At 42.9% G+C, this 118,603-nt stretch overlaps 1 protein-coding gene across 2 annotated transcripts; it reads left to right on the forward strand.

The window, feature by feature from the left end:
• The first annotated feature begins 22,911 nt into the window (after positions 1–22,911).
• DCX (doublecortin) lies at positions 22,912–109,368 on the forward strand. 2 transcript variants are annotated; one of them, XM_049827271.1, is made up of 7 exons: positions 22,912–23,025; positions 24,573–24,963; positions 35,560–35,900; positions 80,576–80,678; positions 84,617–84,754; positions 94,639–94,733; positions 97,358–109,368. In XM_049827271.1, exons 2-7 carry the CDS (start codon positions 24,600–24,602, stop codon positions 97,412–97,414), a joined length of 1,098 nt encoding a protein of 365 aa, XP_049683228.1. In that variant the 5' UTR covers positions 22,912–23,025; positions 24,573–24,599; the 3' UTR covers positions 97,415–109,368. The 2 variants fall into 2 exon arrangements, with proteins under 2 accessions (XP_049683228.1, XP_049683229.1); XM_049827272.1 differs by having other exon boundaries at positions 84,617–84,739.
• The last annotated feature ends 9,235 nt before the right edge of the window (positions 109,369–118,603 follow it).

Here is a 118,603-nt window from a genome sequence, read left to right on the forward strand (position 1 = left end):
GAACATGGTGATAAGGTCTCCCCCAAGCCTTCTTTTCTCAAGGCTGAAGAAACTCAGTTCTCTCCGCCTTTCCTCATATGGCAAGATTCCCAGTCCTTTGATCATCTTTGTGGCCCTTCTCTGGACCTCTCCAGCCTGTCCACATCTTTTTTTGTATAGCAGGGACCAAAACTGAACACAGCATTCCAGGTGTGGCCTGACAAGTGCTGAGTAGAATCAGATTTGATGTACTCCTGGTCCCCTGGTTGTTTGCAAAAGCTGAATCACTCAGTTTCTGGAGGCCAACAGATGGCTTGCAGCACCTGAAGGTGCTGTGTTCCTTTGGGGGCTGAATTAGCCTACCTAATGTCATGTCGGTAGCAGACCCTCTGGAATTTACCATATCAGTGTTGGATGTTACCACTACCAAAGCTCTGAGCCTGCAGCCAGGAGTGGACTGGTGTAACCTGCTGACTTGTTCTTGTTGCTCAGCACAGAGCAGAAACCGGCCCGGTTTGTTTCACAGGACTTGGTTTTGTAGCTTAAAATATAGCAGCTCATGTGACACTGAAGAAGCCTTGTTCAAAACCTGCTGGGAGTCAAGATTAATGCTCTTACAAGAATGGAGAGACCTTTTACAAGGTCTAGAATTTGGTTAGTTCCTCAAGTCTGAGCTACCCCTCGCTGCTTTAGCAGTATTCATTTCTGCAAGTACAGTCCCCCACCCACCCACTTCAATTTCTTTCCTATTCCTTACACCTCTTTCTCTACACTGTCCATCCTTGTCCTTCCCAAGCCATCGTCCCCCACCCCCAGCCCACCTCAGGCTTACACAAAGCTTGCAGGAGCAAAGCCAATTCATTGCAATGTTCATATTTCAGTGAGCAGGTTATATCGGACAGGGCTGCAGCAGAAAAGCAGCAGTGGGCAGCTGTTTCCCATTTATTCACATGTAACCTCCACAGCGCTGTCAGCAGAATATTAAACAAGGTTTTAGCATCTGCTTTTTTGGTTGGCTGGGTATCAGCCAACTGCTGCTGAATTCTGAGACTGACTAAGTGTCTGCATATCTCCTTAGCAGGGTTAGCTAATCTTTATCACTCACTGCCACAGCAAAACCTCAGCAGCTCTTGGCTCTTTTGCAGAACATAGTTGTTGTCTGCAAGTGTTTGATTCTTGTGACTTCTATTGCCAAGGCACATGGGCTCTCCTCTGTTTCATAGAGACTGCAGGAAAGCTCCAGGCTGTACTAGACTGAAAAGAGCTGGTCACTCTTACGAAGATGAATGTGCCTTTTCGGGGGAATGGGGGGATTTAGCTTGCCTCTTTGCTAGGTTTTAAACTGCAGTACAGAACTGAGGACAGTACAGAAATTTACTAGCCGATTCATTCTTGCTGGCCCAGGGTGACATCCAGGTATTCATGTTTCTATTCCAGGCAAAACCCCAAGGACATCCCAGGAGGTCACCCTTTGGTGAGCTGCAGCTCCATGAAGCTTCCTCACACCAGTCAGTTCATTCTCAGCTCTCTCACCTGCTGTATGTTCTGGTGAGCAGAGACTGTTCCAAGCATTCAGCTAGCAGTAAGGAAAAGCAGGTGGAAAAAACAGAAGGGAAAGATGCCATCTTACAAGTCCCACAATTAAACTGTCACCTTCTCTCTGCACTTGGTTTTGTGTCCACCCATCAGTGACTTGGGTGAATGTATTCCCTTCTCACCAAAAGCAGAATTGTTAGGAAATACCTCTTCTCCCTGTCACAGGGAAAGCTCTTCCCTGCAGTACATTTACAAGTACTTCACCCAGTCTACTTTCAAATAATGCACTTGCCACCAGTTAAGAGGAAATAGCACAGGTGAAGTGTATTTTCTATGCTAATGGTGATTTTGCCTTGGAACATTCCTCCGATCAGTCCTTTTGTCCATTTCAGTGATGTAGGTAGCTTAAATTCCAGTGGGGGTGAGTAAGGTCCAGCCACCAAAGAACATCTGAACACCCTGCAGTGTAATCAACTCTGCTCATTTAAATATAAGTTATCTGAAGGGAATTTAAATCTCTAAATGTTCCTGGACCAGCTGATCTCCTTTAAAGTAGCAGGAAGATTTGTACCACTACTTTTTCTAGCCATAAAACTTCTCTTGCCCTTTCATATTTTAAGATATTTCATTTTCAGTGGCTATAATTCCACAAGCTACCTTCATGTTGTGTAAAACGTACACATAGTTTGCAATGCATGACCTGTGATATAGGAGCTGTCTTCTCCCATCAAATATTTCCTGTAGGCAGGAAAACATTTTTTAAAAGAAATTAAGACAATAGAGATTTCTTTCCTGCTCTTTGTCACAGAAAAGCACAATCTCAGACCTAATAGTAAGACAAGGTCCACAAATGAATAACTCTTTTCAAAGAAAAGAGTGTAAATAAAACTTGGCACATCAATCTCTACATTCACGCATTCCTCCATGTGGAAATCAGGACTGTCACTTTTGGAAACACATCCTGTTCTTTCTGGTAGTGGGACATTGAGGTCTTTCTCAGATCTACTGACATTTAATGATTCTGGTTTTTGCCCTGCTTGTGACTATCACAGCACATCAGATTCATTGCCAGCTGAGGCAAGACTTGTTTTACAAGTCTGACAAGAAATGTTAACGTGTCTGAGGTACTTTGGATAATTCATCTGAGATAGAGGGTAAGTTCCTCGGACAGGAAACATGCTAGCCTGCTGGAAAGAACTACAGAGAAGCATCTGAAGAGAATGCACATGTACAGAATTCCAGTGCCACTCATCCAAGTCACAAGAGCAGCATTTCAGTTGCCCCAGCCTGATCTTGCTCAGGTCTCAGTACGTTGAAATACCTCCCAATATTGCTGATGACCTGAGCACCATTTTCATTTCCTGATGTACTGTTGAAGCTTCCTTGCCTTCTGCTGCAATCCTAAAGTGAACCAGTGTGCCAGAGAGGCAGTAAGAACAGAAGCCCATTTAAACGCCTTTCTGTTTGCCTGTGTCTAAAGTCACTGGGTTTAACTTCATGGTTATATGGTTTACTCTACTCCTGGCTTGCACCCACAGTGTTTTAGCAGCACAAAGTTGTACAAGGCCAAGCCAAAGTCTTTTCAGAAGAAAGGGGTGTTTAAAATGATGCAACAACCCTCAACTCATTGGGGTAAAATGGAGATAAACTGGGATTAAATTCAAAGTGGTATGCGGATTATTGCTCCCTAAAGCTAATCATGGGGGAGACGTGTGCTGCCTGGTTTGACTGGTAGATATATCTGAACGGAGCTCAGTTCCCAATTTAAGATGTGGATAACAAACAAGCCTGGAGCTAGTTCCATGAGCAAGTAATAACAATGGTAACAAATTCAGACAGTAAGAGCTGAGCTGCTGATGCCTGGGAATTACAAGTGTGCATTACTAGATTCCTATGCAGCATGAACAATACAAGGCTGAAAATCCTGGGCATGGTTGAAAGAACACAACTGTCCCAAAAATCACCATAGAGCTGGTCATTGGGTATCAAAGGTCTAGCTGATGGTTCATGATCCATTTCCCTATAATGGGATGAAGAAGGCTGTGGCATAGGTCTAATATGCTGAGAGAGACTAGATAATGTTGAGGTATCCATCATTTTCATCTTTTATCTACTTAGCACAGCTGTTTCTCCCAGAAATCCATGGGATGCTGCCAATTTTCACTCTGTGGTTAAAAGTTTTAAATATATTTTTTTTGATCCCACTGGTTTTGGACTCTGTATTGCTACTAGGCTGGCGCAGACCAGCTTGCCTACAATAGTCTTCACCATCCTCATGTTCCCATGATGCTTTAAACTAGAAGTTTGCATGCCTTGTAGCTAATCTTGCAAATATCCACTAATAACTTTTTCTAGAAATGGTTCCTATACTTGGTGGTATGTTGAGGATCAGGCCCATTTCTGGATGCAGCTCTGAGCATTGTCCTAGATTTCTCTCCTAGCATTTAGTTTGCTGTGCCTCAGTTAACCACTTGTGAAACTGGCTTAATTCTTTGCTCTCCTATCTTCTGTCTGATGTGGCTTTAATACACATGATGGTGGCTGACTGTCTGTTCTGGGGACAGAAGCAGCCTTCAGTGTTCAAAGTATTCACTTGAATATTTTGATTTACACTTTTATTTCTACATGGCAATATATATGCCACATCATGGAAAAGCTGGTGCTTGGCAACACAAACCATCACAAATGATCACACCATGTCACCTTCCCTTAATGACCTTGGCCTGACATCTCCAGGTAACTGGATGCAGCTGGCAAGCTGACATTTCCCTCAGGAAATGCTCTGTCCCTCTTCTGGTTCCCCCCCTCCCTTAATTTGGAAAATCTTTGATAATTAAATCACTGCAAGGGCAAGTGATCTGTTGTTATAATTCATTTGATAATTCAGCCCAAGCCCCACGTTTCTCTTTGCACAAATGAGATTTGCTCTGTTCACAAAAAATCGGCTCCCCAGCTACCTGCTTACTCACACAACCCCTTTCCTAATTAGATGGCTGAAAGCAACAAAGCATGGCCTTCTTCCCAGCACAGACAACCTTAGGGAAACAAAAAAGGTTCTTTTCATTAGAGATATCCTGGAGACCCTGCCATAAAGAAGAGAGATATATTCATTTCTGGAGGATGGAAAGATACAAGAACTCCTTTGTCACTTACTGTAGGCAGCATCTCCTATTCTCAGGCAGGGGCAGCAGGGAGAGAGGAAAGGGGCTCAGCTGTTACACTGCAGACCCCTTATCCTGGTTTCTCCCCCCCATCACTCAGCTACGCTTCCTTTTGCTTTAGTGGGTTTTGCCTGAAAGAACTGGATGAAGTTTTAATAAATGTCTTGAAGAAGAGCATCCAGGTTTAGCCTGGAAAGCACAGCCTTTTGCCTGGTAGCTGGAAGAGTTGCTCTGTAAGTGCCAGTAGACACTTTTGCCCATTGCATAGCCCAGCTACTCCAGAGGGATACAGCAGCTGCAGGCAGGGTGCCACTTGAAACAAAACCCATGGACAAGATGCTTTCTATTGTTGATGTCTTCAGGTTAAGCCTGAAGGTTTTTCCATTAGAAATCATAGTGGTGTAACAGCTATTGGCTCTAATCCTTACTGAAATGTTACACTAAGGGCTTGAGGATCTAACAGTTCCTTTTGGCTTTCACAAACTACCAAGGTATTTTAAGAGAGACTCTCCATATCCAAGATATCAGGTCTGTGTTACTAGAGGATCATGTGCCTTCTTTTGTACCTGGATTGGGATAGGCTTTGTACTGCCTAGTAGGAAGGTGGTGCAGCCTCAAACCACCCCCAGTCACTGCAACAGTGCCCAGTGCTCAGCACTGCCATGAAAGCTGTGCCTGTTGGAGAGTTGAAAGCAGGAGCAGGAAAAGGAGATCATATGCAAAAGGCTCAAAGAGAAATGCTGCTATATCCTTGGCTTGCTGCAACAGACATTTCTTTGCCAGGCCCCCCCCTTGGCGACAACTGGAGAAATCTCTGCTGAGTTGCCCTAATGACCTATGCAGTGGACTAAAACAACTTTCCAGAGATTTTACTTTCCCATCTGTAAGGATTGAAGATGATACTGATGCCCTTCGGTAACATTCCCTGCAAACCAGCTAGCTCTCAGCCATGACTCTCTCTTCCTTAGAGACAGGTGATATCAAACTGCATTATCCAACCATGAATCTCCAAATCTCTCTGGAACTGCAGCAGATAAAAGCATTCATCTGCAATCATCTCTGTAATTAATATGTTTGATGAGTAATGGACAAGTTAAAACCCACAACATGCAAGTAATGGCAGAACTAGCTGATGATGATAATGAGCGTGGCCGAGAACAGAAGCCAAGCAGGGAAGTAGGCTGGGATAGCAACTGCTTGTAGCTGACCCAGTGCAGTCACTGAGACTCTTCAGCAGAAAGTGCAACTAAACACCAAGGTCCCAAAAGCTGTCAGCTGACATAAAACTGACTTCATGCAGCATAAACAACCACCAAGAAGCTATTAGGTCAGCAGGAGGAGAGAAATGGCTAGAAACATGCTTTGTCTCAGCCAGTCCTGAAATTCTATCCCCAGTTGGGATCGTTGTTCCTCTGAGGGCTTTGCTTATTTCCATTATCTACTTTCTTCTTTGAGATTGGACTGATCCTCAGATTTACCACCTATAGTCATGCTTTGCCCAGGGGATGAAGAGCCAAAGTAGGTGGGAAGTGCAAAGGTGGGATAAGAAGTACAAAGCAAAGTCATCAGCCTGCCCTTGTTCCTTTGAAACACTCCTAATCCTCAGTTTTACTTGCCTCTGAATTCAAGGTACATTTGGATTCATAACAGAAACAGCTGTGAGTTTTCACTGAAGGTTTCCCTTTGCTGTATCCAGAAGCTGCCCAGCTTCTTCAACCACATGATCAGGATCATGAGACATTTGAATGCCAGGGCTCTTTTCTTGCCACCCATCTTTTTGTCCAGGGCAGTTTCTGGGATGCAGAGGGTAGAACAACATTCTGTTTCCCTTTACATCTGTGAAATCCCTGCAGTAATAAAAGGTTTGTTCAGCTCTCACTGAGTACACAATCTGGCTGATATTTAACCCACACCAATAATAATTTCATTACCTTTGAGATTTCTGTCACTTAAAAAGAATGGATTGGCATTCTAGAAGCCCAAAACATCAACCACGTTTTCACTGCATATCCCATTATGTTGTTTTATTTGGTGTCAGTATTCATTTGTAAAGAGCAATAGGCAGTAATAAATAGGAGTAGCCAGTGACAACCACTTTGTATAATGGATGCTAGTTGAAAGTTTCTAAATAATCTCTACAAGTCATTGTTTCTGGATACTATCAGGAATCTCAGGACTCCAGAACATTTAGCAAGTTGTTTAGACAATACTACACAAGAAGCATTTATAAATTTAAGAAATAGTAAAAGAGGTTTTTTTGTAGCTGACAGCGCAGATTCACTGAGACTTTTCAGCACAAAGTGCAACTAAAAACCAAGACCCCAAAAGCTAGTAAGCTGACATAAAAGGGTCCTGCTACAGCACCAGCAACTACCAAAACTTTACAGCATGGAGCAACCACCAACCATGTAGGGCTGACAGACAGCCTGGGGATAGGTTATTGCTCAAGTGTTACTACTCAAGTTTTACAGCAGCTTCAGAAGCAGCTGTCTTGCTGTGTCTGTGAGAAACAAAACCAGACAAACCCTGATCTGATCTAGCTTCCTAGTTTGTAGCTAGCTAAATCAGCATTAGCTGCTAGCCTCCTGATCATCTGGTGATACAACATTTCCTCTCTAGATTCAGCCCAAAACAGTACACTTTAATTTGGGGGGGGGGGGGGGGGGGGGGGGGGAGAAAGCAAAACTCTTCATCATGTTTCACCTAAAACCCAGCTTGCTTATCCTTTACAGAGAAAGCTTTGTTCCCCCTGTTTCCAGAGATAGGGATCCCAGCTCTACAGCACAGCAATATCACATTAGCTCTCTGCAGGCATGACTCTCACGTGCAGTTTCCTAAACAGTAGAACAATTTTCTTTAAGGAGCTTAAGGGAACAAGCAAGGAAAAATGGGGGAGGCAAAGTAGTGAGAGACACCCACTAGAGACCTTGACTTCAAGAGGAGAGTACCACAGGCTGATTAATGTCCTTGCATTAACAGAAAATAAACACAGCTACCATAACTTCTATACTCACACTTTGTAAGCCCTTACAGCACAAAAAAGTCAGACCTTAAGAGCCCTTTAATAGCAGAAGGCAGAAATAGGCTTATTGGATAGTAGGCTACTACAAAACTTATACGCTATTGAAATATTACAATTAATTTACCAGAGCATTGCCTTACCTTACAAGTACCAGTAAGTAGTAGGAAAAGAACAAGGAAATCATTCTACCCCATTTGCTTTAAGTACTCTGAATGGCCACACCTGGCCTTTGCTTTGAACCAATCCTTGCCAGCAAGCCTCTATTTAAAAGGTATATAAAATGTTATTAGCAGGTGGGTTGTTTGATAGGTTCTGATAGTCCTTTTCTGTTTTGTTACAATTACTGAGATTTGGTATTCTGAGGTCTTTTTCTGTATGTAACCAACAGTGTTTCTTTTAGGTTGGTTTTTTGCAGTGGTGGCTTTGAGGGGAGCAGTGGCTTGTGGGGGTTTTTGTACCCGTGTTCCTAGAAAGTATCTGTGTGTGGTTAGACAGTAGCTGTTTGTATGCTGACAAACTACTCCTAGTACTGGGTTTTAATCTGAAAAGGAAAAAATGCTTTGGGTTGTGCAAAAGACCTGGTTTCACCTGAGTGCTTTTTGTGCTGTAATATCAGAATAAGGTAAGGAAAGCCTGTGTGATGGCTTGTACTAAAGATATCAGGCAGAATCTATAGGAAGCCTGTGTGCTAAGTGTTACAGGCTTTGGGCTCCCTTAGTAAGGGAGGCAAGCTTCATGTCTGCAAGTATGGCAGAGAACTTTGTTGTGATGCCTCTGCTGTGGTTTTGGTGTTCAGGTCATGGTATTTTCACTGTTTGGGGATTTCCTGACTCAGTGCAGTGGGTTAAGCACTTTTCCTGAATGGCTTTCTATTCTTTTTTCCTAATCGTACTCTATGGTTAGTTCACCTTTTCCCCTATCTTCATAGAATCATTTAGGTTGGTAGACCATCAAGTCTAACTGTTAACCTAGTACTGCCAGGTCCACTACTAAACCATGTCCCTAAGCACCACATCTACATGTCTTTTAAACATCTCTAGGGATGGTGACTTGAACACCTCCCTGGGCAGCCTGTACTAATGCTTGACATCCTTTTTGGTGAAGAGATTTTTCCTAATATCCAGTCTAAACCTCCCCTAGTGCAACTGGAGGCCAGCAAACAGACTGGAAACAATCTTGTTTCCAACATCTGCTTGCTTTCAATTAGACATGAATTACAGGCTCTTTAAGAGTAATTCTCTCTTCCTTGGTTTTTTCTTACATGTTCATTCCCTTGCTCTCCCTTCTATGCTGTACATGTGCTCATTGCTCTAACTCACCCCTGCTCTCCACCTCTTCCATAGCATGAGAGCTATGCTGGCAGTGGGCCATCTAGCACTCCAGATGGCTGGCACTTGCTGCTTCTGCCACCGGCTGAGGTAATGAGCTAGTTATTCCAGAAACAAATCCAGTGCTGTTTACTTCAGGGAATAGTTATACTAGAATGAGTTATTGCCTGCTTCATTTCTGAAGGATATGTTCCCTGCTAGTTAAGACATTTTTCTTTAATGTCGCTCTGAATCTGCTCTGGGACTTCCTGAGGCATGGAGCAGACTGTTTTCTAACAAAGGTGTAGTAGCACCTCTCCTCCTTGGTGTTGTTAGTCTGATGATGACTGTCACTTCAGGACTGTTCACCCTTAGTTTTATCCACCCCATGGCTGTTTTTTCCAGCTGATGTGCAGAACATAAAGGAACTAAAAGCTCTTTTCCCAGCCTGTGCAATGCAGCCTCTCCCAGCTTGTGAGTAACTTACTGGTGGTTGTTTGGAATGGTATTACTTCTATTGTGTTCTTTGTTTCAGTGCTCTAGAAGTCTTAGTTCCTTAGATCCAGGGCTTTAGGTCTTCTATGTCATGATTTTGCTTGTGAATCCCATTGTGTACCCTCTGGACGCTTTGCAAACACCAGAGACTTTACAGTAGGGCAGCCAAACCAATGAATACTCTGCTTCTGTTGTGGCTGAAACTGGTTTGGGCCAGTCACAGGGAAAAAGTTTTCTTATCCTGGAACCAGTTCTTATTGATGGGAAAGTGAGTGGAAGCATGTGGAAGGGTCAGTGTATGGGGAGGGTCTAGAAAATTGTGCTGCTTCTGGGATGTCTATATTCAGCTGGACTGTGGCTAAACCGGATAGCAGAGTTTTGGTAGGGAGTAGCAAAGTTGAAACGGTGATGAGTAATTGCTTTTCGTTAACAAGTATAGTGTGGGTTAGAGCTATCTACATCCCTTTGGGGCAAAGGGATATACAAAGGTGTTTGGGAAACACAAGACAGAAGAGTTGTTATGCAAATGAGAGGCTCAGAAACAGTTTTGCTGTGAGAGCCCCTGAAGAAGCATAAGAAAAAGCTGAGATCTGCCTTCTCTGTTAAGGAACAGTAACTTGAAGTTCATATGGGAAGCCCAAGAAGTTGAGAAAAGGACTGCTGCTTGTGGCAGCTGCTTATAAGACAACATGTGTCCTTGTCCTGGGACTTGTCCAGTTCCTATCACTGTAGCAGAAACACAGCTATGCCACCTCCCACATCACAGCTAGCATCCATCGCTGTGAGCTAGCATCCATCCCCGTCACAGTATGGGCTCACTCCTGCTCTGAGGCCCACATGACCTAATGCAACCCAAGCTCTGTAACAAATCCAATGTGCACAGCAACACATCTGACATCTTTAACCTGCTAAATCCTGCAGTGGATTAGAAATATATTTATAGGCATTGAGATGAATATTAATAAGCAGTCCTTCTCTGAAATCTAAATGTCTCTTAAAATTGCTAGCTTTTCAGCCAACAAATTAACAAAAAACTACTGTTAATCTCTAACCTGGGTAAGCAGCCATCCAACACAGCATCCAGATCCTAATTAAAAGCACCACTTTAATCAGTAGTTCAATGAATGGGACCTCTTATCTCCTACCCTACTGATTAGCTGGATGTTGCTGTAATCTCCTCCCTCACTAGACAGCTCACTCGTATCCCCTTTAATGACTCCAAAATGGTCACTTCAAGTAGTCCTTCCATATGTGTTTCTCCTGGTAGTTATCACCCTGTGTAGGGACATTTTTCAATTTTTCATCCCTTTTCAAGAAAACTCATGTTGGTGAAGCATGTGCCTGGGTTTAGGATTTGTTCAAGTGCTGGGAAGGCTGAGCAGTCTTCACAATTTCAGATCTAAATTCTTCCCTTTGTAAATGCAGAAGCAGAGGCTCAAGAATAGGCTGGACTCTATTCTTGCACAGATATTCCTCATGTGCTCTGTGTAGGCCAGGCTGGTAAGGCATAGTCAGCAAGCAGGCATCTTGAGCTGGGCTATAGACAGAAACATGGATGAAAAGCATGTGGATTGTGGCTTGTTTGAATTTGTGCTCTAGCTTCAGTCCTTGGGATTCTGATCTGTCCCTGGGTATGATGGTCCTGTGGCTGTGGGCAAGCATTGCTCCTTCAAAAGAGGCAGTACATTAAAGCAGTACATTAACTCTGCAGGGAATATCAGACCTGCTACCTAACAGCCTTTGAAAATCCAGGAAGACTCCGGATGTTTAAAGCGGTATTGAAAATGTTTTCTGCTTGAAAACCCTGACTAGCTAATACCATGAATTGTTGAAGGAAGAGGGAAATATGCCTGAAAAGCATTTGACAGCATAAAGCAGGAGTTCTAGAGTTAGCCAAAAGGAAATCCTTGGCATGGGGGCTTGTAGTAAATGGGCCGTGTGCAAGTGGTTTTATGCTGCCTGAAATGCCAATGTGTGTGAATTTAAATCTGCTTTTTGGACAGTGCTGCTCAAAGGAAACCACTTGCATCTAATTTTCAGCAAGGGTGTGGAAGTAAAAAGGGAGACCGACACTGCTAAGTCACAGAAGTCAGTGACCACATGCATGTGGTGTGAACTTCCTATGTGTTAGCACTGAGAAGCTAGTAAGAATTTTGTGGAATGAGTTAAAGGTATTGAAATGGGTTGCTCAGGGAATACCACAGAGGCGTCTCTATTGCAGAGCGGTTGGCTAGAGTCTAAAACACCCAGATATTCTCTTTTGTCTCTGAGCTCCTTCAAAGATTTAATTGCAATGACACAGAACTTCCTCTCTGATCCTCTTGCTACTTTCCTGAGGCAGGAAAGCAGATGCTTTTGGCTGCCCACGCTGCTGGCCTGCATGGCTCAAACATCTGTTAGAAACTCTTACTGGGTTGCCATCTGCTGGCACTGCATTTAACTGCTTCCTACTGGGGGTAGCAAAGAGGGCACCTACAAAAGGGGGTCAAGCAAGCCTGAAGCTGCAGTGCCTGATAACTTATTTTCTTAGTGTTTTGCAAGTCCTTCAGCCAATTGTCTGCACTGGCTTAGCAGACCTTGCATTAAAGGGAAGAAAGCTGTGTTGTCATGTAGGGAGCCTGTTCCTAGTGTTTGCTCCAATTTGAAATGGTTTCTTGCTATCATCACCCAATGGGCCACATGAAACAAAACAATAATTAGCTTCTGCAAAGCCTTCATTTGGTCTGACTTTAATCAAATAAGTCACCTTACAGCTAATGTTTCAATGCAATATTGACTAAGCTAAAATTCTATCTCTGGGGCTTGTTTTCCCTAGAAATAGCTCAAATGATAAGCTAGTATAGTTTAAGTAAGGGCCATTCTGCTTTTGATCCTGTAAGGCAAAACCCAGAGTATGTCTGTGTTCCTTTTCCACTTTAGGGATGGTAAATCCCAATGTGCTAACTCAAAGGTGTGTGTAAGTCTATCTGCATCATTGCCAAGAAGCAGCGTTCCAGGCCTGACAGTTCAAGATGATTTGAAAGAAGCTCAAAGCTCATGGTCTCAGGTGAACTTGCTGAGATTGAGTTTGGCTTGTTGTTAGGCTCTTGGAAGTGTATGCTTAGTATATTGTGGTAGGTTGACTTTGGCTGGATGCCAGGTATCCACCAAGTTTCTCTGTCACTCACCTTCTCAGTTGGACAGGGGAGAAAATATAAGGAAAGGCTTGTGCATTGAGATAAGGACGGGGAGACATCGTTCACCAATTATTGTCACAAGCAAAACAGACTCCACTTGGGGAAAATTAATTTAATTTATTACCAGTCAAATCAGAGTAGGGTAATGAGAAATAAAACCCAAATCTTAAAACACCTTCCCCCCCACCCCTCCCGTCTTCCTGGGCTCAACTTCACTTATGAATTTTCTACCTCCTCCCCCTGAGCAGCACAGGGGGACGGGGAATGGGGGTTGTGGTCAGTTCATCACGTGTCTCTGTTGCTCCTTCTTCCTCATACTCTTCCCCTCAGGAAACAGTCCTCCTCCATGAGTGCAGTCCCTCAGACACAGCCTGCTCCAGCGTGGGTCCCCTGTGGGGTCACAAGTCCTGCCAGCAAACCTGCTCCAGCGTGGGCTCCTCTCTCCATGGGTCCACAGGTCCTGTCAGCAAACCTGCTCCAGTGCAGGCTTCCCATGGGGTCACAACCTCCTTTGGGCATCCACTTGCTCCAGCGTGGGGTCCTCCCCGGGCTGCAGGTGGAGATCTGCTCCCCCGTGGACTGCCCTGGGCTGCAGGGGGACAGCCTGCCTCACCAGGGGCTTCCCCATGGGCTGCCGGGGAATCTCTGCTCCGGTGCCTGGAGCATCTCCTCCCCCTCCTTCTGCACTGACCTGGGGGTCTGCAGGGTTGGTTCTCTCACATATTCTCACTCCTTTCTCCCAGCTGCTGTCACGCAGCAGGTTTTTTCCACTTCTTAAATATGTTATCACAGAGGCACTATCAACTGTTGTGATAGGCTCAGCCTTGGCCAGCGATGGATCCATCTTGGAGCCGGCTAGCATAGGGTCTATCAGATATGGGGGAACCTTCTAGCAGCTTCTTACAGATGCAACCCCTCTAGCCCCCCTGCTACCGAAACCTTGCCATGCAAACCCAATACATCTGTGCTGAAACTTGAAGGAAGAATAACAAAGTTATAGGAGTTGGATAGCTAAGAGGAAGTTGAAACACAGCGCTATCAGCTATCAGTTCCTTTGAATTAAATGAATTATCATTAAATACTAAATGTCTTGTTCAGCTTTACCTGAATTCCTGATTACAAGTGACCACTTCTAGCAGGATGTGATGTGATGCTGAAGAGACACTGCATATTATGATAATGAATAGCCATCACACAATTGTCAGTTCTGTAGCTGGCAAGACCTACGCAACCACTCACTGGGTTGGGGGGCAGCGGGTATGCTTCAGAACTTGCAGTGTACTTGCATGTCACCAAGCCAAAGAGCCAGGATCTTCCCTTTCCTAGCTTCTTACTGCCATGCTAAGGGGGGTGGAAAGGGAGGCGACTCGTTTCATTCTTGCCATAGCAGTTCATACAAAAGATGGACTAGCTGTTGTTCCTGCAAGCCCTTCCTGGGATTTCATGGCCCACAGCTACAGCAGTACTGCTCCTAGAGCATGGTGGCTGCTTGTCCTCTCCATCTGTCCTTCCTCTCCTTTCCAGGAACCCAACAGCACGGTTGTAAGCAGCAGTCACTCCAAATTGGTCAGCGCCTGATCAGCGATCACCGTTTCCACTCCCGATGCTCCGTTTTACCACAGGGTGGCATCGTTGTTGTCTTACAGACACCATGGCACAAGGAAGCGGCCCACGGCGTGAATGAGGGTTGCAGGGAGGTCCTTACAGTGTCCCTGCTGGCCAGCACAGGAGCACGCGTGGGCACTCTGTAGGTCTGTGCTGCTTTGCAAGGCACGGTGGAGGTGCCCTCTGCGCACCGAACTTACGCATCGTCTGCGCCTCAAAGATTTCCTGCCACCTCTGCCAACCTCACGGGGAGCCAATGTGCACTGGTGTTACCACATCTGTGAGAGTGGGGTGTGTGCAATGTGGATTGCGATTAGTAGTCTAGGAAGCACAACCAAACCTGTGTCTTCAGGTGTCCTTTCACACATCTGTGGAAGAGGCGAGGAAGGAAGCCTAAAATGGATATCCCAAAGTGAAGTGAGAGAGGAGTGCCATAAAGAAGAGAATGAGAGGATCTCTGGCATGACCAGCCTGGAGATGACTGGGCTTGTGTGGGCTAAAAGTGAGACAAGCACTGCCTTTCATAATTATCTTTCAGCGTTATGTCTCCAGACTTAGCCCACAAACTGGAGATTTGGCCAGTAGGTAGTGCTGAGGGCTGGAATGTTGAAGGGTGGCCACAATAACACAAGTCATGACCATGCCCAGGAGACATGCAAAGGCTATTCACGTTGTGGTGTGGGCCTTGAATTAATCTTGACTAAGAGGTATTTGAGCAGAGTGTTCCATGTGCTTTCAGGGTTAATAACTGTAAGGATCAAACTGAAAACATTTGTTGGGTTGCTTAGCGAGTGGAAGTCACCTAATCCAACAAGCTGTTTGGATTTCTGATTGGAAACAATAAAAATTTAACTTGGAGTAGCAAAGCACTTCTTGGGTACAAAGAACAAAACAAAACAATGGCCTGTTAGTATTTATGGCTGTACCCTGTTTCTGTAGTGGGGCTGCAGTCACCTGATCTGCCTTTCTCTGGTGGTTAGAATAAAGCGGGAGATAGACAAAAGTAGTGGCTGCAGCAATTTCATAATAATATACCATCATCCCATGGTATAAAGGTGGGATGGTGACATTCTGCTGGCGCTTAACAGTGTACACACAGCACTGGGGGCTGGAGCCTATTGCTGCAGGAGGGCCCTTGCCTTTGTAGTTTAGCTGATGCTAATGGAGGAGAGGACTGTGGTTATAGCTCACAGGGCCCTTGGTAAAGCCAGTATGCTGCCGATATCCTTGTGTTGCAGCTAGCTAGTATTGAACCTGGGATTGAATATTTTTTGGCACTACCACAACATCTCATCAGTTGGTTTTCTGACTTGAGCCACTTGTCCCCATGCATCCCATGAAAGGACCATCCCCAAATTCATAGTGAAAGGAGGGCAAGTCCCGTTTGTACACTCAACAGTAAGTGGCTCTAGGGCTTGTTTCTCTGGAGTTTGAGGTCGCAGGAAACATCCATATTTCCTTGTGGCTTGCCTTTGGCTCTGTCTCTGTGTTGACCAATAACTGCTCAGAATTGAGTCTAAAATGGAAACCTGCTTTATCTGGTGCCTGAGCTTCTACTCTCCTTGCTCAATTTTTGTGTTTATATAGCTGGTATTGGGGAGCCCTTATGGGAGCTCACTGAATCAGAAGTGTAGTGACAGCACCTTCAGACAAGACCAGGAGTTTCTTCTGACCTGGTTCTTGATCCAAACTTTGGGATACTAGTCCTGATGTTCTGATATGGTTCTTATTCTCCTGTTCAATTATACTGTGATTCACAAAGTTTTCCAGGCTGGGAATTCCATCTAACAAGGAAGAACAAATAATCTGTCAGCAGTGTGTAATACCTTTTTATCTTACATTGGGAGGGTTTCCTAATGAACAGAACCTGCATAGTCTGAAGATAAAATAGCATCAGAATCAGCACTGAGGAGCTTCTGGTGTCAGCTTCTAACCCAGTAGTTCCCAAATCATCACCTGGTACTCCCCTGCGATGTTAAACAATGACCTAGTTTTCAGCAAGTTGCAGATGTTCAAAAGAAAAAAGGGTACTACTTTTTCTTCCTAAAAAGGTCAGCACCAAAGCACTGATAGTTATTGTGTCCCTGCTGGATGAGATGCTTTCTGCAGTGAGTCTGTTCAGGGACATTAATGGTGCAGGAGGATGCCCAGTGCTTGTCTCTTGATGGTCACACTGCAGACAAGGAGGAGAACTTCTGCCTGAAGCCATCTCTCACTTGTCAGCACAACTCTGGTATGCATGGAGGGAACAGGGGAAGAGCTGCAGAAGTTCAGATCAGAGTTTCAGTACAGCTATTTAGAAGGCAGAGTGTCTTACAGTGTTTCCATACTGTAACTTTTGCTTTAAAGATAAAACATACATGTAGCTCTATGTAGGTTCTCAGAAGGTATCTAAAATCCCTGGATATGTAAAAGTGCCAGGGACAGGGCTTTGGGTGTCAGCACATGTTTGGAACCTGGTTCCTTCCCATGCTCACAGTGCTCAAGGGTGCCTTGTACTGGAAACAAACAGGGTATTGCTGCCTGCTTTCAAAGACCCAGCTTTTCAAAGCCTGGTAGTAATTCTGGGAGAAGAATCAGACTTGGTTTAGTTTAGGATAGAGTTTACAGTATGGGTTCTGGTTGCTGGAGAAAGGGGACTGAAGATGTCAGTGCTGACCTTGTATGTTATAGTGTGTTTTATTGTTTTTCCATTCTGCCTGACTGTGATGAGTCTGCATCTTTATCTAGAGTGAGAGACTGCTGCTGTGCATACAAGAAATCTCCATTCATTGATGTTTAAACAATGGTCTTTCAGTGTGCTGTGTATTCTAATTTGCATGAGACTTTGAGCAGGTAAGTTTTTCTTTTAATGTAGCTAAATGAGCTTTTTCATTGCTGTTATCTACCTTGACATTTCAATACAGATGCAAAGCAATGATTATCAATAGTTTATTATAGATAAATGATATGTGTGCCTGAAGAACAGTAGCAAAATAGCTAAGCAGTATCTGCAGCCATGAAAAATCACCATTTATTACTGTTCTCTGCGAATTTTTAGGATAAACCAGATTGGAACCATCCCCTGAAAACAATAAAACACTAGCACAAAAGCACTCTTTCCCTACTCTGCTCTCTTCTTTCCTGGAGAGTGTGAAAACCTTTGAGCTGCCTCTATCTCTCAGCTGTTACTGCTGGTAGAAGGAGGTGAGCAAGCTGAATGACAATTATTCCTACTATGCAGTTGACAGCTCAAAGCTTCTACACAACAGCTGAGCTCAGCCAGAATCCACACTCTAAATACTGATTACTCATCTCCTGCCAAGAGACAGGTTTCTTTAGAGCCGTATAGCTACCCTGGGAGTTTTCCAGCACCAGTGCTTTGCTGCCAGAGGCCAGATGTGTTGGCATAAACACAGGCTGTGCCAAAGTGTGAGCCTTCTACCAGTAAGGGGGGTGTGCTCCAAAGACGGTGTGGGCCTGAACTGAGACTACCTATGGGCAATGTGTTGGGGTGCATGGACCTGACATGTTTGTAATATGAAAGTTCAAAATGAGACTGAGTTAGGCTATGAGAACTCCAGGTTGGTGTAATTTGCCGTCTTGTGACCTCTAGCCTTTGTCCTATGTCATGCTGAATATCAGAGCTCAAAAGCTCTTAATGTCTCCTAAGGTCACTGAAGGCATCTTTTTGTCTTCTATTTGAAATGCTAATTTTGTAGATCACATACATTCACTATTGGATAATGAGAAGGTATTTGCCCGAGACATACATATGGCTAATTCTGCAGCCTCTGTTGGGCTTGGTCTGGGATGACATTGACTGAGTGTACTGAGTGCAAGTCTCTTGTGGAAAACAACTTCTGAAATGGTCTACTATTGTGATTTCTAAGTTTGTAAGGTGGGCCGTTTGGGTATCTTTTACAAATGCTCCCCCAGTGTCATCTGACTTCACTGTCACTGCCTTCAGAGTGACAGAGAGGATCTATGCTTGAAAGGAAGTATCTTGCATTTCTAACTTGAATGTGACATGAACCCCCATGATGGCTTGGATGAGATTTTCCTTTCCATCATTTAATATTCCATCAGGAAAGTTCTTCAAACCAATGTTACATTCAGCAGGCATTTTGAGAGAGGCTGGCAATCGTGTTCAGTTAGAATTACTGTAGAAAATGAAATTATCAAGAAATTATTAAATTCTTGGTCATGAGTCTCCTAACTACTATGATGCAGCCCATGGACAACCTCAGAGAAAGCAGACATCTGGATTTCTTGTGGTTCCATTTGTCATGACCTTGGCTGGGACTTACAGACCATATATCTTACATCATTTGGTCAGCAAAAACGTACTTACAACCTCTGTGAGGTTCTGCATGTCCCCCAGGGTACAGGCAATGCATGTGGCAGACATTCCCATCGCTTTCTGCAAGCTTTGCAAATTGCTGTTAAGGGAAAACGCTGGCACTGAACTACCAGCAGAATTTGGCTTGTGGAGCTTACCGGGTCTGACAGGATTTACGCAAGATATCGTGGGGTGTGTACTGGGGTGGGGGTGCTTCATTTTCTGCTATCAGGGAATTTGTTTTCAGCTGGGAAAGATTTAATGATTGTGGTGATTTGCTTGTAGGGATAGGATGGAGCCAGAAGAAATCTAGTGCAAAAGGTATTTTTCTTTTGGATGACTGTTGTGCGGTTTAATGCTTTCTTGTATCTGCCTGTGTCGGGAATGTCTTGAGTGAGTTCATCGAATAACTGATTATGAGCTCCGTCATTTCCAGATACTTACAAAGGACTTATTAGCACAGGAAATGGCCTTTTCACTTGCAGCCTACTTCCTATTTATCCCTCAGAGGATGTAAATGCCTCTTTCTCCCAAATTTCAGCAGGAGCTTATCTGAAACCAAAGTCATCTCCTGAGATTGAGGGCATCTGCCAAGGGTGTGGGGCTGCAGCACAAATGCACTGACTCAGCACAGCCTGGGGTCTGGAGGAGTGACAGGTCTCACCCAAGAGATACTGGTCCTGTGCAGCACAGGTGAAGAGCCCCACGTTGGCCGGCTGCTGGAGGTGGCCTTGGAGCCCAGCTTCTGCTTCCACCCTCTCTTCCTTCCCCAGACTAAAAACTTTGTCCCTGCTGCTCCCTGGGGTTTCCAGTGATTCAGGCTGTAGAAGGGTCCAGCTCTCTGACTTCAAGGTCTGAACAGCCTCTGCAGATGGTTGCAAGGCTTGGAGTGGTGAATCTATGCTATGGAGGTATTCCTCCACCCTTCTCTCCCCAGCGGCTGAGTTGACTTTGGCTCACTAACATTGGTATTTAAAAGACTTTCAGATGTGTGTGGTCCCTGTAAAAATACATCTCCAAAGGAAACAAATGTTATGTGGTGAAAGTCTGCCAAGTCCCCGTTGCTTATTAGCTCACAGTATTATGTAGGAGGCTTAACTCTATAGTCTGATATAGGATAATTCTTCGATGAACTGTCAGCCCTTTTGAAGATTCAGGTTTAAAGTCTGTTGCTCTATAGGATCAAGACTGAGCCATTGGCTTTATGGCCTTTCAGTTTTGAGTGCCTTGACACATTTGGCAGAGCCCTGAAATAGTGATTTGTCATTTCAGAGGGTTTTGGCGTGTAAGTTCACATCAGGCAAAGCTTTGAAAGCAGTCATCAGGGATGACATTTTCAAATCAGTCCAGAAGAACAGAGGTTAAAATAAGAAATGTAATTAAACATGTGCATCTAAATAGACTGACATGAAAATGTTGATCCAAGACTTTCTTCAAAAGCAGTGATCACTTGATTTAAATTTTTCCAGAATTCTCATCTGTGGTGCAGCCAGACCTTGGCTACTTATCACCCTAACTTACATCCTGATCAGAGTACATGCTGTGCTACCAGATGCAATTTTTTATAGAAGTCAGGATGATGTAGCAAAGTAATTGGACATTGACATAGTTGGTACTTAAGACTGTAACTCCTAATGATGCTAGAAACTGGATTTTCTAGGTGCATGTGAAGAAGTTAGCACAAAGCAGTCACAAAATCCCTTTTACCTGCGGCCTCTTCTTTTTGAAAGTATCACAGTTGCTCAGCAATGTCAACAAACATGTCTTTATACAGATTTAGTTACACAGGCAGAAGTCTAAATGTTAGCTTCCTGGAGGAAAGATGATTCACCTGATTTAAAGCAGATAATTTAATCTGAAGAGCTAAATTTATCTTTCCTTTTTAGCTAGATGAAATTATTGATGGGAAGAATTCTTTTTCCAATTCTCAGTCACTCATGCTGCCTAAAATGGTTTAGATTATGGTGAGTCTCTTCTGATGTAAATAGGTTTTGACTAGCATTAACTCCTTAAGGCTAGTGAAGAAGCTCTTGTTCCTGACCAACAGAAATGAAGTCAGGAGCAGGCCCTTGCATTCATCAAGAAAGAGTTGTTTATTTCTATGTCTTATTGCACAGCCCAGCCAATGTCTGTAGTATGAGGTGATCCTGTTCTCACCTGAAGACAAGCAAATATGGTGCGATGCCACTGAGAACACACAAAATCAGTCTGGGTCCAGGGCTCTGCACCTCCGATGATGCTCTGGTTCCTGAGATCCTTCTTGTCTTGTGACAGGATTAAAGGAGAACAACCATACCAAAGGTGATTTGGGCACCTTTTAGGAATAACTTGAGATTTTACCCAGGATGAACATTACCATCATTGGCTACATGAAACTTATCCTTCTGTCAGGAACAAATACCAGGTCTCTTGCTGGAGTAATTCTGCTTTTAAAAGGAAGTACCCATGCTCCAAAAAAGCTTCTGGCAGTGTCCTGAGCAGACATGTCCATATAGACATGCTTCATCTTCTCACCCAAAGTGGGTATGGTATCATATGTGGAAAGAAGTCAAGAGCCATCTGTTAATGCTGTTTGAGACCCTTTGCTGTCCTCAGAACTCTCCATACAAGTCAAACTTGGGAGATTAATAAGTTGTTGTACAATTCCACTGACTGCGTGGGTTTACATCATCCTGCCAGGTTACCCTGAAGTAGTATCCAGATCCTTAGACATTGTCCCAAACAGTTTGCCTCTTCTTTATCAAAGCTCTGTGCACCTCTGAAGACTGAATTTGGTTTTCTTTTCTCTATTGTTGCTGTTACTGTACTTAGCACATGCATAATGACTTGTATCTTTGGCACATTTTCAAAGTATGAATAAATTTATATTTACAGCAGTATTATCGTATAAGGAAAAACTGTTAATCCTGGACAGATTAAGCACATGGTGATGAATGGCCAGGTGTTATCTAATTTGGGATGGGATCTAATGGGAAGGAGAAGACTTCAAGTCCCACCTACCTCTTGGATCTGTATCCAGACACCTACTGAAATATGCCCTGGAGAGCACAGACCCTGCTCTTTCCTGTGGTCCTCTCAAGTGCTAATTCCTGAGGTAGGAGAGCAGATCTGTGGTCTCCTCTGTAGTGATCCCACCAAGCACATGAGGGAGCAGCCAATGGCTTTAGTGGAGGATGCACAGGAGCCTTTGAATAAAAGGATGGTTTCAGGGAATAAGAAACTTTTTACAAATGTCATGTGTGAAAGTTGCTGGCAACAATGATGAGCTCTCGGTAGGTTTGTGTCAGTGTTGCCTGGACTATCATATACAGGGCAGACAAATCTGGAATAAATATAACTTTTTCTGTGTAAATGTGATACTGCTGTGATGTGCCAAAATAACAAAATCTGATGTTTTCATTTAAAACAGACACAGTGTTGTTAGGAAACATTTTCTTCTGCAGATGGGAAGACCCTCCCATTTCCAAATCCCGTTCTTTTCTAAAATAAAGATGGTACCAGCACCAGCAGGGTTAGGAGCGAGGTTAGTGGTGCTGCTCTTCTAACTGCAGGACAGAAATCTCCATCCAGACAGCAGGTGAGATATTTTGCTGTCAAAGTGAAAGAGCCCAATACAATTTTCTAACAGCTGAGTCCTCCTGCAGTGGAATCAGAAAAACTTCTCTTAGTTTGGGATATGAGCCAGGCTGAATCTGTTGGGTTAAGCTTGTGTTGAATGACTCCATCCTCAACCCCTTGGGGATTTGAATGAACTGGGATTCAGAGCTCTGGCTTTGGCTTGTGTCCAATGTTAAGGGAGAAAAATTATTCAGGGGCACCGCATGCAGAACCACCAAGTGAATTCTCCCTTTCTGCTTGCCAGTGTAAACCATGAATACTGTGTAAAACCAATACAGGAGCAGGACTGTGCCCAGTTCCACTGGTCAACTTTTTTCTTAGTTGCTTTCCTAACGTACAGGAGTCTTTTGCCAGCACTGCAGCACACTGTAGGATTGTAGCCATGACCTCCCTGTACTGGTAATCCTATAATATTGGTGCAGCAGTCCGATTATGCTCTTTTTTTTAGCAGGGCCAGATGCTTTCTTGGTAAAGCTAGAGCCAAGGGGAAATTTGCATCCTTCAGAACATCACCCCAAAACTTGCCCCTTTAAACTTTTTGTTTACCCATCCGTTAACATGTCCAGAGCTGGAATGAATGCACCCTTTTTTTCTCAAATACAGAGAAGACTACAAGCAGACGACTGATGGTGAGAGTAAAAACCACTGAGGCAAAGTTACCGTGAAGGGATGGAACAAGGCACTAGGACCTAGGAGGCGTCTCATCCACCCTGGCAGGAATTTCTTGCTTGGAGCTCAGACAACAAAGGCAGAGTGAGCCTGGTTTTCTTTCTCTCAGCATCTCCACCCTGCGCGCTGAAAACCGGTGAGTAGAGCTTTTTTGAGTGACTTGCATGCAGAAAAGTAACAGATGTCAGATAGAAAGGAGAAATCTTTCTCTTAGTACCTTACAGCATCTGCAGTTCATTTTAAAATCAAAACCCCCTGCATCCTCTGATTCATTCCCGAAGTTGCTTGGATGTTTCATTGTTCACTGCATGACACCAGACTGAATCTACCCCAACCGGCATCGTGGGGAAAATGTTCCCAACTTGGGGTTTCTGTGCAGATTGCCTGCATTGTCATCTTCTGCTTTATTGCAGGCTGGGGACAATGATTTTTCTTGCACAGGTCACATTGACATTGTAAAATACAGGGAAGGAGCTTCGTTCTGGCAAACGTAAGGGGTGGGGGAGAGATAGCAACAGCTTTTTCTAGATTTACACCTGGCTGCCAAGTGCTGGTGTAAATCCCCTTTTCTGCCCTGGGTTAACATGCAAGCAACATACGTGAGTTGCATGTTCCTGGTTGTGCTGGGGGACTGGAAGGGTCTTTCTATTGCAGGGTTGGGGGTTCCTCCTCCTTTTGTGTTGGGGTTTGGTGCAGGAGGAAGGTTGTTCTTGAACATAAAGTCGAGACCATGCAGAAATTCCTGCTTGCTGGGTGTCAGCTCAAGTCTCAGCTTTTCTGTGCTAGTTGCTTGTGCTGGGAGCCCCCCGTGCTCAGAACAATGAAAGGTGAGCTAGCAGGGGCGGCGTGTCCCTTGGGCAGGGGCACTTCCAGCAATTAAATCACTGAAGGCTGGAAGGGGGGTGGAAATAGCCCTTTATTTTCTCCTCCTCATTAAACGGGAGCAGAAATGCAATTCAGAGGAGACTTGGGCTGAAAAGAGCTTATCGAAGCCTCAATTCAATGACAGATTTTTCTTTCCAGTCATTTCTTCTTAGAGATGTAGGCTGGTCCTGAGAATTGATTGATGGGCTAGGAGGGGGCTGCGGATAGGGGGAAGGGTGGGCTGGATCTCATTGCTAACCCTTATTGAACAGGCTGTCACAAAGAAACTGCTTATTCCCCTGTGACCATTCTTTCATAAATGCCAGTTTATTCTAATGTTAAACATTCAGATGCTCTGGTTCCTTCCGTGATTCGACAGATTGAAGGGCTGACTTACTGGGATCTCCTTGTTTTCTGTTGCCAAAGGAAACCTCACAGGGCTCAGAGGTTTAATTCATTGCCAACTGGTGTTTGGACAAGTTTTTGGGGGCTGAATTGTGATTGCCGTGTATCCCTTTGGCCCCAAGTCCCAATTTACTGCACTTTGAAAACTCCCAGGTGCAGGAGCAGACAGCTCTCTAGAAACGTGTTGCCTGCCCCCAGTAGTTGGTTCCCTTTCAAAATGCAAGGACCCCTCCTACCCTCAGTCCCCAGAATCCATACAAATCTGGGTCAGGGGAGGGGATGCTTCCCAAATGCATCTGTCCTGCTCCAGACACAGCTCTTGCATTAGTGTCGTTTTTCTCTCTGGATCGTGGCTCTGCTTGGCTCTAACCTGTCCCTTTGCACTCCTTCTCTCCCCATCTCCTTCCTGCTCAGCTTCAGATCTTTAGGGTTCACCAAACTATGGAACTTGATTTTGGACACTTTGACGAAAGAGACAAGGCGTCCAGAAACATGCGAGGCTCACGTATGAACGGGTTGCCCAGCCCCACTCACAGCGCTCACTGTAGCTTCTACAGAACCAGGACCTTACAGGCACTGAGTAACGAGAAGAAAGCCAAGAAGGTGCGTTTCTATCGCAACGGGGACCGCTACTTCAAGGGGATTGTATATGCCGTGTCCTCTGACCGCTTCCGAAGTTTTGATGCTCTCCTGGCTGACCTGACCCGGTCCCTGTCCGACAACATTAATCTGCCTCAGGGAGTCCGTTACATTTACACCATCGATGGGTCGCGGAAGATCGGGAGCATGGATGAGCTGGAGGAAGGTAATTAGCATCGCTGTCTGGTGCAGTGAGGAGGCGGGGTGGGAAGGGGGCTGCACCACTTGGGTCTGCTGTTAAGGTCACGTTTCCTGGGGCGCACGGGGACGCTTCTGCCCCTCCGTGCTGAACCTCCCCGCTCGCCTTCCTCTCCGCAGAGGTGCGGGAGAGGGTGGCGGTGCAAGGGCTGACACCCCCAGGACGTCCCCCGGCACAGTCGCTCCGGTGCAGATGTGGAGCCGGAGGGGTGTGTCTTACTCTTGGCTAGACGTGGCTGTGTCCATCGCTCAGGGGGCTGTCTGAGGGCATCCCCACGTCCGTCCCAGCTGGGGGTCGGAGTGGCACAGATGGGTGCAGGGGCTGGCTGAGGGGTGATGTGGGTTTCCCGCTGGGGTGGATGGGTGGGAATGGACAAGTGAGGGGTGCTGAGGGATTCATGCAGTGCGTGTGTAATGGGGCTGAGGGGGATTTATGCACTCTGTGTATTGGGGGTGTTTTAAGGGGTTCATGCACAATGTGTGTGTGTAGGGGTGTGGTCAGGGCTGTGCAGAGACTTGAGTGTGTGTGGAGTGGGGTGTTGGGGGGGCATGCAGTGTTTGCGTGGTGGATGTGTGGAAGGTGGGGCGTTAGGGTTTTTTTACAATGTTTGGGGAGTGTGTAGAGGGGTGTGTTGGGAGTTCACGCAGTGTGTTTAGAGGGGGGGAGTTCACGAACAAGGTGTGTGTATGGAGAAGGGGGGGTTGCACTTGGTGAAATTTGGGGGTTTATATATATGTGTGTGTGGAGGAAGGTGTAAGGAAGGCTCATTGCAGAGGAGGTGTTGGGATTCCTCGAGGGGGTTTATGCACAGGGTGTGCTTTGGGGTTTGTGCTCAGCGAGTGTGTGGAGGTGTGTTGGGCTGTGTGTGTGCAAGGGGGAGTGCTGGGGGGGGGTCTCGCATAGTGATATGTGTGGAGAGGGCGTTGGGAGTTCATGTGCTGCGTCTGAATATGGTTCATGCAGGGTTTGTATGGAAGGGAGGCGTATTGAGATGTTCAGATGGGGGGTGTGTGTGTAAGGGGGTGTATTCTGCAGGGACTGGGTGGGGTGGGGTGGGTTGCTGTGGTAGGTCTGTGGGGGAATGTGGGAAAGCATCCCCTGCGTGGCAGGTCTGAGTGTGCAGGGGTGCTCAGGGCAGGTCTGAGTGTATCTCTGTATCTAGAGAGGGTGTCGGTGTGCCTGTTCCTCTGAGCGTCACTTGAACTGTGGGACGAAGGATCAGTCAAAAATCAATCCTTCTGTCCAGAGGGGGTGGCCTGGGGGCTGGCTTGCTCCTCCGGAGCTCAGCTGCCAGCCTTGTCTGTGCCTGGGGAGCTCCCTCTGCAGTAGTGGGCTGCCGCTGTGGGTGCTGCCTTTCCTGGGGAGTGTCAGGAGGACCCCCAGGATGAAATTGCTACATGGCCAGTCCTGCCTCCTTGCCCAAGGCATGGCCGTGGGCAAGCTCTGCTGGCAGTGCAGCCGAAGTGGGGTGCACAGAGGACACCCACAGCCACCCTGCTTTTCTCTGTCTGGAGCAATTCAGATATTCCATTCTTTGTTTGGAGCTGGAATATTCTGATTACTCTGTTGCAAGGGGGGAGTTGCTCTTCCCTGTTCCTCGATGTTTTCCTCCAAGCAGATGACCTGGCTGATTTGGTAACTACAGAAAATCCACAAGGCTTCTGCCTTTAATAAAAGACAATGGGTGTGAGTCTGCGAGCCACTGAACTGAAGGGGCAGCCTCAGCAGTGAGTCATTGTGTGACCTTGACTAAAGCATCTCTCCCTAGAATTCCTTATCTGTCAAGTGGGATATTCATTTCCCCAAAATACTTTATGGGGACAAGCACACAGAATAAATATTGGTTTCCATAGAGGAGTTTTACTGGAAAGAAATTGCTGCCTTTCAGAGAGATGATGCAGTCCTAGTGGAGTTATTCTCAGCCCAGTTACAGCTGTCAAATGGAGGTGTGGCCTCCCTTAATTTTAGAGATTCTGCCATGTTTCAGTCTGATCTTTTAATATGGCCACAGCCTTTCTCTAATGGCAATTCTCAGTCCTGCTTGTCCTAGGTTTTACGTAAATTTTCAGGAGTAACTCCACAGGAGAAAATGTACTTCTTTATTCTCCTTTTATCTCCTCTGCTTTTTGTCAGTGAAGTTAAGAAACCTTCAGTTGTTCTGGGTTTTGCTGCAGGTAAGAAGGTACCTAGTTCCTGAAAATATTTTTTACTGGTTAAGGTACAGGCAGGAGATGCTGGCATTTGGGTTCTGCCTTTGTTCTGCCAAAATGGTATCTGGAAACAGGACTAGAGAAGTGACACTAAAACAAAAATAAGATTGTATGTGTGGCTGTGTCTTCAGCAGAGCATCAGCTAGGAAAAAACAGTCTGAGCAGAGTGAAAACAAAGGAATCCGGTGTTTGAAAATGCAGAAGTAGACCTGCATGCTGTTATTGACAGTTTGATGATAACAATATTCCCATATTTCTAGGGATGACATACGCATCTGTTGTAGAAAAGCAATCTGGGAAAGACATTACTTTTCATTTATAATATCACGGCTGTAACCAACCTCGTGGTAAACTATGCTGTTAGCTTGGGTGTTTGTGTAAGTGTGTACTAGGTACATGCCTGGAAAAACAGAACTTCAGCATAATTGCGCTGTGACATACAAGAACAGTACATACATGAACAGTATATGTTTGCCAAATAAATTAGCTTTCTGGCTGGAGACTGAGGGTAACTAAACCAGTTCTAGTTGCTATAATGTGACCAATTTATTACTGTAATTTCCAATAAACAAGTAGAACCTAGGAAAACAAGAGAGGCTCATCTCAGTAGTTAGATTGCAAAAGCTGGTGAATTACTGATAATATTTCACATCCCGTTCTAAGTACTCGATTACTTCTGCATGATTTGAAAATGTCCTTATATGGTGTAGTCTGAATGTACTTCTGGAGGGTAGAGAATGATATTGCATGATACCAATATCCTTGAGACAGACATTTCAGGTGAACAAAAACCACTTGGTGTGCTGCTAATTAAATCGGACTTGAAAATAACCCTTTTGGTCTCCAGACCCAGACTTTGTAGTCTTTTCTTCCCTGGCATTCAGGGTTGTTCTCATAAGGTTCTGGATGGATGTTTTACTTCCCAGTCTGTCCAAGATGGAACAAGTGAAGTCTCTCTTACTCTTTAATCACATCCCTCCAAGCTGCTAGCCAGGATGTGCCCCTTGGTCCTTTCCTGTATTGAACCCTAAAGCCTGACATTTTGGAAGCCCACCAGGACTCTGTCACATAGGTGCTTTTTGCTGCCTGCTGAGTTCTTCCTCACCTGTCACTGTCTGCTTTTCCGTACTGCCTCCTGTACCAGAGAGCTGTCTATGTCCATGTCTCCCAATGACCTTTCTCAAAATCCACCTGTCTGATCATTTTTTTCTCCCTCCGTTCACTCATAATGGCCATCTTCCATCACTGTAGTCATTGTCTTAATCTTGACTCCCTATTTTCAGCATTCAGTTTTAATGTATTTATAAATAATGCACATGCTGCCATTGATTAGGACTGTATCCTATTACTGCACTGTTACAGCTGATCCTAACTACAGGTAAATTGCTGACAGCATCTCCCACTTGCATACTTCTTGGCTGAGTCAGGAGTGGGTATTGGGCCCAAGTCCTATTATCTATCATGGCTGTTTTATTCAATAAGTGAATCTTTTGGAAAAGAGCACCAGGTGATCTTTATTCCCTTTCATATTATAATTGGTTCTACTGACCAAGGCTTTATGAAGTCAATATATGAAGCTGCCTTTATAGATTATTGGTGAGCCACTGTTGTAACAGTTAATTTTGTGCCTTGTGCTGTGAGAAAACTTGACTGTGAAAGTCACTAAAAAAAAATAATCATGTGCCATCTTTTCCAGCCTTGCTCAAGCTGATAGTAGAGCAGCTCACATAGTCATCCAAGTTTCTACTAAAATCTAGTTGCCTTTGACATCTGGACAGGGTAGCTTGTTCTCTGGTTCATTCTGAGCCTCTGTGTTCTCACAGAACCATTGTGATGAGACGGCAAATTCTCCCTGCCTCAGCTCTGATTGCTCTTTTTCTTTGAATGGAGGGCTGGATAAGGGTAGAAGCTGATGTTATGCATTGACTTCAGCAGCAAAGATGGCTTAAGAAATGCTGTTCTTGTCCACGTGTTCCAAAATCAGGTTGCAACTTGCTGTCTCCACTGTCCCACAAATGAGCTCTTTGTGGGACAGGAGATTTTTTTAGTCCACTCCATAATTTTGCTGCTTTTCCATGTAGCCCCACTAGCAGTTTCTTGGCATAATGAAAGGGTTGGTGAGGTGCAACTTGAGAGTGAGGGAAGGGCACAAGGCAAACTCCTGGCTGCTGAAGCCTCTGCAGCTCTAGTTTAACCGCAATACTGGTGGAGACTGGTTTGTTTCCTCTGGAGGCAGGGACTGACACTTCTCCAGAAGCCCAGTTCCCCACTTGTAAAGATTAGATATCTGTCACAGTGTATTTAGAGGTGCTAACCAAATGGGGCATCCTTCTGTGCAGGGCATTATTTAAATGTGTAAGAAGAGAGAGCTCCTGCCCAGGGAGATTATGGTCTGAATGTGTCAAGGTAGAAGAAGGTGTTATTACTGATAAGGTACTGAGATGCAGAAAAACAGTCTGACTTGTTTGTCCAAAGTCCGTAGGTGAGACAGAGATGGAAGTCAGAGCTCTGAGCTTTCTTGTTCAAGTGCTTTCATTGCCTTCCCCTTTTTCAGGATCTGGTCAGTGGTTTGGAGGTACTTATATATTTGGGGTTTTTTTTATTATAAGTGGACTTTGGATCTGCTTCTAGTCAGTGGTTGATTTCATGTGAATTAAATGTCCTTTGCTGTGTATGGTCAGGGTCAGAAATACACATGGAAATAAACCCATCAAATACAAATATACCATGGATTAGACATGGTCAGTAAAGTCAGAAATGCAGACATGTATTTAAACTAGAACTTAAGAGACTCAACATTTAGTTGAAACTGTAGAGCTTCTCCCTTCTGAGCTCCTGGTATGGTTAGGCTGGTAGGCAGGGCACAGCCCCCCTTGTGTTGTTTTTGGAGGGCCCATCCAAGGGTGGATTTATGTCCTTGTCCTGTGCTGGGCTACTTGTCTGAAATTTGTTCTTGCCTCAGATTAAACACTAGAAAAAGCTGAATAGGATTTTGTTTTGCTCGGTGGGGTTTCATTGCAAACATTCTTGGGTTGTGTGAGATATTCCAGAAAGTGCTTCCAAGCTTTTTGTATCCTGTCATGCCCTGGGGAATATTTTCCAAAATCTTGTCCAGGAGTGTTTAATCATAGGAGGGGCTCCACCCTTGAGCTGTACAGAGCCTGGTGTGTGCTGGGACTGAGGGGTTTATAGGAAGTATATTGAAACCTCCACCCAATGTGTGTGTGTTCCAGTTTGCCTGGAAAACTGAAACTCATGCAGTCAATACTGAAGTCTTGGTAACCTGTGGCATTGTTTTCTATGGCTATTGTCCTGACAGCTTGGCTAATTACATCCTATATAACAAAACTTATCCTTGTGGTTCTGTTTTATTTGCTTGCTCATCCTGGCTGTCACACTAGGACTGGTGTTGTCCCATAAACTCTTTATGGACATCGTGTGGTTTTGAAGGTGATTTGGTAATCACACATTTCTTTCAGTTTTTCAGCAGAACAAGAGGTGCTTCTTTCTCATGGGAGAACTCCCTGTGGAAGAGTCAAAGGAAGGAAGCTCTTCCAGAGTTCATTTTGCCATGGTGGAGTAGGTCTTGAGGCAGAGGAAGACCCTTTTTAATGCATAAAGTAGCAAGAAGTTCATGGATTTGAAACTAAAGGCCTACTTTAACACCATACATAATGAACTCTGCAAGGTATTAACTCTCCTTAATTCCCATTGAAGTCATAGTAAATCCCATGAAACATGAAAGCTGGGCACAGTAGCATAATCTCAACTTTGCGACAGCAGAGCTAACAACCAAAATAATTGACTGCAGCCCACAGAGACTGTTTTTGGAATAACTGTTAGCAGTTACACTTTCAAAATGGCCTCAATCCAGCTTTCCCGATTTTTCTCGCAAGACTTCTGCCCACAGTTCATTATACTTGAAAACTTGCTGGTGCATGCTGAGAAAGGATAACTTCTTCTGAAAGCGCAGCCTGTCATTTTTAGCATTGTCACAAGGAGCTGCTGTAAGAGGGTTGAAGGATTAGCGCTCATCTTGAGCTTAGATTTTCTCTAAGAATCCTTCTCTAAGGCAAACCTTATCTTTGCTGAGATCATCCCTTCTCTAGGAGCTGAGTAATCGCCTTGTGCTTCTATCACATTCGTAGCACAGTAATGCATGATGCGCTTGTAGCCAGAGTAATTCAGTGTGATACAAGCCGTGGCTTCAAATGGCAAATATGCTGATCGTGACTTAAGGTCAAAGATCTACAGTCAGTCCATCTATTGCTAAGGGCAGGATAGAAGGAATAAATAAATGCCTTGGCTGGTTTGGTGGCATGATAGAAATTGTGACACCTCTGGAGCGCACTGGCATGATGACAAGTGCACATCATCCTGCAGGGCTTTGGCTTCGCAGTGCAGAAAGGACATCTTGCACTGACCTGGCACTGCACTAAAAAAATGTTGTCCTTAGCACCATTGGTGTCATGCCCATAGTGTGGTGTTCAGCAGTTCAGCAGCAGATTGGATCTTGTCGGGATGATGCTTCTCAGCCTTACAAAAGCTTCCCACCCCCAACGCATGAGAGTTTCTCTTTGGGCCTCCCATTTGGGGTTTTGTTTGGAAGTAATGACATACTTTCTCATGGCTTATAGTTGGCTTTCTTTACATGTACACAGCTGTTTGCTGTCTAAAGACGTGTACCTAAAAATATTTGTGCACAGATTTTTATGCTTAGGGCTGGGGAGCAATATACTTCTTGGAGTTGTTTCTTCTGCTTTTGACAAAAATCTCACATCCACTTCCTCTCTTTTCTTTCTGTTATGCTGCGCACATCTTCCGCAACCATGCTGTGTCTATCAGTTATATTTCTTTGACTGGCACAGTTGTACACCTTGACTTCTCATTATAGGCTTAGCATAGATAGATGTAGCAGAGAAACCAAGAAACCACTCCTCTTTCTATGATAGCACTATTCCCCATAAGATTTCTCTCTTTTGTGATCTTCTGGCCACAGTACGCATGTTCCAAGCTGCAAAGTTCACAGGTCTTTAGCCCATGCTTGTCCAATCCTGCTACCACCTCATGGTAAGGTTTGGGTAAAACTCGGCTGTGGGAAGTGAAATAGCAGGTATTCCTGGCTGGCAAATGGTAAAAGGCACGTGCCTCACTGAGGAACTTGAATGATAATTTTGCTGCTATTTGAGGGCCATAAACTGAGTTTGGGAAGACATCAGCTAAAGTGATTTTTAAATTAAGTTAAAGCTTCAGGTTACATCTTTAGGCCAGGGAAGAAGGAAAGAAAAGCTCCTCTTCCCTGGAGCTGTACCGCTACAACTGCAGAAATGATGCTGAGAAGAGCTGCTATTCTGAACTGCCATTCTGAAGTGTCACTCCAAGCAAATTTCTGTCCAGTTTTAGAATTCAATAAAATATTTGCTAGGGTGTGGGTTAAATGAAACAAAGTGAGGAAGGGCAGATAACATTTTCCACTTGTGACGGTGAGCATAATTTGAAAGGCCAGTGTATATGTACACACAACTCCCTAATACCACATTTGTGGAAACAAAGACTGGGAGAAGAGTATTGCCTTCATGCCACTATTGCCTTCAGTGTATGCTGTTGTAAATACACTAGATAGCTGTGGTATGCAGTGAAGAATTTCAAACGATTCAGCTGGAACTAAGAGTAGTAGTACTCTACCAAACAGACCAATAATCATTTCTGCTTACTTTAAGACATGGAATTTATTAATGGAAAATACATTCCAACACCTCACATGTTTATAGAACACAGCACAAACACATACTTTCTTTCATTGTGGCATCTTCTATTCCATAGTATTATGTAAACCCAGGTGAAAGTCAAGCCTTGCAACACTTCAGTGGCAGATGTTGCTGCTGTTGCTTTTCAGGTAGGGAAGCAGAGGTGCAGGTGAGGTCAGGAGCTTCCACAGGGGGGCATGGGGCAGGGCTGAGAACAGTATTCAAATCACTTATTCATAGTATTGCATTTAACCATAGAAATCCCTTTTCTCAAAGGACAATGCTACAGTTCTGTCGAGCACGATTGTAAAGTCTCTGCCGCCCAGGGATTATGGGCTTGGGAGGGCTCAGGTTCTTAGGAGGGCTAATTCCCTGCGAGCATTTCAAACTCCCCTTGCTGCACTTCACACTCGGTTGTGAAACTGGAGAGAAGCGTGGGCCCCTTCTGCACCAGGTGTTGCTTGGCTGAAGCAGATGAATAAACCACAACTTATCACTTATTAATCAGAAAGATTTAAAGTATTCAGTGCTTCTGGAAAACAATCATATGTCCAGTGGGAATTCTTTATAATGTATGGTACTGTGTGGGGTATCTTTATGGTCTATTGAGTCAGACTCAAGAAATGTAAGGAATTAAGGAGCTTCACCTATGGATACTACATGGTCAGTTTATTGAGGGGTTTTGCTGGCAGCATACATGCCTCAAATACAGATTTTTATTGTTTGTTCAAGCCAACAGAACCTCATGGTGGGACTATTGCATTGGTTTGGGCTACACTAGTTGACAAACGCCTAACTGACAGTGTTCATCATGAACCTTGTTAGCTGTCTTCTTCCTTCTGTATTTCTGTTCCATCTTCAGAAGGGAAAACAGAATATCTACTTACTGTTGGGAAATTACTTTGGTAATTTTATGCAACTGGGGAGATGGAGAAAAGCTGCAGTTGGTGGTATAAGCACCACGAGTACACATCACTTTTTGGCAAACTGGGTATAAAGTCGGAGTTAAAAAAATAGTTAGCATCCTGCATCTTTTCTGCAGCTGCTTGTGACATCAAACACTTAGCAGTAATAAGCGCATAAATACTACACAGACCATTGTTTTAAGCCTATTAAAGCCTTCTGTTTATTAGGTACCTGTCAGTGGTCTCACGATAATTTCTATGAAGGGATCGTCTCAGTGCCTCCATCAAAAATGCAGTTTACTCAGCAGAATTTTCTGTGGAAATCAGTGGGCTGTTTGGAAATCCATATTTACACCTTTAACAATTGGATGTCAAATCCTGCCCTAAAGATCCTGTAATGGAAAGCCAGACTCAGATGTCAGGTAGGCTTTTCAAAGATGTCCGGGCCCTGGAGTTTGCAGTAGGGAACAGATAAGGAAATGCAGCCAGTCTGTTTATATGAAGAAGGATTTTTTTTCTTATTCAAAATAGTTAAATCTATATTTTGATTTAAAACCTATTGTAATATTTGAAGAACTTCATTCTGTAAGATCAGCCCAATAAAACACTGAAAGAAACTCCATAAGATCCTACAGGTACCCATGTTATGCCTTCAGTTCCTATTAAATTTTAATCTAATGGTGAGACAAAAGCTTCTTCCTCTAGCAATGACTGACTTTTTTTCAGTGCATCCTCAAGTGCTCAGCAGCCTGAGTCATTTCAGACTAGACAGCTACATTCCCTTAGGGATACTGTTTTACAGTCTCATTCTAGTAATAACTCTTCTAGCATCCATCAGATTTGCAGGCCCAAAAGAAGATCCTACAAATCCTTTAAAGTGCTCTTAAAACCTTAGATAGGCAGGATCCTGTAAATTACAGACAAAGCTTGAAATTAGTTTTGGATGGGGTAGGGAAGGGCTTTTTTGTGAATTACTAACAAGACTGTAACCCTTCTCTACCATGTCTAAATTTGGATTTCATGTATTTTTGGTTGGTACCAGTCATATAAAAGCAAGCAGTGGTATTTGGTGTAGTGTTTTATCTCAGCTGCCACTAGGTCTGTTCTCTAATAAACCACTGACACTATTACAAAGCATATTTGTTATGCCTGCTGGATTTATCAAAGCTACTTTTGGTAGAGACTGTTCAGTACCAGATTTTCATTATTTTTCAGGCATGACACAAAAGGTACTTTGTGGATGAATGTTGATATCCTCTTGGCAGGGGATGACAGACTGAAGTAGTAGCTAGGTCCGTAAAGATGGAGAGGAGCCTGGCAAATTTACAAAATAATTTAGGTGATTAAATGAATTTGGTGTTTAGGAGCTTTTAGACAGCTTAGTTGCATCTTCAGGTACCTAAATACCTTTATAACTCTCAACTTTTTTAACCCCTGGTTCATGTGACTGAGTGGTAGTATGTATTTGCCAATACAAGCTATGGCTGACTTGCTTACTTTGGGGAAATACTAGTCATATTTTAAAAAAGCATAAATATAAAATTAGACAAAATGCTTTAATAACAAGCTGCCGTGGAAGTGATAATAAAAACAATTATTAATGATTTACGTGATTAATGGGGGGAAATGTATTGTGTCTGTTTTTCAGCAGTCTTATGGTAATAACTGTAGAATTAAACTGGTGTTCATTTCTTTCAAAAGGGGAGAGCTACGTCTGCTCATCTGATAACTTCTTCAAGAAGGTGGAATACACCAAGAATGTCAATCCCAACTGGTCTGTCAATGTGAAAACATCTGCCAACCAGAAAGCACCTCAGTCTCTGGCCAGCAGCAACAGCGCTCAGGCAAAGGAGAACAAAGATTTTGTGCGTCCCAAGCTGGTGACTATCATCCGCAGTGGGGTGAAGCCCCGGAAGGCAGTCCGTGTGCTCTTGAACAAGAAGACTGCTCATTCGTTTGAGCAAGTTCTCACCGATATCACTGAAGCTATAAAACTGGAGACGGGAGTGGTCAAAAAGCTGTATACCTTGGATGGGAAACAGGTAGGAGATTTTGCAGATATTATGTCTTTTTCTTTCTCTTATCTTGAGGCTTTGCTGACTCAGAACAATTTTTGAAGCCTAAAATTAACCTGAGATGATCGCTGCCATCTGTTCTCTTAGAAGTCAGACTTCTCATGCCAGTGGTTAAGTTACTAAATTTTCACTGATATTAATATCAAGTAAAGAATGTAGCCAACCGTCTGAGTGAAACAGATGCTCCATCCTGCACGCCAGCGTGCAGTGCGTGTCTTCCAGACTAGCTAAATAAGTAGCATGAGGAGTTCGGCTCACAGCCACCAGTTGATTTGGCTCTGAAGTAATTGCAAGAACTCTTGAGCTTTGGATTCACTAAGTGAAAATGTGTTGCTTGACTTTCCTTGCCCTCAGATGAAGGCTTGCTAAGATAAAGTAATTGATCCAAGCATGCTCTTCTGGCTAGCTCAGTAATTAGCAGGAAAAGCATGGAACCGTGTTGCATTTTCTTGTCTAAATGCATGAAGAGATGACATGCAGAAAAGGATTTGGGTCAAAAATATTTAGTGGGTCATCATAATGTGCTTCATGTCTACATTTTCCTGGAACTGAAGGAAACATCTGTCTCTTGTTAGCAGCTACACATAGCAGCTGTATCTATGAAAACCCTTAAAGGAATGTGGAGGATAACTTTGGGGACTGGGAAGAGCTAGATTCTTCAAGGACAGTTCTGAGCTTGATTTAACAGTTCTGTGTCTTCTGTAACTGAGGGATGATCTTATTTTTGTCGGTATTTTTCTTGCTTCAGATTCTGGAGTGAGGCAGCACAGCTCTTGTGTGGGGGCTGGATGCTGGCTGTTCTAGGGATTGATGCTATTGCTTTAAATTAACTCTCTTCCCTATCTTTTGAGAAAATTATTCAAATACTGGCTCTTGAAATACTATGCCAACCCTGGGCAATGAGCCCAACTAACATGCAGGCTTTACATATGAAAATGTTCATCCTTCTAACCCCAAATATAGGCTTATAACGTGTCCTGCACAGTCCTGGTGCGGTGTCTGGGAGCTGAAAGTAGCATGTCACTCTAACCTGTCTGATAGTCTTGCTTTGTCCCAACCTCTGTATTCTGCACATTAGTGGCTGCTTCTAGCTTCAGATATACAAAAATCTCATCTGCCTGTCAAAGCTTTTCTTTCCACTTGTCTCAACCCAGCACTTTTTCTTCATAAGATGTGTAATTTATACACAAGTGGGTGACTTTCCAGATAGACTGTCCATAGTTAGAGCAGTATGCTGTAAATACGCAGTGATACAGGGAGTGATGTACTGGAAACCTTGGAAGTGGCTGGGGGAAGAGGAAGGAGAGAGTCAAATGATCTGTCCTCACTGAGGAAATCATACATAGGCACAGGACCACAGAATCACAGCAGCTTTACAAAGGGTTTAATAGATGAATCTGGCCTGAAAGCAGTTGCCTACCCCTGCTGACGCAGAGTCCTGTTGCTCTCACAGTTGTGAATGAGGATCTTAATCTGAACCTGTAAAGATTTACAGTTCATTGAGAAGTGCCAGCATTTTGGAGGTGAGATGTTGTTTTGGATGGTGTGCAGAAATAGGGATGCCCCGTGAGCTTCCATCAAACTGTTCTCTTCTCCACCTTTTAGCTGGTAACAGGAGTAAGTGGTGTTTCCCCCTCCACCTCTGACTGGAGAGCAAGACTAAATCAGCCCATAAATTGAACGGAGTTTGTGGCCCGGTGACTGGACCAGCCTGTGAAATTGTGTTAATTCCTAGGTGGGGATTTGGGAAATGCTGCTTGCTCTCAAATTACAGATTGCCTAGAGTAGCGCTGCTGTGGGGTGGACTGCAACCTGTTGTTGGAGTGGCTGCCTTGCATGGGGCTGCAGCCGAGCAAGGGGCACAAAGGTCTGTGTAATTTAGCAATTCCTACTGCAAACTGTTGTCCATAGCAGACACCACATAATACATGACTCTTCTTGAATCAAAAAATAAAAAGCAACCTTGTTGTCTTCACGTCAGGCTCTGATAGCTGTACAGTGCCTGGTGCCTTAATTCAGCACTGTTTTGACTGGGCAACCTGGCAACTTCACCATCATTTTTTGTTGCAGAAATGTGATTTCAGTAAAGTCTGAGTAAAGATATCACATTTAACTTGTTTTGCTGGCTTTATAATTCACCATTTCATGAAATGTGATATTTCATCGTGTGTTAGAGACACTACGGGGAGCTTCACTGCATGCAAATGTACATGCAGTATTGCAATTACTAAAATGAGTGCGATTTTCTAATTTGACAATAATGGAATGTTTGATATTTGTTTGTGGCATTAGTTACTGTTGAAGCTTCCTGAAGAGCAAACCTGGTTCACCAAGGCTTTGTTTTTATTGGAAGGTTTCCTTCAATGTTTGGTTTTTTAATCTACGTTTATTGGAAATTTTCCACCTATGTGTGTTCTTAGCGTTGAAGCTAGAGCTAGAAGCTTCTGCTGTGGGTGCAGTGTTTGCTGTTAAGGTTTCTGTGACATACTGCTCCATAAAATTAGACCTTCTGACATGATATTAGAGCTTTTTGCATGTCTGATTCTGACATTAGAAAGAGATTCTTGAATGCCTAATTTTGACAAAGAGTACTTTATTTTCAGGAGAAAATATTCATGCAAAAATGCAAGCTGCTCAAAGCTGAAATACTGACAAGAATCCTGACAGTCTGTCTCTTTGAGTGTCATCAGAGGCACGTTACTCCCTCTGTTGTGAAATGATAAAATTTACAAAGAGAACGTACAAAGGAAAATCATCCTTCCTCAGTGCATGAGCTGTAACTTAATGAGGGGAGATGATTATTTTATTTATAGGCATTTCCATGGTGTTCATCAGTAGAGTAATCAAGATGCTTCAGAAGTACAGACAGTAGTGGCAATGATAGAGTGGTGTGTAAATAATTACATTTCTATGCACTACAGAGCTGCTGCATTTGGAGTGAGAAAGCAGTTAATTGAGAGCTGGATGGGGTGAGTTTGAATAAATGTGACACTCAAAACAACAGTGAGGCTAGGTTTTTTTAGGGTAATTTTGTTTCTTTTTATGTCTTGCCTTGTCTGTAGAAATATGGCCCATTTGAAACTTGCTAAATGAGCATCTTGTGTTTAAGTAGTTTCTTTATCTTGGTCTTGTACATAGTTCTAATGCCTTGTGCCTTGTCTGTCTGTACTCAAGATCCTTCCCTCCTTGGAGTGTATCATCACCTCTTGATGGACACCCCAGAACTCAAAACGGGTTTCAAATTGTTGACCAAAAATAAGTCATGACAGAGAATCACAATAGGGATTTAACTTTTGAACTTTCATGACCATATAGGAAATGGTATAGGTCAAAGAATTCAGTGCATTAAACAAACACTAGATTGGATCAAATTCAGCACTTGGTTTTATGATTACAACTGCTGGTGTGTTGAGATGTGTAACATATGTAATTAACGTATACATATCCAGGATTGAATTTGGTCTGATCTGTGGATCACGTTGGAAAACAGTTGTTTTGGTAGATTCTTTCTCTTTTTTTAAAGTCTTAGTTATATCCAGTGTCCCAAATAAGTCCGGATTCCTGGGAGCACTGGCTACTTTATAAACACATGATGACAATTTCTGCCTCATGTCGTTAATAAACCAAATTAGAAAACAGAATTTGAGACTGTGGATGAAGTTGCATTCAGATATTTTGAATGCAATAGTCTCAGCTAGACTTTGCAAATGTTGTATAGATTTACTGTCCTATTTGTGCTTGAGCTTCTTTCTCACCATGGTGTACAATAAGCAGGTGTTTTTCTGGAAAAGTGGAGTCTGTTTCATCGCTGACAGCCCAATGCCCATCTTCTGCTTTCTGCACCTTGCTTTGCGAGTAGTGTCTGTCTGCATTCATTCCTGCTTTTAAGAAGTGACCTGTAAAAGCTAATGTCTTCTGTATGTACTGAACTTCTCTTTTCCTGCACTGTCTTGTATTCCAAAGTCTGCGAGTTGTTCAGCAAGTATATGAAAAGAGGTAGTAAGAAAAATTAGTCCCTTTTTTTTTTTGTGATTGGCTGAGTGGATGATACTCTGAAGTGACCAGAAATTCATCAGACATGTTCAGTTGTACTTCAGCATTAAGATATTTTCTGTGGTATGGAATTCCTTCTGCTTTTTTTCCAGCTGATGTATTGCTATGTCTTCATTAACTAAATATCCCATTCTGTGACCCATCAATTAGCATCACCAAATAAGCAGAATAAGGTGCTGTTCAGAGGGGAGAGAGCTTGTACACTTCAGTTTCACATAGATATAGATATTCTGGTCAACAAGCAGGGAACTGTATGCGTTTTTAGCCATGATAACATGCAATGATCTCTTCTGAACTTTGAAGTCTTCAAGCACAGGGAGAAGTCACACGTGCTTTCATTGGCTTTTATGTAGCCTAGACAAAGTGCTTCTGTTCCATCTGAGTGTTAGCTGTCTCATCAGATGAAATTACATACATTTTCATATGTCAGGGCATTTGTGACTGTGCTTCCAAAAGAATTTCTAGTCTTAATAAAATGGTCCCCTCTAGCAGTCTTTGCTTTGATAAGGATTTCATGTGGCAGGTGATGAGTGAAGTTCATCTTTCTGTTTGCAAAGCTGATGCAAATGCCTAGGAGGCCAGCCCACCTCTCCTGTCCAGAGAAGAAGTTGCCATTTCATCTTAGATGACTTGCATTGAGGAAGGGCAGCAGCCACAAAGGGAGAAGCAGGATGACTAAGCTCACAACAGGTTAAAGGTTGGGTCTTTGGGACCAAAGCCATCAAAGTAGCTGATAAAGCAGCTCCTAGCACTGCACTACTAGTAAAAAGCTACCTTAGATGCATCCATACAAGTTGCACTGCAGAAACCAACCAAACTTTGGAGCTGTTGCACTGATTTTAAGCTGGTATTGGGAAACAAACTAGTAAAAAATTTATTGCTCAAGTGTCAATGCTAGCCGTGGACCAAACTCTGCCAGGATAGTGTAGCTCTGTTGATTATATTAATGAAGTTGTATCAATGTGACATAGAACAAGGTTTGTACCAAAATATACAAATGCCTTTAACGGCCGTAATCTGTATTTGATGCTCAAGAAGAAGGTGAATACCTCCACGACGTACCTAGTAACATCTGCATTGCTGAAAGATCAGAGGGAAAATATTCCCTCTAGAGCCCTGGAGATAGTTAACTTACACCCTGAGGCATGAGGTTCAGGGTTACAAAGCAAGCAAATTGGTTTGCGTTATTACACATGTTGAGGGGTAGAATGTCAGAAACTCCTCATCCTTCTGAGACTAGGTAATTGACTGCCCTTTTGGATACTGAAAAACTGCACTGAAGTAACCCCAGAATAAAGCAGTTTCTTGCACTTGTGTAAAGCTGGGATCTAGCCCCAAAGCAAATGGGAGGGAAGAGCAGGAGATGGGTGCAAGTGTGTTTTGCATCCTGCAAACTACAGCAGGCAGTGCTGACAGGGGAGAGGCAAATCCCATCTTCCCTCCCTGCTGCATAAAGCTGGAACAATAAAACTGTATCTGTTCTGCATCTTTTTCTCAGTCTTTTCTTCTCAGTGCTTCTTGTTAACTGCTGAGATTTGGCAGGCCTTGCATAAATCTCCCATTTTGATACCAAGAGGACAGGCCTGGATCGCAAGCGCTAGCAGAGGAATTGTGCAGGCAGGGTCTTTGCCCATAGCTGCCTCCCCCGATAGATCGCTCGGGGTGAGGATTTACTCCCAGCTTCACTCCTCATTGCTTTTGCAGACTACTCTGATTTAGGGTGTTTGCATGAGATTATTCCTCTCTAGCAACCATGTGTCATGCAAGGAAGGTTAGTAATAATGTATGGGCTGAAGAACTTCTGAACCCAAGTCACTTATACTGCCAGACAACACAGCCTAGTTCTCTACCTTTAGGGAGCTCTTAGTCTAAGCTGGAAATTCAGCATTGCCTGATTCATGCAATGACTAGACACTAACACAGACAAAACCAATTAGTCTGCAGGTATCCCTTAAGGATTTTATCATTCGCTAGAATGAATAAGCCAAGCTTCCATGAATGTGTGTCTAAGTACTTATGATGAAATATTCAGAAGACTTTCTGAGATGTTATTCAGAAACCTTATGCTTATTAATTTCTGTTTACTTAGGTCTGTGGGCCACAGAATCTGGGTGAAAAGGGGCCTATCTGGAACACTGTAAATCCTAATTCCTGCACTTACTAGAGCAGAAGCAGTCTGATCTCAGCAGCTAAAGTCTTGATCGAGTCTGTTCTCCTATGAGCATTGAGACTGACCTGGCTGCCATCAGTGAGGTCTCTAATCAGCTCCCCAAGGCATGTGCAGAGCAAGGGGAGACAGCAGAGGAGACCATCATCTTGCAAACTTTGGTGGATTTTTGCCACTGCTTTGCCTCAGCCTCAGGTTCTGGAGGAGCTGTCATGCTCCTGCCTGCCATCCAGCAGGGCTTTGGTGCTGTGTATTCATCGGCATTTTGTTGTTATGCAAATTCTGGCTAAAGCTGTGGTGTCCTCTCAAGGCAGTGAGGCTCCAAGACCAGAAGTAGGCTCCAGAGTTGCACTGCTGCTTGCTGAAAATTGTTGATCTTCTAGGAACACAAGCCTTGCTAGTCGACATGTACTGACCAAGATCCATGGGAACACCTGCTACTCGTGTCACAGATGGCAGGCTGTCAAAATTATTGAAAGATGCAGTCAGATCTGACCTGGTGGCCTAGAGGTACGTGGCCCCTATTACTGAATCCTGGTGCTATTCACACCCCAAAAGAGATGTATGCTAAAAATTCAATCCTCACTAGCATCTTTATTTTGGCAGTTCTTTCTGTCATACAGAGTGACACGTTCCCTTTTCACTCTGAATCCCAGGAGAGAAGATGATTATTCACTGTAGTGCCAGAGGGTTTATCTAGGAATAAATGGGCTGAAAATGAGCAAGGGAAATCAGGCTGAGTATCAGGAGCTGAGACAGGCAAAGAAAGCCTTGTAGTTTTTTCCATTGTTGGTTTGTATTGTCACATGAAACCAAGTTTCTGCTTCCTTTTTGGTGCTCAAGTAGAAATCCCACCTGTGTGAATGGGAGTCCCTCCTGCTCTGAGAGGGAGCAGGTTATGCTGAATGTATTCTGAGCAAGTGTCTACCTCAATGCATGGACTCTAGTAAACGTCTTATTTCTTTTGATCACATAGGATAATCAAATACATGTCTTTTCCCTGTTTGAAATGGGGAAATGTCTTGCTTATTCTGGTGCACCGGGGTCCTTAGTCTTAGGCTGTAAGTGGCATCACGTATAGTATGTTTGCGCACATCTCCCTACCTGTGGTAGCTCACAGAGCGTGTGAATACTCCCCTGAGCTCCCCCGGTGTGAGACACCTTGAGAATCTGATGGTGGTTGATGCCATATTCCACATCTTGTTGCAAGTTCCACCTCTTCTTGTCTGCCTGAAACCACTTCTCCCCTTGCCTTCTCAGGTCTTACTGGCCTTTGATCAAAGGCTGTTTTCGCTCATTAGCAGGTAAGTTATGACACAGCTCGTGCATACACTTCTCTTTAGGTGGAGCTTGCACGAGATGTGGGTAAAGGCATACGGCCTAATAACAGAGGCTGGTAAGAAATAGTGCGACAGAACCATCATCCAGCACAACAGTATTTCCTTCTTTCTTGTCCCTGAAACTGCACACGGAACTGAGCCAGTGATTATTATTTTTTGTATGTAGTATGTGCATCTTGATGGAGCTTAAGTGTTAAGGAAATGAATCCATGTTGCAACGGGCCCAGACTGAGCGTGAGAGGTTGTCAAAAGCCTCCTCATCGTGTCTTTTGAACGTGATGCCAGTGCCATTCAAAGGTCTCTGTATGGGACAGTAAGGGAACACGGGATAGCTTTGCTCATGTGCAGAGGATGACATCTTCCATCCACCCTCAGGTCTGCCAGGGACGACAAAAGATATTGGCACAGAACTCTGTGTGTAATAAAAGTATGTCTAAAGGAGCTGAGGAGAAAAAAAGTTGGATCCAGTCCATCCAGATTTTCAGAATTGGCTAAGGTAGGCCTGCATATGTGGGGAAGCTCAAAGACAAGCCATGAAAGCTGAGGGCTATTCCAACTTGTGTTGAGGGCTTCTCAGGCTGTGGCAAATTGATTAGCATACAGAGCTGGAATCGCAGGCCTGCTCCTGGAGATTTGCTTAGCTCTGAATTCAAACTGAATAGGGAAAAATAAGCAAGGCTAATAACCAGAGCATTCCCTGCTCCAAGCCATGACACACCCTCTCCCCCATGAACACACAGCCACTCCTTTCTGAATTAATAGACGTAGTTCTAGTTTCCTGGTTAACAGCAAGCAGGGTGTGTATGAGTAAATGCATGTGTATCTATCTTATAAATACATTTTACTAAGTATTGCAGAACACAACTCTGCATCTTAACTTACTGTCTAAGCAGTCTTAACTCTCCTTTTAGCTAAAGGATCCCAGGGACTATTGTGCTCTGACAGTCATATCCTCGAGTGGGGTAATTGTTTTTTCTTCCCTTACTCTGATAAACCAAAGGCATTTTACCGGAGTCTTTAACTGCACTTTGAAAATGTTTGCTTACTTTTAAATTATTCTTTGAGATAAATGCAAATCTCATTGTCATTAACAGTTTTTAAATTATCCACATAATCTAAACTAAGTAGGAAATTTGGATGTGTTGGGTCCTGATGCTTTTCTCTCATTTTTTATCTTGAAAAATACTTTAGATCATGGATTTTTCAACTAGAGTGGGTGTAAGATATAGCCTGCTTTTTACTAATTTTTTTTTTTCTTTTTTTCCCCAAATGGGGGACTTGGTTATGAACAGAATGGACAAAAACCAGACATGGGGAAGATGAGATAATATGCACCATTGATTAGAAGGATTTTTCCAGGGGATTTTGCTTCGGTCAGAATTGGCGTGAGAGGTCAGTCCTCCAGGTCTGAGCCCTGTTATCTGGAGGACAATGAACACAAGGAGCTTTACTGGCTCCACAGGAATAATTATGCAGCCAGTGAGCCTGCAGGGCAGCAGGGGAGAGCAGGACTGCAGGCTCCTTCCTTGCACTCCCCTGCCCTCACCATCTGCTCTGTGCCGCTTATCTGGTACTCGGTCCCCTGCGGCTGCCAAGGGCCCACAGCTCTGGTTCTGCTACTGCCTCGCTGTGGACATCGCTCCCTGGTTGTGATGGACCAGTTCAAGCCACCGCACGAAACGCCTAGCCGTGCTAACTGTGCTACTGGGAGAACAGCTTATGGCTACAGATGTCTGTCTTTTATTCGGGTTCTCTGAACAGGAAAGAATAATTGGTTTAGGAAAGCATCTTGTGGTGCGTGCATGCTTCTGTGAAAGAAGCATTTCTTCAAGCTATTGCTGTACCCCTGTGCTTTTGACATATTCTCTTGTGCCCTTCCTCACTCCCTCATGCCCATAATGTTGCCGAAAGAGGAACAGAGAGGCTGGGTATGGTGACTAAAGGGTGTACCTCTTCTCTGTATGTCTGGTGGTGAAAAATACACTAGGAAACTCAGCTTCTGTCCTAGATAAATCAACTGAAATGAAAGTTAAAATGGTGAAATACACAACATGGCATAGCAAGGTATGAACAAACATAACTTCCACAATAAAAACTTTCACCTTGATGTTCTATTATTCTATACTAATCAAATAAAATCATGGATAGGACAGAGCCAGTGGACATTTGGACTTCAAAATATCATGAGGAAAGGCTCCTTCAAGAACTTGTAAAGGAACCTGATGTAGTGATTAGACGGGCAAATACTGTCACAGATGGGAAACAGGTTTAGAAGAAGAAAGCAGGGTAGAAATGACTTTTTATCAGAGTAAAAATTAAGTATCAAGATACAAGTGGTGTTTACTGTTGACTTGAGTGATCTGGAGGTGGAAGTACTTGGTGAAGACAATGAAAGAATTATTGTAATAAAGAAAGTTGGGAGACAAGTGAGAGACTGAGATGAACAAGCAGTGTAATGGATGATCATAAGTGCAAAGCAGCACACACTGGTAGAAAGTACTCTTATACTGACATTTTAATTTAAAAATAACTATTCTGCAAAGAGGATTGGTCTTGAGGCAGGCTAGTAAAAAATATCTTAGCACAGAATCAAAACAACATGCTAAAGCATATGGCATGTATTCAAAATTCAGACAGAAAGGAACAGCTTTTTAAAATACTGCTGTATTCCATTTACCCTTCCACTTCACCTCTCCACATTCACAAATGTGTCATTCACAAATGTGTCTCAGAATATGGAAGAAAGAAGTTTCTCCAGTGACTGTGCTGCACTGCAGTCCTCTGCAACTCTCCCATCTTCTTCTGAAGCAGCTAGAAGGGGTGGGGTAACTCACGCACGTGCTTGGTAACTCTTTTGTTAACGCAGTGTGTTGTAACTGGGACTTTGGTGAAACACAAAGTACGTTACAAATGGTCAGAGTGTGTATACTATGGAGTGTTTAGTGCTAAATCACCCAGGCTTATGTGGCTCTCCACAGCTGCTAAGTCTTGGTATGGTTTTGCGCCTGCAAGTATGAAACTGGTGGTTTGCCTGTGGCTGGGGTATTGATATGACCCGGCACGCAGTAAGTTAACTTCCTTTGGTCCAAGGTGTCTAGTTATGCAAAGACGATGAGAGAAGCTATAGCTGTAGCTCTACAGATGGGGAATACCTTAACTTTCTATAGACAGGTGACACGTCATCCCACTGCATGGTGGAACATTTGAAATGAGTTTGTCAGAACTGCGTGGAGTGATCCTACTCATTACATTAGGGGCAAAAAATACGGTAAAAGTCTTGTTCTTAATGTATATGTACTTGTCCATTCTTCAGTCAGGTGTGTTGTATAGCCATTAACTCAGGATTTGTAACTTCTTTCAACCACTTCTTTGATATGTCTAACTATTGCACTGTCTTTATATCTACAAAACTGTATCATTGGAGTGGAGAGAAAAATTACATCCTTCACCCTTCTTCCATGCCACTTAGTCTTTACAAGAGCCTGTGAAGTATTTTAACAATGGAAACAAGTAAAAATGCAGTGCAGCTATTTCAACTTTGTCAAGAATTTTAAACCTAGCTGATAAATTATTGGGGGGACAAATGCTGAAAAGCATTTGCAGAGAAGCAAAAATCTGTTTGAAACCTTAAACCTGAGCAGCCTTCCATCATGGAGCTCAGCTCTCCAGAAAGGCAGTAAGAGGACTAAACTTCCCTTTCTCAAATGTGCACATATCAGGAACCTTATCAACGGCTGGCAGGCTGCAGGATTACATGTAAATTAAGTATATCAAAGAGTTGAGTTATCCAACATTAGGAGCTAAGAATGTTATTCTTGCCTACTTGAAAGCCCTTCATAATGGATTAGAAACAAGAACTTACATCTCTTAATACCAGCTGAAAATGGAGGCATCTTTTTGCTTCTAGTGAATTTTAATACTTGAGAGTAAATGGTACTGGGGATCTCCTTCATTTTAGGCAACCCTAGTCACAGAAGGTTGCAAAATGATGCGTACGTTTCACAATCAAAATGAAAGCCATAAGACTGGCTGAATTTTGTATAAGAGTTGTTGGCAAATGTTATTTTTAGCACCATAAAGCAACAGAGATCTTTACAATCTTGGCATTTCTTGCAGTTTTAAAATGGAGAACAGCTTTCGAAATGTCTGCTTCTCCTTGAATTTTTATCCATATCATGAGCTTCTTCATAAAGTTTTTGCACTGCTCTTGGCAGCGGGTAGCAATCTAGTGCCAAACAGTGCAGAATTGCTCCATTTTACACTGTTTCTGCAGAATTCTTTTTCTCCCAGAAAATAGATGCTGGAAAAAATGCCATCTGATCCTGACATTCATTGTCTGGGTTGTTTCCAGCTGCACGTGTGAAGTGTTCACTTTAGTGTAAAATGGACAGTAAACAAGGAAAAATAAAGTCGGGCTGAAAGTGAATACACTGAGCTCTAATTTACAGGTCTCGTAATATTTAATACTGCTGAAAACCAACTTGTTTTTTTTCTAATAAGCATAGCCCACCAAAGACTTACTTTCTCTCAAAAACAGGAGGCAGTTTCTACTGGAAATATCTTATGTCACAGATGAGAGGCAGTGTGCTTCAGGTATTCAAGCAGCAAGAGTGGGTCTCAGGGCTCCTGGCACAAATCCCAGATTCAGCTGCAGTGTGTGACCGAGGTTAAGACAATTAATTTGGTATTTTCAGACAGGTGTGCCTTGACACATTTAAACTCATAGGGAGGTTGAAAGGAGTTTGTCAATTTGTCTTTAATGTTTAAGTTTGAAAAGTTCTCACACATCTTTGTCTTAGCTGTTTTTTTGGTAAAACAGAAGATGACTCACTTGTAAGACTTACTTGTACTGCTGAGAGCTGGAGGGATGGTGTAGGTCAGGGATGATATCAGTCAGGGTTTCTCAACCCTTTGTTTTCAAAGGACTGCCTAGATTCTGTAGGAAGAATGCCTATTACCCATTTCTAACAGTTTTCTAACAGCTAACATTGCTATACCAATCAGTAAAACATAGAGCACAGTTTGAATGTTCATTTATCTCTCCATTTTTTCCCCTCCCGTTCTATTCATTTCCTGCTTGTGTGCATGGGGATTTGCCTGTTTGCTTTGCTTTCCTTGCCATATTGTTTCAATTATGAATCTTTTTTCACCTCCACTTGACTTGTATGTGGTCTTGACTGGGACAATATAGTCATTCTGGCAGCTGCATTGTCGGCCACCTTCTGCTGCTTTTTGGACCACCAGCTAAGACTGATGAAGAATACTAAGTCTCGATAGCATCATAACAGACTCAATCCCTCATCTTTTCATTGCATCCAGATATCGCATACAGGATACCTGGGTTTAGTACTCCAAGGGTCTGGCTTCTAAAACAAAATAAGTGTCCGGGTTCTGCCCCCTCAGCGGGTGAAATCCATTGAGAGTGATCTCTTCTTGTATCTGGTGCCATATTTAGGCAGGAGACAAAGCAGGGATTGATTCAGTCCCAACCTTCACATGTGCTTCCTTTCCATAAGTCATGCTTTCACTTCTTTTTTGTAGTCTGGCAGCTGCAAGGGCTGGTTGCTTGGTGACGCTCTCAGCAGCACAAAGAGCTCTCAGCTGGGAGGCCAGGTCTGTCGGCCACAAACAGCTGGGATAATTTTATTTGTCTTTCTCTTGTTCCTGTTAATTGCAGGGAGCTGGATCAAAGTCGACATAATAGAAAAGGGAGCACTGGCAGATACTATTTATGGCTTCTTTAACATCTACCTTTTTCTCCCTGAGTCAGGGAAGTGACAGCGTGTGCTAGAAGTGGCCTGTTATTTCAGAAATGCAGGAATAAAATTAAAAGGTATGGTTTCCCCTTCTGGTTCAGGCAGGCTCTTACCACGTCCTATATAAAAGCTACATGTGAGACTGCGTTTTGGATTTATGAATCATTGTTCCTTAGTCTGATGTGTGACTGCCTGCCTGTTCATTCTTTGTAATCATATGCTGTGCAGGTCACATCTATGAAATACCTATTCATGACCTTTCTTCTACCTCAGAAGGATACACCACTCCTCAGATTTTGTGCAAGATAAAAACATCTAATAACTTCCAGAGGTGAAAGTGTTGTGATTTAATGATCTGGACGCAGGCCTTGGTTTTATGAACTCCTGGGTTCTCATTTCTGCTTCTATGTAGGCTATGTCATCCTAAATTATTTGGTTTTTCAGCTGATTTCTACTTAGCAGCAGACTGGCTGGACCTAGGCGCAAGAAGGTACAGAGGAAAAGGTGACAGGGACATCAGTGCTGCTCAGCTTGTGCTTCTGGAGTAGCAGGACTTCTCAAGCTAGTGCCAGCAATCAGCCATGCGTTGGGACTCACTGAGTGCTGCCAAGCGCTGAGCCGACTCAGATGCGTCAAAGCATTTAAGCACATTAATAGCTTCCTACAAGTTAGCTTGTGTGGAGATGCTTTGCAGAGGTTGAGGAGCAGTGTTAAGTGCTAACAGAGGAAATGTGAAGAAGCTGGCCATGCCTGAAACTGGTCTCTTCTTATTAATGCTATTATATTTAATAGTGACCAGTGACTACATTCCTAAATTACTGAAGCTGTAAACTCTGTTTTTTGCAGGACTTTTTTCTTATTTCAGGTATAAATCATAATATATTGATTCTAGTCAGTTGTTGATTTTATGCTTTTGGGTAGTTCAGTTACGCAAGGTGCTATGCAGTAACCTAACAAGTAAATTCTAACACTGAATTTTAACAGTTCACTGAAGAAATGCACAGTAATGTGGATAAACTGATATATGAATATACTAAAGGATCTGCTGTTAAACTCAGAACCAGAAAGTGTTATTGGTTTGTGCATTTTATTCCCTGATCAAAAGCCCTGAATTACCAAGAAATAAAACTACCTTTTGAGAGTTTGGGCCACTCTGTTCCTAGGGCTAAAGTCGAGGAAGATTGAGGAATGTGAACTGAAGTGGAAATGTACCTGCTTAACACAGTGTCAAATCTAGCATGCAGAGCTGCTGAGGGAACAGACTAAGTTGGTGTGATCTTCTGATCTGATTGTGAAAATTAGGACTCTGAATTTTAGTGCCTCACATTCAAGAGCTGTAATAGCAGGTGTTACAAGAGACACCCTGGGGTTTTGGACCTTTTTTTTTATGCCCACATGCCTGCACAGGGCTTTATTACATGGACCTTTTCAGTGAAGAGACAGCAACACAGGTGGGCAGTTTTAAAAAAAAATCTTTGTTAAAAATCATGTGCTTGAGCTATAGTCTCTTTTTTGGTCTGCAAACATTTTGTCACTCTAATCCAGGTACTTATGGCATAGTTTTCATCCCTGAGCTGGTGCTTCCCAGATATTTTTGTCTGCATGGTATTTACATAGATTTTGTTGATTCCAAATCTAACAGTTTTTCTCGTCAATTGCTTTCCAATTTACTACTTCAGATGTAAATGCATTGAGACAATAATCAGGGCAATCCCGTACCTCGTGCTTTAGGGTTTAGAGTGATCACTGAAGGGATCAGGAAGGAATTGGCCTCTCCAAGCAGCATCATGCAAAAAGATGTAAGTGCATTTGTGAAGGAGGAGCATCCCTCTCTTCTGAAACATCAGCTGTTAGTCCCTCACAGAGGCTGTGCATCAGCCTGCGTACACCGACCGATGAACTGATCCTCTGTGTCAAATCCTTATGTAAATGCAACAGCCTAATCCCCTTGCCTTAATAGGAATTTCACACCTTAATCCTCACTATGTTCAGTGGCAAAGACATTCCTACTAGGCAGTTTGACAGATGCATCCTATTTTCAGAAAAATCACTGTATGTAAGTTTGTGGTAATAGGGAAACTGTAGTCTCCGATTTGCATGGAAGAGTGAAGCATGTCACTAATAAAAGTGAGGGGATTATGTTCCTAAATTGTCAGTGGATTTCAGAGGATTTGCCACACCAAATGAGACCATTAGCCTACCAAGTCCTTCGTTTTGCCCCTGGCCCTGGCCGGCTCTTTTTGCTTTAGCTGGAAATGCTCCCTAGGCAATACAGTTGAGTCTATAGGAGCGAGAGGAAAAGGATTCCCTCCTGACCCCTGCAGTGATCTAGATTATGCCTTGCAGCTTAGCACTGCTCATTGTGTGCTGGGCTTCCACTGCTCGAGTTGGAAGAAGTATCAATCAGTGTGTGTGGTGTCATTCTGAATAAACCTGTAATTTACATTATCATGTAATCTCAAAGAAGTATTAAAAATGCTGAAGTATAGCACGTGGGGTGGGCCTGGGCGGTGCCTTGAACCCATCCTTTTCTATATAGATATATAGTAATCTCTGAGTCATGGATACTTATTTCTTACCCAGCTGCAGAGCCTCAGCCAAAGCTCGCTGAAGTCTATAGAAGACTTCCATAGGCCATGACCTCAGTCTGATGGTCCAATGTATTCGGGGCCTTCCATGACAAAGGGGAAGACCAAGACTGCTTTTGAATTGCCGCCTCTGAAAAGAAGGATGCACCAGCGTGTTTCACATGTCAGCTGAGAAGTAATTACATTACCCACAGCGGCTTCTTTTCTCAGACTCAGAAGGACCATGTTTGTATCTCTTGTGCTCCTGGTTGTGAAGATAATTGTGAGTGCAAATCATGCAACTGGATGTGCTGTTATTAAGCATCATTCCCCTGGTCTGTTTGCTAGATGCCTCTTCATGCACGCACGGGCAGGGTGGATCTTAATCAGCTGCAGATTAACCACTAACACAGAACACAATGCGTGCACAGCTTTACAAGCAACAGTGGTTAGCTGGCCATTTGGAAGAAATCTGTGTACATGTGTCCCGTTATTTCCACTGCCAAAGTTTTTCCAAACCAGCCTTTTGTTTTAGTTTATTTCTCACTGCAGAAGCTTGTTATTCCATGCCCTGCTCTCTTGTTGCAGCTCCAGTCCTTCTTGGCTGCTCTTTGTTTGCCCCGTTGTTATTAGATGCTTCAGTTTGGACTTGCTTCTCACCGGTGCACCAATGAAGCTCTTCAACAGTCAGGCCTTTATATCTATTCTGTGCAGAGGCCATTCTACTAGTGCAACCCTTTGAGAATTTGCATCCAAAATACCAGTGCACTGAGTCAAATCTGCTACTACACAAGAGAGTCTGCACAAACTAAGCCTTGATTTATTCCCCCCCCCCCCCCCCCCCAGGCCAGCTGGCTGTGGAAAGTTTCATTCTTTGTAACTCTAAATACTTGCGTTGTTTTTAATCAGATTTGACTATAGCTCACTTAAGCATTTGTGGCTTTTCCTTAGGAATGATATCACTGTCCCAGCTAGCTCCTGTGGAGCAAGGACTGGAAAAATCTACTTTATGACAAACTATAATTTAAGAGTCAGCAATGTCTGATGTGGCAAAAAATGCAGTTTTCGGGGGAAACTGTTACCCGGTTATTTAAATGCTTCTGTCGTTTAGAATAAACCCATCTGTAACAGCAAAGGTCACAGCATCCCCAAGAGCTACTTGTTTGTTGTTTTTTTTTTTAACTCATCTCTGGTATGGAGTTAGTGACCTGTGTGCATTTGGCCCCACAGAAGGGCTGTCCCCTCATGCAGATGTCCCTGTCCTGCTGGGTTCAGCTTGTGACATCGAGGAACCCCTGATAAACCTAGAGGAAGCTGCAGCTATAGTCAAGTCTCTGTGTGGATCCCCTGCAAATGCAGCCTTTTCTGGGTTTTTCTAATGGTTTTGATAATTGCATGTCATTTTTGCAGTCTGACTAAAGCAATTCCGATATTTTCTGGTTTTGATGTCCTGTGTCAGCATTTTCTTGTACTAAAGGTGCCTAAGCACACTGTGTTTATCTCCACGCTCACCATTTTATATCTTTACCACATAGCTAAGCCAAGAGTTTGAAACAATTTATTATAAAATTTATAAGGAAGGAAAAAGTATCTCATTGCAGTTCAGGCAGAAATGACAAAACCCAGAGGTTTCTTCCAGCCTCACTGGGTCATGTCTTGAATAGAGCTTCAGTGCCTGTGTCCAACCTGCCTGGATCAGTTGGCACATGGAGGGAGAGGGAGCGGAGCAACATTCACTCCTTTCCTGCCTTTCCAGCTCTGATGCCCCACTGAGCACTTCACCAATGTTGCTCTGTGTTGCTCTGTGCTGCCTCAGCGCTTTCTACTTGTTCTGACATAAAAATAGCGTATCTTGTTGACTGTAGAGAAGTATGTGGCTGTTGTCTCTTCCCTATGTCATTGTACCAGATTTTAAATGGTATCTGCAAGAGAGAAAATACCCTATAGGGCCTGCAAGCTTAGGGAGAGACTAAGCTCTGCGACACTCTGCAAACTGAGACCTTGGCCCCAGACTGGGAACATCCCTATTGCCGCAGTTGTAACAGCTACTCTGTTCGCCCGTGTCACATCTTAATTTAGCCACGGGCCAGGTTTTCTTAACAAACTCACATAACGAATAGTTGGAGTCTTCTGCAGCCAGGCTAAAGCTTCCTACCTTGCCTGTCAAATGGCAAGTTATACTGGTAGCAAGTGCTGATTAATATAAAGGAGATTGCAGGTGATGCATGACTGAACGTGTGTTTGTGGGTGTACTGCCATAGATCAAATTGCAGCAGCTGCTCCGTGTTGCCTTGCATTGCTTCTCTGGACAGAAATGCGGCAAATGAACACAATAAACATAAATAGCCTCAAGGTTTTTATTGTTTCCATCAGGCTATGCTGCACTAGTAAGAGTAAAGGGGGATGGGGGTGGTGAGCCAGATTCTCAACATATGCCCATGGGCCTTGCTCTCCGTATAAAGCAGTCTGAGGCACCATCCTCACCGGGGGATCGATAGTGGTGTGTGCACTGACAGCAGCTCCCAAGGGTGTTATGCCCGAGGCAGGTGCCATGCCTCTGGGATCACTGGGGCAGCAGATATTCAAATAGCCACTGCTGCACCATTTTGTGGGAGCCAGAGTGCATCTCTTCTCGTGCCTGCCAGATGGTGCAGAGGGGGTCTTCACCTTGCCCACACCACACTGTCATCTGCTTCAGCTGTCTCCTGCCGACCTGTGGGTGCTGGATTCCCCTGGCCCTTGCACATCAGTGATGCTGATGTCGGGTCACACTGGCTCTGACTGGTGTCATTTGGGCACCATGCCTCAATATTTGAACTCCTTCTTGAGAAGGCTAGCAATTTATGTGCTGTTAACAGGGCTAGACTTAATGTGAGACACAGGAGACTGCATCCTCAGCTACCATCAATTACCAGTTAAGTGGATTTGCAGTAACTAGGCATGATAGTCTAGGTTTTTATCCCCTTTCCTCCTTTTAGCTGGATACTTTGGAGGAAGATGCTGAACTCTCAGTGGAGAGCTGTAAAAGAATTACATGTGGGTAGCACCCATGTAATTCTCCCTGAGCTGGCACAGTGGTAGAGATGCTATTTTTGACAGCACTCAAAACAAACATATTCCCAAAGCACAATGCACGCAGGTCTTGAACTTGCAGAAATCCATTAACAGAGCTGGTATGGGAGTTGCCTGGCTGTCACATTTTGGGTTATGTTTGCAAGAAACCTGTTAGAAAAATAGATACTTCTTGACAATAGAGTATCCCCAAAGCAAGATTTTGAGATGCTGTAAATGGGAAGGTCTGAGGTGCTATTTGCAGAGTAAGAACTGATATAAGCCTGGAAAGGTCTATTAAAAACAGTGCAGATTTATTGATTTACACTAGCTGATAATCTGTTCCTAAAGCTGCTTTTAAAATCAAAGTAATGTAGTTCTTATTGCTTGCCCTTGTCCTTCCTAACACTTACTTCTGTCCCTTGCTTAAGTGTTGACAGTTTAAAAATGTATTTGGAAAGGGTCTTCAGAGGATTTTGAACATGATACTACTAATAGGAGCATTGTTCTACCCGTCTCAGCAATTACCCAATTTCCTCTTAGGGCAAATCTGCCATTTTATCCATTTAGGCACCAGATTACCACCTTGTGAAACAATCTTTACAATTTTCTCCCCGACAAATAACATACAGCATGTGAAGCAGCTCCAAGCAGGAGGTTTGCTGTCTGTCCTCTTCATTGCTGCAGAGGAAAGAAAAAAAAATACGCAGAAGAAAAAATCTCTCCTAATTTATCTGACCGGAGCAGGTCAGAATAATTTCTAAGCAACTGCATCCTTGTAGCACACTTCCCTCAGCAGAACGGCAGCTTAGTGCAGTCAGCCCGCCTCGTACTGACCATCCAGCATCTCTGTTGATATTTAAATCACACATCCTCCTCCTCAGCAGCCTGCCAGAGCCAGCAGCAATGATGTAACCGAGCTCCCAGCAAATCCTTTGTTTAAGCAGTTGCCTCAGCTCAGTGGAAAAGCTGAGCAGCTTGGGCTGTGGCAGATGAGCTGCGTTTAACGAGAAAGAAAGGAGCTCCAAGAACTTCTCCCATTCGCCTTAGAAGGGAAATTTTCCTCAGAGGTGCTTTCCTAATTAGCTTGGGTTTATTCCGTTTGTGCATGTCAGAGATGGACTGTTAACCACCCAAGCTCCTGCTGTTCAAACCTTTCCCTAGCCCAGGACACGGCCCCTTTGCCTCTGCTACATCAGGGGCGGGTAAGAGAAGTAGCTTGAAAGATTCTACTTTGGCTCAGTAATTTACGGGGTGTTTACAGAAATGTAGTAAACAAGACAAACTGGACCAGCAAGGCAATACCGTGGTGTCCAAACCTCATCAGAGAATCTGGTAAGCAGAACTGGACTTTTATCAGTCCAACCGTTTGTCCGTTTGCGCTGGAGAAGACAAAATAGACTTCTGATTCCAGGTTTCCTCCATTCCTATGGAGGTAATATACAGACTTTTTCTTTTACTTACTGAGAAGGCATCTGCTTCAGGTTGCACTTGGCTTGTCCGCTGCGCAGAGGCCGTTAGCAAGCACGTGTCATCAGCGCGGTAGCAAGTGACAAGCCAACTGAACCTGGTCAGAGGGGGGTGAGGGAGAAATCCACTTCATGTGCTGAAAGGAAAATGGTTGACTAGAGAGGGTGAGGGTGCTATCTTGAGCTTCCAAATGTGAATATGCGTGTACCAAAAGGCTCCGCGTGCTTACCCCAGAGCTAGCTGTCACCTGTAGCATCAAGCGCTGCAAATTGAGGGCTTGGCCACAATCTGATTATTTGTAAATTTGACACACTTGTAATCTAGCAGGAGGTTTAATCCTATAGCAGAGGTGCATGTTTATTGCTCAGCTGGCCATAAAGACCCTGATTTTCTGTCTTGCTTTGCAGTCTGCACTCGCTTTATTTTGGTGTAAATGACTGAACAAAGCCTGGGGCTGCAGGCAATGTGGTCTATGAAGACCTCTGGTGTTGTGGGTTCCCCAGAGCTACAGCAAATCAGAAGTGAAGTGAATATAGGGCTCTTCTGCCTTGCTACGGTAGCATTACTCTGGAGACAGCCTTGGTTTGCACAGGCCATTGCCAAGATGTGTCACCAGTTCATATTAGTATGGTTGGCTGATAGGTGATGAACAACAGCTTCCACACGTGGCTGTGGAGGAAGACAGGTAAGGAAGGATCTGTTTTTGCATACCCCAATGGGCAGAGAAGTCAGTCTCTTAAAAGTAAATCCTGTATCAGCACAGGTGAATGAAAGGGTGCCTCGGGGATATGTTGCTTCCTTCTTGCAAATTTAAATGCTTATGAGACTTCTTGTTTAATAGATAGAAACACTACTTAGAAACACAACCAGTGGGGGCAGAGGGGCTTTCGAAGATCCTTGTAGAAGGCCAAATCCTCGAGTGGTCTAAATCCAGTGTGGCCACTGCATGTGTGTTAAACTAGAGAAGTTTATCTTATTGATTTGCACAAATGGGGCATCAGTAAGATTTGAAAGTTTGTTTGCTTGGTTATAAGAAGAATCCAGTTTGATTATTATTTCAGCCTTATCAAATAGGTCACCTGCATTTGCTTGCTACAGTTGATCTCAAGTCTGAAGGGATTTACATAAAGTACCCTGCAGTTGCTCTGCTAGGGGTTTGCTCACTGAGGAGTAAGGAAAGTAAGCAGTGCTATTTTGCTTGGCATCTGTGTCTACGAATATGTACTGCTCTAAGAATTATCACAGGATGAATCGTAACAAAGATACTGGATCTTGGAAGTTATAACATAAAAATCTGTAGGAGGCAAATATCCAGTGCCTTATTCACCTAGTTTAGTGTATTTAGCCAGATTTTCCTCCCTCTTACTCCAGCATTTATATAAAATTGGTGGACTGAAAAGTAAGCTCAAGCAGGATTTGGCCCTTGAACACCAGTAATGTAATTCAGTTATATAAGATAACCAACATTTACTTCATGGGGAGTTGTTACAGTAACTCCTCTTTCTTTCTATCCCTTTCTTTGTCCCCTAGAATAAGAAAGGATATAGATATTTAAATATGCAAGTTACCAGCGCATGAGGTTTGGATGCACTTTTTTTTTTTTTTTTTTGTATCTGCCCAGAGGAAAGAAAGGGGGTGTGTGGGTTGTAAATGATATACTAACTTAATGCAAATCAGTCTTGTTTATTTGCCTGATGTAATGGAATAAAAAGAAAGCAGGGGAAAAGGAGCCAAGTCATTTTCTTGTAGTCTGCAGGAGGGAAGTTTAGGGCATCTGGAAGGCAGCAGTGCAGAGAAAGAGTATTTGTAATTGAACTGGCATATGGCAAAAGAAGTGTTGTGGCAAATCTGCGTCAAAATAAGGGTGGTGTCAAATTGGGCTCAAATTCAGTAATCACAGGTGCCAAATGGATGAATTTAAGTTCAAAGTTTAGAATTGTTGTGATTACTGTGGTTATTCTGGGTTCCTTTCTCAGATTTTCCCAGCAGGCAGCATAAAAGATTAAAAATTTTAATGTAAGGACACTGACAGAGAAAGACAGACTCTCTGCTGCAGGAATTTAGAGTGGGAAGTTCAGGAAATGTTGGTGAAGTGGAGATGTACTTGAAATTCAGTCCAATATAGGACACTTTTAAAGTTTTCCAGCCCTCAAAAGCTGGGTGGTAATTTGCATCAATGGATTTACACCTCAACAAAATAGGATTACTTTGGCTAAGCATACCTTTTAATCTGGGGGGGAAAAGGCACCTTCCAAAACAAGCAATTAGTCAAGCATAAGAATGCTTTAGGCACCTCATGCTTGGTTAAGTTATTCAAGGGCAAGTGAGACCAAAATCCAGGGAAAGCAAGTACATTTGGAGAACAGCGTCAAAGAGATCTTGGTGTTGGACGCAGGAGATAACGCTGTATCCTCAGGAAGCATGTTACCAGTGCAGCTCGGCTGCATTGCAAAAGAAGCACGTGTTACTGTCCTCATTTTACAGATAGGAAATGCTCACGCTGATCCTCGAAGTGGCCAAGTGCCCTTCCCTTCCCTCATTGATCTGTCTTTGCCTTACACCCTCAGCCTTCTTGGCTTGTTGAGGTCACCCAGCAGGTATGACTGCTAAGAGATGACTTCGGCATTCCCCTACCCACCCCCCCAGCTGAGCGATCCTTTCCCACACCTTTCTTGCCTTCCCTACTAATGTAGCTTTGTTCCCCACAGTACTTGGAAGGTTTATTTCTATTTTTCCTTGTCAATTAAACTCCCAACTGCATTGTGCTTAACTGCTACACTATGCGCGCTCCATACCTGTTCAAAATTGCCCTTCCTGGAGAAAGCATGTAGGCAAACTTCATTTATCAAAGTAAGGACTTTGGGGAAAGCGCAATTAATCTTCACTTATCCCTGGAGAACTGCAAGATGGAAACAGGTCTGTAGGTGTGAACAGCTGAAATAACTTGATTCTCTTCACAGCCCCCAGATGAACAAAGAATTCCTTGTGGGAGAGGTGCACGTGGAGAGCAATACAAGATGAAAGAAGAGGGCAGCAAACATGCTGGTGACCTAAGGCTTGGGGTCATTACTTGCCCCAAGTGTGGCTAGTTAGGAGAGCTTCTTTCCTACATCATTAGTCTGTCACAGGGAACATAACAATTTGAAAGAGCAGGAGAAAGAAGGGAATTGGCTAAAATAGAATCAGTAGTACTTTTTCAGCATCCTTTGCAAACGTCAATGCTTAGTATTTATTACAGAAGAGTACTAGAAGATGCTTTTTTGAGCTTTTTTGCTGACCAGATAAATGGCCTGACCTGTTCCTGGCAGCACCTGGATGCACAGGGAATATCCTGACCCTCCTGGTCAAGCCTGCTGGCAGCGGGAATGGTTGGATGTCTGCACTCCTCCTGCCCCAGGCTGGTACTCGCCGAGGCACTGCCTGCTCACCCACGAGGGCTGGTTAGAGGATACCGCTGCTCCGTGCCTTCATCCTTGCATTTTCATGATAGATCTCTGGAACTTTGCTCGTGTCAGTCCTCCTCGGTGCTGTGTAGATTAGGATGTAGCAGTGGATGGTGAGGAACAAGCTGGGTTACACTACCTTCAGTGAGAGAGTGAAATGCTTTGTTTTAGCTGAGTTCAGTCAGTTTAGTATCTGTGCTTTGCTGGCAAAGAGCAAACTGGCTGAAGCCCATCCAGACAAGATTCTGGCCTGTAGTAGGGTCATGGAAAGGATCTCGACCTGTTCTCAGTGTGTGCTTGTCACAGTGCGACAGGTTTTGTTCCTTGCTTTGCCCAAGAGGTTCAGTGTCTGTGATATGCAGTCCCAAGGGACTTCTGGGGCCATCTGCTTCTGGTGAACTGGCTCTCAGGATGCTAATCCAACCCTTTGTAACCTGTGAATTTGGTTGTCTTTGTCTTGTGTTTTGCTTAGGGAACATCAAGAGAGGAAAAAAAGAGAGTGCAAAGCTGTCACTTGTTAGTACACCTTTTTTTTTTTAAAAAAAAAATTGTTCTTTTCTTTTTCTCCCTCCCTACATTTGGAATGCAAATTCAGGGTAGTGACTTGAATTTGCAGCACTGCAGATAGTTTGGGGCATGAGTTTCTAAGAGGGCTCCTTTTACCTCGAGTGCTGAGGCACCAGCTAGGATCAACCAGGTGCCCTGGATGCTTCCTAGATCTAATACCTCCGCGATCACTTTACATTGAGGGCCCTCACATTTGGAAGATGCCTTCCCCAGTGGCCCAGTCATGCCTGAATCACTCAACATTGAAGAAATGTCAATAGTGCTGCTCTCTCTGGTGTTTCCCTGGGCATGGTTGGGTGACCACAAAGATGGTAATTTTTCCCCTTACACAGAAGCAGATATATATATATGTGTCTGTGCATACGTGTGTGGGTTTTTAATTAGTTTGTGTAAATCTGCCCTGAAGTGTGTTGGGAAGACGATGCATTTTGTACTGCTAAAAATAAATACATATGAAATTTGCGTATTAGATTTCTCTTAGGGAAACAGGCTAAAATTCGAGTGTTAAATATGAGTGCAAAAAAGATAAATAGAATTTGATTAAAAAAATATAACTCTGCAAGTATACTGTTTTTAATGATTTTGATACATTCATGGAGCTTTATTCAAATGCTTTAAGTCCTAACGTGAGTCATTAAAGCCACTAGTGATTTCTATAGGGAGTGAAGCGCTTCCTTATAGGAACTAATTTGACAGCATTGCAACTTAAATAGCTGCTTTAACCTCTTGTCCTTGAAGATCTGACGGTGAAACCATGTCATCATTTCCTCTGTGATATTGTAAAATATTATATTGTATGTTGTTTCAAGATGTGAAATTATATTTGTCTACATGTATGTAAGTGTATAAACATACATACACACGTACCGCTCTGCAGATGTGCACTTTTATGTATTTCCAGATAGATCTTTATAGGATTAGCTTGGACTGTGGAATGAGACAGCTGAATCATCAGACTATGCTATATATTCTTCTTGCAGAGCTCTCAAAAGCTAGGACACTGCTTTGGCAGGTCAAATAACATGTTGGAAATAATGTACTTCACAAGTGTTCATCGTTTCCATTGCCTAATTTTTCAGAGTATGTTGCACTGCTAGCAATGGCCAGCCCAAGAGCCAGTCTCTTATGTCAGAAATAGCAGGTCAGAAAAAGGTTGATGGTGAGCTTTGGTTTATCTTTTGTGCAAATACGTCTGTTTCTTAATATTTTACCAAATAATAACCCGCACTTCTAGGAATAAAACTTATTCCAACCAGGAGGACTGTGGGTGAAAGTAAAAGTTACAAGACCTGGTTTATATGGGTAGAGTGCCCATAGATGTTATATCTAGAAAAGCTGAACAGTGTAAGTTTGGTGGAATAGCTTGAGTGGAGCTGGGAAGACGTGGTATGGAGTCACTCTTGTTATAATGGAGAACATGTGGGCTGAGAAACCCAAGAAGAGAGAACTAAACTGGAAGCAGTACATAGCAAGAATAGGAGTGTGGAAAGATCAGTTTGTCCTCAGGATGGGAGGGAATCACCCAAGTCACGAACATGCATACAGGGCTATATGCAACCATGGGTTATTAGTCACCATTGCAAAAGCGAAATGCTAGAAGAGTTGGTACGAAAAATGTGCAATAAAGTATGCATTAACATGATGAAATATGTATTGGAATGAATACTAAGTGGGATAAGCATGACTCTCAACTGAAACAAATCTGGCAAGCTGTAACTTTGGCCTATCGAGAAGCCCCATTGCGTGTTAGCCCAGTGCAGATGTTGGAGAGCTTCCATGCTGTGTCTTCTTGCACAAAACACTCCTTCTCTATGTTAAGACTATGCTTTAAAGGGGTATTTAGCACCTTTTCATTTCCCCTTCAAAAGGAGGGCAGGCAAGGAGCTGTCACAGCCTCCCAGAGAAGGACAAAGTGCTGATGCAGGCTGCAAGCCACAGGGATGTCCAGCCTGGAAGTGAAGTATGTTGCATGTGTGCGCACAGTGATAGTCTTTTCCATGACAGTCTCTTACAGAAAGAAGGGAGGACAGATGAAATACTTTCTGTGACTCATTCCCATTCTGACACATTCAGAGAACACTGTAGAAAGAATGAGGCAGACCCCAAAAGGAGAAGCCCTGGGCCCAGTTCTACCCTGACTTATGTCATCTTGAGTTTTACCAAAGGCGTTAGAGTTGCACAGGGCATAACAGAGGCAATAACTTAGGATCCCGCAAGACACTGTAATTCATGATGTTAAGGCTTGCAAAGGTCTCTAGCACAGTGACCATAGTGATTCAGAGGGGACAGAGCTCTGAATACATCTCCACCAAACACGATTTATTTGGGAATGAAACTCCAAGGCTTCTGTGGTCATGTTTCTTAGTAGCTGTTTATGGTTTTGGCCATAATCCTATTGTAACTATTAATCATATTACTATCATATTCCTGCAAAGCATCAGGGAAGGTTTTCCAGACAGATTAATCACTAATGAATTTGTAATCTGGCTTTGATCACTCATTCCTTTTGAATGCTGGTAGGTGGAGTTTACATGCCAAGATTTTCTGAATAATGAAGATGTTGCCTCTAAGGATCCTTTGGAATTAATTTTTCAAATTTGGATCTAATATGTAAGCTGGGCTCCCATAGTTGTTTTTCTCCTGATTTAATGTTGAGAAGAAGGGACTTTGGTAAATTGTACAGATATGCAGGCCTCCACATGCTCCTACTGAAATAAAAAGCAACGTTCTCTCTGCTTTTGGAGAAAGCTGGAGCAGACAGGTAGAAGTACTTGCAATCACGAAGGCAGATGGAATGTTATCAGAGGAGTTTGAGCAAATGGCTCTTGAAAGTGACTGACAAAGCTTCAATCTCTAATCCTTCCACACTATGGTTTATAGCACTGAAACCTTTTGCGATGTCAGCAGCACCTGACATCAAATATCCATCAAATACTTATGGTCAGCTTTGACACAGCAAAACATAAATCTCATTTCTGGTGAGGCATAAATGTCAGAATACTGTCTGCACAATAGCCAAAGGCTGTATAAATTGTAATTAAAAGCATTTAATTTAAGTTAATCTTCATTAGGAATGTAATTATGTCCGCACACAAATTGCTTCAATGTAATTGTCACAGTTGTAAATAACCAGTTATATCAACCAGCTTTTCTTCAGGATAAACTGGCTAAGAGATTATCAACTGTTTTAGAGCAAAAGCAGAGGGTGTCTATTGGCGTATCTGTAACGCATGCATCCGTAGAATTAGACTGAACTCACTGCCCTTGCCCCTGCAGGTGCTGCAAAGTAGTACCAGCTCACACATCCCCCATGGCTCCAAATAAGCCATTGTGCAGAGACGAGAGGATACTGTCTTGGAAGTTCAGTAATTTATTAGAACTTGGTTGTAGAGAAGCAGAGCAAAAGGTCCTCCCCCCAAAAAAACGGATCAGGCTTGATTTTTAAAGGGGTATTTTAGTCTGCAATGGCACTGGCTTCAGCCTTGTCCCTGTCTTGTAGGCATAAGAGTATATGGGAAAAGTCTACCTTCCATAAAGTTGTCATTTTCTAATCAGACTATCAATGAAATTTATATATGGACTTTGCTGTCCTGATGCCCACAAGAGAACTACACATTGCAGAAGCCTGGAGCTATAGGCTATCAGCAATGTTCCTCTGGTGGAGACAGGCCAGTCTTCCACTGGTCAAGTGTCATCTACCAATAGATTACTCTAATTCTTTCCTTCAGGTCTCTTGATTGCTATGGGGATTTAGGGCCTGATCCAATGCATCTTGAAGTCAATAGAGAATTTTCCCATTGAGCTCTGTGTGATCAGAATCACATCTGCTACAGAGGAGTGAAGAATGTAATACATGTTGGATTCTGCTCAGAGCAACCTGACCTGAATCCAAAGAGGTTGAGAGTAGCTACTGCAAGACTTAGCTTAGAAAAGGAATGATTTAGTCTTCTTCACTGCCTCAGGAAACAATGCCACGAATGCACGTAAGAAATTAAATAGCACTTGGGACATGAGTAAAAATAGTCTTATAAGTGGACATGAATGCTTGAAATGGATGTCCTAACAACATAGTTTAAAAGTAGAAGGAGCTTTTAACTGTTGTCAATGTTCTTCCCAAATAATCTGCACTGTTACTGCTAATTGGCATAAATCTTGCTCATAATACCCATAGCAGAGATTTGCACTGAATCCATTGCTAATCCTATAAACTGGTGAGTTTGATAAAGTGAGTTGCTCTGGGCATTGCTAATTTTATTTTCATGCTTCCACTTGCTATCATTCATTAACCCCCAAATGGCAAGCTGGTCTGTATACACAAACAAGAAAGCAATAGTCATCTTATTAGCGGCTATGACCGTGAGTGGGAAATGACAATAAAATGAATACATACACAATTTAAATAGGATGCCTTTTCTTGTGTGTTGGTATGATGCTACCTGCTAAAAAAAAAAAGGGTCAGATTCTCATCAGCACCTGCAAAATTAAATCTAGTACAAGGAAATTCTATATTAAATGGCATTATTTTTCACATGGCTTACTGCTATATTCCAGGCACCACAACATGTAATACTGCTGCTCTTTGTATCTCATTGTCTTATTTGTTTAAACGTACGTATGTCACATTGTTTAAATTCTGCACCACATACAGTTATTAGAGCAGCTATCAAGCATTGATAGCATATCTAGGGCTCAGATCTCCCCATGTGTAGCTCTAACCAGGGTAAGTTCAAAGACCAGATTCTGGTGTTACAGTGGATGAGACACTGCTCATCAGTATTAGAGGAGATGCGAAGGACTGAATAAGAACCTCTAGGGTCTCTTCGGACATGTCCGTTTAAGGCAGAATTGGTGTACCACTGGAGCACAGTGGAAAGGCTTACAATATTGATGCTTTATTTTTTAATTCAATATAGGTGAACTGGGCACCTTAAAGAGGATTAGAAAAACAAAGGCTCAGGCCGTAAGTTAAGACTTCCCAGATTGCCATTACATCCTGAAGAGAAGAAAAATCTGTTTGGGAAAAGACTGGAAACTTTATCTGCCAACCACTGGCCTAAATTTTACATCTAGTAGCCAGAATAACATAAAAATCCACTTTTTCTTATGAGTCAATGTCTTATTGTGGTATAATGCTTAGTTATATGACCACCTGCTAGTCCTTAAGTAATTGTATACTGGTACAGTCTGGGTTTGCTTCCAGTGAAGGAAGTCTGCATGCAAAATTCCATCTCACTAAACTAGAAGTAACCAGAAGAGTTTGGTTTGCGTACGACTACCAGGAAGCTCTGCACTGGAGAGCTGCCCGCTGCTCCCCCAGTAACGCGTGCCTCCTGAGCAGCACGGTCCTGCGCTCGGCAAGAGCCCCGTACCGAACACGTTGTTTGTGCCAAAGCAGTGATTTCCATGGTCAGAACTCAACCGAATAAAAACTTGCGACATAACGTAACACACTAGAGGGACAGTGGCTGGATCTACAGAACCAGATCAGATAACTAGGGAAAATGGACAGCACGCTTCTCAGTAAAGCTTTTTACGTATAAGTCAGCTTGGATAAGAGAATTTAATACTTGCCTAGATATTACAAAAAAGTGAAAAGCAGTTGCAGAGAAAAACATACTATTGATTATCTAAGGCTAATTTTCTTCTAGGCAGCCAGAGTTAGTTTTTTCTTCATCCAAGAAAGCTGCCTTGGAACAAAACCAATACAATAGTGTGGATTATGTATTGTCTTGAGGAAAGAAACAAAATATTTAGCTGGGACTACAAAGGAAAATGTGTCAAGTTTTTAAAATTACTTCAGCATATTTGAGTTTGAGACAGCACAGCAAAAGCAAAATGCTTGTTAAATCATTCTAGTGTGCAAGTATCATGGTAGATTTGATGTTCCAAGAGTTGACTGCACCAGCATGCTAATTGTCAGGATATGTTTTTTTAATTTTTTTTAGAGGATGTTCATGTGTTGCCTTATTTGGTTACAGATGCTTTACTGCCTCTTGGTACAGAGGAAAAAAATAAGGGAAAGAAAATGGCAATTGGTTTAGTACAGTGACATTTTAGTGAACTCTAGCACCACATTCCCTGTGGAAATATGTATTCTGGACTGAACAGTATTTCTTCAAAGACACCGATGAAAATATAGCACTGGTCTTGTTACCATTACCTCTCTCCACTTAATCCTGCTATCCTGTGCTTCAGAGATGCTGTGTTTCTGTAGTTCTTATTGAACCCAACTGGAATTGCAGACATTCAGTGTTTCTTTAAAAAGCTCAGCCCGCACTGTCTGCACTAGAAGTTTATTAGAGTGCTGGAGCAAATTGAAAGCATACCACTCTGGGTATAGAGAAGATCTCCACAGGAGAGGCTGATATTGCTCTATTACCTGTCAAAAATGATCTGAGATGAAAGGGGAAGAGAGCAAAGGGAAGCTATAAAACATTTGACGGGAAAAAAAATAAAAATACAAAGTTTTAGAAGTGCTGTCAGTATGATCAGGGAGTAAAGTCAGATTGATGCTTTGTATAATTCTTTTGACTTCAGTAGATTTGTATCAGGAGGCTTGTATGCCAATACAGGTTTGGCCCTTTTGTTTACATTTCTTTTCATAACTGTATGTTTCGTCTTTATGCAGTGTCTACATATGAGTTTATGTATGAGCAGCATTTCCACGAACAGACAGCAAGCCTTGTTTCTTTCTTGGCATCCACAACAAAAATTAAAAAAACAACACAACAACAAAACAAATAAAACACCTCCATCTTTTAACTGGTATTAAGGTATCAGCTTTGCTGAACCTAACAAAGGGTTATTTAACATCCTTTTGCTTTAACTGTAGTTGCAAAGTTGCTGACCTCCACCGTCACAATGAGGACTTGGAATGGGTGCTTTGAGCCAGGGTTGTTGGGTGCATAAGTGAGATCAGAAGCTGCTTCAAAATCTTCAAGGAACTTTCTTTTCTGCAGAGGTGAGGATCAGCAGGAAGGGTTGGGGGAGGAAAGAGTCTACAATATCTACCCCTGGAAAGGGGGACGACTCCTGCAAGGTGCTGTCTGATTGTTGTCTCGCACCAGAGTGCGGTTGAGAATGAATAGCTCAGTCCCGGTCCCGTTAGCGGCGGCAGCAGCAGAGAGGAGCCCTGCATGGGCAGATGCCAGGCTCGTGTTCTTCACACCAGCAGAAAGGATCCATTTATCATGGAAATGACATGGTCAGTCTGGAGGGGTGAGGACTGGGGAAGAGACGGACAGTGAAGGGTAGGTGAAGAGCTGATGAATTTATGCAGCAATGGAGAAAGGAGGGAAAAATCCAGCTGTGTTATTTCTGTGGTTCAAATAAGAAAAGCAGTACCCAATTATCCCGGAGACAGTGCACAAAGGGAATGTAAATGTGTACAACCATCTGCAGCTGGCTGATCTGTGAGCTCATATAGTCACCTCTGCACATGTAAAAGTGGAATTTGCTGTTTCTTAGAGATTGGGAAACAAACAGATACAGTTCTGCTTGAAAGTCTCTGGCCATCTCCTGTTTCTCTTATCATATATCTCTTGGGGGAATCTCATACCAATTAGTTTCTAATTGATTCATTAGTCTACAACTCATTTTATGAGAAATGCCATCCAAACATAATGGTTCTTGTATGTTTCACAGAAGCAGAAATGAATTGCATCATAATTTTAGAAACTCCTTTCTGTTCCCTCTTCTTCCATCACATAATACTTAATATTTCAAAAAGAAAGGTAAAAAATTAAAAAGGAATTTTTTTTTAATCGGGTACTCTTCTGACACTGCCTAATGGCAAAGATTCACCCTGATGTGCTATACATTTATTATAATGATGTAATTTGAATGATACTCCCAAAATTAGTGTGGACCCTTTAATACCTCTCCCAGGTGCTATTTAGTTGGGGCAAGAAGGCTTTAACCTTTTGGCTTTTGGAATCCCCCTAGTAAATCAACTGCATCTTGGGATCATCTCCAAATGAAATTTGCTTGCTACACAGCAGCAAGGAGACGTGAGAGGATTATAAAGCAGGACTATTTTTCACTGCAGAAATGCCTGAACTCACTCCAGACAATTATGCAGCCTGCCATTTTACACATCATCTATTTCAGTATTCCTGCATCAATTATTCTATTAATATTACTGCATACTAAGCTAGAACTTGTCATTGGTCCTGTAGACATGGAAGGGATGGGATATATTTCAAATTAAAAAAAAAAAAAAAAAAGAAAAAAAAAGAAAAAAAAAAAGAAGAAAAAAAGGCATTTCCATGTGAGAGGCTTTGGGACAGCAGCCTTGCTGCATGTTCTCTACAAAGTATTTTTATCTCACAGCCTGCTTAACATTGTTAATTTCTACCCTAATATGGTTTAGTTCAAGACATAATGCTGAATTTTCCATTACACTGTTAGCTGTCAGTTGAATTGAAAAGACCTGTTAATTAGAAAAAATTAATAGCTTTATTCAAAGATTAACAGAAATTAGGGTGAAAACAAAATTGTTCCGATAGGGAGGGCATATGCATTTGCTGTAAATTCAGGAAATCTCCCAAAACACAAAGAATATGTTCAGAATTATAATTAAGGAAGAAATTTTAACTCCCTGAAAGAACAGCTTGATGGCAATTGTTACTTTCCTTTAGATTTAATGTAGCATCTGCTACAATTTAATTCTTAAAGAACACCATTTTTAATTCCCATTAATCTCCAGAATTAACAGTGTAATAAAGACCCTTGCAAACATTGAAATTTAACTAGTCAAAATGCCTTTAGGAGGCTTTACAGAGTATTTTAGCAGTGGAGCAACAGCTTTGATGCCGTGAGTGGGGCGAAATGCAAAGCCAGCATTAATTAGATACAGAACCGGTTGCATCTTCTCATCTTCTTCAAGAATTAGGCTGACTTGGATCCATAGGCTGCAAATGAAGTTACATCGTTGGAGGACAGGACGGCTTGTTCATTGTCATGTTCGGAGATGCATATTAGGAAGGATAACTTGAAGGTTGAATACTTCGTACTTGTGTCTTTCTTCCGTTAAAGTTGATAGCATGAAGTAAAAGTGTTAGCTTTTCAACATCTCTTTTGATGAAAAAGTGTTTTGAATTTTGCAGATGTTGACCAAAACAGAGGGGGACCTGTACAAAATATGAGCTCAGTGACACATCTAAGAATTAATTAATAGAATAATAATAATAGATAGGATAAAAATAGCAGAGATGTTTGAAAGGCTCTGTAGTTGGAGACCTAGACCCTGAATAAAACCAGTGCAGGCTGAGATACAAATATGTGCATAAGCTGAATTGACAGAATAGTCTTGTCTGGTCAGAAAAGGTTTTTAATTACAACTGAGTTACAGTGCATCTTCCCCAGGAAAAATTGTGATAAGGCGTTGCCATAGTCCTAATTAACATATGCTGTCTACCACAAATGCCAAGGAAGACAAGGTTATCCATAGTGAATTGTGTTAGGGGAGACACAGCCAGTTCAAAACGTGCTGCCTTCAAAGTCAGTGCTGATGCCTGACTTAAACTGAAGTGTCCTCAAGCTCTCCTGGTGCACTAATAATAATGGCAAGTCTGACACACTGATTTTTGCCTAGCACTTATTTTGGAAGGAAGTTAGAGATGTCAGTGGGACGCACGACAAGGTCGAATAACTACATTTCTTAAAGAGAGACTGCCTCAGTGAGTAAAACACATCCACTTGTTACATGGAAACCAAATCTGTTCGTATTTAATATAATTTCCTGTGTCACTCTGGCTGATTATTGAAGACAGAATCTCCTCTCTTATGTCTCTTTACACCACATCACAAAGAGGCTGTAAGAACAAATCCAGCTATTTCGTACAGCATTTTGTTGTGCCAGAACTTTATTCTGCCCAAAAGCACTGTGCAGGCATGCTGCCCTCTGCTTCCAGGGCTCCGTGCCGGGCAATAGTTAGGCAGAATGGGTGGGTTGTGAGATAGTGGACTTACCCCTGGAAAGTGGAAGTGCATGAATAGATCCGTTTTGTCCCCCAGTGAGGATTCATCTTTGGCCACTGCTGTACTGGGCTGAAGTCCATAATCGTACCCAGGTGGGTGAAAGTACGAAGGGAGCTGTTTGGTAGCTGGCCAACGTACCGTCCTTTGAAATGTTTGGGCTGAGAATTAAGTTCTTGATGCACCTGACCATGAAGTAATTAACTGGAGGAAGTATTTTTACATAATGCTGACTGATAAGAGAAAAGAAGGAGCAGGAGCCAGGAATGCTTGTAAGACACTGAAGATGGAAAGGCTCTCCCAGGGCACGCTGCTAGTGGGTAAGGAAAGCAGAGATGTCGTCTTAGTCTTTTGAGCAGACAACGCACACTGCACATGGGGATGAGAGCAGCTCTCACAGCCACAGTTTTACTTCCTCCCTTCCCCACCATCTTCCCCAACCGAAAGTCAACAGGCAGAGGGTGCCTGTGGGGATGCTGGTTCTGACCTCCGCAGGCACCACGTTGGTGCTGTGCCATGGGATACAGAGATAGGGGCCTTGGGGGAAGCAGGGACCAGCCGTGAGACAAAGCCAGGGTATGGCTATTGGTCTCCTCTAGCCCCTTAGAGCTTCCTTACAAGCAGTAAATGCTTGGTGTAGCTTTTCATCCTTCTGGGCCTGTTGGTCAGCTAATGGTAATATTCTTTCTGTGCTCCCTGAAGATGGAGGGGGCTGCTTGCAGGCACGCACCAAACCGTTCAGTCCTGGTACAGGGTGTTTTTGTTGTTTGTGTTTTAACCAGGGCGAGGATCTATTTACCAATGCCTCTCCATCACCATCAGTACCATTGTTACAGTTAAAGAAAAAGTCGCACAAAGCTAACAAGAGCCTTTCTCTTTTATGGAGATATGCACAATAGGATCAGCTACAGCTATAGGTTTTAGGAGCTTGTTGCTGGAAATCCTATTAACTGGAAATTCCAGCCTGTTGTTTCTTCAACCTGACCTTGAGTAGGTTGGTAGGGTCCCTGTGCCCCTACTTTCAAGACTCCCATTTCAAGTGGTGTTGCTTGACCTTGGCCCTATAGTCATGCTGCTTCCAAAGTCTCTGGTGCTCTTTTTCAGTCCAGAACTACTGTTTCCTCTCAAGAGTGATGAGGGGGGACGATTAGGAAGAATGGTTTGTCGGTTCTCTGAATTCTTAAAGTGCTACCTGTTTTGAGGCAATTTGTGCTGGAAATCTTTTTCATAGTCTTAATCTGTCACCTAGAATTTCTGGGTTTATGGTTTTCTGACTGGAGAAAGGGTAATCTTTTATATATTGGTGCTGACGGCTGTGCTCCTTATGCCCCTAAACTGCACAGCACATTTATCCTCAGCATAATACCCTCATGAATGCAAGAGCAAGCCTTTCTTCTAGGTAAAAAGAATCATCAGCCTGAATATCTGTTTCATAGTCCCCTCCCTATGTATAGGGAATGGGGATAACAAACTAACCTTTCTTCCAGAGGCTAATTGGATTTCACAGAGTTTGGAAGCACCACTAATTCACCAGATATAGTAAATTCAGCTTTAACATTCCTACTGGGTAGCTTGGCTATTGACCTTGCTTTTTATTCTATTCCATTTCAAACTTACCCATTTTTAATACTTAAATAAACAGGCACCTTGTGCTGCAACCTTTTTGAGAGCAGCGTTTCTTCACGCGCCAAGTCTTACAAGCTGCTGTGCACATACATGCATGAATATTTCTTATTCCACTTAAATAAGCATCACAAATGTTTATCATAGAAATAATGCATATTGGTCGGAAGTTGGTGTCCCTACTCTGGTTTAATCGCATTATAACAAAATAGTCCAAGTGGACATAAAGCCCTCATAATCAACCTACTGTAGTTATACAGCCTTATTAAGAGGATCTCTATTTTTCATCAATAAAAAAAGTGTAAAAATTCCCTCTTGCATCAAAGAAAAACACTTGAACATGCTGACTTGCCCAGAATTTTCTCTTCTGAGGGTGAGAAAGGTAGAAAAAAATCTCTTCAGAAGAGTAGAATTTGATTGTTTCAATCAAACTGTCTAGGCTTAAATGTAAGCCATGGCTTACAAGAAAAAGTCGAGATCTCTGAATAATGTTTTAAAGAATGGAAATCTCACTGGGTGTTTCTACTGAGAGGTCAAATTATGGGCCCTGAAACCTAGATGGTAGAGATGATTTTTCCTACCCTTCATGATGGCTCACTGCAAACACAGTAGTGAGGGAACAGCATTTGATGCTGGTCTTGCCAGGTTTCCACGTGTACGTTTGGTGGCATAGGAGAACAAGAGATGGAAGAGCAGATGACAGAGTCCCCTTCCCTTACTGATGGGTAACTCAGAGAGGGGCTCCCCAAAGTGTAATTCCACGTACTTCTATGGCATGGGCTGGGAATGCGGGAGTGTTCCTGATCCATTTTTGAATGTCAACATCCATACTTTTTCTGCTCATCTTTCTAGTGCTTATCCATCTTAAGCAGTATTTTTTCATAAAAGCAGATAAGTAATTCTCTTTCTGTGAATGCAAATGTGGAATCTATTGAGTGGGTGTGTGCATACTTTAAAGAAATAAATGAATGCAAACTTCTCTTCTTTTTAAATGGAGGAAACCAGAATCTAATGAAATGTAAATCAATTCAGTGTCTGCTTTGGGCTTGCAGTCTTCAGACTGTTAAAAAAAATGAATGTATTAAGTGTTGTGCATTCCAATATCAACATTTTTATTTTCCATCATATCCCCTTAACCCCTCAAGTCTTCTGAAATCTTTTTCTTTCTGGACATGTGATGAAGTGCTTGTCAGAGAAGAGAAAGCAGTTTATTTAAAGTCTACTCTGCATGTTCATTAGTTCCCGATATTCACTCTGGCACATGACCTTACTGAGTTGTCCTGTGGACAAGTCTGTATGTGTTTGGTTTCTGTACTTTCTTTATTGATTGCAAACACCCAACTGATGAATTGTAAAGCACAGTTTCCTTTGTGATTTAGGACTTTGGCTTCTCAGACCACTGCCAATTTGACCTGGGATCCAGGTGTTGGAGTATAAATAAGTCCATCGGATTTCTGCTTTGAGTTAAAACAGAGTTTAAACAGATTTTAGTTACATCCTCAGCTCAGTCAACTCTCAGTGCCTGTCTAGCTGCTCGTCCGACTGCCTTAGCTCCATCTAGCATCTAGTGCTGAAGGAGAAAGGGCACGAGCAGGCATCTAAAACACGTTGTCTTTAGCTAACGCACGGTTCGATTTTATAGCATTTATCAAGGCAACCTAGAAAATAAGAGTATGTCTTAATTCAGTTCTGGTCTTAACAGGCTTTACGTGTGTATGGCATGCAAATTGTCTTCTGTGGTATTTTTGGCCTTAAAGGAAGCTGTTTCTGAGGACAGTTTTTCCTCTGTTCTGAACTCTGGAAGCCTGCAAGCTGAAGAAGTATGATGATTTGAAGAAAACAAATGGACATCTCTTTTCTTTGAGCATAACCATCAGATCTGCAGAAACTTAGGGAACAGTTTGAAGCTACCTATGTTCTGGTATTGCTTTCTGTTCTGCTGTCTAAATTCTTAAAGAGGAGGGATATTACAGAGAACAGTGAACAAAGTCATTATGACTAAGGGAGAGAGGCGCAGAGGAAGAAGCCTTGCGCTGGCCCTCCCTTATCCTAAGACTTGTGCGGAGTCAAGCAGTTGGTTAAAGATGACCAGTCCCCAAGATGGAAGATGTTCAGCCCCCAGGTTGAACCTGTGGTGGTGTTATTCCAAATCTCCTTTGCCAGACCTCTGCTGGCCATTTAGGCAGAGGTCTTTCCTCATCCCATGACATAAGGAAGAGACGGAAAATCTGGAAGCAGGACTGTGAACATAAATCACTGTTCTGAATAATCACCGGCTACAGTGTCTGATCATTTATCATTCAGCCTCACCCGGCTCCATCAGCTAAAAATAGGAACCTCTGATAAAGACATTTCTCAGAAAGGTGAAGAAGACAGTTCAGTTAACCCTCCTGGTGATGTATTCCTCTTCAGAGACGTGCTCCGTCACCGTGGCAAACAGTGATGGCCAATCCAGGTACCGGAGGCCTCCTGCTGAAGTGACAGCTACAGGAGCTGCAGAGCTTGATCCAGCACTGAAAGCAACCAAAAGGTGGTTGGAGCCTCTGTTACTGCTGTGCCGATGTTCATACTCGTAGTTGTAGAGAATGACAGTGAGGGCAGCCCATGAGCCACGCAGACACAGCAAACTCTGTCATTCTGCAGATTATGAAAGGGAACAAAAGGAGCTGGTTAATCATAACACCCTTTTAAAGCACAGAAGGTTCTGCACTGGTAGGTGATTCAGACTAAGGCTTAAGTCTTCAGGCTTTTTATTTCTAATTAATTTTAATTATTTTATTTATTAATGAATTACAATTTTTAAGTACTGCTGCTGCCTCCTGGAGGATGGTAGAAATAGCTGATTATTCACAGCTGTCCAGGTATATATCCTGCATATTTACTGCTCCTTTTCCAGGTGAGCTCAGAATATCTGTAGCATCACAGATATTTCAGCAAACTGAGCTCACATCCAGAGAGATGCTTGAGGCAAGCTCCATTTTGTTAAAATCCTGAAAAATGCTTAGTTCTACAACTACTGTATTAAAATGAACAGGAAGGCTCAGCATCTCTCAGAAGGCCGTATCTTTCCTTTCTGCAATTAAAATTGCTGCAGCAGACACTAATGGACTGTCACTGCAGAAATCCCCTCTTGGAAATCCTACCTATATTGTCCTCTCAGGGAAGGTTTTTCTAATATAAACAGCAAAGGATTTCATTTAACAAGAAAAGAAACCACGCTTAATGAAAACCTAAGGAATTGCAAACAGTTTTGTACTCCCAAAATCTCTGTTAATCTCTACCAACTTCTATTTCTTCCATAACATAAAGTTTCTAAAAAATCAAACTTTGACACAAAGAAAAATGTTACCATCAAATCGATTAGAAATAATTACTTTGTAAGAAATAAATTTGTGCCTCATTGCCTGGAGTGTGAAGATTTAACTTCCTTCATTGGAATTGCTTAAGCTACAGGAATTGGAGAGAAAACATTTCATGCAGTATGATCTTCTTTAAGTTAATATTGTCTTTTTAATCCTGAATTTCAAATTAAATATTATCCTCCTTTAAACAAAGGCATGCACGAATGTCTTGGAAATCAATGCTATTTATCCTGTCTACTGTAATTACATACACAAGTTTAATTTTTCTTATAAATAAAAAAGCTTGTAGGCTTAAAAATGGAAAAAGACAAAATCTTACTAATTTGGTGGTTTCCAGTGTCATTGCTAAGGGTTCATGGTAACAGTCACCAGCAAAATCACCATTTTTGGGTAGCAGCATAGGTCCTTGCACTAGCAGGCTACTATCAGGTTCTGTGCATTAATAAATTTATAGCTAAGAGCAGAATTGCAGCATTTAAAGACAATGATTTTCAGGTTATTAGCTGGGGTAAATTTTTGTTGATGTGAACTTTCTTTCAGGGTTTTCATGGTGTTCCAGACTAATTATTGGATATAATTAGAGTAGTAGATTAGGGCAAGATAAAGCAGAACGTATAATTTCAAAACAGTCCAGACTGCTTGGGGGGAGACTTGTACTTTTTTTTTTTTTAACTGAGAAAATATGAGAAAAAAGACTTTTGAAGACTGGAGATAAGAAGACTTAAAAGGTTATTCAGGAGTCACTAAAACCCCCTAAAACAATTAATGCAGTGTAGAGGTTTGGCCTTGCTTGTCAAGAACAACCCTCAAATGTCCCATACTGGCTAATAAGGTCTCAAACCAGCTCTCCCAGCAGAGCAGCCCATGGTCCTGCTTCCTGGCTTGCATCCTCTTTAGCTTCATGTCCTTCAGGGATGAGCATATCTAGGGCTTTTTCCTGCTGTTTTTCTTCTTCTATGCACCACTTAGGCAAGCTGGCTCTGGTGCTGTACAATCCAGCACTGAAGTCACATGTTTTCACAAAGAAAGTTTACTCCAGCGACTTTATGTAGACAGCAATACGTATGGGGCATGTTTTTAGGGACATACAGTAATGACCAAGGATTTGAGTTTAATAAACAAAAGGTAAATAGAAAATACCACACACATGGTGAACATAAGCAACATAGCTAAAACTGCATAATATGTGACACCTGTTATTTTCTGAATTTTGCAATGTTTTGCACTATTTCATGAGAGTGGGGGGGGGGGTTGGCTGCCTTTTCTACCATGTTATGGTGAGTTCTTAATGGTGGAGGTTACAGCAGGAAACAAAAGGGAACAAATAAAGCAAATAGAGAAGTTAGTGTTTCCTGAATATTAGGAACTCAACAAGTAGATTATCTAATTTCTTTACTAGCCTCCAGTGGTCATCCAGCCAGCTGTTCATAATTATAAAATACACATAATAATGTACTATCTGAAGGGACAAGAGTTCAGCAAAGTGAATTGCAAGTATCTCTGCTTGACACGTAATCAGGTTTCTATCCTTGTGCATGCTGGCAGTTTTCCATTGCGTTTGGACCCTTGATCTGAAGGCTTTCTTCGTTGCCTGGACTTTCTTTTTGCTTGTGGTGGTTGTGAGGATTTCAAGGACAAAATATACACTTCGACTTATGACCTGGAGACAATAAAAGCACCTATGGGTTATTTCTGATTTCATCTAAAAGGTTGGGAAATTTTTGAACCCTTATGTTGTGATCTGCATTTAACAGCACAGTGGTTTCTGTACTGAAGGGCGAGCTAAGTAACCCGTGAGTCTTTTCCATGGCATAAGTATAGTACTTAGCATTCAAATGGGAACTTGTGTATTGAGCCAAACCCAATTATTTGCAAATGAATCGGTGCCACTGGTCCTCAGGGAGGACTGTAATACCAAGTGCTGGTTTGAAGTGTCATTTTTCTGTGGGAGAATTCTCTGCAGGTAACATGTTAACTATTTTCAAGCTAATTTTAGGCAAACAGAAATTGGAATTCACAGAAGTCGGCAGCAAAAATTCTACCTTTGATCAAAACCATAGCAGATTTCATCTTGCTCCATTTTGAAAGTCATGCTGATGTGAAAAGCAAGCTTTTCACTCATGTTTGGCATCGTAACCAGAGCTGGCACTCTTAGGCAGTGCTTTAATTATACATTATATTAACCAGTGTGAAATACTGAGCCTTATTAAGATAGCCAAAAGCTTTCTTTCTAGTTGATTTATTAGAGCTTGAAATTAACTTTTCACAGTCCAGCTCAAAGAGATCAGTAGATATGGAAATTCAGCTCTGTCTACAGTAAGTTTCCCCATAGTTATCTCCAGTGCCCTCTCCCGTCCCTTGCAATGCCTCTACCCTCTGTAAAGACCCCAGTGCCCAGACATGCCAAAACACTGGGCATCAGCTGTCAGCCTCATACCTCCGTTACAAATGTCAGTGCCAAACTTGCGGTTGCTTGGAATGGTCTCCTGAAAAAATGGGACTTTAAAAAAGCCATGTTCACCCTGGGCTCACCTGGGTGCTCAGATGTGTGGCTGGTGGGTTGCAGCAGGCCGGCTGATGCTGGAGATGTTCCACTCTGGTGTGTTTGCAGATGAGCATTTTTGCTCCTCTTGATACAGTACTTAGTATATGGCTGGGATGTCAGGAGCTCAGGCTGAAGTTCTAGACAAGATCAATTGGATAGAGGTACTTTGTTGTCCCTCTCACCCTTGGAAGTGGGTGCTGTGCTGAACACTTGCCTCTTGAGTAGCTACACAGAGGCTTTGAAGTTGAGCCTTCCAACATTTTCTCAGTAGTTTTTCTCCTCTTCAAAATAACAGTGTTACTTTCCACTTCAAATGAGTTTTCAAAGCATTTTCCAAAGATGGGAGGTCATCCTCTTTCTTTGCCTCAGAAGAGCACCTATCAGCTTGCCAGGAGCCTAAATAAAAGGCAATTTTCTACAAGATACTGATGACAAGTCTGGGTGTTTCTGGATCTCTCCAAAGAGCAATGTGCACATTTTCCGCTAGTTGTTACGCTGAGATGATTCAGATTAACCTTAGGTACATGGAGATAACACAATAGCATTATCATGAGTTGCTGTGTGATTACCAGTGATTCCAGTGGAGTTACCACTGGCATAGTTATCTTGCTGTTGCTGTGCAATTGCATCAATCATTTCACTAGTAACTGTGTAAACTACCACAATCGTAACTGTGTAAAGATCCAAATGGCTAATTACTCACACTGCAGTACCTAGAAAAGTGGATGCTGAACAGTCACCAGCAATACTGTCCTGGCTGGTACTAAAGATGTACAGCAGTGCTCTCAGCTTTGCTGGCCAACCCCTTGCACAAGTGGTAGAGGGGAAGGCGAGTGGTACTAAGGTCTCCTGCCCCTAAGTACCTGCGGGTGCAAAGGTGTTACCCGCTTGAAGTGCTAACGGTGCTAAGTGGAGACACCTTCTGTAGGAATGTGTTGCTTTTCAGCCCTTTTTGATATTCCCACTAAAATGAGCAAAGTCATAAATGTCCTCCGTGGACATCTGGAGTCTGCTGGACTTGGTGTCTTGCTGTCTCCCACACCCATGTGCGTTGGGATCTGGACAGGCAAGGTCTAATAAGATTGCAGCCATGGTCTTTTTTCAGTCAGAGCAAAACCTGTACATCCTTTCATTTGTCAATATTGAATGGCAGGTGGCAGAAGACAGGAATGAGAAGCTGCACCTCCTGCAGTATGCTCCGGCTGAAAGTGAGCTGCAGCAGAGCCAGGCCCATTACTTTAGAAAGGCCGTACAGAACAAGAGATCTTAACATGTCCCAGAGTATCTTCATGGGGCTTCAGTTCTCATTATGATGGCATAATTGGACAGGATGTGGTGGCCCATTTCCTTGCAACAGCATGGAAGTATGAAGTAGGTGTCTGTAGCCAAGAGGCCTAGAGAATATCCATTCCATGTACTTGCACGCTCCATAAGAATATTTCCTAACGTGACATAAGAAATCTGAGTCTTATTTCAAACAACCCCAAATATAATAACCCAATAACAATGCCTTCAAGTATATTATATTGCAGAAAAAGAGTATATTATATTGCAGAAAAAGAGTAGGAGCCAACCATGGGCATCACTATTGTCCCAGGTCACTGAGATATCCTTAGGTAGTTTGTAAAGCCCCAAACAGTGGGAAAAAATTAAATAGGACCCTCTAGCTGTATAGAGAGCTGAGTTGTCCCCCAGTCAGTGAGATGATATTCCTCAGCCAGCTGGGAGGACAGTGGCAGATGGTAATTTCATCCTATACTTCATCTCGCAACTAATTACAGAGAAGTAGGACAGAAGACAAAGACACAAGCCTGATGTGCCCTCGTGTCCCAACAGTCAGCCCACCCTTTGAGTAAGATTTATCACTAGAATGTGCTTTTCAAAGTCTTTAGAACTTCCTCCATTTTCCTTGTTCCTGTATCTAATCAGGTATTTTGCTTGGTTTTTTGTGATGAATATTGGTTGTTCACCTCTTGATTTTGGTAAAAATATTGTTAAAACAACAAGTCCATCATCTGTAGAGTAGTAGGGAGAGTTACAGATCTCTGCCAGTTGAATATGAGGACTAGCTCCCAGCATGATGGCATTTTAAACTTTTCTCCTGATAGCATGCTTCCAGTGACCTGCCATGCATTTTCAGATTTCCAAACTCTCAGACATCCAGTGGATCTGGAGCTCCCACATCTTGTGCTTTACTTCTATTTGATGCTGCAAGGCAAGGCACAGGTCTGGAGCTCCAGGTACTGCAAGATACAATTTCCCCCCATTTAGAATGGCAAAAAAGAGAAGGAAGGTATTCAGAGCCATTAGCCAGCATGACCATGTCTTCTGTTTATCTCAAACAGCTTTCTGCATCCTGCTTTTGTGGCATGGGGGGCACCCCTGCTTCTTATTGTAGCAGTAGCTCGGGAATGCCTGTGTCATTCGTTAGGGTGACTAAGGTATTCTGTCAGCTCCTGAATGGGTTGCAAATGCCATACCTCATAGAATTTGCAAGGTAGTTGGGATATTTTTTTCTCTCTTTTTTTTAATTACACTTTTACGCGTGACTTGCGCAGAGAAATTGCGTGTTGTGCACCAGGCTTACGGGAAGTAGGACCAAATTAGCATGGGACAGGGGAAACAGTGGAGAGGCAGCTCCCTCCTGTTTAAATTAAAACTAAGCCACATCAGAATGTTGCCAATTAAAAATAAAATGAATGACTTTGCTCTCTCTGTAGGTGACCTGTCTCCACGATTTCTTTGGGGATGATGATGTGTTTATCGCCTGTGGTCCAGAAAAATTCCGCTATGCACAGGATGACTTTTCTCTGGATGAAAGCGGTAACATCAAACACACACTACTCTCCAGTCTGTGTTTTTATTTCATTTCCATTCAGTTGCTTCTATCAGATAATAACGCTGCATGTTTTTGTTCTGTTTTTTAAGACCTAGTACATAGAATTTAACATTCTTCTGTGATACTTGTACAGTCAGTGGATATTATAATCAAGCAAACACTGACTGAGGTAGCCCAAGTCAGAGTAGATGGACTCCTACACCATTTGACATTTACTGCAAAATCAGTTTTATCCAGTTGCAGTCAGATAGAAACATTTTTCTTGAGAATTAAACAGTGGAAGGACTCTTGTCCTTACATATACATGTGAATATTAAAAAAATGGGAACAAGCACAGCTAAAAGATAAATCACTCCCTCCACTGCTTTCTTCTGCTGATTCAAAAAGCAGGGCAATAATTCCCTTTTTAGGGGGGTGACTGGGACAGCATCATTACTTGTCCCTGTTACAACTGCAAGCACAGATTTGTAATAATGTGAGTCTCTATGATCAATTAAGCCATGAAATCTTTGATTTCACAGAATATACAGAGCTTGCTTGCAGGAGCTACCACCTACCCCACCTGGCAACTGTATACACCGACGGGCTGTCTGCTGCTGCCAGTGAGTGCAGCAAGTGTAAATTAATGTAACTGTGACCATTTAAACTAGAAGAAAATGTGGTCTCCAAACACTCAGGCTTATTTCCCAAAGCTGTAGGTATCCTGTATAAGGAACAGGAGCCCCATGCTCTCTTACATGCTTCAAACTGGCTCCACATTGAAGACCAAAGAGGACTTTTGCTGTAAACCAGGAAGTCAAACAGCCTCTAATCTTAAAACACTGAATTTTTATGACTCCTTTGCAAGGCTGATTTTATTTGATGCTGGTACTTCTGACCTGTGTACTCCAGATGAACCCATTTGATGGTCTTGGGTAATTGAAAGGAAGTTTCCAAGTTCAGCTGAAACTTTGCAGGCAGAGAATAAAGCCTGTGTCAGGCTGGGGAAGCGATCTGTAACCTGAGCTTCATATTTTTTTTAACACTCGGCAGTTGAGTCAGCTCCACAGGGAGTTCCACACTGTAAAATAGTTTGGATGCAATCCTAGCAGAACAACTTGATGGGAAGCCCAGCTCTCTGCCTACACTCCTGGTTACTACTGGTTTTTCCAGCTTGGATTTCTCTAACAAAAATAAGCCAAGCGTGCTGTTGGGAAGGCACCGAGTAACTGCAGCTCTCAGCGGTATTTTCAGGGGAGTAGGGGTGCCCTGCACCTCTCAAGAAGCAGATGAGGAGCTATTAACAGCGTTTTCCCATTATACAGCCATCACCCCTCCTTGCTGTAAGTCAGATGCTGCAAGGAGAACTGCAAGTCTTGAGGTCTTGCAGATGAATGTCACTTATTAAAATCTCCTCTGTCATGGGGTGCTTTTTCGTGCCTGTTTGGATGACGTGCACTTGGATTGCTGGTTATTATGTTCACTCTGGCAGGACATCAGGAAACAAAGTGAGAAATAGCATAAGAGAGGATTAAGTCATCTTTTTCCTCATGACTGCCCACCACAGCTTCCACCCTGTAATCCCTGTTGCTGAGCACCTTCCAGATGAGGTTGCTCTGTCTCGTTCATACCCACTGGTTTCAGCATCAGCCCACGGAAATGCCATGCCCCCCGTGATGTGTAGAGGGCTGTTTACACTAACTTCAGCACAGCCAGGTTTCCACCTTTCAAAATGTCCAAATGCTCACTGATTGCCTTTGGCGTACCGACGCTTGCCAACGGCTGAGCTGGAAAATGCAAAGCTGAGTTTCTTTTCAAGGAATTACTCCTCTGGGAAGAAAATAAAATTGAAAGCTTTTGAAAAGACGCAAGAAAGTATTTTCACTTTTTAGGTTTATTTGTTTAGGGAGTAATTCAGGTGACTAAACGCAGATGTCTGACACCATTTGAGACCCCCTTGGTTTCTGAGATACCCACGTGATATATGATTGACAGATATCACCCAGGGACACCAAGAGACCCACTCTGCTCCGGGTAGGCTGTACTCTAGTGTATCTCACATAGCAATTGGTGCCTATGCTGGGCAAACAAATCGTGCTCTAAGATCAAGATGTTGCACTGTTTTTGTTTAACAGCTATATGTAACAGCCTTGACTGCAGTGACTGAAGTAGATTTTTCCCCATGTTTTGGCTTGGCTGGTTAACACCAGGAGCAGTTATTTGCACACTCTCCCTAGTGGCTATTTCACAGTGTCTCATCAAACACTATATTCTTTAGTATAGAGGAGGGATAGTCTACCTTCCACACCTCCCCCCCCACCCCCCCTAGTCATTACTGCTCTTCATGTATAAAATATTGGGGCTATATCAGTGCTGGAGCGCTACAAGCCTTTCTCTGGCATCATCTGTGAGAAGTCAAGTACTTTGAAAAAAACCCCACACCCACACAACTTTTTCTATCCCTGATTTACAGTTCCCAAAATCCATTTAGCAGGAGAGAGAATAAACTCGCTGTAGGTATAATTATCACCATGCAGTATCCTGGAGCACAGGGCATCCTCTCTTCATCTTCTTGTACTGCACGACCCAACAGTAAAACTCTCATGCAGACCATCTGGAAAAAGAAGAGACTGACTCTTGACTGTCTGAGAATGGCGAAAGCCTGGGGAAAAATTTAAGGCATTTACATTTTCACAGATATACTGATATATAAATAAATAACACATACATTTAGGTCAGGCAACTTGTTTTCAGTTGACCAATTATTTATCAGCTATGTGCTGCCTTAGTTGATTCCCATTACGGAATCCAGTCAAGAAAGTCCTCAGTCCAGCGCATGCATGCTGAGCTGAACTTTTCCATAAAAGATTGTCTGTATGTGGAACATCTAATTCACGTCTGTAAAAAAGACCTGTTTTTCACATCTTGGTGAGGCCAATCTGTTGTAGGAGATGAGGTGAGACCAGTTAGCGTTTGACAAAAAGGAAATCCCTTTTTTATTGCCTTCTTCTTAACTGGGTTAAGTTAATAACTTGAGGGGTGGAAAGTGCTTTTTCTGTTAGCTCTCAATGTAAATAAACCCTGGTTTTGAAGATCTGGCATGCCTGAAATCCTGGGACACACAGAGGTTTGTTAGTATTGCAGTTCCCTTCTGCAGGACACTGTAGATCATGTTTACATTTTCCACTCTTCCTGGCCTATTTATTTTTTAAGAAAACATAGTTGGGGTTCTCATCTGTTCATGTCTTTAAGTACATAAATCTACTAGACTTGTTTATACAAACCTTTCTGAAAGGGATGAGTGGCCAGGACAGAGGATGTGTTTTGTAAAACCATTTTGTCTTCTTTGCTTTCTGCTTCTGAAAAGTTGCAGCATGATGAAACCACAGAAGAGGTTGATTCAGGCTGGATGAAAGCCTCCTGGGGCAGATGTCCCATCTGCCACTTAGAGACCTTTATGCCATGCCATGAGCTGTTTGCTGGCTTTCTGCACCTACATGGATTGCACTCATCATTCCTACTACTAGGTCTTCAAGGAAGGGTTACAGCAAATTAAATGGCCTGATTCTTCCCTCAGTCTATGTTGACCGTTTACATTGTGCTCACCAGTTGGTGTGAACCAATGCAAGGGGAAGGGCAGAAAATCTTTGGTAGGACACAGGTACGGAGATGGGCCCTGCTAGGGAGCCAGCCTGATCTTGACGTATGCTGTCTCAGCACCTCCTTTAGACAAGCAAAGCTGTTCTTCTTTTTGCCCTCCCCCTAAAAAGCCTCATTTCTGCTCTGGAGAAAATGTGGAGATACCAGCTCTTCCTTTGCCATTGATGTTTTCTACAGCTCTTTGGAGACGAAGCACTAAGCTGCTCATGGGTGTTTCATACCTGGTGTCCATAGGCAGCAAGAGTAGGTAGGACATAACCACGGTTGCTGTCTGTTTCCTTAGAGTGCCGGGTGATGAAAGGGAGCCCTGCGACGGCCACGGGCAGTAAGTCATCTCCCACCCCTCAGAAGAGCTCAGCAAAGAGTCCAGCCCCCATGCGCCGGAGCAAGTCTCCAGCCGATTCAGGTAACCATCAAGACGGTGAGTGATTGTTTTCTGGTGTCTGAATATTAACTGTGCTCAAGAGAAAAACATGTATTGTGTGTCTTTGGATACGTTGACCTTGGGTGTTTGCTTATGAAATTTTGGCATTTTTAAAAAACAAGGAGCTGCTGCTAGTGTACGGGGGCAGTTAATAAATATTGGAGAGGAATTCTCTGGTCAGTTCAGTGCAGTTGTGGCTTTAGGTCATACCACCCACAGTCTCACAGCCTCCTGCCCTAACAAAATTTTAAAAGAAGTTTCCATTTCACAGGCAGGAAATCAAGGCCCACAGTGCTCCCATACATTCCCTATAGATACAGACTGATTTAGAATAACCTCCTGTGCAAAGAAAATGTTAATTATTGTACAGGTCAGAAGTGTTCCATTCTAATCATTATTTAAAGAAGATGACTGACCTTGCAATTGGAGAACTGGTGATGGGGTTATTGACGTGATACTGAGACATTCATTCAGTAATAGAAGAGAAGGAAAATGGGAATCCCAATTTGCTGCAGCAGCTTGCACCCTTTGAAATGCCTCCCTCCCTCTTCAGTAGCAACTGGATTGGTGGTGTAGCACACCCAGACAGCCGCAGAGCCTATAAATTAAAGGCCGGGCTGAATATCACACTTCTGGTAATTAATAGTTTTCAGAGTAATGAAGGAGAGGGTGGATCTCTAGGTGTGTCATCTGTCTGCCCATTTTTTTCCAAAAGAGAACCAGACATGGCCTTTCACTAAAATGGCCAAATCACCAAATAAGCACTTCAAGATTCCAGGAAAGCTTCATAACTTAAATTCAAGTGACCTACAGTATTAACACAGGTGATATAAACCAGAAATTGCTTTTCACCTTCACAATAACACATTGCATATTGCATGTGAACACCACACAACAGTTGACCATGAGTAGATACTGGATTACTGGATATAAAATTTTCCTGACAGTATTCAGAAAGATTTTCCCCAGGAAGCAGTTAATTTTTTTAGGGTCTCCTGATGTTCTTCAGCTACTTAAAGAACAATGTGAAATTGGTTGGCACATGCCAAGACTGTGATTTTAAAAAAGTTATTTCTCTCCAAGGTGATTCTGCATTCATAGAGTTTTCCTTCAAGATTCCAGGCTTGCCGTAATCTAAAAAGCTTTCACAGTCCCAAATGCGTGGTAAAGTTGCGTAGGTACTTTGAAGGCATGACAGAAAATATGTTCATTTAAAAAAACCTAAACAACGCGCATTCACTGATCTGATAGTCAGCTCATGCATCAGTTGTGAAACAGCATTTAAACCCTCTCCATAAGCATCAGGTGCTAAATACCACCAGAACTAGACTTATTGCATGAACATATAGTCTAATGTGAAATGGCAACTATTGTGTTCCTGATTTTAACTGATTGAATGACTCACAGGAACAAAATGGTGAGTCATCTGATGAAGTTTAATGAACACAGTTAGTAAAGCCTTTCAGAAGGAGATTAAAATAACCAGAAATGCTGAACAATAGCCAGCTCCTGGAGTTAAGGCCAGTAATGAAGGACAAATCAGGTTTCTTTAATCCATCTAGACAAGGGTCTTTCGTACTTTCCTGTGATTTCAATACAGAAAAAATGGCAGCCTGTCCTGCTTAATGAGAAGGAAAAAAGACTGAACTCTTTCAGTGCTGGAAAGGTAATCAAAGACCGTTGTTTTCTCAGGACAGAGAGAAAAAAGAATACCATCTCGTGTTCTTGTCCCTTGAATTTGTAATAGAGTAAGAGGTTTACACATTGCTTAAGAGTCAATATTTACATTTAGCTGGATTTTGAAATTATCACATTAAAAAGGCAAGGAATGCTGAATGAAGCCTGATTAATAAAAGATGATCTGACCCTTTTTTTTTTTTTTCATAATTCTCACCTGTTTCATTTGTGAAATGATTTAAAAGCAGTTTTATTTCAAGGATATTAAATATTTTTGCTATGCATTTGATCTCCTACCCATTTGTACCTTTTGTCTTTGCTGTCTTTCATTCTGCTATGGTTGTCATATCAGAAGTTGGTTTCCTTGATTCTATGTTGTTAGTTTCTGTTCTTTTCAGTTCTTTTCCATGTAGGTTTCTGTATCATTTTTTCCACCATAGTCTCGAAGGCCCTTGTGACATATCTGGGCACTGATGTAAATGCAGATTCTGAAGTAAATCTCCATGCTGCTTGTGTGAAAGAAGTCTGAACCCTCCTCATTAAAAGCACACCATAGTTACAGAAAAGGGTGTTATCTTCTTCCATTTCTCATCCTAATTTTTCCATTTCCCTGTTAATGCATATGGGAAAATGGTATATTATTTATCAACAGCAAAAATGAGAATGCAGTGGATTGAGATGTGGACAGTGGTCCACATGCATTGCCCACAGAGGCAGCTAAGGCTTAAAGCAGATGGTGCATGCACAACTGTGTCTCACTCCTTGGCAAGACCTTCGATGCTGCCAGCAGGTAGTGGACAAAAGTAGTAAGTCACTGTTACAGCACAGAGAGAACAGAAAAAACTGCTTCAGCAGAGCTTGCTAGTGCTAATTCTGAGGATGTAATTTTGACAGCATGCAAACATTGCATCCGTTTTCCCTTCCACTCACTGTAGGAACACTTCTGATCTTTATGTGTCAACATAAATAAAACAATTCTTATTCAAAGCTCTGGAAATGCTTTGTGCCCAAGCAGCTGCTATCCTCCACACAGGCTGGAGTACCTGGGGACTTGTGTTTTATTCGAGTCTCCTCCACTGACTCATTCCGTGGCTTTGAGTACATTGTTTAAGCTGTTCATGCCTTCTTTCCCAATGGATCATCCAAGACAGTGTTAACCAGTCTGTATACAGAGCTCTGTAACCTACCCATGGAATCATGCACAGGAAAGAGCTTCGAGGCTCTTTATTTAGGGCTTTTTGTGTATTCTGAAAGCATTTGGAGAATAATATTGCTAAAACCAAAGCTATTGTCTCACAGATTGCCAAAGACAAAAGACATCTCCAGCAGCAGAGTGACTGCAGCATGTGCTCCAGACCTTCCAAGAGAGGCAAGCCACGCTCTAGCAAGGCCACCACCTACACTCCAGTGGATCAGAGACTGCCCCAGCAACCTGCACACTCTAACACATTCAATCCTGCCGCAGTAAACTGTCAGGTTATGCAGGTGAATGAATACAACTGTGTGGCCTGATGCCATGTTAGCCATCATCACAGACTGTGTAGATTCCCATTTGAGCTGATTTATTAGCCTGGAAGCTTTCTATATAGGGATCTGCCTTCTGTGCCAGGTGATCTCCATTCATCTTTGATACCCTTTGCTCCTTCTGGTTTTGGCTATGGATTTAGTGATCTACTTCTCAATGAGAAATATTGATCCGGGTATAACTAGATTTCTGGAAGAGCCACAGAGAGAGTGTGCTGCAAGCTGGAGTCTAGTTTCCCCTGATGGCACCCAAAGCTTTGTTCCTGTCTGTGGTCCCTGGGGCCACCTCTGAGTCAGAACGACAGCAGAATACAGAAGGAAATATATGTAGCAAGTCTGTAAATCTAGCACTGAAAAGGAAGCAGCTTCTAAGCCATTTAATTGCTCCTATCACCAGCTAGATGTGAACTGTAATATATTCTTTGATTGTGCTGTTACAGCAGTCCTGGTAGTGTGCCGCCTAAGTAAGTGGTCAGCTCCCATTCCAAAATAACAAGGATTAACATGGAGCAACAAAGAACACATAAACAAACTACTTTGTTAAAAAACGTCAGGACAAAAGGCTGTGCACAGAGTGCCAGTTCCCAGCTGCAGTGATTTGAGGTCACTGGTTGAATTGCTACCTTCTGCCGGAGGTAATTTGCCTCCTGCCTAGATGTGTCATGGCCTCGCTGTGAAAAGCTCAATTCCCTCTGGGCAGCCAGAGACCTTCAGCTCCAAGGATATTCAAAAAATGAGGTAGCTAATCCACAGAAACATGTTAAACACTGTTTTCTTGGCATAGCACTTTTATCTCTTTATTTACCATATAGTCCTTTAAATGAATATGAAAAGAATGAATGAAGAATGAAGAAGTGTCTTGCTATAAGCAGATGGTAACAGACCACAGTCCTTATATTCCCAAGGGGAATCCTTTCTTCCTTCTCTCATTAACCCCCAACACATATATATACCTTCTCAGCAATGCCAGTGTACTTCTGTGTTGATCCAGCTGTTCCTCCAGCCACTGTGCTGATCATTCCATCATGGGGCTGTTTTCACCTCCTGGTTCAGTTTGAATGGAAGGCCCTGGCTGCTTTGCCAGCAGTTCCCACTGGGCTTCCAATATATCCTTTAGTTTCCTATCTCTCTGGTGCTGGAGCTGTGATGCAATCTTTCATCTATATCCTCCACTGAACTCTCCTAACAAGTTGCTTTCAGCAAGGTGCCTTAGCAAAATACAGCAGGATTTTACTTCTCCCTCTACAAGAATGTATCCAGGTGCCTTTCTCTTCTCTGTCTCCCAAATGTTACCTAGCAGACCTGAACTAGTTTCTCACGTATCGGATGTGAATTGAGACTGGAAGGGATTCGTGTCTCTATCCTGCCTTAGCTGAGCTTGGGTTGTTGTGTTTTAGTATGGACTGAATATGCAAAGAAAGACAAAGGCAAACTAGAGAAAATCCAGAAGAAATTTCCTAGGGTTCAGAAACTTAGGGAGGAAAGGTTGAATGAAATGGACTGATTCAGCATAGAAAAGAGGAAGATTGAGAAGGGACAATTTAACACTCTTCAAATGCATTCAAAGTATTAAAAAGAGGACAGGACATTGGTTTAACCTTTAATACGGGATATATAGATCAGATATTAAGAACACTTTTCAATTTTAAGCATCTTAGTCACTGGAGCAGGTCTCCTAGGGAGCCTGTGAGTCCCTGTCAGACTTGGTGCTTTTAAAAAATAAGATCTCTATTGGGCATGACCCAAATGCATCTGATCCCAGTTTAAAGCACAGAATTAGAGTTACAAAGCTTCTATGGTTACTTCTAGCCTCTGTCTTTCTTTCTGTGAAGTCAGCTTTGCTAAATTACATAGCTTAGAGCAACAAAATCCAGGCTAAACTACACCTGCAGTATACCATCCAATTCCTTCTCCTAACATGACAAAGGAAAACTGGGCATAAGGAGATAAGTCCCTGTGCTGCTGCTATAGTCCACGAGATTTAAATGGGGTAGGGTCAGCATGACATTTGGCAAAATTTCTTTAACAGATCAGTCCAATAAGAAGTAAAACCAAACAAAAGACAGAGCTAAATCTCAGGGGAGAAATACAGGGTAGAAGATAATGATGTCATTTGCCATTACTTCTTTGTTAGGAAAATACAAATTTTTCTTACAGAAATGCACATAAAAACCAAGGGTTCAGTTATATAGATACATGTGCTGTGATAGGAGAGTTTATGATTTTTAAAACCAGCGTGATCTTAGTCCTTCGCAGTACAGAGCCACAGGTACCTGAGCTGAAATTTGAAAATGTCTTCCCGCAGCTTTGCCTTGATTTGGTGCAGGAAGCCTATGAACGGGGCTATGAACAGGAATGAGGCACTGCTGCAGGACTTTAATTTCTCAGTCCTCTAATGGAAGGGTTTGGATAGAGGGACAAAAGCATATTCACAAGGCAGCAGCAATTAGCAAAACAGATACAGAACGTCAGTCTGTCCTGACTGCAGATCTGGCTCCCCAGGGTCATTATATATGAATGTGTTAAAAAGGCAGCAGATGTCTTTTGGATTGCACACAAGATAGAGCAGCTTGTTATCCCACTTGCGCTTACTTACATTCTGCTAGCTGACAATCCACCGTACGCATCCAGTGGAGAGATCACCCTCACAAAACGTGATGAGAAAAGGGTGCCAACACCGCAGAGCTGAGTGCTTGGAAGTTAGGAGGTGCCTGAGCAAAGGATGCCTGTGCAATCTGAATTCTTCCACTCCTGGATTAACGCTACAATGGAGTCTTTATTTTTCCCACAGGCTTCTTGTCCTGGAGGGCAGGATGGCTTGTGCTCACTAAATGAGCTGCTATTTCTACATTTGCTTTATGCTGTCCTTGTTCTGGCTGTTGCCTCTCTTTATTTTCTTGGTGACACTTCAAACACTGACCTGGAGACAAAACTATCCATCTGTTTCATGGTTCTTTCTCTTTCTCTTGTGATGTACAAGCGTGTGCTCCTCAAACTAGGAACTCGTCTGCAGAACCCCCGGAACCCCAATGGAGCAAGGATTATTTTACAAATTGATAGAAAAAGAGATATCTCCACACATTTTGAGCACTCACTGTGATCCTTGGGCCCTGCTTTTTCCAATTCTGTTCATAGATAGAAATGTGAGTTGAAAACATGGACCTCACTCACCTCATTTACAGGTCTCAGTGCTTATCATTGCTGGAAATTCAGGTCCAGAGTCCCAGTCATCCAAGCAAACCTCAGCAATACTCAAGGAACTATTGCATGGGAGAAGTTTGGCTAAAATATCTGTGGGAGAAACAGGCAGAGAATTCAGTTCACCTGGATCTCTCATAGCCATCTCAGACATGACATGATGTGATGCTATATTCTCCATCCTCCCTCTCACTTGCTGGACAAGCCTGGTTTATCTCCCGAGTATAAATTGTCTTGTGCACTGAAGGAGGTAAGGGTCCTATGAAAAGAGGCAGTGCATGTGTACATACAATTAAAGGATGTGTCATATGCACAAAGGGGCTTTAAGGTAAATTGAGGTTGCAAAGCAAATACAATGCCATAATTAAGACGTAATACACAAACAATAACGTGGTGGAAAAAACCCAAATGAATTCAAATGAAAGCTGGTTATAAAGAATGGTTTCCAATAGTCAAGCTTATGTGAAATCCTTAGCTATCGTAAGTCATCAGCAGATTTTAGTGGAGCAGCAGTGTTATACACCACCTGGGATCTGCTCTTTGCCTCTTATTTTCTTGCATTTGAGTTCAAAAGAAATGTGTGCAAGTTTGATTAGGAACACTATTCTTCATTAGCAGATATATAGAAAATTAAACTGGGCTTCTTAGTTGCTGCTCCTGCTGCAAAATTCTTTGTGAGTATTCGTAGTGATATATATCCGTCTCGTTGGATTTCTGATTTGGATGTCACATCTGTTTTTTCATTGGTGCTCATAAAATATTAACATCCCTGCTGTAGCACTTAGAAGTCTCATTGTATTAGGGAATTTCTGTCCTTCCCTGCAGCAATTACATCTATTTGCTGCACACTGACTGTTAGCCGTTCTAGTCTTCCTGTTTGTGGAAGGGAAATTTGGGTTCTTTATAGAGCTGTTAAGTGGCATTCTTCATCTTAGGAAGGATTACTTCCTGCCTCAGGATCACTGACAATTGGAAATAAATAAATAAAGAGGCACATTAGAAATTAGAGATGGATTCTAGCTAATACAGATTATATTAGTACTATTGTACCCCACATTTTCTTTAATAAAAAACCCAAAGTCACTTGCTGAAAAAAAACATAAAAGAGATCCAAGTTCTTTTTTTCTGAATTGCCTTCATTATGTGGCATATAGTTAGTGAACTCTACTTTTTTTCCCACCAACTTCAAGGGCAGCTCACTTTGTAGAACTGGAGCAAAGTGAAGAGTGGCATGTCACAGTGCAGGGACCCATGTGTAACAGTTTCTGGGTTTCCATAACTAGTTTCCAGCCCCCCCCCTGACCAATAAAGAATGGTCGGAGTGGAATGGGGAGGTGAAGGGTCACTCTGTTCCCCGATTATCTATAGATCATTATTTCTACCACCTTTTAAGAAATACCTATTTCCTCAGCGAGGTGCATTTGTAACGGGGAAAAAGCTATCCGTGATGAATAGCCCGCTCTTCCCAATAGTGCCTTCTGCAGAGAAATGATGGATATGAAGACAGAGGGCCCACATCACCATGAATCTGTTAAGTCTGAGCTGCTTTAACATGCCAGCAGCTCCTCCTTTGTCCTGTGGCTTAGAGCACATGTTTCCTTACACTTACTTGAATTCACATGTATGACCTCTACTTTTGGGCCAGTGATACTACAAACCTTAACTGCCCCCCTCTTTCTCACAAGAAGATAACAGAGAAGAGGAATGCAGCTGTCTTAGGCATTGAAGCAAGAGTTATGCCGGTTTTGCTGTTGAAAATACAACACTCACGCACCTTCTTCATCTTACTGTACGATACTTTATACATTTCTTAGGTCTCCTCCAGACACTCAAGTACTTGTTTAATTTTAAGTAACAGATTTGCATATTCAGCTATTACAATTGAAAGCGTAAGTCCCATATGCTGAAATCATCCATCCTCCTGTGCGCGTGCCTTTACAGTTAGAGTAATGGTATAGAGAGATACTGGGCACTTAGAGAGCAGGACAACAAGCCTGCATCATTATACGCTTGTCTGTCTCTCTCTCTGTGAAACATCAACACAATTCAAAATGCTTTCTTTAAGAGGGGTAGGGATTTGTACAGTTATCTGGAGGGCTGGCAACACTCTTGCCATTTAAGGAAATGACAATCAAAATACTTGGGGTTTAGTTTTATGGCTTGTGCTGAATACGTTAACATCTGGAGTAGGTTTTGGAAATGTCACTTTCTGTAGACTTGATTGGGCTATGTAGTTTAATGCTCATAAGGCCTCCAGCTTGCTGCTGCTTGGATTGCAAAAAGAGAAGGCCAGAAAAGATAATATACTTGGACAGAGCCAGCATGAGTTTGAATTTCCTTCCCTCAAGTAATGCTGCTTGTGCTGATGGAGCTATGTGTTTACAACCCCTGGTAACAAGAGGGTCTGTATCCCTGGAGTTGATACACAACCTATGAATGACCAAGTTCACTATGCGTAAGTATGTCCTTATGAAATATGTATTGTGGCACCTGGCAATTATCAACGACGTTAGCTTACTTCAAAGAACATCAGTGGTAGGAAAAAGTTAATTTATCCTTACTCCATTTTGGTTTCCTTCATTTTTCTGCATAATATGCTATTTACTTTGATTCCTTTTTAGTCCAATAAATGCGTAATACCTTGCCCTGACATAGACCCAGGGCCCTTCACTTTAACTGAAAGCCAGGTCTGTAAAGGCCTCAATGAACCCTTCCAAAAGCTGTTTGGTTTAAATTAATCATATTTTTCTAAATGGAGAATAGCTATGTTTTCTTCAAATCAACAGGAACAAACAAAGCAACCCCAAAAGCCAGTTTTGATCTTTGCAAGAGGATCGTCGCTTGATGTGATTCTCCTGTTCCTCTTCCTGATGGACCGTGTTCACTTCTCTGGTGCAGGCAGTGGAGGAAGAGCAGAGCCACCTCTGGCCTCTCCCCAGAGCCATGGACAGGGACATGCCACCCTGGGCTTACACCAGGGCTTCAGGAGGGCTCTTTTGGTCATTTAATCCCAGCCACAGCTACCTACATCCAGGGCATTCCAGGCAGCTGTTTGTCTAATTTGTAATGTGAATATTTGACATCTAACATTTCTTGTGTAGGACCCAGGATATCTGCAGCCTCTCAAGACCTTAAACGCCATGTGGTTTCAATTGTGTTAAACTGTTTGAGAACGTAGAAATTACCTTTCTGTTTTTCTGGGGATGTTACCTTGGATCAATTTGGTGAATATTTGTAGTGTAAAATATTGGTCCTTCAATATATTTTGTATTTCACTGTATTTTACAGTCTATTATCCTGAACAGCTGAACACCTTAAGTTGGATGCATAGCCGTGGTGTTCACTTGGGTTTTTTCTCCTGCCTAACATAAATAATCTATAGCTTTTCTGTGTTGAATGTTTGGATACCTTCCATCTCCCCAAAGGAGAAAGATCTTCCTCTTGCTTATCTGACTGCTAGCTTCTGTCTTGTTTTCTGACAGCAAATGGGACCTCAAGCAGTCAGCTGTCTACACCCAAATCAAAGCAGTCCCCGATCTCCACACCTACCAGCCCAGGGAGCCTCCGTAAGCACAAGGTATTACGTTTCTTATACCTTACTACATCTGTTTCTTCCTTAGTCTACTCAGATTTGTATGACGTTTAAGTTATGGCCATATTCTCTGGAAGCACAACTCCTTATGTTGAAACAGTGGAGAATTTGGCCCATTACCTAAAAGGGTTGTCACTTTGAGCTCTAGCAAGATGGTGAATAACAAATCATTGGCCTGTTTCTTCCACTGGAGTTATTACTGTGTGCTGGAGATCATCCATATGGATCAGAAGAGATAACTTAACCCCGAGCTTGTATCACTATTTGAAAACATTCACAAGTTATTGATGGATATGATCTTCATATAAATCTTCTCTTGAAAAGCCTTAAGTGTTGGCAAATCTGGTCCAGATTTGCAGAAGAAATGCAAATGTTACTGAAGCTCTAAGACATCACTTTAGTGATGCTTCTCAAGGATTTTTTTTTCTTAATTATTTAAGGCCATCCTCTGTTTTACAGGAAATAAGTGATTTTTTACATTTGGTGTAATAATTGTGCTCTGGTACGGTAGCTGTTTTTCCTAGTAACAAACAGGGTGTCTAACAGGTAGCATGGCATCCTAGTACAGATCAGTAAACCCGTGCCAGCTCATAGATAATTCATGTATTGATTTATTTAAAAGGTATAGTAGCAGTCACAGCTTTTTATGTTCCTGTTATTCAATGCCACTCTGCGCTGAGTCCATATTGGCATTTCCATGGGCTTTCTCATTTCTGCAATAGCCACGGTATTGCTTCCAACAGTCTTTACTGGATACGGAAATTGGAACTTGGACATAAATCTAAGTGTGAGAGGAGGTCAGTGGGATTTCTGTTTAGTAATCAGAATGTACCTCTCAGCCCAAGTATGACTTTGAAAGCATTGACTTGAAATTCTGGCAGAGTAATTAAAAAATTCTGAGAGTGTTGAGGTTTTGCAGTCAGCCAGCCACACGTAACCCACTGTGGTATAGATTGCACGGGTTGAACTCATTTTGTTTGAGGATTATGGTTTTTCTCAAAGTGAGGAGTGGTGGTAGCAGCAGCAGCTGGACTACAGTTGTTACGATGGTGGAACAAAGCACAGAGAAGTCAATGGGAATAATGCCCAGAAGTCCAATGGGCTTTGGTTTATACCTCTACCATGTAAGATTTTGGATTGCAGACCTTTGGACATGGGGTTGAATGGTACTGGGGGAGCCTGAGGTGGACTTTCAGCTTCTGAAAAATCAGATCTTTAAAATATTGCCAACATACGGAGAAGCTGTAGTTACTCAGCTTTATCTGACTTTCTTTAACAAAGGCATAGCTTGAATCCAAATGAAATCTCTGTTTTCCTGAGGACTTCATTCTGATCTCAGCTGCTCAGTCTAAGTCTGAGGAAACGCACCAATTTTAACACAATGGGTCCAGATTTATTATTAATTTATAATTGAGAACAGGATCTGGCCCATAGTCTGAATTCAACAATTGCTTGTGTGTATTTCAGCAAAAGTAATGCTGTAAACTGCATCTTTTTCTTCAGCCATCATGGACCTAAAATACTTTCCAAACACTATCTCATTTAGGACTTTGGAGATGAGGATTTGCTTCCTGGTAAAGACAAGTAAAACTTACCACCTTTAACGTTTTATTTACGTTTTCAGCTGGCTGATTTATGACCTTTCCAGTGAAGCCCCTAGAACATTTGTAATAGATGGTGACTGCTGAGGACAAAGCCAATACATCTATGAGTTTCTCCACTAACTTAAGCCAATCAGCAAACACGAATGTAGCATTTTAGGATACCAGAATATTCATGCATCATTGTCTTTCTCCCAGGAGCAATTTCCTGCTTATGATGAAATAACTTTTGGTTTTTTTCCCCTAAAGCTCAAATGATAAATGCTTAGGTTGAGTTCACCACAAAGTCCTATTCTACCTCTTCTTATATCAAGACTGTTGTGAATTTCCTTTGTGTATTTAGGCTTTTCTTCATTTTGCTCACTGTTACTACCTGTGTGTGGGTCAGAGTTCAAAAAGGTCCAAGCAAAGCTTTAGCCCTTGAGCCAGTTTGTGTACCTAGTTCCATGCAGAAGTTTAAGGAATTGGAATAAGATGGTTTCCCCAGAAAGGTACCCTGGAAGAGCTTTACATTCAGCATTTGATCCAAATAATAAACTTGAGATTATTTTCTTAACCCTTCTAATTGATCAGAAATGACTTAGAGAATAAATCATGGAATGTGATTTTCCTAGAGATTTGTCCTAAGGGTAGCTGTCAAATCAAGGTAAGACTTCGTTGTGGACAGGTTCAAAGAGATCTGTTTAAGGAAAGGTCCTCCTTTTTCACGCATGTGCTATAATGGACAAATTGATCCGGAAGCGGTAAAAAAATACTTCTCAAACTTATCACCGAACAGTCATCTTTCTTCTGGTACCAAGATTCTCTTGCTCCACTGTGCAAGTAACCTGCCTTGATTTAGCCTTGAACTACCTGGACAACTGGTCAGCCCATTCAGTAACCAGTGCACGGGTTTTCCATGCTGTCCCTGTGAACTGCACAGAGCTAGACCATTCAGCTGCTGCCTTACACATGACCGAAGGTGGAAGCTGATTGTATGAGTTAACATTTTCTTCTTTCTTCCTACAGGACTTGTATCTGCCTCTGTCTTTGGATGACTCTGATTCCCTGGGAGATTCCATGTAAAGCGACACGAAGCTAAATGTCCATATTGCAAGCTATGTTTAAGATACAGTAGAGTACTTCTGCCAAAATAAGCAGATAGGTGACTGGTGCTTTCAAATCAGACAAAGGACACACAGTTATATGTCATTTTTTTTCTGTGATTTATCCTCCGTGCCACAAATCAACACCTACCAGTCTATAGAGATAGAGGGATACCATTCTTCTGAGTTATAGGGATGCAAAATGGACATTGCGAGAAATCTGGGGCCAATATGCCAATGATCCTGTCCATTTCCCATTTTTCTTCTATTATTTCTTCTGCTGCTGCAACTATGTAATTTTCCTAGTGATAGTAAAGTAGCTCCCCCTGGAAGTGTGCAAATGGATTGCTTGCTGACCAATTTGCAAGCTCAAGTAGAGCAAATGATACTCTCCACCTGTCCAAACTGCCAATGTTTGCCAGCTCACCTGCTCCTCATTTGCAGCCCTGATTTTAGCACCTACATACTAACTAGTATTGTTTTTATTGTTGGAGGGCAGGAAAGGAAATGACTTGCTAGATTGATGCTTAATATGCCAGCAGAAGCTTGGATGAGATTAGGAATCGTTGCTTAAGATGCTAAGTAAGGTTAGTACAATAGTGATTCAAATATTGGGATTTTTTTTGTTGTTTTTTTAAATGATTAAGTAAAAAAAATGTAAGTCAGCTGAGTTATCTGGAGTGGAACACCTTTCACATATTATCCAAAGATACTGCTAGCTGGTAACAAATTTTTATACCTACCCTATGGTATCTCTCTATCTCTGTTTGTAACAGTAATGCCTTGTGAACAGCCAACACTGAAAACACTGTGAAAATTTGTTTTCAGGTTTGACACCCTATAGGTCACTTTTTATAGCAAAAAATCAATACACTTTTTATAAAGGAAAACCTTGTATCTGTGTTTTGGGAGTAAGGATTCAAGCTCCTTCTTTTTTATAAAAGCTGGTAATTTTCTTTTGTTTAAAAAACACATTCAGAAAAATGTACAAAAAAAACCAACCAACAACTGCAGAACAGTACTAACAACAACTCAGTTTAGAAAACTTGTCATCACTGCCAAAACAGACACTCGTAGGGGGAAAAAAAAGGTCAATTCAAAATATTGAATGTTTTGATAGTTTTTGTAATGTTTAAGACTACGTATTTGGTTTTTTACACTTCAGTATTCCTAACTATGGCCAGATTCTCTACTTATATAACAAATGGAATTTTGTGGTGTTCAAAAACCCGTATTTTAAGAAACTCTTCTATCTGACAAAAACAAACTTACTGTATTTAGAGAAATCTTTTGCTTTTATTAATCAGTAATGACTCCTACAGAATGCAAAGTTCATCTATTCACGCAGGGCTGGTGGTTTTTACTACGCCGAAGCTTTGTCATAGGCTAGCTGGCATTGCCTCCCTTTCTCAAGGAATAAGCTTTCGATGAAACTGATTATTACAGAACTTTACCTAAATGAAATCTGTGCAATCCAATCTTTCTTTGTTGCTCTATTTGCCTTTGTTTCAACATTCATACCTATTCCCTATTGCCTTGCAACCCCTTGTGATTAGAATGAACTATAATGTTGTGATGTTTGATGCTACATAAATGCTGGGTTGTTCCCAAAGCCGCTCCACATTTTGTTTGCTTGCTTTGCTGGTATAAAACAATCTGTGCAGGTTGCATCTTTAGAGGTTCATGTGATGATACGTATAATGCAACTTTAAAAAAAGATTAATCTGAGAGAGGCCAGGATTGGGAATTATCAAGGGGTCAGAGTTGTCATGCACCAAATTTGCACCCAGTAGTCTTAGTGCATGATCATTTACACCCAGAGTTTTGCACAAGAAATCATTCCTTCCCACAAATAACTTCATTTAATTGAATAACTCTCTGACTACGCGACTGCTAAATGATCGTTTCACCTATTGTATATAGAATCCTGGTTTTAGTTCAAAGGCTAAGGGCTCATGTTGAAGGTTTGTGGGGAAAGGATGGTAGCGTGGACAAAGCGTAGGTATAGTAGTCGGGACACCTTCATTCAGCCCTTGGCGTTGCTAAATTTAGTGTCTGAACGGGAGCAGGTCTCTTAGTAACCCTGTGCCTCAATCTGTCTATCTGTCCCTGCAGGGACAATACTGTTCTACCTCACTGGGGGTTGTGAGGCCAAATGTTGCTTAACGTTTGTAAAGTGCTTTCAGATCCTCTAACAGAAGGTGCTGAAGTATTCTGGGTGCAGATTTGGTCATGGGTGCTAATTTTTGGCTGTTTAATCCTGTGGGTGCTACTGTAGATACTGGTCATGAAAAAATAGGACTTTTTAAGCGTAAGGATGTCAAAGGCCATGGTTATGCTAACAACACTATTCATCAGAGCTTCTGTCTCAGTAAAAGCTTTAGTTGGACAGATAATTTGACGTGCTTTTACCCTCTCCTCTGTTCTGTTGGTGGAAAGCTCAGAGTCCCTCCCCAGATCTCTGCTTTTCCAGGCACCCTGACTAGTAGTCAGGACCCTGCCTGTAAGAGATGATGGACTTGGACTCCAGTCAAAGGTGTTGTCACTTCAGTGACGCAGGCCATTCCTGTCGTAGTCAGGGTTACCGTGTCCTGCCACCTTTCCTCTGAGTCTCTGCTAAACCCAGAGACCAGCCATGAAATCACATCTAGGTTCTCTTGCTATTCAGTACGGGACACTCGCCCCAGATCCACCAGGAAAACCTAAATCTTTGATAGCCATAAGCAGACTGAACTGTTAGAGCTGATGGTGGTAGGAAAGGAGTTCGAGTTGTACTTTCATCCAGTATCCATGAGTTCACTTTGTATAAGATAAAGCAGGATCCCAAGGGGTGAATGACCCTTTGGAGGGATGGTTGTTGAGGTAGCTGTTGAGAAGTGGTTCCTTTCCTTCTGGCCACAAGTCATGTTTGGTTATTTGAAGATGCTCTTCCTGGTGGAGAGTGCTAGGGAATCACTGAGGTCTTCTTCCTGAGCTGCGCCTAGTGACACATCTAAAATCTGATCCTGCAAGTGCTCCCTTGGGAGTGGAGTTTCGTCTGCATGAGGATCATCTGGGGTGGGGCTGAGCCCAGCAATTCCTTCAGGGAATTAGGGGCACCTTGAAAAGGCCTAAAAGAAGGGAAAAAAAAAATTGTTCAGTGGGAAAAATAGCCATTCAAACCAGTAGCAGCCACAAAGAAAACAGGGTATGAGGTCAAACTCCCAAGTTTTAAAAAGCAATTTTCTAGGTAGAAATGCCTGGGCAGTAGTAGAAGTCAGCGAGTATTTCAGCTGTAACATATAGTTAAGTCTGTATTAATGCCAATATTGCATGAGTTCTTGTACAGAAATGCATGTGGAATGTTACCTCCATTCAAAACTAGTTATCTTTCGCTTTGTAGGATCCCTAACATAGATTTTAATACAAAGAGAAACAATGCACAAGCGTCGTACCGTAGTCATTTAAATATAAGGACAGCCCTGATTCAGGAAAGAACTTAAAGTCACGCTTAATTTTTAGCACGTGCTTTACTCCTGTTGATTTTTCACGAGAGATAAGCTTGGGTTTGGTCAGAAAGCTTTCTTGAACTGGAATGAATTAGTAATTACTTTCAATATACTGTAATAATTCCAGACCCTATGAGATCCTGGAGCAGATGATAGTAATTTCACTATATACTCCAGAGTTTACCTTTTATATTTTTTTCTACTTTTACAAGCACATAAAACTCCACAGGATATGAGGATTTGCCATATTAATTCTGCTATAAAAACCCTGTCTAATTTGCCTCATGAGGCTGCCTTTAGTGTTGTCGGAGACTAATTGAATCACTAAGACTACATTGTTTTAAAACAATAAAGTATTTAAAAGCAAGTTGGAGAGACTCTTAAAGTAGTAGGGCTTTGCTTCTTTGAAATCTGTCTTTATTCAGTATCCAGTATATTTTAGCAAATTTGCATATGCTGTAAAAATACCTGTTTCAGACACACAATCATTAGGAAGGAATCAGAGCAATCCTCCAAGTATAGACTGATGTATTTAAGTATTCGTACATTCCAGTGATGGTCTTGACTGTAGAAGATCAGGGCAATGCAGCAAAATCTTCAGTCTTAGGATTTCTGTCACTTGTAAAGCATTTATAATCCTGAAGTTTCTGGGTTAAAGCCTCATCTCGTATAAGATTTGGAGCTAGGTCAGTTCCACCAGCTAAATAGCCAACCAAGACTCTACACCTTGAAGTAATTTTGAAAGAGTTTGGTAATGGGATTTTACCTTGGTCCACTCTGCAGTGGGAGATGGAAATAGCTTTTGCCTACCATCGTCTGTGTTTCCTGTATCTGCGCATTATTTACAATCTTGGGAGCTAGAAACACTAATTGTGTTATCTTCATAGACAACAGAAAAATAATTCTGCTTAGAAAAAACTGCCACATCTCTTTCACATTTAGCTAACACACACATATATATGCATGCAAAAAATCACACATGCAGTCTAGCTGTTATTCCTCTGTCATTTGCTTGAACAGTAGTTTTGAAGGGAAAAAAGGGAGGTAGGACCAAAAATTGTGGCAAACAGCAAAACAATGTTACACCCAGGCATTTTTAATAGGAAATCATGGCATAAAGTGTTAGTTTGTCCTTATCCATACGGATACTGATGACGTTTTCTAGGATGCCTTGCGTTTGTTTTTTCATGCCTTTGAGGTCAGTGCTGGTCTTTTTGCTGCTTCACAGAACACCTTGTGAAATTGCTCTGTAATGTCATGCTGAACCCCTACACAGATGCTGTTCCAGCGACAGCCATCCCTGGAAGTTGCATCCTCCCTGCAGGGGCACAGTATGGACTTCACAGTATGAGACTCCTTTATTGCAGTGAGAGCACACGAGTGTATTTTGTCATTGACTTCAGTGGTACACCACAGCCTTTCAAGGCAATTGGAGAGTTGTCTTTTACTATAGTAGAGGCAGAATCATTTTAGAGGAAGGAAGAAAAAATAGCCAAGTAAAGTAGGTATAAAATTAGTCCAGAAAGTGTCTCCTCAAGCTAAGACAATCCACAACCAGAGAAGAGCTATATAGAGGTGCGTTTACCACACACGAGGTGCTGATCATGACCAAGACGGAACAAAACAGCTTCTTTTTTCTAGTGGTGATTTAGGCTCAAAGTCATTTTTCTGCTTGCTGATGGAAGCAGGCTGGAACAGTATTTGGGACTGGTGAGGTTCTTTGTAGAAGCAAATGGATGGCACAAGATGAAGATCTTCTGTCTATCTAGATAAAGAGTGAGGTCAGTCCATGCAACAGGTTTAGTGCTTTGCACGAGACACCTAGAAGAGATCCAGCTGAAACACCACCTTGGTGTAACGAGACCAAGAAGGTTAAGACTTTAAGTGCCTTCCAACACGCTTTGGGCTTCAGTAGTGGGACTATACATGTGCCCAACAAGGCCTACGTAAAAATGGTCTTGACAAAAGGGGACAGGACGGACTTTGATTCTTGAGATATTTAGCCCACTTTGCATTTATTCAGCCAGAATCACAGATTTCTTCTGGCTGATGCCTCTGTCCCATCTGTATGAATCTGAGCAGGCCTCTCCATGGTATCTCAGGAAATGTTAAAGCTGAGTCTTGTGTCTCACAGTGCAGCCACTCCTCACTGATTGTGGAGTGAACTGGGCTGGGTTCTGCTGCATTGGTCATCGATTCTGTCATTCAGATATTCTTCACCCTCCTTTTTTGCTCCTGGCTTGAGATCTGGCATCTCTCATTGCGGGTGCCTCCAGGCGAAAGGCTGGGGCTAGCAATATGTATAGACCCCTCTTTTTGTTTTGTTTTGTTTTTTTCCTCTGGAACAGATCTAGTCATTCGATATTTGTCTGAAGGTCTGGGGCCAAGCTGACAAAAACCATATTTTAATAGGGAGAGGGGAGGGGAGATGCTCCGAGATTGTAAGTGGGTAGATGTAAAGGCATTTTTTCAGCAATACCATTGCATAGCTGCTCTTGACAGAATCCCAGTTGCAGAGTAGGGTATGGGTACTACACCTGCAGGTGAAAATGCAGAGCTTTGGGGTCACAGACCACTATCCATCCCTCAGGACACTCTGATTAGAGATGATTAAAAACACTGACACCAATTTTCAGGCAATAAATGAGCTTCTGAGCAAATGAGAATCAAACCTAGTGGACTCAGCAGTGGGATTTCAGAGCCACTGGGATTTCGGAGCTATTGGTCTTTGGCATAATTGTGGACAGATCAGTTCTCCTTGTGCCATGGTGTCCCAATGCATAAAGAGCTGATCACATTACCTACCTCCATCTGTAAAGGTGCATTGAGATAGGCTGATACAGAGCTATGGAAGAGCTTGCTCTTAAGATTTATTAATTACTTTGCAAAGTCTGAAAACCTTATAGAAGCAAACTATGGTCCATTGTCTTTGACAAGTCTTTTCAGGAACCCTGGCCCTCTCAAAACTATGCTGTAAAAATGTTTCATTATTTTACTTATGGTGAAAGACAGACACATCATTTTTAGTTCCCCCAAAACCCATGGAGGAGCCAGCAACAACCCTGAGAGCGAGATCATATCCACATCCAGCAACCCAATTCTCTCATCTGGAGTTGCCACCTCTGGCCTGAACACAGACCCCTGCTGCCCCTCTTTTTGTTACATGTACGTGTACATATCGGGGGCAATTCATGTTACCATTCAAAATGTGGGCCTTGTATTTGTAAACGATGAATAAGTCTAATGATTTCAGTGGCCTTCTACCAAGAAAACAGTGGGCCTGTTGTTGAAAGGTTTCTTGTTTAGAAAGTGTTCGTGGCCAGATGGCTTCGTGGGAAAGAGTTGCCTTTCAGTTTCATCGCTTAATGCACTTAGTTGAACTAACCTATTCTGGCTCTTGCTCTATATCTCAACAAAATGTAAGTCGGGACTCTTGAGCCACTTTAGGGCTTCCCTAGGTCTGACAGTTTATCACTCAAACAACTGAAGGAGGAGGATGTCCAGAGGAAATTAACAAATCTTTGCAGTAATTAAGAGTCTGTCAGCTGAAAAAAGAAAGTTGGCATCATTAGAGAAAGATGCCATGGTGGCCAGTGTCATGGGAAACAAAGGAAAAAGACTTGTTTTGAAGAGGAATGCTAGGGGGTATTTGTTAGGAGATATTTACTGAGTCATGAAATGAGCTTGAACTTCACAGAAAATCAAATGGAAGGGAGAGCATGAGGCAGAGCACTGGAAATGTCAGTGCCATTGAAGTGTGGGAAGAATAAAAGACAAAAGCCAAGAAATTCCAGGGACAAACAAAAGGGGAGGTTGGGGCTAGCTGAGGATCTACAGCTTGGTTCTGGACAGAAAAGCAGCAGGGCTTCCTGGCTGCATGTTGAGAGAGTTATTGCCCCTGCAGGTATCTAAGCCAGGATGCAGGCTATCTGCCACAACAGTGTGTCCTCCACTCCCAATGGCAGAAATAAGGTCACACTTGGCCGCAGGCAGGAGAACTTCGTTTGAATTTCCTCCCCTGTTCCTGTTTTACTCTCCTGCCAGCACGTGTCATCCCTAAAAGGGATGATCTGTAAAAGATCCAGCCCTTTGCTGAATGACAGCACCGACCTGTGGTTTGGTTTTATTTTTATTCCTCACTATGAGATCAATCAGAAATAGAAATTCATCAGCGTGCCTTGGCGTGGAGAAGGACAGCCCTGGCACACTGGGGAATTGCAAGACATGTGCAAGAGAATAATGAGGGCACCTCTGAACCTTCCGTCCCTTCCCATGGAGCTCAGCAAACACTGGAAAAAGTAGCAACCCACCATCATCAGGGTGAAAAGCCAAGACAGGCTCCTGGAGGAGGTTACTTTGATTTGCTGTGCAGGCTGAGGGCCTGATGATCTTGTCCATGAAATGCCTAGCCATGTATGTGAGAGCTGCTGCATTCAATAAATCAATGGGAAGTCCATACTGAACAAGGGGATCTGTGTTTAACACTGGTTTTCTCATGAGATCTTTTTTATCTTTTTTCTAAATTCAGTTCAGTTACGGTGCTTGTGAATTTAATCCTAAAAGACAAAACAACTGACTTATCTAAACACATTTCTTTTGCTGTTTAGTCTCAGATTTTTATTTTTTTTTTTTTGCATAAAGATTGTACTTCTTTGTTTCTGTAGATTCTCAGATGCTCAATATAACACAAGTGAAACCCAATACACCTAATTCTCCGCTGCTTTAAACAGGCAGAAGCTCCTCTGTAATTAAGGGAGCTGAATCCATTTGGTCCAAGGTTGGTCTCCTATTTCAAAGATTGATTACTGTCAATAATTCTTGTGTGATTGATTACTTAAGTGCAGATTCAGTTTCCTGGGTGACAGCTGCAGACTTTGCAGAGAAAACCTCACTGACCCCAGCTATAAGGTGATCTCTTGTATGAACCTCTAATAGCAAGTTATATATGGGAGATATTTTGTATAGTTTTATTATAGTTAATGATAAAGCTGAAATAGTTTTCTTTGTTGAAATATCTTCAAACTTTTAGAATTTAAAATGAAACAAGGAACCATAGCAAATCAGGGTCTCCTCTGTATTTTCTGGTTCTAAAGAGTGTTGGCTTTATCTCACTTCAGTCTACCAATAGACATGCCCTGAGCACAGCAGGTTTATGGAACTAGAAATAGCAGTTCTATTTCTTCCAGTATTTTTCTACCCTAGTCCCAGCTAGTACCAAGCAGAATAGACGTTTATGGTTGGCTTGTTTTTTTCAAGAAAAATATTACCAAATGTCTCTGAACATAAAAAGGAAGGTTCAGTTCATTTCAGGTGACTTGTCTAAACTCAAGGCTGCTTTTGGTTTTTATCCAAGCTGGTTCTTCCATTTCTATTTGCAATGGTTATATATAGGCAATTGAGATTAATTTGAGTCACATTTGAACAGCGGGGTTGTTGCAGAGCAAAGTGATTTACCTGGCATGTGCAGTCAGAATGAAACACGTTGGTGGCACTTGGTCAGGGTGGACCTGAACCAAACCCTGGTTCTGAACCGCCGAGTTTCTGAGAAACCCATGTGCAGAGTCAAACTTAGGAAATGTCTGTAATGGACCAAATGGACCCCGAGCTGGGGTCCAGGCCCAGTTCTTGAAGAATTTTACCTTCAGAGAATCCCTGTGAATCATTTAGTGGGGTTTTTTTGTTGTTTGGTTTTGGGGCTTGTGTTTTCGCGTTTGTTTTGGTTTGGTTTTGTTTTTAAATTCCAGCACGGTTGCTTTTCTCCGTCGGCTTCCAACCATCACACAGCAGATATGGATGGTTTTTTAATTCGCTCCCCTTTGCAGGTGGCAGTTGAAATGTAGTGATATTCTGCCTCCCTCTCATGCTGACTGCACAGTCACTGAGGGGTTGCAGAACTCACAGCTTTTTTTCTTTTGGTTTGGGTGGGGGTTTTTTCCCTCTTTACAACAAAAGAGCTTTTTTCCAGATTTAGAGTGATGTCTAATGATGCGTCTCCTTAAAAAGAAGAATGTCTAGGGAATTAATTGCACTGCTAATTGGTGTTTATAGATAAGGTGAAGCAGAAGTATTGAATGTAAGAACAAGAAAGCCTGTGAGTTATAATTACATGCTGAATTCTGACATGTAAAATTGTTGTTAGTTTGCTTCTTATTTAAATGATGTGTGATCCAGGCAGCTTTATCACCGTGGCAGTACTAGTACAGCTGCGATTATCAACTTAGAAGACACCCAGGGTCTTTTAGAAAGAGGAAACCTGTCTAGCCAAATCTCCTTCTATTCTCTGAAATGACGACACATTCCCCTCCACGATACTCTGTATTTTATGACACTGTCTAGTCTAGAAGCACAGGAAAGGAGTATCAGCTTGCTGACTTTGCTGTTACTAGCCTTTGCCTATTTTCTTAATCACAAATATAATCACAAGCTAGGGTTAGCGGCTCTCATCGCACAAGCCTGAGTTCTTCACGCTACTCTTTGAAGAGCAGGAACTGCCTTCGCTCACGGCCCTGCGCTCTGCGGCTCTCTCTGAGCTGCAAATCTGCCGACCAGTTGTGTTGAGGGAGGGAGATATGCAGCTGAACTGGAACCTGATCATGGATTACTGTCTTAGGTCATTCATTGAGTTTGTATGATTTCATCATTAATAACAAAGCTGCAATATAATATAACTGAGAGGCCACGATGTATTTTCTATTGTCATTCAGTGGGTGGGGGTTGGAGGGGCGGCCAGGTTTAAAGTTTAGCTGGTATACTTTAAACTCTGTGTACATAACCTTGGAGGACACGTGGGTGGTAAGGGTTCAGTTGTTATTGTGTTGGGATTGGTAAATTTCAGTTTGTTTTTGTTTAAATAATAAGGTATTTAATTAATGACATTGTACAAAGAGCTATTAATTTAAATGGTGCTTTCGTTCTCCTAAAACAGATCTATCTAACTTTCTTTTTGGCAAGCCTGCAGCAATGTTAATCATGTTGACTTTTGTACCTTGGGGGAGTGCGTGGAAGGGGAGGGGAAATGCTTTTCTCTTCAGACAAATAATGTTGCCCATAGTTAACTTTCTGCTTGGATACATACCTTGAGTTCCCTTTACACTGAATTTTTATGTGAAGTTCTCTTAAAGGGACAGAACAAGCAGAGGTTATTCCAAAAGATCTCAACTGTATCATCTTGTAATATATTGCAGCTTTATGCCAATGATTCCTTGCTTACCTGTACACAGTCCATGCATGTTTTGAACTAATTTTGCATTCTCCATTTGTGGTGAGTTATTTAGCATTTTAACCACCTTTTGTGCCATTCAACTTGTACAGAAAACATTTTTATTGACGTTTTAAAGGGAGGGGGAAGAAAAGAAAAAACCCCTTCTGCTCCCTAGTTGTAGGTAGAACTCAGTTACTTAGCAAACAGATGTAGATGAGTGGTTGTAGTGTTAGAAATGTTAGCTTGCTCGTGAACAAGCTTTTGAGAGTAAATGCATGGTCCTGTACCTCTCTTTTCTTAATTAGCTCTTCCTTTCCTCCTGGAAAGATTCTCTCTCTCTCCCCCTCTCTTATTCTGTCTTTGTCTCTCTCGTGGTTGTAAAGTACAGATTTGGGCATAAATAAAACGATATACAATGAGGTTTGAAAAGCAGTTCTCAACAGGTTCTCTCGGGGAACTTATTTCTCACAGCGCCTTGCCTTGGCACTTTGATTAGACTCTAACTTTCAAGGTAAAACAGATGGAGATCAGTCACCTGTTGCCTCTGCTTGAACTGGGGAACAAGTTAAATCTTTGGAAGTTTGCGTCACTGGTGAACGATGAGATCTTGCTGATGCATTGCAGCTGAGGCATGTGGCACGTGGTGTATTGGCCGTGGCTTCCACACCTGGTTGTTCTACATGGGACTAGTCCCGCGGCCCCTGATTTGCGGAGTTTGCACACACTTTTTGATTTTCCTGGATACAGAGCGGAAGGGGGTGGGGGATGGCATATAGGAATCATGTTGTTAGGGGTTCTGTAGACGACTCCTTCTCCACACTCCCAAGCTCTGAGTTGAGTACGCAGGGCTTATTGTTTAATAGCTGTGGTTCTGTTGGCAATGGAGGACAGAAAACGGTCAAAGTCTTGGAAAAGAGGGGGTCACTCACAAAGACAGATTTTGTAAGAAATGGACTTAAAAACCCCTCACAAACCCTGCCACAAAACCACAAAATGTACCTAGATCTACACATCTATCCCCCATGCCTCTTCTCCCGTAACAGAATTTCCTTTTGTTAGAAGATTTGACTTTCTAGAAAAAAATTCCATTTTTGTGAGGTGTTGTGAACTGTTTTTACTACTTGTAATAACCATCCCAGGTCTGAGTATTCTTGTAATGCAATGCCATGCAGCAGAGAACCTGTCCACTTTATAGCTTTGCTCTCAATATTTGTTACTCATTGTTTTCTCATCTAAATGTACATTTGCAAGATGTGTGTAATGTCATTTTCAAAAAATAAAATTTGGTTTCAATATTTAGGCCGATAAAAACCTTTCTGATGCTTTTACTTGGCAAATATGTGTTGACTATGACTTCTGAATTATAGCGGTACTCATTCATTTTGATTCATCAACCTTCCCAAATCAGTCCCACTTGTACAAATGCAGAAAAAAGACAGGGGAAGAAATTTGATGGCCCTGATTTAATTAAGACCCACGTCTGCCTGACTGAAACAGCCCAACCTGTATAAGACCCATCCTTTTGACGAAAGGGATGAGCTCAGCGTGGGTCCCGCTGTAGGAGATGCGGTGCAGCTAAGGGCAGCTCTTTCCCTACGTGCAGCACTTCAGTCAAAACTGTGGCTTCAAAATAGCAAGATTTGGCCCCCATCTGAACTCTGTCTTGGCATCCAGGGCCCAGGCAAGGCCTGTACAGTCTCACATTAGCTTTGGGAAGTTTGGAGATATTTGAGAGATACGCTGTTTGTCCTGCCTTCCCACACAGGCCTGAAAAAGGTCCAAGTTCTTTTACAGCTACCCTGTCAGAACCACAGTGAAGACAATAACATTCTTCCTTGTAAGCCCTGAAAAATGTTAATAAGGCTTAGACCTCCTCATTTAATTATACAGTACAAGCCACTTTGCTGTTTGTTTCTGCTTCACATCTGCAGAATTAGACGTGAGTGTGGTGAGTCAGCTCTGGCCATCCCTGCTGTGGGGATGCTGTAGACCGGACTGCTGTGAAAGAGCTCAGATTCTTCCCAATGTTTCGTGCTCAGATGGAGTCCTTTATCCTTTTTTTTTTCCCCGTGGTCACTGCACATCAGCCCAGAGAGGGCTGTGCTCTTTGCCCTCTAGATCCAGAGATGATATGCCAACTGGCAAACAGCATCAGGGCTACCAACACATCACCCCACTTGGTCAATTACTGGCACCCACTTGTGATTACCATGCCATGCTTGGACAGGCCAGAAGCAGCACATACAGTACAGTTCTGTTTGCAGTGAAAGACCAGACTAAAAAACCTGCAGTTCCCAGAATAAAACCAATAGAAGAAAAACACCCTAAGAGCAGCCTTTATCTGAATGTGCATGAACTGAAACTGAAGTAAATGTTAGCAGAAAAGCAGAACAAGTACTTTAGAAAATACCCTGCTTGTGTCTTTATGCGGCCCAAGAGCAAACAAAGCACACTGGTGTCTTTTCTAGGGGCTACGTATTAGATGAGGTCAATAAAAACCACAAGAGATAGTGCTCCTGCCCATGCAAAATGTTCTGAAAACGGTAGAGATTTAAAACCCTCAACCCGGTGCATCTATCACAGCTATTCCAGGGACTACAGAGTTAAGAGGAAACCTAGATGGTGATAGTGTGGCACCAACAACCAGCACTGCAAACCAGTGGAAATGATACCGCTGTCTTAGTATGAATCCCACTGACACATGAAATTACTCCAGATTTGCAGTTAGGTACAAGAGAACAAAATGACGCTTCCAAAGTCCAGACTTGCTGCTACAACAGCCCAAATCTATACAGAAATGTACATCGGATATCCCTGAATATGTTGTTTCTTCAGAGCAGCAAACCAGTGTTTGTTTCCAAAAGGTCTGGGTTCAAGTGTGTTGGCTCTATGCGGTATCAGTGGTTTGGACTGAAATAAATGCTTTGGCCTGGTTAGAAAACCTTTGGCTGGTCTCTTGACCTAATCGCCATTACTTGATGCTGAGCCACTGCTCGCTGTACAATCTGGTTCCAATCAAAGAAAACATACTTTTTGCCTGTCAGGCTTGTCAGCTGCAAGTCATCCAAGTTTTCTGTGGTTGCTGGCTTTGAATTGCAGCCCAAAATATGGCAGCCAGATCCATGCGTAAGAGGACATTTACTGGGCTCTGTCAGCTTAACTCTGTGAAATGCTGAACACGGTTCTAGCATCAGCTCTGTGGCTCAGGGTTTACGTAGTGATTTTTAATCTTATCTTTTCTGTAAACAAAACACCTTTAAAAGTCAATGAATCTAGATCCTTTACATGGTTTCTCATACAGTCTGAGCTCTGTCCCTTGTCCTCCACTGCAGCCATCTGCTGCCCCACTGCAGCCTCTCTCAAATACACCTAAACTTCAAAGGTATAGTTTTCCATGCAAGTATCACTTTTACCGCAATGCAGGCCCTGTGCGCCTGCAAACAGATATGCCTGTCCAGATGTCCACCGGAGAAAGAGGCAGAGTTACAGCTGTTTGGGTTTTTTTAAAAATAAAGCACCAAATCAAAAAGGTTTAATTTTACAGCCCCCAAAGTAAATGAGAACTCCAGTGACTCAAAATTGTAGGCACTCAGCCCTGTATTTGCAATCTTGTTAATATGAGTAATACACACCTGGGCTCTGTATGGTGTATCAAACAACCGGACTTCTTGTGTTAAGTCTCTATGAGTTCATCAAATATTTGTGTGTGTGTAAGGGAGCAGGAGTAATGTTTTATGGAACGTGACTTCAACTACCATATACACACCTTTGCCACTGAAAATAACAATAATCATTCATTGTTAATCTGTATTTTTTATTCACAAGTAGGTCTACCAACTTTAAAAATTCCCATCAATGTTTTACATAAATCTGCTCACCCTGAGGTCCCAGAAACATTCCACTTCACAATGACTGTGACTCTCCTTCTCCCTAATCTGCATGTATTAAATGATGCAAACATTTTGGTTCAGTTTATATTGCTTTTCTGGGGTTATACTGTAGGGTAGTAAGGCACTGAGTGCCCCAAGTGTCTGGGGGTGAAAAGCAGGAAAGATCTTGCAAAATATGTTTATCTGTGGATGGTATAAGCAGCGATCAGGAACACAGTTACAGTAAGGTGCTCAGCCTGAAACCAGCAGGATAATCGGAGACTGCAAAGCCTCAGAGAAGCACATCTCACAGAAGGAGACGGTACTGACCTAGCGGTGACATCCCCTCCCCGCTCCTGTCCAAACTCCAGTGTCTAGGCCACCAGCCACAGCTGGGTTTTACCTGAATAATTTGTCATTGTGAAGAAGCATGCTCTTCCAAGGACAGAGAAGCACCTTCTCTCTCCTACTTTGCTCAGGACAGAGTTCACCAGCCAGGCCACCAGTGTGGTGCAAGGTGGTGATAAATGTGAGCGCCAGTGAAGGATGCTAAATAAGTCAAATCTACTGCTTGCTTGCGCTGCAAACCCATTTATTTTAAGCATCGGTCTTCCCACAGTTGGTGCACCCAAACGAGTGTTGGCAGTCAAACAGCTGTTTGGAAAAGATTTGAGTTGTTTCTTCTGACAACTGCGCTCCAGCCACGATGCGTGTGTCATCTTCTAATTTAAGTGTTCAGAGCATGCTTTTAGCACCCACATACAGTTATGGGAAGTGCCATTAAGCTGGTTAAACCTCTACTCTTCTAGTCACCGTGAGAAAGTGACAGCCAGGAAGGCAACCGAAGCTGAGGAGAAAAAGGTTATTTCCGAAGGTCCCTGGCAACACGTCAGTTCGGTGACACAGGCTGCCACTCACAGCACTGAGTTTTCACAGTGGGTTTACTGCTTTTAATGGTGTGTGGAGATTGAGGAGGATTTTAGACCACTGGAAATGATGTTCAGCATCTGTGTTCAGCATCTCTGTTCAGATCTTGGTTTTCTTGAGCCCAGGGCAACAAATCATGAGTTTGACCACTTTCTCAGGTGCACCCTTTCACCATATGTCATAAAGTCTTGCAATTCAAAAAGCTTCTCTCAGAGGTTGTCATCACAGGCTGGCTGCTTGCTGCTCTCTAGACAACACATCAGTCAGTGTTCGTCTACCTTCTAAAGCCGAGAAGTCCAAATGGATACGAGCGTTCATAACCATGGGGAGATCCTCTGGAGAGCTGCGAAAACACATTAGTGGTCTAAACACCCCAGCGGCACCACTTTAATTATATCAGTGCTTTATCAGTCCCATTAGGCTGACCTGCATCTTTAGTTGCCTTAAAAGCTTATGAAAATCTGGACATAGGAGACGTGACTAAGAGCCTGAGTACGTCATACAGCGTGACACGGTGCAGAGATCTGAGCCGTGCATCGCCGCGGCACTAGCTTGGGTCCTGAAGGCAGCACAGCTCCCTTGCAGAGCTGGTTGCTGCAGCTCTGCACTGATGTGACCTCAGTGCCTGTAGGACAGAGGGCAGGATCACTGTTAAGACTGCCGAGGCTCTTGGAAGAGAGCACTCGATCAACCAGAGGAACCTTCTTCCCACAAGTAATATGATCTCCTTGGGTTTTCAATTGCTGGTGGAACAGGGGAACTCAATTGTTCTTTTTGGGAACAGAAAGGTGACAAAGATGCTATTCCCTGACATGTATGGCCGCAGCTTTGCTGAAAAGTAAGGCAGCAAAGCCAGCCTAAGCTTGTATTAGCACAGTACAGCAGCCTGACTGTAATAACCAGAAAAATCCCCACTGAAGATGCATACACAGCCAAATCTGTAATCAGCCTGTAAATTATGATTCTTGCTATACTGTCTAGAAAGGTGACCAGCATCTACAGCACGATGCAGAAATAAAACCTTGATTTTAAATTAACAGATTACCAGCCTGGCATTTGGAGAACAATGCACTTGTGCACCCAGGAAAGAAAATCTTTGGAAGATGCTGTTCTGTCACAAATTGTTCATGCTTTAATGAAGAAGTCCTCATCAGGGAAGAAGATAACTATGAGATATGTGAGGGGAGGAACACACTTGATCTATAATGAAATCAGCTCTCAAATGAGGTCGCCCACCCATGTGCTACTATGCATATGCAGCAGGAAGATGAGCCAAATGCAGTGAGACGAGGTCAAGCTTTTGTAACTCTGCAAATGAATAGGTTGTCCTTTGGGTGGCAAGGGGAACTGCAAAGGGAGGCAGTGCACTTACGTGCTGGAGAACTTGATAATAAGGGCAAACGTGTCCTCCCATGCCCTCCTCATAGCTCCTTTTAAAGGACAATTTCCTTGTGCTAGCATCTCATCACAAAGTACTGCGGAACAGGCTCCCAGGCACACATGGGTGAGTACAGCATCCCCCTCATGGCTTATTCCATTAAAGCAGAAACTAAAAAACACCCTTCTGTCCCCTTGACACAGATTTAGATACAGGAAAACAAGCCTGCCCTTAATATCCTTAAATCTTTAAATCTAAATGACTCAAGATACTGTGCTGCTGGTCAGAAAAATAGATCAGCTGTGACTTTTAAAAATGTCAGGCAATAGCACTAGAAAAAAGAGTAATTAGACCAGTAGGCTACAACTCAGGAGAGCTGGTTTCAACTCCTGATGTGGCCACAGGTTTCTGTGTGACCTGGGGAGTCACCTAAGGCCACAGCCAAAACACAGGGCAGGTGCCCAAAGGGGGCTTAGCATTTCTTTGGATTTCAGGTGCCAGCAGGAAGGATAATCACTACTCCAGACTCTGTGTGAAGTTTCACATGTGAAACTAGAGTAGCTGCTAAGTTGCTAGCACTTGAAATCACCAGCACTATCAGTGGCAGAACTGGGATCTGAAACTGCAAGAAGACAGCCCTTCATTAAATAAAAAACCCAGTCATTATGTGGTCAAGTGTTCAAGGTAAAAAGTCACAGGCTCCAGAGCAGACGTGAATTGCAATCAGCTTTGCTAGAGCAAGGAAAAGTTGTTAACTGGGAGAACTAAAGCGTGCTGCCCTGGGCCTTCTGCCGGGGAGTGAAGCGTTGCACCGCACGCTCAGGAGAGGCTCAGATGACATTCCTGCAGCAGCAGCATCCCACAGACCATGAGTGACAGAGCAAGCGTGACCGAATCCCCTTCCAACTCCTCCTATGTTAAACGAGTCTTTGATTTAAGCCTGTTTCAGAGGGGCAGCGCTCATAGAGATCCCAGCTGCTCAGATGAAGGGAAAACAGTTCAGCCCAAGAGCTTTTCTCATGACCCTGAGACAGGAACGGCTTTATCCAAATCCCGCCGAGAAACAACAGCGCTACAGGCAATGTTTTAAATATTTAATGTTGACACAACACTCAGAATACAAATGGCAATTCAAAGAGAAGGGAACTCCTGTCTTCTGTAAGCTCCTCGGGGAGTTTTCTCTTCATGTGTGTTTTTCAGCATGATCGACGCCTGCCTACACAAACGGTAAATGGCAGCATACCATGTTTCCCATGTGCCTCTAAAAACACGTCTCGCTGCCTTTCTGCTGGGCCCTCGCCACCAGCGTGAGCTCCACACCCCCACGAAGAACATCTGCCACGTCACTCGTGGGGAAAAACCTGCCTCATCCACGGGACCCCAGGAAGGCAAATCGACCTCCCCAAGCTCACAATTGTGTGTGGAAGAGGACGCAGCCTCTTCCTCCAGTCCCTGTGCCGTTCTCCTCTCTGAACGCTGCCGGGGCACGGCCCAGGCCCAGGCTGAGGCGAACCCAAGGGCCACACGACGGGGGCTCTCCTGGCCTTTCTTCACAAGGCGGGCGACCGCCGCTACCCCCAGCACCCAAGGGACCACCACGCACAAGATGGCGGCGGGCGGCGCTCGGGGCGGGAAGGGGCCGCCTCGCTTGGCGCCAACGGCCGCTCGCGCACCGTTGGGCGAGCCCGCCACCTAGCGGTCCGCGGCGGCACCGCCCGGCGAGGGCCCCGATCCGGGCGGCGGCGGGCGGCCGTCCTCTCACGGCCCGGGGTTCGCCTCCAGACCGGCGGACGCGATCGCCTTCTCCGGGCCGCGGAGCTCCTCCCGAGCCCCGGCTGCTCGGCCGCCCGAGGCAGAACGCCCTCCGTGGCAGGCAGGGGCCGGGTTCGGGCCGAAGGAGCGGCTGTCGGAGGGAGTCCTCTGGCAGCTCCGGTGCTGAGTGCTCTCGGGCGGCGGGAAGGTGATGAAGCGATAAGCAGTGTCCTCGATTTACTCACAACTGCTCAGGGTTTCTGGCTGGGAAGGTGTGGGATGCTCTACCCACCCAGCCACCGACCCCCACGGAGCTGAAGGGAAGCCCCCTCAGCTCACCCCTCCGTGATGATCCTCCTTCCAGTCAGGGCGCTCAGCCGGACCGTGTACCCTCGCCTCCACGGAGGAGATGGTTCCCACAAGACCTTTCCCACTCAGAGGGCTGGTGTCGGTGCGTACAACAGGCCAGGCCTCTCTTTAGGGGTTTGCAGGATGCGGCTGTGGTGCTCCGTCACTGGTGGAAAGCTGGTTTTCTCACCTTTCTCACCGTGCCCAGCAAATGTTTTGTTGTTGCGGCCTGGGGGAGCGCTGGGCTCTGAAGGGCTCGTCGGGCAAGCCAGGTTTCTGTCTGTTGAGGGAAGTCCTGGGGCCGTTCCTTCAGGCCGTGTCTGCTCTGGAGCCATGTTCCTCTGCTCCTCTTCAGTCTCCCCCCATGACCAGCCTGCCTGAAAAATATCTCCAAACGCCCACTTCAAATCTTGCTCCTCCAGGGAACCTGTGAGATGGCAATGCTGCCTTCTTTTTCCCTACTTCTGTTAAAATCATTGTTGTCTCTGAGTATTGGGCCTTTTATTTCTCAGAGGTTTAGACATTTTTCTTATGATTGTGGTTAAGGTAGTTGGGGATAAATCCTGCCTTGCACACTCAGTGGGCAAAGAGCTTCTCTGACAGCTGTAGCCAGGGGCAAAGCACAGCCCCTTCTGTGCCCTCCTTTTTAGGGTTTGCCTTCCTTTTACTCAGTGCTGTGAAGGTTCACTGCCAGCAAACCGTCAGTCTGGGACAGATCCCTTACTCCAACCCCTCCCGTCATTTATGCTATGGAAGAAAGTATGAAGGAACCTATTATCAAAATCCCAAGATGCAAGGAATGAGTGATCCAGATTCAAAACACTGTTGATGAGCAGAATCAGACCTCGGATGGATGCACAACTCCGAAAGTTTTTTGTGAATCTTGGTTAGTTTTCAGATTCTGCCTCTTAGGCTCTTCTCTGTAGAAAACTGCTTAAATTACAAAGAGTAGAGTAAACATGTAGGATTTAAGTAGAATCTCTGCTGGAAACCACCTAATGTTTTATTAACAAATTGCCCCATGAAATTAAGTGAATAATAGATGAATGTAGCTCTGGTGGGATACGAGAACCTGACAGTGGAATGTTTGCAAGGTTGTGGGTAGGTTGCAGGCTTCTGTGATAAATAGTCATGAGTGGGGCAAATACTCCTAGACACCTTACAGTAATAGCTCTTTTGACACACGTGAGAACAGCTACGGGAGCAAAGCTATCTGGAACTGGACTGAACTGTAAAACCAAAAAGTCCTTCGGCATGAAGAAGACCCTGCTATTGCATCCTTCTTTGTGAAGACAGGGTTTCCAGGAGAGTAGCTCTGCTGGATCAGAGTTGGGTGGGAAGAGAGGAACAATGCTTAGTTCTAGACAGCAGGTTGCTGCAGATACTGAATGAATAAAATGGGGTGGCTTTGGACCATAGCCTGTTCAAATTCTGCTGCTACCACCAGCTTTGGGCATTGTTCAGGCTTGTGCTTGCCTTGTCCAGACCTCAGGGATATAGCAGCCCCAGCAGAGCTGAATCAGATGCAAATGGGAAATGTGCCACATTTACTGCTGGGGATGAAGGGCCAAGTCGCTCCCAAAGGAACAGCTTCTTGTCTGATCACCACAGTTCATTTATTCTAGTAGCCACAATTAATGCTGATACCCACTAGCATCCTTATTTGGGACACCTCTTAACCACTTTAAAAACCGTTCAGAAGTGCTGCCCATAGCTGTTCTGTGTATCCTGCTATCAAATCTCCTGCTGATAGCCCCACAGGAAGGCAGAGCCAGAGGACGCTGCCTGGGTCAGAACAGCCCCTCGTAGTCTCTGGCAGCCATGTAATAAACTGCCCGGTTGTAGCACAGAGCTGTGACCTCTCGGCAGCTGTGAATGATTCTGCGTTAGGCACAGCTGGCAAAGCACTGATTAGGCCAAGTGCTGCAGCCTGGGCTGTGCTGTCCTGGGAAGGTCGGTGTGCTGCAGGGGGGGAGAAGTGGTTCCTGTGGCTGGACTGGAGGACTGAGGGGTGGTGAATTTCCTTGTGGATGCAGGGTTGTACAGATGGCAAGGCGTCCCCTTGTAGGGGAGGGCATGTATTTATGGAGGTACGGATAGGTTCTGAGCATAGGGGCAGAGCTAGGTGCTGAATGTACAGATGTGTGGGAACCACTGCCTTGTGAAGGAGCAAGTTCTGTTGTTTACTTGTGCTGTGATGTGTCTT

The sequence above is a fragment of the Accipiter gentilis genome, chromosome 24 (genome assembly GCF_929443795.1).
Source record: "Accipiter gentilis chromosome 24, bAccGen1.1, whole genome shotgun sequence".
Classification (NCBI taxonomy): Eukaryota; Metazoa; Chordata; class Aves; order Accipitriformes; family Accipitridae; genus Astur; species Astur gentilis.

Excerpts from the sequence above, each read along its gene's own strand:
- DCX (XM_049827271.1), top strand. The coding sequence starts at position 24,600 with ATGGAACTTGATTTTGGACACTTTGACGAAAGAGACAAGGCGTCCAGA. Across the intron at positions 35,901-80,575 it reads ATACCTTGGATGGGAAACAG|GTGACCTGTCTCCACGATTT; the intron begins GTAGGAGATTTT and ends CTCTCTCTGTAG. Across the intron at positions 94,734-97,357 it reads GGAGCCTCCGTAAGCACAAG|GACTTGTATCTGCCTCTGTC; the intron begins GTATTACGTTTC and ends TTCTTCCTACAG.